Raw genomic sequence first — 129,162 nt, forward strand, 5'->3', positions numbered from 1 at the left:
CCCTCCCTCTCTCTCACACACCTCTTTCCTCTCTCCCTCCCTCTCTCTCACACACCTCTTTCCTCTCCCTCTCTCTTCTTTCCCTCCCTCTCTCTCACACACCTCTTTCCTCTCCCTCCCTCTTCTTTCCCCCTCTCACACACCTCTTTCCTCTCCCTCCCTGTTCTTTCCCTCCCTCTCTCTCACACACCTCTTTCCTCTTCCTCCCTCTTCTTTCCCTCCCTCTCCCTCACACACTTCTTTCCTCTCCCTCCCTCTTCTTTCCCTCCCTCTCTCTCACACACTTCTTTCCTCTCCCTCCCTCTTCTTTCCCTCCCTCTCTCTCACACTCTTCTTTCCTCTGCTCTCGCGCCTCTCCGTCAGTGCGTCGCGTGCAGCCGCTGGAGCTCGCGGTACCATGCGCTCTGGGTGCACACCGAGCAGCCTCAGCCTCAGCAGCCGGCCTCAGAAGCACGATGCCCGGCGGGAAACGCGGGCTGGTGGCGCCGCAGAACACCTTCCTGGAGAACATCGTGAGGAGATCCAGCGGTGAGTTTGTTTGGAGACGAGAAACCAGCGGATGTAACGAGGATTTACGGTCCGAAATATGGTTTTACGCACGAGCTTTTACGCGGATCTACCGGGTTATTTTTTGCCAATTTTGGAAACAATTTAATATTTGCTGTGTTTCTTGGACTAAAATCTTGCCTTGGATAAAACGCCTTCATCTGTGAAGACTACAACAGGTTTGGTTTTGAAGCGGTTTTAGGCCATGGAAAAGTTTGTGATCAGTCCGGTATTACATGTAACTCTGGACACAACTGAACAACTTATCGATCGAACTTGCAACGATTTACGAATTGATTTTTGTGAGAAACTTGCAAGTCTGCAGTCAATTAGAATCATTTAACCTTTAGATAATTTGTCCAGTCGTTTCTACGCATTCTGTGGTCAATAATAATAATCAAGTCAAATGTATTTATATAGAACATTTCAAATCAACCACAGCGCTGCATAAACAAAATGACTAGACTATAGGCTAAACCCAATGATCGGATTATTGTCAATAGTGATTTCATCTTTACATTAAAAAGACTATTTCTGATGTGATTTTACCTCTTGCATTTTCCTCAATAACGAGGCTTAGTCGAGCGCTGCGCGTAATTTTACGCACTATTATCGGGTGGTTAGGCCTAATTATGTTAATAGAAGCAATTACATTTTCTGAGTTAAATCTGGTTCAGGATGGCTAATACACTGTCTGGCAAAAAAAAAAAAAAAAAAAAAGTCATCTGGATTTAATTAAGCAAACATGTTGGGGTTGCTGCAGTTGGTCCGGTCTAGATTCAGCAACAGTCTGTGCTCAAAGAATGAGGTCAGCAGACACCTGAATATACTGAATGACCAGGTTATTCCATCAATGGATTTTTTCTTCCCTGATGACACGGGGCATATTCCAAGATGACAATGCCAGGATTCATCAGGCTCAAATTGTGACAGAGTGGTTCAGGAGCATGAGACGTCATTTTCACACATGGATTGTCCACCACAGAGTCCAGACCTTAACCCCATTGAGAATCTTTGGGATGTGCTGGAGAAGCTGCAGCGTCAGACTCCACCAGCATCAATGCAACATCTGAGTGAACAATTAATGCAACACTGGATGCAAATAAATGGTGTGACATTGCAGAAGCGAAATTGAAACAATGCCACAGTGAATGTGCCGTAATCAAAGCTGAAGGTGGAACAACCAAATATTTAGTGTGTGACCTTTTTTTTGTCCAGGCAGTGTGTGCAGGTTTTGTGTTAAACGTGTGAATGAAACAAAACACAGCTCCAGGTTTGTTTGTGACGAAGAAACAACATTAGAACAAAGATCAAAAATAGTGTAATATGGGCTCATTCATAATCTGATCTTCATGCTTTAATTTAAAGTGCAGTTATTGGTTGAAAATTGGACCCGCTGACTCTGAGGTTGGTGGTTCAATCCTTGTGGTGTCCTTGGGCAAGTAGGTTTAGATGAAAAACTGCAGCCACATCTCTGCCAGTCTGCCTCAGGGAAACTGTGGCCACAGACCAAATGATAAGTATCATTAATAATACTTGTGTTTTAGGTGTATGTCCAGGATGAGTCCTCTTTTTCTGATTTAGACTTGATTTAGTCCGACTGTAGTCCTGGTCTAGTCCAGGTTTAGGTCTGGGTTTAGTCCCAATGATGTGAGTTGTGTGAAAGTGTGACCACTTCTTCACTTTAGAGACTGGGTCAAAGTATAGGAGAGATTTTACTTTTCTAAACAAGGAAGGCAAGAAGAGAAAGAGAGGAAAAGAGAGAGAGAGAGACAGAGAGAGAGAGAGAGCTGAGAAAGAGGGAGGAGAGAGAGAGAGAGAGAAGAGGGAGAGACTGAGAGTCTCACTGAGGGGCCCTGGTCCAGTTTGGAGGTCACACTTTTCACACTGGTGCAGGAGACTCAGGGCTGACTCAAATCCCAACTGAAAACACACAACTAAAAGTCCTGGTTAAGTCCATGTTTAGTCTTGGTTTAGTCCTGATATACTCCTGGTTTAGTCCTGGTTTAGTCCTGGTTTAGTCCTGATATACTCCTGGTTTAGTCCTGGTTTAGTCCTGGTTTAGTCCTGGTTTAGTCCTGGTTTAGTCCTGGTTTAGTCCTGACACAGAAGCAGGTGTCTGGCATAGTCCTTTGGTCTCTATGTTTCTCATATCTCTGCTTAAGATGTGCTTTTTTGTCTCTGTTGTAAAGCTCCGTGACAGAGTCACGTGTCCATCACAGTGTGAGGCAGTTGAGTTTTAGTAACAATGCACCTGATTGGATGAAAGGAGCTTCTCTATTAGTTATTACCGAACCAAAACCTCTGTAAAATGTATATGTTTTTTCAGTCAGTTTTTGTATCTATATTTACAATATATTGCATATTATAATGGAAATTTATCTCAAGCCATTTAAAATCAAGTACAGGCCTTTTAAATAATGACAGAAACCAGAGACATTTCCATAACCCGGTTTGAAGAAGACTGAAGACGACCTAGAAACATGGAGTATTTTCTTAGAAAAAAAACTTTGGAATGAAATGCATTTATCCCTCTAGAATGTTGTGTAAAGCGAAATATGAATGATTAATGTTAAGGCAATAAACAGAAAGTCACATTCTCATGCAGAGCATTTTAAAGACAGAAAAAAGACAAAAACAATGATTTTTGGGGTGAATTTTTGTATTTATTTATTGAATGCATTTTGAATAAAGGTCACATGTCCTCTCAGAGAGTCGTTGTAATCCTCATTTGAATGGTCCATAGTAGAAAATGAATCGCAGGTTTCATCACCTCGACTTCAAAAGTGTCCAGGTGTTGACCTTTGACCCTTCTCTACCATGCCCTCCCAAACAAGTGACTCCTCTTCAAGGACGCACGGGCGCTGTCTAACAGGCCCTCTTCTTGGGCTTGTCCCATTTGGAAAAGAATCGGGCCAGACCAGTTCTGGGCCGGTTCCTGAAGGTGGTGAGGCGCATGTTCAGATGTTTCATGGCGTCCTGCTGGAACTCTGTGGGCTCTGGTCTTAAAGCCATCTTCAGGAGCTTACAGACAGAGCCGTATTCGTAAATTAAGTCTCTGGCTCCAGCTTTGCCCAGCTTCTTGATGTTCTTGGGTTTGAGGTAAACTCCATCTGGGATTCTGAACTGGTCCAGAGCCTTCTCCAGAGTCTCCACTACTGCGTCGTGGTAGGACCTCATTCTGGCTGGCAGCTTTTGGAGCAGTTTCTTGACTAGAGCGTGGATCACTAGGCTCTCCACTGAGCTCAGGGTTTGTGAAGCCTGAGGAGCTGCAGTGGGCTCTGGAGCTGAGGCTGGCTCTTCTGTCTGCAGCTTCTCACACTTATTTTCTACTATTAGGTCCTCTATAATTTGGGGCTCCACCTCCTCTGGGTTTGGCTCCTCTGCTGGAGTTTGGAGATGTTTTTGGACCTCCATTAAAGAGAGACTCTGGTCTCCCTCTGAGTTGCAATCGAGCTGTTCTTGACTCTCCTCTGGAACAGAATCCTCACGACTTTGTAGTTTCAGTCCAGTTTCTTCTGACGCTATGTTTTGCTCCTCTTCAGAAAGTCCAACTGTCTCTGGAGCTCTGGATGCAGGAGCTTCCCTGGATTCAGGAGCTGAGTCGAGATCTTTCATCAGTTCCTTTTCTAGATGTTCTGATTTTTGTGTTGCCTCTTGTTCTGGGTGCTCATCTAGACCTCCGTTGTCAGTCCAATCTCCATCAAAGGACTGCAGAAATCTGAGCTCTTCTTCAGTAAATTCTAAGCATTGAAGTTCCTGTCCATCTTCTTCCCCCAGTTCCTCCTCTGAAAGTCCAAGTATCTCTAGAGCTTGAGTGGACTCTGCAGCTAACACTGGTTCTGGGTTCTGGTCCTCCTCTGGACTCTCCACTGGACGGTATTCATCCTCTGGAGTTTGTAGCTTTTCTGCTTCCACTTGGTCCTGGGTCTCAGTCGGAGTTTCTAGGTCCTCTGAGTTTTCCACTGGACCTTTGTGGAAGTCTGGTGTCTCATCCGGAGTTTTGGCAGGTTTCTCCTGGAGCAGGTCCTTCTCTGGGACTGTGAAGCCCATCATGAGAAGCAGTGCAGTGGACGCGCTCCTCTTGGCCTCCTTCTTTGAGCGACCGGAGCCAGAGGCGGTGTACTGGTCCAGGGACACCTCCATAGTAAACACCCAGCTGCCGTTCACTAGTTCCCCGCTCACCGTGCGATACTCGGGGGGCTTCTCTCTGCGGATCATCTGCAGCTCGGACAAGCGAGTGCTGGGGTCCTTCTCCAGACGGAAGTCTGGAAGGATGTGAGCAGGTAGAATGCATCTGCTCTCTTGGGCTGAAGCTGTTTGGTTTGGAGTCTGGTTCTCCAGAGTGTTTTCCTGTTCAGGAGCAGGTTCTGCTGTGGTCTGAGGAGCAGGTGGGGCCAGGTCCTCCTCTGGGACTGTGTAGCCCATCATCTGGAGCAGAGCTGCAGTTGCTCTCCTCCTGGCCTCCTTCTTGGAGCCTCCTTTTCCCACCGCAGTGTACTGGTCCAGGGACACCTCCATGGAGAAGACCCATTGGTCGCCGGCCACCATGCCCTCCAGCAGGCGATACTGGGCGGGCGGGTGTTTCCGGGCCATGAGCAACTCGGACAGGCGAGTGCATGGGTCTTTGCCCAGACCGAAGTCTGGACGGCTGTGGGGCTGGACGTCAGTGTCCCCGTCAGCGTTGACCTGGTTCTTGTTTGCGTCCAGTAGCCTTAGGACCAGGACACAGGCCCGGGTCTTGGCTTCCCTCCTGTTGGGCCCGTGCACTTCTCCCCACAAGTTCCCGACAGAAGCACGAACGATAAAGATGGTGCGGGAGTCTCGTTCCAGGGTGGACTCCGTGAAGTTCACGGGCAGACCCAGTGTGTATGCCACGGAGTACAGCCGTTTGATGATTGGCATGTAGCTACGCGCGGCCATGTTGAAGCTGTGTGTGTACAGTGGAGTAGAGAGATTCAAAGTCTTTGGTGAAGTGCTGTCTCGATCTGAGCTGCGTCTCCGACAAAGGTTTGGTTCAAAATGAAGATATCTGAGCTGTGTCTCCACTACTACAAATCACGATGGGAATCCCGGTGATGTCACACAGCAGTTTGTGACATCACCATCACCATGACATCCACCATCTCCACGGTGACGGCAGCTCTGAGGAGTTCTAGAATGTTGGAAAATGTGCAAATTAAATAAAAACAAATATATTGGACAGAGCCATTTAAAATGAATAAAGACTTTTAAAATTATTTTTATCAGTTAATTTTATTTACTCAAGTGGAAGCAATAAGTAATTCAACCGTTTGTCAAAGTAGTTGCCTGGTCCCGATTAATGTGTGTGTGTGTGTATGTATATATATATATATATATATATATATATATATATATATATGCATTTTTATGGTTTCTAAAAACACAGTGGAGCACTTCCCATATTACCACATGACATCACAAGGTGGAACAGAGAGAGAGTTTGAAAGAGGAACTCAGCCTAAATACACTGCTTGGCCAAAAAAAAGTCATCTGGATTTAACTAAGCAAATATGTTGGGGTTGCTGCAGTCGGTCAGGTCTAGGTTCAGCAACTGTCTGTGCTCAAAGAATGAGGTCAGCTGACACCTGAATATACTGAATGACCAGGTTATTCCATCAATGGATTTTTTCTTCCCTGATGACACGGGGCATATTCCAAGATGACAATGTCAGGATTCATCAGGCTCAAATTGTGACAGAGTGGTTCAGGAGCATGAGACGTCATTTTCACACATGGATCGTCCACCACAGAGTCCAGACCTTAACCCCATTGAGAATCTTTGGGATGTGCTGGAGAAGCTGCAGCGTCAGACTCCACCAGCATCAATGCAACATCTGAGTGAAAAATTAATGCAACACTTGATGGAAATAAATCAAACAATGCCACAGTGAATGTGTGCTGTAATCAAAGCTAAAGGTAGAACAACAAAATATTATGATGTGTGAACTTATTTATGTTTGGTGGCGACTTTTTTTTTGACCAGGCACTGTATATTGTCAGTTATACGAGCTCAACCTAGACTTGGTTTAACCAGTCCAGATCTAATTGTCGCCCATTACCCAAATGAAATGTGTGGAAAACTCAAAACCAGGCCTAACAGTTTCTTGCGATATTGTGAATGTTGTTTTGAAGAGTTTATAGTTCACAATAACCATGCAACATAAGGAGCTGCCAAACATGAAAATGAAACAAAGATATATTTCTGCACTTTTGTGGGTAATTATACTCATTTCATACTCAAACCTCAATTGATACGTTGCAATTGATATAATCAACAGTCTCTGGGGGTGTGATGCTAACTGTAAGCACTGTTCTGTCTGAAGCTCTGTTACTCACATTAAACTAATCTGAGCTGCGACTCAGATTAAAGCCTAAAAAAAAATAAAAATTAAAAAAAAAACTATAAAGATTGACTACACCAGGTGAGCTGATTTGTGCCGTTAAACAAGTTCCTCTCAAATAACATTAGTCACAAGCTAGCTAGCGTTAGTCAACAGTTTTTCAGTTAGTCTCTCTCATCTTTTTGTTGAAAATCAAACTCCTGAAGCTCGTGCTGATCACAGGCTCCTGAAAATGTGCTATTTAAATCCATTTTGTGTTTTTTCTTGAGTTTTCAGGTGATTTTAAAAGTTTTTGTCAGTGTTTGCTGATGTGTGCATTGTGTCACCATGGTAACTGCTGAACATTCCTCCATAGACATGCATGCACGTGTTCACATGTGTGCACATGTTCTAGAGTAGTAGTAGTCTAGATTTCCGCTGGACATAATATCAAGGAATCGTATCAGGATACAATGTGATTGACATATATAGTTTTGTCAGTATCACCTTAGGTTCTGTTTTTCTGATTTTATGCTGCTGCTTTTTCTGTAACATTTGTGCGTTTTTTACATCTTATTTATTTAAACTAATTTGTTGTTTATTGTGTTGTGGCAGATGCCCTCCCGTGTGATGCTGTGGTGTGTTTGGATAAATACAGTGGGAGAATTGATCTTGTCACTGATAGAAATGATCAGGGAAACATTTGTGAATATACTGAGGCTCTTTCTCCATGCGACAGTGGGGACGTGTATTTGAGACTTGCCCGAGGCTCCGGTCTGGACCCGGGGGCAGACCTCAGGTCAGACTGGACCTGACTCTAATTGGACCAAAGATGTTGCACTGTAAAAATGTCCACATATGTCTGATAGAGCTACAGTGACAGTCAGACATGGATCAGAGCTGTATTTTCCTCATTTTGATCCTGGTTTAGTGCTGGTTGAGTCCTAGTTTAGTCCTGGTTTAGTATTGGTTTAGTCTTGGTTTAGTTCTGGCTTAGTCCTGATGTAGTCCTGGTTTAGTCCTGTTTTAGTCCTGTTTTAGTCCTGGTTTAGTCCTGGTTTAGTCCTGACTCAGTCCTAGTTTAGTCCTGGTTTAGTTCTGTCTTAGTCCTGGTGTAGTCCTGGTTTAATCCTGGTTTAGTCCTGGTTTAGTGTTGGTTTAGTTCTGTCTTAGTCCTGGTGTAGTCCTGGTTTAATCCTGGTTTAGTCCTGGTTTAGTCTTGGTTTAGTTCTGGCTTAGTTCTGGTGTAGGTCTGGTGTAGTCCTAGTTTAGTTTTGGTTTAGTTTTGACTTAGTCCCGGTTTAGTCCCAGTTTAGTTTTGGTTCGGCCCTGGTTTAGTCCTGTTTTAGTTCCGGTTTAGTCCTGGTCCAGTCCTGGTTTAGTCCTGTTTTAGTCCTGTTTTAGTCCTGTTTAAGTCCTGGTTTAGTTCTGATTCAGTCTTGGTTTAGTTCTGGCTTAGTCCTGGTGTAGTCCTGGTTTAATCCTGGTTTAGTCCTGTTTTAGTCCTGGTTTAGTCCTGGTTTAGTCTTGGTTTAGTTCTGGTTTAGTCCTGATTCAGTTCTAGTTTAGTCTTGGTTTAGTTCTGGCTTAGTCCCAGTTTAGTCCTGGTTCAGTCCTGGTTTAGTCCTGGTTCAGTCCTGGTTTAGTTCTGGTTCGGTCCTGGTTTAGTCCTGTTTTAGTCCTGTTTTAGTCCCGGTTTAGTCCTGGCCCAGTCCTGTTTTAGTCCTGGTTTAGTCCTGGTCCAGTCCTGTTTCAGTCCTGGTTTAGTCCCAGTTTAGTCCTGGTTCAGTCCCGGTTTAGTCCTGGTCCAGTCCCGTTTTAGTCCTGGTTCAGTCCCGGTGTAGTCCTGGTTCAATCCCGGTTTAGTCCTGTTTAGTCCCGGTTCAGTTCTGGTTCAGTCCCGGTTCAGTCCTGGTTCAGTCCCGGTTCAGTCCTGGTTCAGTCCCGGTTCAGTCCTGGTCCAGTCCCGGTTCAGTCCTGGTCCAGTCCCGGTTCAGTCCTGGTCCAGTCCCGGTTCAGTCCTGGTCCAGTCCCGGTCCAGTCCTGGTCCAGTCCCGGTCCAGTCCTGGTCCAGTCCCGGTTCAGTCCTGGTTCAGTCCCGGTTCAGTCCTGGTCCAGTCCCGGTTCAGTCCTGGTTCAGTCCCGGTTCAGTCCTGGTTTAGTCCTGGTTTAGTCCTGGTTCAATCCTGCTTCTATTCAAAATGTTTCATAATTGTCTCTTCATTAAGGGTCTCCTCATGTGGCTTTCTCTCATTTACATTTGTGCTGAGTCATATTTACACCTGAAAATCTGCTGAGTCATGGTTTAATTAATCAGTAAATATAATGCACGTTTGTGGCAGAGTGGTTATTCTGCCTCCCCCCTCTGACCAGGAGGTTGTGGGTTTGACTCCTGATCTCTGAGTGGAGTGTGTATGATCTCTCTGTGTCTTTATTTAGTCCTGGGATAGACCGGGCTATAATCCTGGTTTAATTCTGGTTCATCCCTAATTTAGACCTTGTTTAGTCCTGATCCAACATCGTAATATCTTTCGGTCTTAGTGTTTTGTTGTTATAGCATTCTTAAAACAAAAGAAATAAAACCTGTTATTGTCCTAACCACAGAAATATTGAATTTGAGCTGCTCCTTTCTGTAAAAACCTCTCCCTCTTCTGTCTTGTCCACCTAACCCTTGCTTTACCCACGGGCGGCCATTTTGGCTCGGACGTGGCAGTAATTGGTCTGAGATGAAAGAGGAAAGGAGGAAACTGCCTGGGTCTGTGTCAGCGCTTGGATTCAGTGTAGATTTGCTCAGAGGAGAGATGGTCATTAGATAATAGTCTGAATCGGCTGTTTCCTTTCACAGTCTGACCCCCGTAAACCGCGTCTCCCACAATGCTTCGCTGCCATGTTCATTTAATGGTTCGACTTCGATTGAGTTCCACCACTTCTGCCAATTTATAGTATTTTTATAGAGTAGATGATGGATTTCAAAGTCATTATAGCACTACTCCTGCTTCGTCTAACTGCTGCGTGGGCCAAATTGGCAAAAGAATATATATTTTCTTTCAAATTAAATATTTTTTGTAGTCCATCAGGAATGTGCTGAAATGTGTCTGTGAATTACTTGGTTGAGGTTCAGGTATTGCACAAAAGTAAACTGAACTGTAAAATTAAGGACAAAACTGTAAATATATATTGTTTTGTAATTTTTCCTGTGCAGAGTATGTAACCTGTTGGTCTCCATGGAGATGGTATTACTTTTCCTGCAATATTCCACAGTCTGGCATAAACTTATCTATGTACAATTTATGCCAATACAGGGGTTTTCATTGCCAAACCTTGAAAAATGTGCATTCTTACTGTGAGTAGGGTTGCCTCTCCTATCTAGATCTAACAGTTTTGATTCTAGTTTTAGTATTGATTAGAATCTGATGTTCGACACTTTTGACAACCCTAAAACTAATACTACAACTAGTATTACTGCTGCTTCTTTCATACACCGATACAAACACAGAGCTCAAACACAGAGGGAAAAGTGAAGGAGGAGCAACACGTGGAGAAAGAGTGCAGTGAGCGTTACATTGGAGAAACTAAACAGCCGATCCATAAAAGAATGAACCAACACAGTACTTCTCCATCTCAAAGACACTGACCACTCCTTTGAAGATAGTGAGATCTTAACCAGAGAAAAGAAATGGTTTGAGGGCGGAGTTAAAGAAGCTATTTTTGTTAGGAAAGAGAATCCTTCCTTAAAGAGAAATGGGGGCCTTAGACATCATCTATACCCATCTATAACTCCATCCTCAGACCCAAAACAAAGAGAACAATAGAGCTAGACAGGATGCTAATAGACGTGAAATCACTCATTAGAGGTTTGAATGACTATGCTAAGACTCAGGCACAGTGCACACTTAGTGTAGCTCAGTAGACCTAGCCTACAAACAAAAACTGTAAACAATAGCTGAAGAAGTGGCTTGGATGAGCAGGCAAACTACAACTTTTTGTCCAGTTGACATATTTTCTTTTTCTTTTGCTATGGATCAGACCTGGATGACTGAGGGATTGCACAGATACCATACAGCTATAGTGTATTTAGAAAATAAATCACATTAGTGACTTTAGCCCCCCCTGCAGTTTGATCTGGCCCTGCTAATGTCCGTCAGTGCTCCTTTAATGACTCCCATAAAGCTGCATTGATCCCTCTTCCAGTCTGTGTAAGTATAAATATAGTCTGTCTGTGTCTGTGTGTCAGAGTGCCTCTGACTCTGATCACTGCTCTGGGTAAATACACTTTTGATCTCCTTCATCCTCTGAGCATCTCTGCTCAAAACAGGGACATATCTTTGCAACTTAAATGAGATTTTAACTGTTTTTTGTTCATTGTTGGCCAATTCAGTTTGGTATTTTGAGAGATCCATGTGTGTTTGACTGATCCTGGATTGGACTGGATCCAGCTCAGAAAAAATATTAAACCTAATTATCTGCAATTTATTTTATCACAGGTGTTTTATTACATCATAAACAACTTTAAAAACATGCATTTGTACTGTGGGTGGGCTCACCTTTCCACAGATCTGTCCTGTAACTTGGCCTGGACATGTCATTTGCTCATCTCCACTGCTGAGCAAGATCCTTCAAAAAAAGTAATTAGTTATAGTTATTCATTACTTCTCTCCCAAAGTAATTGTGTTACTGATGAAAGTAACTAATTATCAGATAAAGTAACTATTAAATTACAAAAAAATCCTCAAAAATACACCTCAGCTGTTGAAAAGCTGAGGTGTAAGTTCTATTCAGCCTTATTTGTCCTGTACAAAAAATCACCAAATCCATCCAGAGCAGTTTTATAAACTATCCTCCCCCACAGAGCTCAAAACACCAACGTGGACTCACAACTGCACAGTCACAACACAGAGACAAGCCACTGTCCACTTCACACAACAGACTGTGGACAAGCAACATTTACCAAACGCACAGACATCAGAACAAAGAGACATCAAAGAGTCGCCAAATAATGATGTATATCCATAAAATCCACAAGAATCTGCATATTTCCTCCTGTGTGTTGAAAATAGCCTAGAGCTGCTTCTGATTGGTCGCCTTTAAAGTCACTGTCTCTAATCTGTCGCTTTGGTCTTGTTTACTTGTTTACTACTTTACACTACTTTATACTGACTGGTAAAAGTAACGGTGTTATACTTAAATGGACAAGCAGGATTGTCCAGCAGAAGTTACTCAGTGCATCTTCAACATTTTCTGAGCTGTTGTGTCTGTTGTTTTTCCCAGAGACGAGCTTCCTCCTGGGGAACGCTCAGATTGTGGAGTGGCCCGTCGTCTATAGCAACGATGGATTCTGTAAACTGTCCGGGTTCCACAGGGCAGAGGTCATGCAGAAGAGCTCCACCTGCAGGTAAAATACTCAACTGCAACATATGTACTGTAAAACCAACTGCCTGGGCTAAACCAGGGCTAAACCAGGGCTAAACCAGGACTAAACCAGGACTAAACCAGGGCTAAACCAGGGCTAAACCAGGGCTAAACCAGGACTAAACCAGGGCTAAACCAGGACTACACCAGGACTAATCCAGGACTAAACCAGGACTGAACCAGGACTAAACCAGGACTACACCAGTACTAAACCAGGACTAAACCAGGACTAAACCAGGACTAAACCAGGGCTAAACCAGGGCTAAACCAGGACTAAACCAGGACTACACCAGGACTAAACCAGGACTGAACCAGGGCTAAACCAGGACTAAACCAGGACTACACCAGGACTAAACCAGGACTGAACCAGGGCTAAACCAAGGCTAAACCAGGACTAAACCTGGACTAAACCAGGACTACACCAGTACTAAACCAGGACTAAACCAGGACTAAACCAGGTCTAAACCAGGACTACACCAGGACTAATCCAGGGCTAAACCAGTACTCAACCAGGACTACACCAGGACTAATCCAGGGCAAAACCAGGACTAAATCAGGACTACACCCGGACTAAACCAGGGCTAAACCAGGGCTAAACCAGGGCTAAACCAGGACTAAACAAGGACTAAACCAGGACTAAACTAGGACTAAATCAGGACTAAACCAGGGGCTAAACCAGGACTACACAAGGACTAAACCGGGGTTAAACCAGGACTAAACCAGGACTAAACCAGGACTACACCAGGATTAATCCAGGGCTAAACCAGTACTCAACCAGGACTACACCTGGACTAAACCAGGGCTAAACCAGGGGCTAAACCAGGACTAAACCAGGACTAAACCAGGGCTAAATTAGAACTAACCCAGGACTAAACCATGACTAAGCCAGGTCTAAACCAGAGGTAAACCAGGACTAAATTAAGATTAAACCAGGGCAAACCAGGAGAAAACCAGGACAAAACCAGGGCTAAAACAAGACCAAAACAAGACCAAAACAAGAGCTCCTGTTTAGATTGTGACCAGATATTTTCAGAGGTAAATTGTACTTTACTACATGTTAACATATATGACAATTTTTTGTTACTAACTTTCCCAAAACTTAAACAAAACTGAAATCATTTTGTAATGTGGGAATCTGGGGCTGTTTCAGAGACACTTTTATGAGTTCCACTTTAAATGGTGCCATTAAAAACACATTACTCTGAGAGGGGCCTAAGGCATAATGTGTGTGTAAGTGTATATACTGTGTGATATGTGATATATGTGAGTCTGCTCTGAAACAAGGCTGTGTTTAACAAGACAAAGTAACAAGAAGCAAAAACCAGGATTCATCAAAATGTGCGGAAACTGATTTTTTATTTTCATATTGTCCATCCCTCATTTATTTTTATTTTTATATATATATATATAATTACAATAAAATACGTATTAAAGAGGTGGTATTTTACTTTTATTGAGTATTAAAGAGGAGGTATTTTACTTCTAAGGGGTATTAAAGAGGGAACAACATTATAAAACCATTTTGTATAATACCCTCTCTTTAAGATAGTGCTCATTTTCATCATGTTAAACCAAATGGGCTGAACTTTGGGAAAACTCAAAATGATCTGTTTCGTAACTGAGGTTCAGGGGTTACAGCATTCGCCCATCAACCTAAAGGTCTGGGGGGTTTATCCAGGGTTTTTGTTCTTGTCTTCAGATCGTTTATTTTAATAGATTCTTTTTTCAGACCAAGTTTTAGTTTGTTTTTCATACCTGACAGTTTCAGCTGCTCATTAGCCACACCAGGGTTTGCTGCTCCCATGATATAATGTTGTTCTCTCATCAAAAACATGTCTACAAATTCACAAACCTGATGTGATGTGCAGTAGTTTCATTAGCGAGATGCACACGGACTGTGTTGTGACAGCTCTGTGAAGGGGGAGGGACTTAGCACAGAGAGCAAATGGAGGGAGGCGTCAAAAACAAAACAGAAACTTATAAAACATGTTAATATGTTGTTTTTGAATATAGGATTTTCAAAACAATAAAAGGAAACAGTGATATAAATATGTCACGTGTTACAGTTAATATCCCATGGAAGTAAATACCTCCTCTTTAATACCCCTTAGAAGTAAATACCTCCTCTTTATTACCCCTTAGAAGTAAATACCTCCTCTTTAATACCCCATAGAAGTAAATACCTCCTCTTTAATACCCCTTAGAAGTAAATACCTCCTCTTTAATACCCCTTAGAAGTAAATACCTCCTCTTTAATACCCCTTAGAAGTAAATACCTCCTCTTTAATACCCCTTAGAAGTAAATACCTCCTCTTTAATACCCCTTAGAAGTAAATACCTCCTCTTTATTACCCCTTAGAAGTAAATACCTCCTCTTTAATACCCCTTAGAAGTAAATACCTCCTCTTTATTACCCCTTAGAAGTAAATACCTCCTCTTTAATACCCCTTAGAAGTAAATACCTCCTCTTTAATACCCCTTAGAAGTAAATACCTCCTCTTTAATACCCCTTAGAAGTAAATACCTCCTCTTTAATACCCCGTAGAAGTAAATACCTCCTCTTTATTACCCCTTAGAAGTAAATACCTCCTCTTTAATACCCCATAGAAGTAAACCTCCTTTTTAAGACATTCATTGGTTACAGCGTCCTCCAACCTGAAGGTCTGTGGTTTGATATATGAGTTCAGGCCAGTCCATTATGCCGCTGTGTCCTTTGGCAAGGCACTTCTCCACCTCGCCCATGTGTCAGTGCGATGTACGAGATGATCATTGTAGTAGTGCGCCGCAATGTAAAGTAATTTGAATATCACGTTTACATTATTGTCATAAAAGTGAATAAATACATGACTTGTGTTTTTGTCCAAAGTGTAATTTCTTGTCTGTTTTGTTCTAACCCGCTTCTTTCTCTCCTCAGCTTCATGTACGGCGAGCTCACAGATAAAAAGACCATCGACAAAGTGCGTGAGGCGTTTGATAACTACGAGTCCGACTGCTTTGAGATCCTGCTGTACCGAAAGAATCGTGAGTCACCGCTCTGTGTCTGTGCCAGGGTTTCAAACTGCGGGACAAAAAACAAAAAACAAAACAAACAAACACAATCTTAACAAAAGGTCTTAGTTCAGCACCATGGACAGCTCCTCTCATCATGGACAATATATTGATGTTAATAACTTATAATTCATGGCAGTTTATAGAACTTACTGTATGTTTACACGATCGTCATAAAAAGAGCTCATTTTATTATACTTGAGAATATACATTTAGCTATTTTACATTTGAAAAAAGTGAATTTGCAAACTACTACACGGCCAATGCCAATCACCTGTCAGAAATGAAATGAAAGCTGTAAACTAAAAAACGTTTTAAACTTTCAGCAACACTCAAATCAAGATTAATATTCTCAATTCAAATGTCTTTAAGTTAGAGGTAGCTGCGTTTCCTCTCTCGTCTCTTTCTGCCCTCTCTCTGTCTCGCCCTCTCTTCCCTCCCTTCCTCCTCTCACCCCCTTCTCCTCCTCCCTTTCTGTCTCCTATCATTCTCACCGCAAGCCCTCTTTCAGTTTGTCTTCTCCCTTTCTCTCTCTCTCTCTGTCTGAATCTTTTTCCCTCTCTCTCCTTTCTCCGGCTTCTCTCTCTTTCTCTTTTCTCCTTTCCTTTCACGCTCTCACCCTCTCGTTCTCACCCACCCTTCTCTTTCTCTTTCTGCTCTCTTTCTGTCCTCTCCATTCTTTCACTGTCTCCTTTTCGCTCTTCTCTCTTTCTCTTTCTGTCTCTGTTCATTTTATTGTCCTTTCTTGTAGCGTCTGGCGGTCCGTCAGCACTTTTCAGGATTGATCTTGGTGTTTTTGCAGTGTTGGTGGATTGATTAGTTTGATTCATTTTACAGTGCATTGTGGGGGAGCGGTGCGTTTAAGGTCTTATTTTAGAGTGGGGTTTTCTGCTGATGGGGCTGTCCTGTTGGCACACGGACGCACATTTACACAGTTACACACATTTACACACAGTTACACACAGTTACACACAGAGACTTTCTGCTGTAAAAAACACCATTGTGTTTTATAGGATCAGGGTAAAAGATCCTTATAGTAACTGTTCTTTCAATGCACTCTCCTCTCAGCAAAAAGGTCTCAGGTTCAATTCCAAGACTGTTTCTTTAAAGTTGCATTATGTAACTTTCCTTGTCTCCATGGAGATGTTATTGCCTTACCTGAAATGTTACCCAGTGTGACATTGACCTAACATATCTTGCATTTATTGAATTGCAGGATTTTTATTGCTCTAAAAGACCTTGAAAAACATGGATTCTTACTGTGAGCCGGGTCCTCAGATCTGACCTGTAACTTGGCCTGGTGGTGTCTATGTTTAAGTTTAATGCCATACTGTGGAACATTCTAGGCAAAGCTGTAACATGTCCATGGAGACAAGCAGGTGGCAGACCTTCCACCAGAAAAATTACCTTGTGCAGCTTAAGGTTAAGATACATTTTATTGTCCACATACAATTATATCAGTGTCTGTGGGTTAAACCTGCATTTGACCCATCCTCCAGTGTCTGTGGGTTAAACCTGCATTTGACCCATCCTCCAGTGTCTGTGGTTAAACCTGCATTTGACCCATCCTCCAGTGTCTCTGGGTTAAATCTGTCAGGAGCAGTGGGACCCGTCTTCAGATGTTGAGCTGGTCTTGGTCAGGACCTCAGCTGGAGGATTTGACGGGTTTCAACTTTCTGTTAATAGGCGCCATTTTGAGGACATTTCACCCGTCAAAAGATGTAGTGTTTTGTTTTTAATTGGTAATTGCTCATTGCGGTATGAGGGATACCCAGCACCTTAACTCACTGACCAGGCCTTATCTTGAACCAGTACCCAGATCTTTACTTTTTTCCTGCCAGCTTTAAAGTTGGGTCAAATGCAGAGGACACATTTAACAATTCAAAAGTGAATCATAATGCAGTTTTTAAAATATCCCAGATTAGACCAGGATTAGACCAAAGTATTTAAAGAGAGTTGACCCTGACCCTGCCCAATCTGTGTCCTATCTACAGGAAGTCCAGTGTGGTTCTACATGCAAGTGGCTCCCATCAGAAACGAGAACGACAAAGTAGTTCTGTTCCTCTGCACGTTTAAAGACATCACTCTGTTCAAGCAGCCAATCGAGGACGAGAACACCAAAGGTAAGAACTACTGTTACTTTTACTGCTGCTACTACTGTTGTTACTACTACTACTACTACTATGACTGCTGCTACTACAGTGACTATTTTAATTCCACTACTGTTAGTATTACTACTTCACTAGTTTACTACCACTGCCACAACAACCTTGCTACTGCCTGATCTTCTCTGATCTCTGAAGCTAAGCAGAGCCGGGCGCTGTGCCGTAGGGGGCAGCAGTGGCTCTAGTGCAAACTGTTGCTGTGTCCTTAGGCAAGACACTTTACTGACATTGCCTTGTGTGATTGAAGAATGAACTTGGAGGTGTCTTTGGGTGTTGTAAAAGGTGTAAATTCAGTGCACATTGTTGGAGCTGAGGTTAAGTTGCCAACAACCTGGTGTGGAAGTGAATCGATTATAACCTTTAAAAAATGCAAAATACTAGGATTTATTTTATGAATGTGCAGAATGTACAGTCTGCATTTACTGTATAGATTTAATGATTAGCGTTTCATTTTTCAGTAAAAATACATTTCTTGTTTACGTAAAGCTGAATTTGAAGGTGAAGTGTCGTTACCCATCAGTGACATGCTGACAGCAGTACTGCGCAGTACTGATGGATAGTAGCCTGTACAGCAGAGTAATATAGTATATGAAGTTTAGCCTGTGGGTTTAAAGGACCTTTGACTGCTCCAAGTGACGATAATATAACATCACAACATCTGTACGTGTTTGTATCACTGAGCATGAAATGGACAATGTACAAGGAAATATACAAAGATAGAACATTTAATAAACATTTAAAGTCTCTGAACCTCAGTTCTACTGTCGTAAAAACATTCTGAACATCCTAATTATTCACAGAGATGAGTTTATAAGAACTTTTAACAACTCCAGAGTAGGGTTTTGCCATCATAGTCATGCTAACAACAACTAGAATGCTAATACATGATTATCGGGCAGTAAATTGCTTTATTATTAGATACACACAGTACACAGTGGACTTAGACTGGGACAAGACGAGTTTTGCACAAGTACATGGAGAAAAAATCATGCACATGCCCTTTAAGTGAGGATTTGTAATAATTTACTTGGTTGAAAATATTTATACTCACAATCAGGTTTCCAGTGATCTGTACTAGTGTGAGATGGAGGCAGGTCAAATGTCTCTAGTTAATCTGCAGACGTTGTGGTGTGTCAGATGCCCTCCCAGACGTTGTGGTGTGTCAGATGCCCTCCCAGACGTTGTGGTGTGTCAGATGCCCTCCCAGACGTTGTGGTGTGTCAGATGCCCTCCCAGACGTTGTGGTGTGTTTGGATAAATACAGCGGGAGAATGAACCTTGTCACTGATAGAAATAGTCAGAAAGAACATTTGTGGGTTTGACTTTGGAGACAGGCTAACCACTCTGCCACAGTAACACAGGGAGGACATGAGTCTGAGTGTGATGTTTGATTTGAAAAGTGGAAGGTCAAAGGTCAAACATGGCCAGAAGGAGATTCTGTTGTGACACAAACATGAAATGCAGCATGACACAGACAGATGAGACGAGCAGAGCCAGTCGCAGTCTAAAGGTCTCTACTGTCTGATAATCAGGAAGTGTGCGACGGTACGCTCTGGTCTCTGAAAGTCGTGAAAAGTGCTTATAAACTCATTGTGGTGAATAATTAGGATGGTCTGAATTCATAAGATAAATGAGGTGTAACTTTGGACATGCATGGGACCCGGAATATGCTTGTCCAATACTTTATGAAGATGTGCGCCTGGTCACTGACGAGTTCAGATGGGTGTGATTGACAGGTGCATTAACCAATCAGGAACATGCATGGTCCAAAACTAATATGGCTGTTTACAAGGAAAAAATGAACTAGTTCTGCTTTTCATGTTTTTAACACAGTAAAAATCAGGTACAGCGCCTCTTTAAGGATTGAACAGGGACACAGATCACTGAATCAAAAAATACTGATACCCCCATACTGATAAATTGATTTCTAAAGAATTGATTCCCACTGAGACCTGTCATTGTGTCCTTAGGCAAGACACTTTGACACACCAACATTGCCTAGTGTGAGTGTTGGAGATCTGAGGGGCCTATTAAGAGCCCACAGGGAGGGCATCTGACACACAGGGACATTTCAGAACATGTTTGTAGAGGTTTAAGCTACAGGGTTAGCAGCTTTTACACAGAATGAGAGCCCATGGAGACACAGGGAGGGCATCTGGAAGGCTTAGGACCTTATATCTCCTAAACAGCTGTAGTCTGTGATTTGCTCTAAGCCTTTAATTTCGCTGAATGTTTGAATTGCGTCAATCTCAGAATTCATGTGGAACTGACCGTCCTGTTGCTTTTCTGAATGTGCAGAGCGTGAGAGTACATGACGTAATCACCTCTTTGTTGTATCGATGGACTCCTTTTAGAGAATAAAGCTTTGACTGTTTTTCAATGAGTGACGCAGAGCTCAGGTTTTGTTCAATATTTGACACTAGGATTTGATTTGAGCATAGAAATATAAAATTGTGATAATGATTTAGATGAAAATGAAGTTATAAAATGAGAAAGATAGGTGCATTTTACTTGTATGGGGTATTAAAGAGGGAGTAGTTTACTTTTATGAGGTATTAATTGCTAACACATTACATATTTATATCACCATGTTGCCAGGGCTCAGGAGAGATCACTAGATTACTCAAACATGCCTGGGCGACACCTCTTCAGTTTTTGAAGAGGTGGGTGAAGTGTCTTGCCTAAAGACACAAAAACAGAATAATATAATATGGGAGTTTTAAACTGGTCTTTGCTCCTTGTTGAGCCTCAGGTCTCGAGTCGTTGAGCTGTGAGACTCTTTTATTGACTTGTCCTGCTCCAGCACTCCCTCCTCCTCCTCCTCCTCATCCTCTCTATCCTCTTCTCTCTCTGTCCCCCCGCCTGCCTACCCTCTCACCCCCTCTCTCCCTTTCTTTATCTCATCCCCTCATCCCTCTACCTTTTTATCTCTCTCACACTCCCTTCTCTGTTTCTCCCCCCCTACCCTATCCACCCCTTCTTTTCCTCTCCCTCTTTCGCCCTCCTCCTCTCCAGTCCTTACATCTCTCCCTCCTCCCCTCTTTTTCTCTTCCTCCTCTTCCCCATTTCCTATTCCTCTCTCTGTCCATCCTTTCCTCCTTCTCTCTCTCCCTTACTCTAAGATTCTCTTACTTCTCTGTACCGCCTCTCCCTATCCCTCCCCCCTTAATTCACTCTCCTCATCTCTCACTCTCCCTTCTCTACTCCATCCACCTCTCTACCTCTATCTGTCTATCCATCTCTCCCGCTTACCCTTCTTTATTTTCTCTCCCCTTTCTTTGTCACTCTCCCCTCTCTCTCGTTTCCTCCCTCCCTCCTTACTCTCACCTCTTGCTCTTCTCTCTCCTTCCCCACATATCTCCCACTCTTCCTTCTACCCTCTTTCTCCATCACTTTCTCTCTCCACATAATCTCCCATCTCTCCCTCTTTCTCCCCCCTCCTCCCCGCTCCCTACCTCTCTCCCTCCTCCCCTCTTTTTGTTTCACTTCTCTTCCCCCCACCCTCTCTCCCTCTCTCTTACTTCTCTTCATCCCCTCTTTCCTCTCTCTTCCTCTCCACTTCTCTCTCCCTCCTTACTCCGCTCATGCTCTCCTCTCCTCCTCTTTCGCCCCTGGTGCATTATGGGTCACATATAGAGGGATATAAGTTTAAAATGGCTGCACGCTTCAGTGGAGGTGAAGAGAACTCCACTCCGGGCTCAGAGCACAGAAAGCCCCTGATGCCACGTATGAGGTCGTCTATAAGAGGCTTTTTTTTTGGTCAAATAACACTGACGACAGGAATTTACAAAGGTCAGAGAAGAGGAAGTTATTTACCTTTGTCAGGTTAAAGGTTAAAGGTTACGGAATTCTAGGACAGGGGGTATTTTTAATTCTATGGGGTATTCGCTGCTAACACATAACACATTTACATCACCATGTTACTGTTTATCGTTTTCAAAATGCTATACCATCTGTTTGCTCTTTGTGCTAAGTCACTCCTCCTTCAGAGCACTATCACAACACAATCAGCTGCGTCCCACAAATGAAACTACTGCACATCACATCAGGTTTGTCAAGTTGTAGTGTACAGTTTTGTATCATGCTTTTGTTTATTTATGGAGAATTGTCGTGTGGGAGCGTGGGTGCAGCTTGTGGGCGGAGCCTCGTACAGGCTCGTGCAGGTAACTGTAAAGAGGGTTTGAATAGGGCCTGCGAGTGATTACTCAAATATACATGGATTACATCTAAAACCTCTTCAGACTTAATGTTTTTAATGAGGGAACAATGTTAGAACATGGAGAAAAATCCATTTCGCTAAAATATATTTAACACAACAATATTTAAGATTCTGATAAAAATCTGGTTGAACACGGGCAGCAACATAACATAAATTGCTAATCTCTTGCAATACTTTTCCATAAAAACCTGTAATATTGTAAAAACATCAAATCCATGTCCTGCTGTGCTTTATGTGGTAAGTTTTTTTGTCGATTTTGCAAAGTTTAAATCTAAATATATGTCTGAATCTTCTTTTTTACAGAGGTCTTTGTTAAACACACCCCCTGTGGAGTCTGGTTTTGCACATAAGGCATTTCCATCACATTTACTATAGCCTTACATGTGTTTGCTGTCTGTGCATCGCTAACACTGTGCTCACGTAAGCTAACCTATCACCTCTACATGTTTCTCTTACATAATCCACTTTTGTTCATCTAAAGGCTTCACTACGCAGCAGTTTGAGCTGTAAATATGACAACAAAAGTGTGAAAGACAGTTACGCTCCTGGAAAATGGCTTAAACTGTAGGAAGAGCTAAAAATATCATAATTATACATAGCGAGAGACGAGGCTAAAACATGTGAGGGACCATCTGAATTTTGGTTATGTGTACTACAAAGTTCTATTTTTAGACAAATCAGTAGAATTTGAACATAATGATCTCAAATTGCAGGGGAAAAAACTATTACAATGTAAAATAATCTGCCTATTTTTAAGGCTTCTTATTTTTGGTTTATAGGCACCATTTTGAGGACTTTTCTCCATTCAAAAGACAGAATCACAATCACACTTAACAAACACCTTAACATAAATCAGATGTGTGAAGTGTCTTGCCAAAAGACACAACATCAGTATATAACAAAGTGGAACTAGCAACCAGCCACTGTCAACACATTTAGATCAAACAGGAGATTTGTATTTGTGCAAAACTATTTATATAAATGTATTCATATTTTATGCAGTAGTTTCATTAGTGGGATGCAAACTGACTGCTGTGTGATAGCGCTCTGAAGGGGGAGTGACTTATCGTGGAGAGCAAATGGAGGTTAAAATGAAACTGAAACTTATTAAACGTGTAATACATTGTTTTGGGTGAATACAGCATTTTCTAAACAATAAACACAGTGATGTAAATAAAGTCAAATACCCTCCTCTTTAATACCTCATAGAAGTAAACACACCCTCTTTAATACTCCATAGAAGTCAAATACCGCCTCTTTAATACCCCATAGAAGTAAATACACCCTCTTTAATACCCCATAAAAGTAAATACCTCCTTTTTAATACCCCAGAGAAGTAAATACACCCTCTTTAATACCCCATAGAAGTAAATACCTCCTCTTTAATACCCCATAGAAGTAAATACACCCTCTTTAATACCCCATAGAAGTACATACACCCTCTTTAATACCCCATAGAAGTAAATACACCCTCTTTAATACCCCATAGAAGTAAATACACCCTCTTTAATACTCCATAGAAGTAAATACACCCTCTTTAATACCCCATAAAAGTAAAATACCCTCCTCTTTTACCTCATAGAAGTGTATTACAACAGTGGCTCAGTTGGTAGAGTGTTGGTTAACTGATCTGAAGGTTTGTGGTCCGAATCCCACTTTTGACATAAACCTCACTGGTTGAGTGGTCAGATCCACTGGCCCACAGGTTGACGGTGCGATCCCAGCTCCACAGATGATGTTGTTGTGTCTTTGGGCAAGTGTCTGTGTGCACTGGTGTGTGTGTGTGTGTGTATGTGTGTGTGTGTATGTGTGTGTGTGAGTAGTTGCTTGATGTAAAGTGCTTTGAGCCTTGAAGGTGGAAAGACGCTCCAGGCTGGATGAAGTTTGTTCGTTGTATCTGGTTTTGTAGTTATCTTTTATTTATACATTTTAAAGTGATTATGTTGTTCTTTCTCCAGGCTGGACAAAGTTTGCCCGCCTCACCCGCGCTCTGACCACAAACAGGAACAGTTTGCAGCAGCTGGCGCCCCCTCTGAGCAAACACGAGTGCCACAAGCAGAGCCGACTCGCTGAGGTAAAGCAACCATTATAACCATTATAGTCCAGAGAGAAGCCAGACTGAAATACTGGAATTAACGAGTAATAAACCTTTGGAGATGTTACAGACTAATAATGCAGGATTCCTCAAACGTGTAAATGAAACAAAACGCAACTTCAGATATGTTTTTGAGGAGGTAACAACATTATAACAAGGCTTAAAGATAACGTTCAAATGACTTAAAACATATTTAAAACTGATATTTGGACAGTTGATACATGTTTCCTTCAGATTTTAAGTTTGTTTACATTAGTAAGTTGGACCAAAATGGTGCGAAAAAAACAGCTTTGGACAGCAAATTATGAAAATAGTGTCGACCTGTATGATTTTGTCTTAAAGTTCTGCTTTTACAATACACTTTTAGAAAAAAAGTTTGAATCAGATGACTTAAGTTCCCCAGTAGTTCCAACTGAATAATCACAATGAAGAATCATATTAAACATAATGTGGTAAACTGTATATAAATAAATACAATGGAACACTAAACTAGCTGGAGTTGGACCATCTACAGCCCAAATGTGATCGTATGGGCCTAATTTTACATAAAATGAAGCACAAATTCTCCACTAGTTTGAAGAAAAGGTGCACGTCATAAATATTGAGCCTGAAAACATATTGTTAATCTAGCATAGATTAATAAGTAATAGTAAATTAATTGCCTTGACAGGCCTGTCTCTATCTGTCCTCTCCTCCTCTACAGGTTCTGCAGCTGAACTCGGACATCCTGCCTCAGTACAAACAGGAGGCTCCTAAGACCCCTCCTCATATCATCCTTCACTACTGCACCTTTAAGACCACCTGGGACTGGGTCATCCTCATCCTCACATTCTACACGGCCATCATGGTCCCATACAACGTGTCCTTCAAGACCAAGCAGAACAACGTGACCTGGCTGGTTCTGGACAGTGTGGTGGACGTCATCTTTCTAGTGGATATAGTGTTAAACTTCCACACCACGTTTGTAGGACCTGGAGGAGAGGTGATCTCAGACCCAAAGCTCATCCGCATGAACTATCTGAAGACCTGGTTTGTGATAGATCTTCTGTCCTGTCTGCCCTACGACATCATCAACGCCTTCGAGAATGTCGACGAGGTGAGAGAACCTTTTACATAGTGTTTAAAGCTGCACTGTGGAACTTTCCTGAATGGTATCCACCACCTGCTTGTCTCCATGGAGATGTTATTGTTTGCCTAGATAGTTTCTTTTCTGTTTAATGCTTCCCTGGTAAATCCACACTAATGTCTGTCTCAGACTCTGTATTTCTTGAAAGTGTATCAGTCTGGTCCCCTCTCGCTCCATCGTGTCATACAAACATGTCCAATCAGTTCATTGGTCACCCATGAGTTTGAACAAAATCACATTTCCCTCACCTCCAAAGAAAACTGCAGAAATCTGACATGTTTTCCAGTCTCCTGTCATACTTTTCCTTTAAGCAGACATATTTGTTTAGATATGGACGGACGTGATTCACCAGTGACCAGACTCACATCTTCATAAAGTATTGATGAAGTGTGTTTTCTGGATGCCAGGAAAGCTTCCTGCTTGTCTCCATAGAGATGTTATCCCTCTGCCTGGATTGTTTCACAGTATGGCATTAAACTGGATGTATTTAAATGTTTTTATCGCTTAATATTCCTTGAAAAACATGCATCCTTACTGTGAGTGGGGTCACCTCTCCACAGATCTGACATATACATGGGTTTCAGCTTCTTATTTAATGTACCATTTTGAGAAGTTTTTCCCATTCAAAAGACATAATATTTAGTTAAAAATATTTAATTGCTATGACAACTGTCTAATTTTTTATCATTATGAAACCCATGGATAGTGTTAAAATGATACATTTTGGATATATTCACTTACAGGTGTTTTATTGCTCAAAAATATCTTGAAAAACATCCACTCTTATTGTGAGTAGGGTCACCTCTCCCTAGATCTGACCTGTAACTTGGCTTGGTGGCGTCTCCATAGAAATACGTACGTTTTATGCCATTCTGTGTAGCACTGCAGGAAAAGCAACAACATCTCTATGGAGACAAAAACGTGGGTGACCCTCCACTAGAAAAGTTCCATAGTATTTGCACAAAAATCCCTCCATGAAGAGTCTTCATACGGGGACAGGGCGGCACAAGCACGACTCACGAGTTTGAACTGAACCACCAGCCTCATATTTAGAACAGCTTTATCATGACGTGTGTCGTTGGTTTTCTGCTGATGTAAGTAACACTGACACTAAATATGTTTTAATTGGACACGTGGAGACAAAGTTAATTAATTTAAGGTTTTATATGAGCTAAAAACAACCACATGTACAAAGCAGCCATCAAAACTCTGTCCTGGAACAGCACCAGCCACGTGCACCGACAAATCTGCACTAAAGAACAGCTGGTCTCCATGGAGAGTGTGGCTTTGCCTGGAATGTTCCAGAGTGTGGTGCTGTGGCAGAGTGGTTATCCTATCTCCTCCTCTCAGTGAGAAGGTTGTGGGTTAGATTCCAGTCTCTCTTTGTTCCTTCTCTCTCTGAGTTTGAAGTTTTGGCAGCAGACTCTGAGTTTCTTTAAAAAGCTCCTGAACGCGTCACACTTCTCTGCTGTCTCTTAAAACTGGAAAAATATGCACTCCTACACAACTGTCCAAGAACCAGGACTAAACCAGGTCTAAACCAGGTCTAAACCAGGTCTAAACCGGCACTGAACCAGGACTAATCCAAGATTAAACCAGGACTAAATCAGCACTGAACCAGGATTAAACCAGGACTGAACTAGGACTAAAGAAGGATTAAATTAGGACTAAACCAGAACTTAACTAGGTTTTAACTAGGTCTAAACCAGGTCTAAACCAGGACTGAACCAAGTCTAAATCAGGATTAAACCCAGTCTGAATCAGGACTAAACCAGGACTAAAAAGGACTAAATCATGGTTAAACTAGGACAGGACAAGGATTAAACCAGGGCTAAACTAGATATATAAGAAAGGACCGAACCAACCCTAAACTAGAATTAAAAGTTAAAACAGGACTGTATTTGGGACGAACCAGGACTAAACCAAGAGAAAAACAGTAAAGGTGGTCCGGTTGCTCCTTTTGGGTCTTGTGGTCTGGATCAGGACTAAACTCAGTGTAAACCAGGTCTAACCCCAGTCTAAACCAGGTCTAAACCTGTTCTAAACCCGGTCTCTCTCCTCTTTAGGGCATCTCCTCCCTATTCAGCTCTCTTAAGGTGGTCCGGTTGCTTCGTTTGGGACGTGTTGCTCGTAAACTGGACCATTATCTGGAGTACGGAGCCGCGGTGCTGGTTCTGCTCGTCTGTGTGTTTGGACTGGTTGCACACTGGCTTGCATGCATCTGGTAAATATTAATAACGCCTTACACTGTACCACATACTTCTGTAGCTACAGCTGTCCTGGGGCAGACTGATGAGAGTAAGTCTATCAATCTACACCGTTGGCCCTTCCCACCACCACCAACACTCATGCACCACATTCATACTAAGCAATGTGGAGGAAGTGTCTTGTCACGTGAGTAACCACGGAGCCACTGTCGCCTCCATATTGTCTATAAACAAACCTAGTCTAAAGCAGGTCTAAAGTAGGACTAAAGTAGGTCTAAAGTAGGTCTAAAGTAGGTCTAAAGCAGGTCTAAAGCAGGACTAAAGCAGGTCTAAAGTAGGTCTAAAGTAGGTCTAAAGTAGGTCTAAAGCAGGTCTAAAGCAGGACTAAAGCAGGTCTAAAGTAGGTCTAAAGTAGGCCTAAACCAGGTCTAAAGCAGGTCTAAAGCAGGACTAAACCAGGTCTAAAGAAGGACTAAAGCAGGTCTAAAGCAGGTCTAAAGCAGGACTAAAGCAGGACTAAAGCAGGTCTAAAGCAGGACTAAAGCAGGACTAAGGCAGGACTAAAGCAGGACTAAAGCAGGTCTAAAGCAGGTCTAAAGCAGGACTAAAGCAGGACTAAACCAGGTCTAAAGAAGGACTAAAGCAGGTCTAAAGCAGGTCTAAAGCAGGTCTAAAGCAGGACTAAACCAGGTCTAAAGCAGGACTAAAGCAGGACTAAAGCAGGACTAAAGCAGGACTAAAGCAGGACTAAAGCAGGACTAAAGCAGGACTAAAGCAGGTCTAAAGCAGGACTAAAGCAGGACTAAAGCAGGACTAAAGCAGGACTAAAGCAGGTCTAAAGCAGGACTAAAGCAGGACTAAAGCAGGACTAAAGCAGGTCTAAAGCAGGTCTAAAGCAGGACTAAAGCAGGACTAAACCAGGACTAAAGCAGGACTAAACCAGGACTAAAGCAGGTCTAAAGCAGGACTAAAGCAGGACTAAAGCAGGACTAAAGCAGGTCTAAAGCAGGTCTAAAGCAGGTCTACGACATTTATTTTGAAGTAACCCTTCATTATTTGTTCCTAACCCCACCTCTGCTTTATTATAATGCACTGTGTTGTATTTTCATATCTCGAGGCTGTTCGGGCTTGTCTTAAATTCTCCTGATGTTTCTAAATGACTCTCGGTGTGAGACAGCATCTGCTCAGTTTTATTTCACACTCAGCGATATGCTAATGTGGCTAATGCTAATGTGCTAATGCTATTGTACACAGAGGCCTGGAGCAGCTGTCAGAGCTCTGTCTCATCAAACTGTGAGATTACATTAGATTAAAGACGGGGTATTATGCAAAATCAGTGTTTTTTTTGTGTTTTTTTTTTACTTTCTTCTATGTTACAGTGTTGTTCCCTCATCAAAAACATGCGAGAGGTTTTAGATGTCATCCTTGCACGTTTGAATTATCTAGAGATTTCTCCCTTTCTCCATAAATATCTAAAAAAACATACACAAGAGTCATACTGTTAAACAAAAAGGATGGAACGAAACAACACAACATTTCAATATAATGTAGTATAAATAAATTGTGCAGTTTAGTTCACAATTTTGGCCTTATGTTTTTTATTTATTTAAAATATTTACTGTAACTGTAGCCAATTTTTCAAGAGATGCAACTCACCAGGGCTTAAAATATTCCTCCTCCAAAGCACAAGCTCTTTTTTTCCATGTGCACAATCTAGTGTAGTTTTATCTTGTGCCATTTCTGTTAATTAAATATATATTATACTTAAATCAAACCTATTCTGCAAACTGGACTTTTCACTTTTTACTGTTCTCGAGTTACACGTCCCCTCCTCTCTCCTCTTTTGCAGGTACAGTATCGGGGACTACGAGGTGATCGATGAGATGACCAACAGCATAAAGTCGGACAGTTGGTTGTACCAGCTGGCCCTGAGTATGGGCTCTCCGTACAGGTTTAACAGCAGTGGATCTGGGAGGTGGGAGGGAGGTCCCGGGAAACACTCTCTGTACATCACCTCCCTGTACTTCACCATGACCAGCCTGACCACCATCGGCTTTGGAAACATCGCCCCAACCACCGACGGAGAAAAGATCTTCTCCGTCGCCATGATGATGGTCGGATGTGAGTAAAGCTACGCTGTGGAGCTTTTTCTGGCGTTTCTGGGTTTGTCGCCTGTTTGTCTCCATGGAGATGTTAGTGCGTAGGCTAGAATATTCCACAGTATATATATATATATATATATAGTTTAGTATAGTAAAGTATTGCAAAATGCCATACTGTGGAACATTCCAGGCAAAGCAGTAACATCTCCATGGAGACAAGCAAGTGACAAACTGCCCACCATAAACGTTACATAAAATATGCTACTTTTATGTTGTTATGTGTTCCCTCATTATCTTACTAAAAACGTGTTTAACAGCACAAATCAGCTCACCTGTTGCTTCCAGTTAAATCAGTTTCTTCTGGCTCGATTGTGTTAAAATGAAGCTTAGATTAAAGTCTAACTTGAGTAACAAAGCTTCAGACAGAGCAGTGCCTACAGTTAGCATCACACCTCCAGGGACTGTTGATAACATTAGCTGCAATCAATTATGAAGGTGTTTTAATCTACTTCTAGATGACAGTGCAAAGTCTAATTTGGCTTTTACAATCTGCTTTATTCTTATAAACGTCTGAGAGTCTGAGGTTTAGGTCGTGTCAAACTCGTTGACTTTCGTCCCTGTTCATGTGCGGTTTGTGGATAAGCTCAGCTCTGGTGGTTGAGTTCTTATGTAACTGAGGGAGTCTCATTCATTATTAAAGAGTCTAGAGCGACTCTAACCACAGGATCCTGGGACATTCACCAAAACACTGGCAGGAAAACCAAAAGAGAGCAGATATTTAAGGAGCCACCATCTTAGAGCCGGAGCAGTGGGATGGAGATAGTCTTTGGTGCTCCTCAGTCTGTTTGTTGTATTGGGCTCATGTGATCTAGGCGCTTTGTGCGTTTGTGGAGAGAAAGATGTCAGCTTTTCTCTCAACTGGATTTAACTCAAGTTTGATTCTTCAGCTTGTTCTGCTGTTGTGGCACTTCAGCCATCAGTGTGAAGTGCTCGTCTGAAGGATTCTTTCTGTAGCTTTCCGTTGTAATGTTGTTCAGTTATCGAAAACATACCTGCAGTGGTTTTAGATGTCATCCGTGCATGTTTGAGTATTTTAGGTTAGCTGTAAGATTCTGTGCAATGCTCCGCCCACAAGCCTGTGTCCCCTACTCTCCCACACGACAATTCTCTGTAAATAAACAAAAACATGACACAGCAACTTGGGAAACCTGATGTGATGAGCAGTGGTTTTGTTAGTGAGATGCAGCTGATTGTGTTGTGATTGCGGTCTGAAGGGGGAGTGACTCAGTGCGGAGAGTAAAGGGATGGGGAACTCAAAACTGAAACTGAAACTTATTAAATATGTTAATATGACCTCCTCTTTAAACAGAAGAGTTTGAGTTCAGTCTCTGGTTAAAACATGAACCACTAAAGAAACACATCAGTGTTCACAGAACCAGAGACAGGACCAGAGACAGGACCAGAGACAGGACCAGAGACAGGACCAGAGACAGGACCAGAGACAGGAGCAGAGACAGGTCCAGAGACAGGACCAGAGACAGGACCAGAGACAGGACCAGAGACAGGACCAAAGACAGGAGCAGAGACAGAACCAGAGACAGGAGCAGAGACAGGTCCAGAGACAGGAGCAGAGACAGGAGCAGAGACAGGTCCAGAGACAGGACCAGAGACAGGTCCAGAGACAGGACCAGAGACAGGACCAGAGACAGGTCCAGAGACAGGTCCAGAGACAGGAGCAGAGGCAGGAGCAGAGACAGGAGCAGAGACAGGACCAGAGACAGGACATTGGAGCCTGCAGTCTGCTCTGTAATACTAACTCTAGGCTGTGGAGACAAAGTCATGGCCACATATTTCTGCTGTCACTTTGTCCCTGAAAACTCAGACTGTACAAACTAATGTAACCTGTGAATGAACTGAGCCCCAAGGAGACAGAGGAGCAGAGCCAGAGGAGCAGAGCCAGAGGAGCAGAGCCAGAGGAGCAGAGCCAGAGGAGCAGAGGAGCAGAGCCAGAGGAGCAGAGTCAGAGGAGCAGAGCCAGAGGAGCAGAACCAGAGGAGCAGAACCAGAGGAGCAGAGTCAGAGGAGCAGAGTCAGAGGAGCAGAGCCAGAGGAGCAGAGCCAGAGGAGCAGAGTTAGAGGAGCAGAGTTAGAGGAGCAGAGCCAGAGGAGCAGAGTCAGCAATGATGATCTTGAGCTGTATCAGAAGTAAAAGACACATAGACTAGTTTACACACATGGACCACTATGAACCTACTGCACTCTGAGGGAGTACACACATATAACACACATGAGAATATATTTAATTTTAATAATGTTGAAAATCACATTCCATTGTCTAAATAATAAATTGTCATCGTGGCATCAGAATCAGTATTGAGTAATGAGTCTATTTCTTAGTACCAAAGTCGAGTTTGAAATGTCAGTATCATGACAACCCCAGTCCAAATGAGCTGTAAACCCTAATTCTAAGTTTCATCTGAGCCTCTTTCCCTTCGTCCTGGTCCCGACAGCAGAGGGAGTCTGGTTAAATTATTCATGATATTTTTGATGCTTGAGCTGCTCCGAGTTCTGCTCCTCGTCTCTTTAACTTGTCTGACAAAATCAACCTGGAACAGACCCTGACGAGTTTAATATGAGCACATAAGAGCTATGAAGAGGGAGAGAGGGAGGAGAGAGGGAGGAGAGAGGGGGGAGAGAGGGGGGAGAGAGGGAGGAGAGGAGAGGGAGAGAGGAGAGAGGGAGGAGAGAGGGAGGGAGGGAGAGGAGAGGAGAGAGGGAGGAGAGGGAGGAGAGAGAGAGGGAGGAGAGAGGGAGGAGAGAGGGGGGCGCGCGGAGAGGGAGGAGAGAGAGAGAGGGAGGAGAGGGAGGAGAGAGGGAGGAGAGAGGGGGAGTGTGAGGAGAGGAGAGAGGGAGGAGAGAGAGGAGAGGGAGGAGAGGAGAGAGGGAGGAGAGAGGGGGGAGAGAGGAGAGAGAGAGGGAGGAGAGAGGGGGGAGAGAGGAGAGAGAGAGGGAGGAGAGAGGAGAGGGAGGAGAGAGGGAGGAGAGAGGGAGGAGAGAGGGAGGAGAGAGAGAGGAGAGGGAGGAGAGAGAGAGGGAGGAGAGAGGAGAGGGAGGAGAGAGGGAGGAGAGAAAGAGAAGAGGGAGGAGTGAGAGAAGAGGGAGGAGAGAGAGAGGAGAGGGAGGAGAGAGGAGAGAGGGAGGAGAGATGAAGGAGAGAGGGAGGAGAGGGAGGAGAGGGAGGAGAGAGGGGGAGAGTTGATTCTCTGAGCAGACAGTCCCCTGTACATCCTTGAATCCATAAGTCTCTGCAATGGGGCCATAGGGCGTGACAAACCCCCGTCCTCATTTGGAACGTCCAACTGCAGACACTCATCTGAAGCATGTGTCTCTCAAACGCAGAAGACGTCTCCTCTGGATCATTCAGAACAAATATAAGCAGACATGTTTGTTTTGACCCGAACACAGCATGTGTCTCTCTGATTGGTTGATCCATCCAAGAGGGATGAGGGAGGGAGAGACAGAGGGAGAGACAGAGGGAGAGACAGAGGGAGAGACGGACAGAGGGGAGAGATAGGTCTGGGAATTAATCTAATTTTAAGATTGAGATTTAAAAAAAAAAAAAATCAAATAGAAAAATCCAAATTGATCAATATGAGGAGAGAGAGGGAGAAGAGAGGGAGAGGGGCAGGAATAGAAAGGGAGAAAGAGAGGAAAGGAGAAACATATGGATAGGGAATACCATATAACTTAAGCTTATATTAGTATGCATTATCCAGGCTACTGCAGTCGTATTTGTATTAGTAGTAGTAGTAGTAGTATTAGTAATAAGAGTTATTAGTAAGTAAGTACTTGATAGTTGGTTAGTGGTAGATGTTGCAGTAATAGTAAGTAGTAGTAGTAGTTGTTGGAGTGTTAGGGTAGTATTATAGTATATAGTATTATAATAGTAAAATGGTGGAAGTTGCAGTAGAATACAGCGTTGTGATTGGCTGATATTTTTAGCTGATACAGTACAGGACCGTGCCACCATCTGTTGGGACATGTTAGTTATTTCATTAAGCACAGATCTGTAAAGCTGTTTCTGAGTCAAACCCAAAACAGGCGTCCATTACAAACCCGCTGGAGCCCTGCGGAGAATACTGTGAAAGTGTCTCTTAATGATTCCCCTGTGGTGATAATGACATGTGACCACAGGGGGGCAAAACGCAGCTCCGTACACACACCTCCATCTGTTCTCATGTTAGAGTTAAACACGGCAATTAGCAAAGCCCAAAGTCTGCAGTTGGTAAGTGATATATTGGTCAATTTGTGAGCTAAGTGTCCCTGTGTGTCAGATGCCCTCCCCGTGTTTCTATGGGGTCTTATTCTGTGTTAAAGCTGCTGGGGAGGACATCTGACAGACGCATATAAGAGGTTGGGAGGGCATCTGACACACAGGAGGTGCAGGTGTATTTTTTATAATGAGCTCTGTCTCTCGGCTGCGCTCTGACCTCTGAACTTTGACCTTTTCAGCTCCAGTTGACTTCACTCTGCTCAAACTTTTCTCCTTTAACAACCTGAAATGTAGTGAGGTGAACAGTGTTTTCTGCTACGGGGGGACACATACAGTGGACACGGAAAGTATTCAGACCCCCTTCAGTTTTTCACTTTTTGTTATATTGCAGCCATTTGTTAAAATCATTTAAGTTCATTTTTTCCTCGTTAATGTCCTCACAGCACCCCATATTGACAGAGAAACACAAAATTGTTGAAATTTTTGCAGAATTATTAAAAAAGAAAAACTGAAATATCACACGGACATAAGTATTCAGACCCTTTGCTCAGTATTTAGTAGAAGCCCCTTTTGAGATAATACAGCCATGAGTCTTTTTGGGAATGATGCAACAAGTTTTTCACACTGGATTTGGGGATCCTCTGCCATCCCTCGTTGCAGGTCCTCTCCAGTTCTCTCAGATTGGATGGTGAACATTGGTGGACAGACATTTTCAGGTCTCTCCAGAGATGCTCAATTGGGTTTAAGTCAGGGCTCTGGTTGGACCATTCAGTCATGGACTTGTCCTGAAGCCACTCCTTCTTTATTTTAGCTGTGTGCTTAGCGTCATTGTTTTGTTGGGAGGTGAACCTTCGGCCCAGCCTGAGGTGTTGAGCACTACGGAGAAAGTTTCCGTCCAGGATATCCCTGTACTTGACCATATTCATTTTTCCTTCGATTGCAACCAGTCATCTTGTCCCTGCAGATGAAAAACACCCCACAGCACGATCCGCCACCACCATGCTTCACTGTTGGGACTGTATTGGACAGATGATGAACAATGCCTGGTTTTCTCCACACATACCGCTTAGAATTAAGGCCAAAAAGTTCTATCTTGGTCTCATCAGACCAGAGAATCTTATTGCTCACCATCTTGGAGTCCTTCAAGTGTTTTTTTTTTTTAACAAATTCTATGTGGGCTTTCATGTGTCTTCCCCTGAGGAGAGGCTTCCGTCGGGTCACTCTGCCATAAAGCCCTGACTGGTGGAGGGCTGCAGTGATGGTTGACTTTCTAGAACTTTCTCCCATCTCCCGACTGCATCTCTGGAGCTCAGCTACAGTGGGTTTGGGTTCTTCTTTACCTCTCTCACCGAGGCTCTTCTCCCCCGATTGCTCAGTTCCTTTGACCTCATGATTCTCATTTGCTCTGACACTGTGAGCTGACAGGTGTGTGGCCTTCATTAGCAAGTCCAATCAGTTTAATCAAACACAGATGCACTCTGTGTAGGTATAGAACCATCTCAAGGATCATCAGAAGAAATGGACAGCACCCAAGTTAAATATATGAATACATATGGCCGTGTGATATTTCCGGTTTTCTTTTTTAATAATTCTGCACAAAAAAAAACAACAAAAAAATTCTCTGTCAATTTGGGGTGTTTGGGGGTGATTTTAACAAATGAGTGAAAAATTTAAGAGGGTCTGAATACTTTCCGCACTGTATGTCTGGTGAGTCTCTGTGAACTGGGACTCACTGGGACTGGTCTAGACTTGGACTTGGACCCGATCAATGATGACTTGAGCGTGACTTGGACTCCAAAAATCCAGCTTCAATGCCATTCTATGTTTCAGATGGTTACAATAGCCACAGTACTTCACTTTTGTGGCACTGTCTGAACTGTCTGATCACTCTACAGAGGCTCAGATCACTAAAGTCTGCTTCAATCATCAGCTCTTACAGGGCATAACCAGCTCAAACAATGAACTACTACCATGAAAGTGTGAGGGACTGGGAGTGATCAGGATACAGCAGATACAATGCACAGCACCGGGTCACAGCACATGTTCTATCAAACACTCTCCAGCACTACTGCACACTGAGCAAAACATCACACACGCACCAGAGCCATGTCGCTGTTGACGTTGACCAATCAAACGTCAGAACACACGTACACAGCTCCCCACGTGTCCAATCACAGGGCCGTTTACTACTCATCCTGGGTCAGTTTGACAAAGTGCACTGGGAATATGGAGGGTGGGTCTAACAGCCAATCGCACCAGAAATAGATCATTAAACAAAACCTTATCCAGCTCCGAAATCATCACGTTTTATTCCAGGAGTCAAAATTGTCGAGTCAAAAATGGTTTTAATTTCTTGATAACGGACAGACCTACTCCAGACAGTTTTGGGTCACATATTTGATGTATTGTAATTATGTTTATTACTGAACAGTTTTTTTTTAGTCCATGCAGCCTGTAGACTTTTTACTAGTTTACTATTATTTTTTTTATTCTCTTACATATAAACTGTAAGCGATGCAGCCATTATTTTGTTAGATTAGTGTTATGAATGTGTATTTATTTATTTAGACACATATATGGCTAAATATAGTGCAATTTACCTTCAATTACATTTAAAATTGATATTTGCTGTTCATTTAATATTATTGCTCAGACAACATTTTATTTATTAATTTTTTTTTATTTATCCTAGCTAAAATCCTAGCTACACCCGTGCTGGAGAGATCCCTAGATTAGTAAATTTTGCATAATACCCCGTCTATAAGTTCTCCTGAGCAGCCCGCAGTAGGATTATGGCCTGAGCTAGAGTAGATGTGTCGTCCTGGTTCTGCTGGTACTGGCCTGTCGCTGTAATCCTGCTTTATGTGGACATTTATATTTACTATCAAACAGCTTGGACACTCAGACCACTTTGTTCTTCCAGTTCTGAGTTTCATTTGTTAAAAAGCAGAAATTTCACTAAATCTTACTCCCACTAAATGTTCTACTTATAATCCTGGACTTTTCTTAGATGTATTTTAATAGTTTATAACCTGCAGATGGAAATGAGCGTCGGCTAAATCTGGTGTGAAGTATTTGTTCTTTTATGAGGTTAATATGTTAGTACACGCCACATATTACTACAATGTGCAGAGTAAGAGCAGCAGTAATAGTAGCAGTTCCCACAATAATAACAGAATTCATAGTAGTAACAGGGGTAGGGGTAGTAGTAGTAGTAGTAGTAGTAGTAGTAGAAATAATTAGGATCTACATATAGTCTTAATACATTCTTTGTTTACGTTTATCCATAAAATGTACTTCATGGGCACTTTATATCTCATAAATATTTACATTTTGTAGTAATAGTACTTCAGTCTTCACTTTAAAGATACATTATGTAACTTTTCTCATCTCCTAATAAAAACACCTGTAACTGAATAAAAGACAGGGTTACTATGTGAAACCATAGCATTTTGATGGAGACAAAGAGGTGGCGGACCCCCCCGAAAAGTTACATAGTACATCTTTAGCCTGATAAAACAAGATGTCCGCCATCGTCTTCTCTCGTTGGTTTGGTCCTGTCTCCTCTGGCTCTCGTTGCTGTGGTTTCACTTCCTCCTCTGAGATCTTAACATGGTAAATTAAGGTGACTTTTGGTTACTTCAATATTTAGATATTTGTAGTAATAGTACTTGAGACTTCACTTGTGACTGAAAAAACAAAATGTCCACCGTCTCTCTTCCGTCTTCTGTGGTGTTGGGTCCTGTCTCCTCGGGCTCCCAGTGCTGTGGTTTCACGGTCTCCTCTGAGATGTTTAAATGTGATCAGGAGCAGAGCGGAGGAGTGAAGGAGGAGAGTTTTACTTCGAGAAATCTAATCTTGGGCACTTGTGTCATAGAAAAACATCAGAGAGACTGAGCGAATACACTAACGACTTTAGTGAGGTCATAACGAGCTGAGTCTCAAGTTTCACAACGTGCACTAAATCTTTAAACTCTTTATAGAAAAGGACTGAACCAGGACTGAACCAGGACTGAACCAGGACTAAATCAGGACTGAACCAGGACTGAACCAGGACTAAGCCAGGACTGAACCAGGACTAAGCCAGGACTAAACCAAGATTAAACCAGGACTAAACCAGGACTAAACCAAGATTAAACCAGGATTAAACCAGGGTTAAACCACGAAAAACAAGGACTAAGAAGCTCTGTCTCTCCTTTCTTTTTCCCTCCCTCCTTCCCCTCCCTTCACCCCTCTTTAACTTTTCTTTTGTCCCTCTATGCCATCTTTCTCTCTCTCATTTTCTCTCTCGGTCTCCTCCTCCTTTTCTCCTCCATCTGTGTCATTCTCTCTCACCTCTCTCCTCTTTTCCCCTCTTCCCTCCCTCCCTCCCTCCCTTTAATTTCTATTCCTCTTCTCTCTCCCTCCCTACTTCCTCCACCTCACTCCTCTCTGTCCTTTCTTCTGTTTCCCTTTCCTTTTTTCTCTTCTCTTCCCTTTCTCCCCTCTCTTGCTACCTCTTTTCTCTCTTTCTCTAACTCTACCCCCTCGTCTTCCTCTCTCTTTCTCTCCTCCACTCCATCTCTTCCTTCTTTTACCTGTTCTTTTTAACGAGGGAGAGATCATTACAGTTTGACTTCCGTGTGATCTCTGTCACAAACGTTTCACCTGCTTCAGTAATTAGACCACACCGTGTCAGCGATTAGACAGAGCTGAAGTTTTCAAACTCCCACAATGCTCTCTGTTACAGCAGTGTTCTGACTCATTCTCTGGTAGTTTCTCCGGAAATCTCCAAAAGTCAAATCCACAAACGTGTCTCTGATCATTTCTATCAGTGACAAGGTCCATTCTCCCGCTGTATTTATTTAACACCACGTCTACTCTGTGATAAGGGAGGGCACCACACGGATATAAATTCAAGGTTTTGTCATTCGTTACATAACCTGCTGCAGAGGTCTGTTGTCTCGGGACTACAGCAGGTCTATAACCGGTCTACAGCGGGTCCTTTGGTTGGTCCTTGGGGCAGATCTGGTTCAGGTCTAGGATCAGGTCTCACACTCCGACCTTTAGTCTGACTTTGAATCTGAACCAGGAGTTGTTGTGCAGTCCTGGTTTAGTCCTCTGATTCTGGTTCAGAACTGGATGAGTTGTGTTTTTGTCTTGATTTAGTCCTAATATACTTAAGCCCTGGTTTAGTCCTCTTATAGTCCTGGTTTAACTCAGATTCAGTCCAGTTTTTGACCAGTCTTCAACAGAACCAAAATATATTGGAAAACATGTTAATCAATGAGGTATATATTACATGTTGTTTTTTTTTTTCAATTCTTCATAAAAATTTAATCAAAATCACAATTTGAACTGACCCAGCCGGCAGATCTCAAAGGCTGTAATTTTTTAAACACCATCATTTCCTCCATAAACAACTAAATCTCCTGTCTTATTGTGCATAAAAACACTGCTAATCCTGCAGTTTAGATCTGAACAAACATGTTCTGACATGTGATTGTGTTATTCAGTTCAGATGTCAGTCTTTGTGTTCTTTCTTTCCATGTGTACAGTCAGTGTTCAGAACATGTTTTGCCCACATGTTTTGACTGTATGTTTTGAGTGTATCTCTTCACTAAAGGGCCTCAGTCAGGTGTAAATAATCCTGCTCTCTGGACCACAGCTCCAGAGTAATAAGACCTCCAGGGGGGTGCTCCGGTCCCCTGTGCAAGACCAGAGGATCTCGTTCTGGGCTACGGCGTGTAACGAAGTCAGGGAGGACCAGCCGCCTCCACAATCACCTCCACAATCACCTCCACTCACTGTAAACAAGAAGATGTGCACAGATATGAGACTGTTAGGCTGAGCGCACACTCCATCAAAATAAGGACTATACTGGGACTAAACCTGGACTAAACCTGGACTAAATCAGGAATAAAACAGGACTAAACCTGGACTAAATCAGGAATAAATCAGAATTAAACCTGGACTAAAACAGGACTAAATCTTGATTTAGTCCAGGTTTACTTCTGATTTAGTCCAAACAAAATCTGGACTAAATCTGGTCTAAACCTAGTCCAAATCAGTACTAAATCTGGACTAAACTGGGACTAAATCTGGACTAAACTTGAACAAAATCTGGAATAAATCAGAACTAAACCTGGACTAAATCTGGTCTAAATATGATTCAAATCAATACTAAATCTGGACTAAACCTAATGGACAAGAAGAGGTGAACTAGGACTAACCCAGGACTATACTAATACTAAGCCAGAACTAAAGCAGGACTAAACCATGACTAAATTTGGGCTAAATCTGCACTAAACTTGGACTGAATTAGAACTAAATCAGCACTGGAACAGCACCAAACCAAGTCTACATTAGGACTAAACCAAGACTGCACCAATACCTAATCAAGTCTCTTTGCGTCTGCCGCATCCTTCAGTGTCTTTGGGTTAAACCTGTCAGGAGCACTGGACCAGGTCTGAGCCAGGATCCTGGTCAGGAGTACTTCGCTGGAGGATTCGTGTGCACATGTCTGCTCAGATTAGATTATTTTTTTTGTAAAATGCTCATTGTACTGGATACTACTCTTTGTGATGAACAGACAGCTGTATTTTGGACTTTGAGACTCGCAGATGGCTAGTATCTGTCAGTGTGCAATGTTCCGCAGTTGCCATTGAATCTAAAAGTCACCAGTAAAGTGTCAGGCTTCATTCGGGGGCTTCGCTACAGTCTGGATTTTACAAACATTTCTGGTTCAGTTGTTTTTCATTGACTCTGTTTGTCGCTGAGTTAACGTTTCTCTCTCATAAATCAGATTTGATCCCAACCAAGTCTTCTCTCTGAGCTGTAATTGAACAAGCAAAGCAATGGACCCTTTTGATGACGGGCAGAGAAGAGAAGAGGTCAGAGGTCAGAGAGCGAGTAAACTACAGCGCTTTAAAGATTTAAGACCAACTTGACCCCAATATCCCATGTTCGATCACTTTATGTGGTTAAGGTTATGAAGGTAAGGCACTATTTCAGGACTGACAAATACTATATGTTTACATGCTTTGATTTGACTTTGCTCCTATATCCATGTGTGTCAGATGCCCTCCCTTCCTTCCGTACCCGTCCTTCCCTCCTCCTATTCATGCCTTCGTGCTATAAGTAACATTTTACGCAGACTTGTCACTATTCCAAAGATATATTTTGTTTTAAATTGTTAATTGCTATGGCAACACTTGTAATTTTTCCCTGTAAGCCCTGATCTTGATTCTCTGCTGCCGTTCTAATCCTGCAGCATGTTGAATCCAATTTAATCTTCCACAAGCTTAAATGTGTTTAAATATGTTTTATTCAAACATTCAGCTCACAACTGTGGGTTTTAATGTGGAGATAGAAGTAAAAGAGAACTAAACCAGGTCCAAAGCAGGATTAGATTTGGTCCAAATTGAGAGTAAAGCAGGACTAAACCGGGACTAAACCAGGACTAAACCAGGACTAAACCAGGATTAAACCAGGACTAAACAAGGATTAAACCAGGACTAAACCAGGACTAATTTAAAGCATTGGACACGTGGTCTAGACCAGGACTTAATCAGGAGCTCTCTGCTCAGTTCTATTGATTCTCATGTTGATCTTTGACCTTTTAACATTTCAGTGTTTTGTCTTTTGAGCCAATGACCTCAGAGCACCTGTGTCTGGGGATGTCTGCTCAACAGACTGCTTAGATCTAGTTCAATCATCTAGTTTAGTCCCTGGTTTAGTCCCTGGTTTAGTCCCTGGTTTAGTCCCTGGTTTAGTCCCTGGTTTAGTCCCTGGTTTAGTCCCTGGTTTAGTCCTGCTTTAGTCCTGCTTTAGTCCTGCTTTAGTCCTGCTTTAGTCCTGCTTTAGTCCTGCTTTAGTCCTGCTTTAGTCCTGCTTTAGTCCTGCTTTAGTCCTGCTTTAGTCCTGCTTTAGTCCTGTTTTAGTCCTGTTTTAGTCCCGCTTTAGTCCTACTTTAGTCCCGTTTTAGTCCTTGTTTTTCCTTTGCTTTACAGCTGAACCCTGGGGACTTGGTGAATGTAAAATCCATGTATCTGTGTTTGAAACTGAGTCTGAGACCAAATCAGAGCGTCAAATTAACGATAATTCCCTCTGGTATCTACAGAGAGAGATAATAACATTGATTTTAACTCCAAAACAATGAAATGACAAAAGAAAATTAGAGCCTCATTATTAGACACAGAGGTAAAATGGATGTGGGCACAGACTCTCAGCTGGTACAAACACAGTGTGAACAGAGTATGACAGATGTGTGTACACATACTGATACTGAGTGTTTGGACGTGTTTAGTGATTACACAATGTGAAGTCATTTGGAAGACAGTGCATTAGAATAGGACATTTTAAGTAGTCATATGCACAGTAACAAGAGATTCACCTTCAGTCCTGGTTTAGTTCTTCTTTAGCCACGGACTAGTCCTGGTTTTGCCCTAGTTCAGTCCTGGTTCAGATCCAGCTCGTGTCAGGACAGGGAAAGTAACAAAAAGGAACAAAGATGGAAAATGGTAAATTAAGAAGTAATTTAAATAACAGGGATGTTAAGAGTAAACTAAACAGAAGAAAAATATTGAAATATACGATATCTTGCAAGGTTTAAACAAAAAGGTAACTTTAACTAAAACACAAATTTCACAGTAACATAAATCTTGACAAACAAACACAGAGTCAGTACTGATGGCAAAGTGTCTCAAGACAGAGTCACTTCCACTGTAATGACACACTACACATACAAAATGCCAGACTGGTCACACACAGGCCAGCAGCCCCAAACAGGTGTCCTGAATCTCCTTAAATGGTGGGAGGGGGCTGAAGGTGGGCCCCAGGATGGGTCAGGCTGTGACACTGTCCTCACCGCCAAGGCCTCACACAGCCAGGATTATGGAGAAAATAGAAGATTCAGGGACACGCACGCAAAACATAATGGACAAACAAATAACTAACATAACTTAAGGTCTGTAACTGTCCTAACGCTCGGCACAAGAGGGGACCAAAGATACAGAAGTCGGGGGAAGGTTTACAGTGTTTATTTACAAAGTGAAGAACAATCAAACGTGGAACAAGTGGTGAAATGGGAGCAGGGTGTGGGTCATGGTCCAGGAGCAGGGCGTTGGAAACGGAGTCTGAGACAGGGCGGACTGCACCAGCAGAGCTGGGTCTGAGGCAGGAGAGCGGAACGGGTCCAGGGAAGAGGAGCAGGATCTAGTGGAGTGTGTCCAAGTGTCCAATTTTAGCAGAATCAAAAACAAGAGTTGAGCCAAGCGTGAATACCACTGAGGTACACGGACGATCTGGCGCTGAGTGTCAGGTCATGGCTCCTCTTATTCTCCTCAGGTGCGGCTGATTAGAGATTTGCCCCAGGTGTGCACGGGAGGAGCCCAGCTCCACGCCCCAGCTCCACACTCAGACACGTGGCCATAGAACAAAAATACACAAAATACGACAGAACAGACCAGGATCATGACAGTAACAGTCCCGGTTCAGTCCCGGTTCGGTCCCGGTTCGGTCCCGGTTCGGTCCGGCTTTAGTTTCGGTTCAGTCCCAGTTTAGTTCTGGTTTAGTCCCGGTTCAGTCCTGGTTTAGTCCTGGTTTTTGTCCTGTTTGAGTCATGGTTTAGTCCTGGTTAAGTCCTTGTTCAGTCCTTGTTTAGTCCTGGTTCAGTCCTAGTTCAGTCAGGGTTTTGTCCTGGTTTAGTCCTGGTTCAGTCCTGGTTCAGTCCTGGTTCAGTCCTGGTTCAGTCCTGGTTCAGTCCAGGTTTAGGTCCAGGTTTAGTCCAGGTTTAGTCCAGGTTTAGTCCAGGTTTAGTCCAGGTTCAGTCCTGGTTCAGTCCTGGTTCAGTCCTGGTTCAGTCCTGTTTTATTTCTGGTTTAGTCCTGGTTAAGTCCCGGTTCAGTCCTGCTTTAGTTCTGGTTTAGTCCTGGTTCAGTCCAGGTTTAGTCCTGGTTTAGTCCCAGTTTAGGTCTGGTTTAGTCCCAGTTTAGGTCCGGTTTAGTCCCCGTTTAGTTCTACTTTAGTCCTGGTTCAATCCTGATTTAGTCCTGGTTCAGTCCTGGTTCAGTCCTGGTTCCGTCCTGGTTTAGTCCCAGTGAAGTGCCGGTTCAGTCCTGGTTTAATCCCGGTTTCTTCCCTGTTTAGTTCTGGTTCAGTCCTAGTTTAGTCCTAGTTTAGTCCCGGTTCAGTCCTGTTTCAGTCCTGGTTCAGTCCTGGTTCAGTCCTGGTTCGGTCCTGGTTCGGTCCTGGTTCGGTCCTCGTTCAGTCCTGGTTGTGTCTCGGTTCAATCCTTGTTCAGTCCTGCTTTAGTTCTGGTTTAGTCCTGGTTCAGTCCTGGTTCAGTCCTCGTTTATTTCTGGTTTACTCCTGCTTTAGTTCTGGTTTAGTCCCGGTTAAGTCCCGGTTTCGTCCCTGTTTAGTTCAGGTTTAGACTTGGTTCAGTCCTGGTTCAGTCCTGGTTCAGTCCTGGTTCAGTCCTGCTTTAGTTCTGCTTCAGTTCTGGTTTAGTCCTGGTTCAGTCCTGGTTCAGTCCTGGTGTAAGCCTGGTTCAGTTCTGGTTCAGTCCTGGTTCAGTTCTGGTTGAGTGCTGGTTGAGTCCCGCTTTTGTCCCGGTTTAGTTCAGGTTTACACCTGGTTCAGTCCTGATTCAGTCGTGGTTTATTCCTGGTTCAGTCGTGGTTTATTCGTGGTTCAGTCCTGGTTCAGTCGTGGTTCAGTCCTGGTTCAGTCCTGGTTTAGTCCCAGTTTAGGTCCGGTTTAGTCCCGGTTCAGTCCCGGTTTAGTTCTGCTTTAGTCCTAGTTTAGTCCTGGTTCGGTCCTGGTTCGGTCCTCATTCAGTCCTGGTTGTGTCTCGGTTCAATCCTTGTTCAGTCCTGCTTTAGTTCTGGTTTAATCTTGGTTCAGTCCTGGTTTATTTCTGGTTTACTCCTGCTTTAGTTCTGGTTTAGTCCCAGTTCAGTCCCGGTTTCGTCCCTGTTTAGTTCAGGTTTAGTCCTGGTTCAGTCCTGGTTCAGTCCTGGAATAGTCCTTGTTGAGTGCTGGTTTAGTCCTGGTTCAGTCCTGCTTTAGTTCTGGTTCAGTCCTGGTTCAGTCCTAGTTGAGTCTTGGTTCAGTCCTGGTTCAGTCCTGTTGTACTTCTGGTTTAGTCTTGGTTCAGTCCTGGTTCAATCCTAGTTGAGTGCTGGTTGAGTGTTGGTTTAGTCCGGGTTTAGTCCTGGGTCACTCCTGGTTTAGTCCAGGTTTAGTCCTAGTACAGTCCTAGTACAGTCCTGATTCAGTCCGGTTTTAGTTCTGGTTTAGTACTGGCATAGTTCCGCTTTAGTTCTGGTTTCGTCCCTGTTTACTTCAGGTTTAGTCCTGGTTCAGTTCTAGTTGAGTCTTGGTTCAGTCCTGGTTCAGTCCTGGTTTAGTCCTGTTTCAGTCCTGGTTGAGTCCTGGTTGAGTCCTGGTTGAGTCCCGGTTGAGTCCCGGTTGAGTCCTGGTTTCGTCCCAGTTTACACCTGGTTCAGTCCTGGTGTAGGCCTGGTTCAGTCCTTGTTCAGTCCTGGTTCAGTCCTGGGTCAGTCCTGGGTCAGTCCTGGGTCAGTCCTGGTTTAGTTCGGGTTTAGTTCGGGTTTAGTTCGGGTTTAGTTCTGATTTAGTCCTGGTTCAGTCCTGCTTTAGTTCTGATTTAGTCCTGGTTCAGTCCTGCTTTAGTTCTGGTTCAGTCCTGGTTCAGTCCTGGTTGAGTCCTGGTTGAGTCTTGGTTGAGTCCTGGTTAAGTCCTGGTTCAGTCCTGGTTCAGTCCTGGTTCAGAATTGGTTCAGTCCTGGTTCAGTCCTGTTGTACTTCTGGTTTAGTCTTGGTTTAGTCCTAGTTCAGTCCTGGTTCAATTCTGGTTTAGTCCTGGTTCAGTCCTGGTTCAGTCCTGGTTCAGTCCTGGTTCAGTCCTGGTTCAGTCCTGGTGTAGTCCTGGTGTAGTCCTGGTGTAGTCCTGGTGTAGTCCTGGTGTAGTCCGGGTTTAGTTCTGGTTTTGTCCTGGTTCAATCCTGGAATAGTCCTGGTTAACTCCCGGTTCAGTCCTGGTCCAGTCGTGGTTTAGTCCTGGTTCAGTCCTGGTTCAGTCCAGGTTCATTCCAGGTTTGGTTCTGGTTCAGTCCTGCTTTAGTTCTGGTTTAGTCTTGGTTTAGTCTTGGTTTAGTCCTGGTTCAGTTCTCATTTAGTCCTGGTTCAGTCCTGGTTCAGTCCTGGTTCAGTCCTGGTTCAGTCCTGGTTCAGTCCTGGTTCAGTCCTAGTTTAGTTCTGGTTCAGTCCTGGTTCAGTCCTGGTTCAGTCCTGGTTCAGTCTTGCTTTAGTTCTGGTTTAGTCCTGGGTCAGTCCTGGGTCAGTCCTGGGTCAGTCCTGGGTCAGTCCTGGTTTAGTCCGGGTTTAATCCGGGTTTAGTCTCGGTTTAGTCCTGGTTTAGTTGTGATTTAGTCCTGGTTCAGTCCTGGTTCAGTCCTGGTTTAGTCCTGGGTCAGTCCTGGTTGAGTCCTGGTTCAGTCCTGCTTTAGTCCTGGTTTAGTTCTTGTTTAGTCCCGGTGTAGTCCTGGATTAGTCCCGGTTTAGTTCTGGTTCAGTCCTGGTTTAGTCCTGGATTAGTCCTGTTTTAGTCCAGGTTTAGTCCAGGTTTAGTCCAGGTTCAGTCCAGGTTCAGTCCTGATATAGTCCTGATTTAGTCCTGGTTCAGTCCTGGTTCAGTCCTGGATTAGTCCTGGATTAGTACTGGTTTAGTCCTGGATTATTCCTGGTTTAGTTCTGGTTTAGTCCTGGTTTAGTCCTGGTTCAGTCCTGGTTCAGTCCTGGTTCAGTCCTGATATAGTCCTGGTTTAGTCCCGGTTCAGTCCTGGTTTAGTCCCGGTTCAGTCCTGATTTAGTCCTGGTTCAGTCCTGGTTTAGTCCAGGTTCAGTCCTGGTTGAGTCTTGGTTCAATCCTTGTTCAGTCCTGGTTTAGTCGTGGTTTAGTCCGGGTTTAGTCCTGGGTCAGTCCTGGTTCAGTCCGGTTTTAGTTCTGGTTTAGTCCTGGCATAGTTCTGGTTTAGTTCCGGTTCAGTCCTGGTTCAGTCCCGGTTCAGTCCCGGTTTAGTTCCGGTTTAGTTCCGGTTTAGTTCAGGTTTACACCTGTTTCAGTCCTGATTTAGTCTTGGTTTAGTCCTGTTTCAGTCCTGGTTCAGTCCTGGTTCAGTCCGGGATCAGTCCGGGTTCAGTTCTGGTTTAGTTGTGGTTTACTTCTGGTTTAGTCCTGGTCTAGTTCTGGTTTAGTCCCAGTGAAGTCCCGGTTTAGTTCAGTTCTAGTCCTGGTTCAGTTCTGATTTAGTCCTATTTCAGTCCTGGTTTAGTTCTGGTTTAGTCCTGGTTTAGTCCTGGTTCAGTCCTGGTTCAGTCCTGGTTCAGTCCTGATATAGTCCTGGTTTAGTCCCGGTTCAGTCCTGGTTTAGTCCCGGTTCAGTCCTGATTTAGTCCTGGTTCAGTCCTGGTTTAGTCCAGGTTCAGTCCTGGTTTAGTCCAGGTTCAGTCCTGGTTCAGTCCTGGTTGAGTCTTGGTTCAATCCTTGTTCAGTCCTGCTTTAGTTCTGCTTTAGTCCTGGTTCAGTCCTGGTTCAGTCCTGGTTCAGTCCTGGTTCAGTCCTGGTTCAGTCCTAGTTTAGTTCTGGTTTAGTCCTGGTCTAGTTCTGGTTTAGTTCTGGTTTAGTTCTGGTTCAGTCTTGGTTTAGTCCTGGTTCAGTCCTGCTTCAGTCCGGTTTTAATTCTGGTTTACTCCTGCTTTAGTTCTGGTTTAGTCCCAGTTCAGTCCCGGTTTAGTTCAGGTTTAGACCTGGGTCAGTGCTGATTTAGTACTAGCTTAGTCCTGTTTCAGTCGTGGTTCAGTCCTGGTGTAGGCCTGGTTTAGTTCTGGTTTAGTCCTGGTTCAGTCTTGGAATAGTCCTGGTTGAGTGCTGCTTTAGTTCTGGTTCAGTCCTGCTTTAGTTCTGGTTCAATCCTGGTTCAGTCCTAGTTCAGTCCTAGTTCAGTCCTAGTTCAGTCCTAGTTCAGTCCTAGTTCAGTCCTAGTTCAGTCCTAGTTCAGTCCTTTTGTTCTTCTGGTTTAGTCTGGGTTCAGTCCTGGTTGAGTCCTGGTTGAGTGCTGGTTTAGTCGTGGTTTAGTCGTGGTTTAGTCCGGGTTTAGTCCTGGGTCAGTCCTGGTTCAGTCCGGTTTTAGTTCTGGTTTAGTCCTGGCATAGTTCTGGTTTAGTTCCGGTTCAGTCCTGGTTCAGTCCCGGTTCAGTCCCGGTTTAGTTCCGGTTTAGTTCAGGTTTACACCTGTTTCAGTCCTGATTTAGTCTTGGTTTAGTCCTGTTTCAGTCCTGTTTCAGTCCTGGTTCAGTCCTGGTGTAGGTCTGGTTCAGTCCTGGTTCAGTCCGGGATCAGTCCGGGTTCAGTTCTGGTTTAGTTGTGGTTTACTTCTGGTTTAGTCCTGGTCTAGTTCTGGTTTAGTCCCAGTGAAGTCCCGGTTTAGTTCAGTTCTAGTCCTGGTTCAGTTCTGATTTAGTCCTATTTCAGTCCTGGTTCAGTCCTGGTATAGTCCTGGTATAGTCCTGGTTCAGTCCTGTTGTAGTTCTGGTTTAGTCTTGGTTTAGTCATGGTTCAGTCTTGGTTGAGGTCTGGTTGAGTCTTGGTTCAGTCCTTGTTCAGTTCTGGTTCAGCCCAGGTTTAGTCCTGGTTCAGTCCTGGTTCAGTTCTGGTTCAATCCTTGTTCAGTCCTGCCGTAGTTCTGGTTTAGTTTTGGTTTAGTTCTGGTTCAGTCCTGGTTCAGGTCTGGTTGAGTCCTGGTTCAGTCCCGGTTCAGTCGCTGTTAAATTCAGGTTTAGTCCTGGTTCAGTTCTGATTTAGTCCTGTTTCTGTCCTGGTTCAGTCCTGTTTTACTCCTGGTTTAGTCCTGGTTTAGTCCTGGTTTAGTCCTGGTTTAGTCCTGGTTCAGTCCTGGTTCAGTCCTGGTTCAGTCCTGGTTCAGTCCTGGTTCAGTCCTGGTGTACTTCTGGTTTAATCTTGGTTTAGTTCTGGTTCAGTCCTGGTTCAGTTATGGTTTAGTCCCGGTTCAATCCTGTAATAGTCCTGGTTCAGTGGTGGTTTAGTCCTGGTTTAGTCCGGGTTTAGTCCCGATTTAGTTCTGGTTTACTCCCGGTTTAGTCCCGGTTCAGTCCTGGTTTACTCCTGGTACAGTCCTGGTATAGTCCTGGTTTAGTCTTGGTTCAGTCCTGGTTCAGGCCTCGTTTAGTCCTCGTTTAGTCCTCGTTTAGTCCTCGTTTAGTCCTCGTTTAGTTGTGGTTTAGTCATGGTCTAGTTCTGGTTTAGTCCCAGTTAAGTCCCGGTTTAGTCCCGGTTTCTTCCCTGTTTAGTTCAGTTTTTGTCCTGGTTCAGTTCTGATTTAGTCCTGGTTTGGTCCTGGTTCGGTCCTGGTTCAGTCCTGGTTCAGTCCTGGTTCAGTCCGGGTTCAGTCCGGGTTCAGTCCGGGTTCAGTCCGGGTTCAGTCCGGGTTCAGTCCGGGTTCAGTCCGGGTTTGGTCCTGCTTTAGTTGTGGTTTAGTCCTTGTCTAGTTCTGGTCTAGTTCTGGTCTAGTTCTGGTCTAGTTCTGGTCTAGTTCTGGTTTAGTCCTGGTTTAGTCCTGGTTCAGTCCTGGTTCAGTCCTGGTTCAGTCCTGGTTCAGTCCTGGTTCAGTCCTGGTTTAGTACTAGTTTAGTCCTCTTTCAGTCCTGGTTGAGTCTTGGTTCAGTCCTGGTTCAGTCCTGGTTCAGTCCTGGTTCAGTCCTGGTTCAGTCCTGGTTCAGTCTAGGTTCAGTCTAGGTTTGGTTCTGGTTCAGTCCTGCTTTAGTTCTGGTTTAGTCCTTGTTCAGTCCTCGAATTGCCCTGGTTCAGTCCTGGTTTAGTCCTAGTTAAGTTCTGGTTTAGTCCTAGTTAAGTTCTGGTTAAGTCCTGGTTCAGTTCTCATTTAGTTCTGGTTCAGTCCTGGTTTAGTCCTGGTTTAGTCCTGGTTTAGTCCTGGTTTAGTTCTGCTTTAGTCGTGGTTTAGTTCTCGTTCAGTCCTGGTTCAGTCCTGGTCGAGTCCTGGTTAAGTCCTGGTTTAGTCCTTGTTCAGGCCTGGTTCAGGCCTGGATTAGCCTTGGTTCAGTCCAGGTTTTGTCCTGGTTTAGTCCGGGTTCAGAACTAGTTCAGTCCTGATTTAGTCCTGGTTCAGTTCTGGTTCAATCCTGGTTGAGTCTTGTTTCACCCTTGTTCAGTCCTGCTTTAGTCCTGGTTTAGTCCTGGTTCACTCCTGGTTTAGTCCTGGTTTGGACCCGGTTCAGTCCCAGTTCAGTCCTGGTCCAGTCGCGGTTTAGTCCTGGTTCAGTCCTGGTTCAGTCCTGGTTCAGTCCTGGTTCAGTCCTGGTTCAGTCCTGGTTCAGTCCTGGTTCAGTTCTGGTTCAGTCCTGGTTCAGTCCTGGTTCAGTCCTGGTTCAGTCTAGGTTTGGTTCTGGTTCAGTCCTGCTTTAGTTCTGGTTTAGTCTTGGTTTAGTCCTGGTTCAGTCCTTGTTCAGTCCTCGAATAGCCCTGGTTCAGTCCTGGTTTAGTCCTAGTTAAGTTCTGGTTTAGTCCTAGTTAAGTTCTGGTTAAGTCCTGGTTCAGTTCTCATTTAGTTCTGGTTTAGTCCTGGTTTAGTCCTGGTTTAGTCTGGGTTTAGTCTGGGTTTAGTTCTACTTTAGTCGTGGTTTAGTTCTCGTTCAGTCCTGGTTCAGTCCTGGTCGAGTCCTGGTCGAGTCCTGGTCGAGTCCTGGTCGAGTCCTGGTCGAGTCCTGGTCGAGTCCTGGTCGAGTCCTGGTCGAGTCCTGGTCGAGTCCTGGTTCAGTCCTGGTTCAGTCCTGGTTTAGTCCTGGTTTAGTCCTTGTTCAGGCCTGGATTAGCCTTGGTTCAGTCCAGGTTTTGTCCTGGTTTAGTCCGGGTTTAGAACTAGTTCAGTCCTGATTTAGTCCTGGTTCAGTTCTGGTTCAATCCTGAATGAGTCTTGGTTCACCCTTGTTCAGTCCTTGTTCAGTCCTTGTTCAGTCCTGGTTCAGTCCTGGTTCAGTCATGGTTCAGTCCTGGTTCAGTCCTGGTTCAGTCCTGGTTCAGTCCTGGTTCAGTTCAGGTTCAGTTCAGGTTCAGTCCTGCTTTAGTCCTGGTTCAGGTCTGATTTAGTTCTGGTTCAGTCCTAGTTTAGTCCTGGTTCAGTGCTGGTTCAGTCCTGGTTCAGTCCCGGATTAGTCCCGGTTCAGTTCCGGTTCAGTCCAGGTTTTGTCCCAGTTTCGACCCCGTTTAGTTCAGATTTAGTCCTGGGTGAGTCCTGATTCAGTCCTGGTTTAGTCCTGGTTCAGTTCTGGTTTAGTCCCGGTTCAGTCCCGGTTCAGTCCCGGTTCAGTCACTGTTCTGTCCCGGTTCAGTCACTGGTCTGTCCCGGTTTAGTCCCGGTTTAGTCCCGGTTTAGTCCCGGTTCAGTCCCGGTTCAGTCCCGGTTCAGTCCCGGTTCAGTCCCGGTTCAGTCCCGGTTCAGTCCCGGTTCAGTCCTGGTTCAGTCCTGGTTCTGTCCTGATTTTGTCCTGGTTTAGTCCTGGTTCAGTCGCGGTTTAGTCCTGGTTTAGTCCTGGTTCAATCCAGGTTCAATCCAGGTTTAGTCCTAGTTCAGTTCTGATTTAGTCCTGTTTCTGTCCTGGTTTAGTTCCGGTTTAGTCCTGGTTTAGTCCTGGTTTAGTCCTGGTCAGACCTGGTTCAGTCCTGGTTCAGTCCTGGCTTAGTCGTGGTTCAGTCCTGGCTTAGTCCTGGTTTAGTCCTGGTTTAGTCCTGGTCTAGTGCCGGTTCAGTCCCGGTTTAGTGTCTGTTTAGTCCCGGGTCAGTCTCGGTTTAATCTCGGTTTCTTCCCTGTTTAGTTCAGGTTTAGTCCTGGTTCAGTTCTGATTTAGTCCTGGTTTAGTCCTATTTCAGTCCTGGTTCAGTCCTGCCTTAGTTCTGGTTCAGTCCTGGTTCAGTCCTAGTTTAGTACTGGTTCAGTCCTGCGTCAGTCCTGGTCCAGTCTCTGTTCAGTCCCAGTTTAGTCCCGGTTCAGTCCCGGTTAAGTCCTGGTTCAGTCCTGCTTCAGTCCTGGTTCAGTCCTGGTTCAGTCCTGGTTCAGTCCTAGAATAGTTCTGGAATAGTTCTGGTTTAGTCCTGGTTTAGTTTTGGTTTAGATTTGGTTTAGTTCTGGTTCAGTCCTGGTTCAGTTCTGGTTCAGTCCTGTTTTAGTCCTGGTTCAGTTCTGGTTCAGTCCTGCTTTAGTCCTGGTTCAGTCCAGGAATAGTCCTGGTTCAGTCCTGGTTCAGTCCAGGAATAGTCCTGGTTCAGTCCAGGAATAGTCCTGGTTCAGTCCTGGTTCAGTCCTAGAATAGTACTGGTTCAGTCCTGGTTCAGGCCTGGATTAGCCTTGGTTCAGTTCAGGTTTAGAACTAGTTCAGTCCTGATTTAGTCCTGGTTCAGTCCTGGTTCAGTCCCGGTTCAGTCCCGGTTCAGTCCCGGTTCAGTCACGGTTCAGTCCCGGTTCAGTCACTGTTCTGTCCCGGTTTAGTCCTGGTTCAGTCCCGGTTCAGTCCCGGTTCAGTCCTGATTTTGTCCTGGTTTAGTCCTGGTTCAGTCGCGGTTTAGTCCTGGTTTAGTCCTGGTTCAATCCAGGTTTAGTCCTAGTTCAGTTCTGATTTAGTCCTGTTTCTGTCCTGGTTTAGTTCCGGTTTAGTCCTGGTTTAGTCCTGGTTTAGTCCTGGTCAGACCTGGTTCAGTCCTGGTTCAGTCCTGGCTTAGTCGTGGTTCAGTCCTGGCTTAGTCCTGGTTTAGTCCTGGTTTAGTCCTGGTCTAGTGCCGGTTCAGTCCCGGTTTAGTGTCTGTTTAGTCCCGGGTCAGTCTCGGTTTAATCTCGGTTTCTTCCCTGTTTAGTTCAGGTTTAGTCCTGGTTCAGTTCTGATTTAGTCCTGGTTTAGTCCTATTTCAGTCCTGGTTCAGTCCTGCCTTAGTTCTGGTTCAGTCCTGGTTCAGTCCTAGTTTAGTACTGGTTCAGTCCTGCGTCAGTCCTGGTCCAGTCTCTGTTCAGTCCTAGTTTAGTCCCGGTTCAGTCCCGGTTAAGTCCTGGTTCAGTCCTGCTTCAGTCCTGGTTCAGTCCTGGTTCAGTCCTGGTTCAGTCCTAGAATAGTTCTGGAATAGTTCTGGAATAGTCCTGGTTTAGTTTTGGTTTAGATTTGGTTTAGTTCTGGTTCAGTCCTGGTTTAGTTTTGGTTAAGTTCTGGTTTAGTTCTGGTTCAGTCCCGGTTACGTCCCTGTTTAGTTCAGATTTAGTCCCGGTTTAGTCCCGGTTTAGTCCCGGTTTAGTCCCGGTTTAGTCCCGGTTTAGTCCTGATTTTTCCTGGTTTAGTCCTGGTTTATTCCTGGTCCAGTCCTGGTCCAGTCCTGGTCCAGTCCTGGTCCAGTCCCTGTTTAGTTCAGCTTTAGTCCTGGTTCAGTTCTGATTTAGTCCTGGTTTAGTCCTATTTCAGTCCTGGTTCAGTCCTGCCTTAGTCCCGGTTCAGTCCCGGTTCAGTCCCGGTTCAGTCCCGGTTCAGTCCCGGTTCAGTCCCGGTTCAGTCCCGGTTCAGTCCTAGTTTAGTCCTGGTTCAGTCCTGCGTCAGTCCTGGTCCAGTCCCTGTTCAGTCCTAGTTTAGTCCCGGTTCCGTCCCCGTTTAGTCCCCATTTAGTCCCCATTTAGTTCAGGTTTAGTCCTGGTTCAAACGTGGTTTAGTCCTGGTTCAATCCTGGTTTAGTCCCGGTTCAGTCCTGGTTAAGTCCTAGTTTAGTCCTGGTCCAGTCCCTGTTCCGTCCCCGTTTAGTCCCCATTTAGTCCCCATTTAGTTCAGGTTTAGTCCTGGTTCAAACCTGGTTTAGTCCTGGTTCAATCCTGGTTTAGTCCCGGTTCAATCCTGGTTTAGTCCCGGTTCAATCCTGGTTTAGTCCCGGTTCAGTCCCGGTTTAATCCTGGTTCAGTCCTGGTTCAGTCCTGGTTCAGTCCAGGAATAGTTCTGGTTCAGTTCTGGTTCAGTCCTAAAATAGTACTGGTTTAATCCCGGTTCAGTCCTTGTTCAGTCCCGGTTCAGTTCAGGTTTAGTTCAGGTTTAGTCCCGGTTTAGTCCCGGTTTAGTCCCGGTTTAGTCCCGGTTTAGTCCCGGTTTAGTCCCGGTTCTGTCCTGGTTCAGTCCTGCTTTAGTTCTGGTCGAGTCTTGGTTTTGTCCTGGTTCAGTCCTGGTTCATTCCTGGTTTAGTTCTGGTTTAGTCCTGGTTAAGTCCTGGAATAGTCTTGGTTCAGTCCAGGTTTTGTCCTGGTTTAGTCCGGGTTTAGTTCAGGTTTAGAACTAATTCAGTCCTGATTTAGTCCTGGTTTAGTCCTGTTTCAGTCCTGTTTCAGTCCTGGTTTAGTCCTTTTTCAGTTCTGGTTCAGTCCCGGTTCAGTCCCGTTTCAGTTCTGGTTCAGTCCTGGATCAGTCCTGCTTTAGTTCTGGTTTAGTCTAGGTTTAGTCCTCGTTCAGTCCTCGTTCAGTTCTGGTTTAGTCCTGGTTCAGTGCTGGTTCAGTCCTGGTTTAGTCCTGGTTCAGTCTTGGAATATTCCTTGTTCAGTTCTGGTTTAGTCCTGGTTCAGTCCTAGAATAGTCCTGGTTTAGTCCTGGTTTAGTCCTGGTTTAGTCCTGGTTTAGTCCTGGTCCAGTCCCGGTCCAGTCCCGGTCCAGTCCCGGTCCAGTCCTGGTTCAGAACAGGTTCGGTCCTGCTTTAGACCTGGTTCGGTCCTGCTTTAGACCTGGTTCGGTCCTGGTTCAGTCCTGCTTTAGTCCTGGTTCAGTCCTGGTTCAGACCTGGTTCAGACCTGCTTTAGACCTGGTTCAGACCTGCTTTAGACCTGGTTGAGTCCTGGTTCTTACCCGTTTCCTCAGGTTACAGGTGAGGATGAGGTTGCGTGAAAATGAGTTGGCGAAGGCGGTGTAAAACTCGAGCACTTTGAGCAGAGCGTCCCTCCGGATGACATGGAGATCGCAGTACGTTAGCGCGCGAACGTTAGCGCAGGCGTGAGCTAGCGACGACTCCTTCCAGAACACGTCCCCGAAAACGTCTCCTTTACCTGAGGAAGAGAGAGAGAGGACAGGGGTAACAACCAGGAAGGCAGGTGAACTGGATTTAGACAAGCTTACCATTGGCTTAGTTATGGTTTAGTCCTGGTTTAGTCCTGGTTTAGTCCTGGTTCAGTCCCGGTTCAGTCCTGGTTCAGTCCTGGTTCAGTCCTGGTTCAGTCCTGGTTCAGTCCTGGTTCAGTCCTGGTTCAGTTCTGGTTCAGTTCTGGTTTAGTACTGGTTTAATTGGTTATATATTTTTGTGTTGTTTATTCAGTCTTTCTCTTTTTCGCTCTCTCTTTTTTCCCTCACAGTTTTGCAGGTCACACTTTTTCTCTTTTTAAACCGTATTTGCTTCATAAACAGACTCTTTGTTTAACCTAATGTGAAAATAATAAGATCTAATAACACAGAGGGGAGGGAGGGGACGCAGGCTGTTACTGCTAAAGGTCCCAATTACCACGGAAAATGAGAGGGGGAGGAGAGGAGGAAGAGAGGGGGGGGGGGGGGGAATTAGAGAACTGAAGAGAGGAGAAGAGGAGGAGATGGAGAGCAGAGAGGAAAGTGCAGGAGGAGAGGACGTTTAGAGGGAGAGATGGAGGCAGATGAAGTGGGAGAGAATGGGGGCAGAGAGGAAGGGAGGAGGAGAGGATGAGGGAGAAGGAGAGAGGAGGAGGGAGGAGGAGAGAGGAGGAGAGAGGAGGAGAGGCGTTAGGGGGTTTAGAAAGAATTAAAGGAGGAAAGATCAGAGATTGTTCTGAGAAGATTTCATGTTTGATTTCAGTGCCAGAATATACTGATACATTTTTCATACAATATAATGTTTGTAAAAGTAGCAGTAGTAGTCGTAGTGGTTGTCATATTAATTCTTTACAAAATACCATTAATAAGGCAAGTTTTTGGGACCAATCTCAACCAATGTCCCATAAGGTTAAAATCTGTGGCCGTCCCATAGAAGATCACATGTGTCCTGGTTTGGATCTTTGGTTTAGTCCTGATATTTGGTCCTGTTATGGTCCTGGTCTAGTCCAGGTGTGGTGCTCGGTTATAGGCCCTGTCCCCAATTTCTTGTATTTGAGCAACATGTGTCCTGTCCCAGTACAGATATTTTGTATGAGCGGCTCTTGAGGTCAAAATAAGTCTGTAATTCCCAGTATTGATGTGATGTTTTGTGTTTGTACAGATGTGAACACTGCCAGCGTTTCACAGTCTTCCCTCTCAATATTTCAATTCACAGAACTTTGGAATTTGATTTCATAATTTGAGATTTTGTTTTTGTGTCTGTTCTCAGCTCTTCTCTACGCCACCATCTTTGGAAACGTGACGACCATCTTCCAGCAGATGTACGCCAACACAAACCGCTACCACGAGATGCTCAACAACGTCCGAGACTTTCTCAAACTGTACCAGGTCCCCAAAGGTCTGAGCGAGAGGGTCATGGACTACATCGTCTCTACATGGTCCATGTCCAAGGGGATAGACACGGAGAAGGTACTGAACCAGGACTAGACCAGGACTAGACCAGGACTAGACCAGGACTAGACCAGGACTAGACCAGGACTAGACCAGGACTAGACCAGGACTAGACCAGGACTAGACCAGGACTAGACCAGGACTAGACCAGGACTAGACCAGGACCAGACCAGGACCAGACCAGGACTGAACCAGGACCAGACCAGGACTGAACCAGGACTGCACCAGGACTAGACCAGGACTACACCAGGACTGAACCAGGACTACACCAGGACTACACCAGGACTGAACCAGGACTGAACCAGGACTGAACCAGGACTAGACCAAGACTGAACCAGGACTGAACCAGGACTGAACCAGGACTGAACCAGGACTGAACCAGGACTGAACCAGGACTAAAGCAGGACTAAAGCAGGACTAAAGCAGGACTAAAGCAGGACTAAAGCAGGACTAAACCAGGACTAAACCAGGACTAAACCAGGACTAAACCAGGAATGTTGAGGCTGGTGCGTTTTTCAGATGAAAATGATTTTTTCTTCATCATCTTCATATTAAGTGAACACAGTGACACACACTCCTCTTGTGTTGTGTGTGTTCACTGATGTAATGACAAACACTTTTCTGTTTATCTTCATTTCCTCCATGTTTTTATCCCTTTATCATTTGCTCTGTAGTTTCTATATTTAGTTTGCTTTTTCTAATTCCTCCTCTCACAGTTGGATCTGGGACCAATTAGTTTATATTCCTCTAACTTTGTGTTAGCATTTTCTGACACAACGAGCTGTTTACTGCTTTAAAATACCCCTCCTCTCTCCCCCAAGACCCTCCTCACATCCGCACAGTTTACACCAAATGTTCTCCTGATGTATGCTCCAATCGTGCTCCATTAGCTCCTCTTTATAAGTTTATCATTTTTTGGAACGATCGGAAGTGAATTTGGAGGTAATGAGCCGAACTATGTGCACAGAGCTGTGGCACAAATTAAACAGTTTAGACCCAACTCGGTGAAATAAGTGGAAACTAAATGATAAAATACATGATTAAAACATACTATTTAAATGTAACTGGAAAAGAAACATAACCAGCGGCACTAAGCTCTAAAACGGGAATAAACCTGGACTTAAAGCAGACTCATTGTGCTTGTGTCTCTGTGGTTATAATCTGTGACATCAGTAGATTATTATGTTATACTTTGCACATTTTAAATCACAATATTCATCTAAAAGAAATCAGTCCGCATGCTGTCAGATTTTTTTTCATTTGTTCCAAAATGAATACGCGACGCTGCTGAATCCTACAAGTATCACCGATTAAGAAAATAAAGAACGGAGTGTGTACGTCACAGTGGGCGTGTACCAGTGGTGATGAAAATGGGGGTTAACCGGCAAAAAAATAAGCAATTAAAGATTACTCAGACATGCATGAATCACTTCAAATACAACTTCAGAGGGTCAGTGGTGAAACAACTTTAACATGTTTAAAAGCTCTGAAAAGTCTGGTTTGTATAATATAAGCAGTAATGTAGCGAGCCTCTAGTGGTGGAATGTGAGAATACAACTAATCTAATTACAAATGGTAGCTTTAAACCAGGACTAAACGAGAAAAAACAGAGCTAATAAGACTAAACTAGAGCTTATCCAGGACAAAAATTAGGATTAAACTTGAACTATATTAGAACCAGAACCAAGCTAGAACTTAAAAAGAACTAAAATAAAATTCATCTATTAAAAAATCTATTCTATAAAATGAAAGAACGTTTAAAATAATAAAGATGTAACTAAACGTGTGTGTTTCATCTGTTTGTGTTTCAGGTTTTGTCCATTTGTCCCAAAGACATGAGAGCCGACATCTGCGTCCACCTCAACCGCAAGGTAACGGCTCACCAGGCTAACTCAGGCTAACCCTGTCATGGCAACATTTTTGTCTGTTCTTGATTTTGTCGATGTGATTTACATGAAAGCCTCTGCAGATGCTTTACATGCTTTGGATACTGTTTATCACGGTGCGTTACGTTTTATAACAAACATGAAGTCATTGACCCACCACTGTGTTTTGTATGCCTGGGTGGGATGGCCCTCGTTAACTACTCGTAGATTAAAATATTGGTATCTTTTCATCTATAAATCTATTCTGGGATTGGTCCTTACATTCAGCAGCTCATAGAAGTAAAGCGTAGTACTGCTCACAGTCTGCGCTCTCAGGACTTGTTCCTGCTCTCTGTGCCGAGTTCGCACTGAGCTGGGAAAAAAGACTTTTAGGCACTCTGCAGCGCAATCTTGGAACGATTTGCAGAGACTTGAACTTAAAGGATATGATCTCATTGAACTAATTTAAGAGACTTTAATTGACTATGAAAGCAAACTTTCAATTTGCAAATGTTTCAATTAGGTCTGTTGTTTTATCTTGTGACTGTGTGTGCTGTGTATATGTTTATTATGAGTATGTCTGTGTCCTGTGCGTGTTTTGCTTCTTGGCCAGGACACTCTTGAAAAAGAGATTTTTAATCTCAATGAGTTTTTTATCCTGGTTAAATAAAGGTAAATAAATAAACCAGGCTAACTAAACTTGGTTAGCCTGGGTGGTTATGTGGACTCGAATGGATCAGTGAAAGTTGTACAAGATTAACATTTTAACTTCGAATCATCATTATTATTATTATTATTAGGCCCGAGCCTGTGACAACGGCCCGAAACACGGAATATGGCAAAAATCGACGAGCTCTAATTGTCACAAAAGACCCTGAGAAAGAATAACTAAAGACGACTCGGTAGCGCCAACTTAAACTTTTCATGGGGCCAATGGAAGCCCGACTCGGAAAAAAATCAACGTAAAAATCTGAAACTCTAAAAAAATATAACATGTTGGGACATGACAAAAATTATATTATGGCCCCGCCCTAAAATGTACAGGAAGTCGGCCATATTGGATCAAATATTGGATCGAAAAATAATGGGTGGAAAAAAAATTTCCATTATTATTATTGTCAGATTGAAGTCAGTTTTGACCCCCTGAATGTTAACAAAAAATCAGTTTTATTAGACCCAAAATTCAAGGTTGGTGAAAAATGTATTATTTTGATGTTCAAAAAAAATGTACGTATCAACATGACTCAATAGCGCCACCTCAAAAATCAAAATACATTATGGAAATGAGAGACCTTTTTCATCATAGACAAATGAAATATGGTACAAACATAGAACATGTCAAGACACGTAAAAAATTATATTATGACTTCACCCTAAACCCTACAGGATGTCGGCCATTGTGAGCTGAACACAATTTTTTCAAAACTGAATCTCTCACATTTGAATTTTTTTACACTGAATTTTCATTCAAGAAACTGCACCTATGACTTTTCCCACTGTGAGGAAGTCTATAAGCAGAGATGTGTAGTATGTGTAGTTTACTTTTTGTAGTATGTGTAGTTTACTTTTTGAACAACCGTATCTTTACTCCAACTTAATATTTAGTTTGAAGTAACAGTCAACAAGTGACAAAAGCTTTATGTTGACGATATCAAATGGTCTGAACATTTGTGTTTCTTGCACCGCTCTTCAGTAGTAGTTTCCCCAAATACTTATTAGTATAAATACTCTTTACTACTTAATAAGATTAAGAATAACCCAAGAAATGTGTTAATACATTTTGTGGCCAACTCTAACCAATTTGCACAGACATCAAGGGAACAACATTTGACTCTCACAGTTAGCTAATAACTACTAGCATTAAACAGAATATATTCAATATTTTTCTATATAAATTAAATGTCTAAATGTAGGTAAAGTATAGTAAAAAGTAAAGTCATCTGACCTGGGACATGCTGAGAGCTGAAGTGGTTGAGCTTGAGGCCCGTTGAGTTCAAGTTCTGCTGACAAACAAATGAAGAATTACCGGATTAGCTTGGTGCTATTAGCTAGTTAGCTTAGTTTAGCTTCTGTTTCTGAGTGCAGGGAGAAAATGGCAGAAAATTGGAATGTAAGGGCTTATATATGCAACTATTAGCAACCATGGAATGTATCTGGTTACCATGACAGCAGTTAGCTTGTTTTGATTTAATTTTAGGTTTGTTGTTATGGTTTTACATTGTGAAAAGAGCAGTAAACATTGTCAATTCTCTCCTCACGTGTGGGTCACTATATAATCTCAGTGACTTCTGCTGGTGTATTTTTGCCTTATGCTCATTATATGTAAGTTTTTCTTAATTTTAGCTAAACAAATGACAATATATTCCCTTCTTTACCATTAACAGGTATCAAATTGGTTAAAAATAGAGACACCTGACCCATAAACCACATAGAGTCTAGAGCATATCTATCACAATTATTATGATTTCACTTATGTTGAATAAATAGAAGCCTCTCCAGCCCTGCACCTATGACTTTTCCCACTGTGAGGAAGTCTATAAGCAGAGATGTGTAGTACTCAGGTACATTTTATTTTTTGAACAACCATATCTTTGCTCTTTCTTAATATTTAGTTTGAAGTAACAGTCAACAAGTGACAAGCTTTATGTTGGAGATATCAAATGATCTGAACATTTGTGTTTCTTGCACAGCTACTTCAGTAGTAGTTTCCCCAAATACCTATTAGTAAAAATACTCTTTACTACTTAATAAGATTAAGAATAACCCAAGAAATTTGTTATTACAATTTGTGGCCAACTCTAACCAATTTGCACAGACATCAAGGAAGCCACATTTGACTCTCACAGTTAGCTAATAACTACTAGCATTAAACAGAATATATTTAATATTTAGTATATAAATTAAATGTCTAAACGTAGGTAAAGTATAGAAAAAAGTAAAGTCATCTGACCTGGGACATGCTGAGAGCTGAAGTGGTTGAACTTGAGGCCCATTGGGTTCAAGATCCGCTGAAAAACAAACGAAGAATTAGCCGATTAGCTTGATGCTATTAGCTAGTTAGCTTAGCTTCTCTCTCCGAGTGCAGAGAGAAAATGGCAGAAAATCGGAATGTAAGGGCTTATATATGCAACTATTAGCAACCATGGAATGTATCTGGTTACCATGACAGCAGTTAGCTTGTTTTGATTTAATTTTAGCTTTGTTGTTATGGTTTTACATTGTGAAAAGTGCGGTAAACACTGTCAATTCACTTATGCTGAATAAATGGAAGCCTCTCCAGCCCTGCACCTATGACTTTTCCCACTGTGAGGAAGTCTATAAGCAGAGATGTGTAGTACTCAGTTGCATTTTACTATCTTTACTCCAACTTAATATTAGTTTTAAGTAACAGTCAACAAGTGACAAAAGCTTTATGGTGACAAAATGAAATGATTTGAACATTTGTGTTTCTTGCACCACTCTTCAGTAGTAGTTTCCCAAAGTACTTATTAGTATAAATACTCTTTACTACTTAATAAGATTACGAATAACCCACGAAATTTGTTAGTACAATTTGTTACCAACTCTAACCAATTTCCACGGACATCAAGGAAGCCACATTTGACTCTCACAGTTAGCTAATAACTACTAACGGTAGTAGTCTTCAGTAGTAGTTTCCCCAAATACTTATTAGTATAAATACTCTTTACTACTTGACAAATTTCTTAGGTTATTCTTAATCTTATTAGTACAATTTGTGGCCAACTCTACCCAATTGGCACGGACATCAAGTGACAGCAACATTTGACTCTCACAGTTAGCTAATAACTACTACCATTAAGCAGAATATATTTAATATTTAATATATAAATTAAATGTCTAAATGTAGGTAAAGTATAGTAAAAAGTAAAGTCATCTGACCTGGGACATGCTGAGAGCTGAAGTGGTTGAATTTGAGGCCCTTTGAGCTCAAGTTCTGCAGACAAACAAATGAAGAATTAGCCGATCAGTTTGATGCTATTAGCTAGTTAGCTTAGCTTAGCTTCTGTATACAATATGCTATATGCAACTATTAGCAACCATGGAATGTATCTGGTTACCATGACAGCAGTTAGCTTGTTAGGCCCGAGCCTGGGACAATGTCCTGGCGAGGGACTCATTAAAACCGCTTTCTAAAACCGGGAAAATGGCAAAAAATCAAGTAGTAAACACGCCCCAACATGCCCCAGTGAGCGCTGTTCCCTCTAAACTGCGCGCGTGCGCAATTGCGCACTGCTGACACGGTCTCCGCGCACAGAAAATCACAGAAAACACACAACAATTCGCTCTGCGCTATTTTTCAATGTGAGTCAGTGAGTGTGACCGGGGACGAGCTGCTCCAGACAATTATGTGATTCACTTACGTGTTTGAGCAGTTTATCCACGTCATTGAGGCTCCTCATGCGCCGCTACCAGAGGTTTAGCCGATGTGGAGTGAAGACTCGCTCATGATGCTAATGACGCTAATGACGCTAATGATGCTAATGATGCTAATGATGCTAAGTGTTTATCCCCTTAACGTTCCGACGGCCCGCCCTCGGGTGCACTGTTACGCACTGTTTTGCAGCAGTTTTGCGTTTTAAACATGACGAAACGGACAAAACAAAGGAAGTACGCGACCGAGGACACTGTGGATGTTTGTACAAGTTAAACTAGAGACATCTCGGACCCGGAGCGGCTCATGGAACCGAGTGAAGATCTCATGATGGACTCAGGAGCAGAGGACCTTATGTTTTGATGGACTGGATGCTGTTCCTGATCGGTAAGCGTGGTTTATTCTGCTATTGACTTAATTGTGGGTCAAATATATCATGCGTAATGCCAATCTGCGCCCCCCGACCACCACCAGTCATCACGCACACACCACTTGGGTGAAGTGTCTTGCCTAAGGACACAATGACATAAGTTGGTGGGACTCGATCCTCCAACCTCTAACCACTGAGCCTCTGTCACAGAATGACTGTCACACTGAACAATCATGTTCAGTGTGTTCTTAGTTTCCAGTGTGTGTTTGTTTACATTTTGAAGTGTGTGTGTTTGTTCACTGTTTGCAGTGTGTGGTTTGTAAATATATATTTATTTTGACCCATACCACTTGTTTTGAATATATTTTATATACAAATACACATTTTATATTGTGTTTTGATATGATATATAAATGTACAGTAATAGAGCAGCTGTGCAGATACAGATTCCTCTCAGTGTGTGTTGGTCATTGACTGTCACTAGTTTATTGTTGTAAAAATCAAATGGTCGTGTCATTTACTGAAAAAGAGTTAACGGACTGTCTCCCAGACACAGTAGGACAATCTCACTCAGTCACAGCAAAAGCTTCACACAATGGATTATACTCATAATACAAGTCAGAGCTTTATCATAAAAATGTTAAGTGTTTTTTCAACATTGGAGTTTACAGTTGAAAAATTCATAGAAGACAATCGAGTCGTCGTGGACCTGTGAAAAAATTCACAGGGGCCTTATTTGTGATGAGAAACACATGACTGTAGCTTTTATTGTTTAGGAGAAAAATACTGGATGGAAAAAAATTTCCATTATTATTATACTTACCACTTTGAGGCCATTTTTGACTCCTTGAACGTTAACGAAGAATCAATTTTATTGGACCCAAAATTTGAGTTTGGCAAAAAATTAATTGTTCACAAAAATTATTATTTCAAAATGACTCAATAGCGCCACCTCAAAAATAAAAAATACATTACGGCAATGAGAGACCTTTCATATTAAATTTGGTACAAACATAGAACATGTCAAGACAAGTAAAAAATAATATTACGACCCCGCCCTAAACCATACAGGAAGTCGGACATTGTCAACCCAATTTTTTCAAAATTTTCACTCTCACGTTTGAATTTCTTACGCCATGGATTTTCATTCAAGAAACTTGCTAATTGGTCAAAATGAACTAGAGCCATGTGGGATTATAGGCTCTTTTGGATTTTGCTAAGTCATACAATGTGGGTGTGGCCAACACACAAACAAAAATGGCGTTTAGTATTTACTTGCACCTAACTCAAACATGCTGTGTCCTGTAAACCGGCATTAATATACTTTTTGGTAACACTGTTGATCTGAACCTAATGATATACAGTTTACATAGATGAGACAATCCATTGCTCCACACATTGCTCCTTGAAATTGTGAATGGGATCCAGAAAATTTTACGTTGTCAAAAACATTTGAAATTTGGCATGGACATTCCCATACTGAACAAAAAATCCAATGAGAACATGGCTCCATTTAAAACGTCTGACATTCTTCATTGAAATACATGTTGTTTTTTTTGTTAACTGGGATGAAAAAAATGACTCTTTCATAGACTATTGAAATTTGCTACACATGAAAATGTCAGAAATGCTCTCATTGGAATGAATGGAGTAGTTTGTCGCTGATTTTAGGAGGAGGGGCGATGTAAGCAGGAACGAGAGGCAAGAACTCCATGGTGGCATGTACCCTTTCCTTTCACCCTCTCTCTCCCCTCTCCTCTCTCCTGTCTCTCCTCTCCTCTCTCTCTCTCTCTCTCTCTCTCTCTCTCTTTTCTCCTCCTCTCTCCTCTCTTCTCTCCTCTCCTCTCCCCTCTCTCTCTTCTCTCCTCTCTTCTCTCCTCTCCCCTCTCTCTTCTCTCTTCTCTCTCCACTCTTCTCTTCTCTCTAACCCTGTACAGTGCTGATGCTCCATTAGTCCTGTACCTGTCTAGTGTAACAGTAACAGTGTAACAGGCGTCTCACATCTGCCCTATAAATATCTATCCCTCTTTCCTCTCCTCCCTCTCTCTCTCTCTCTCCTCTCTTCTCTGTCTGAAGAGTCTGACCTTCTGTTTGGACTTTAGACCAGCTCAGCTCTCTCTCAGAGGACAGAGGACAGGTGATCTGTTTGTCCTCTGCACCTGAGTCAAAGTACACTTACCCTGTCAGTGTGTGTTGTGTGAACAGTACAGATGTAGTTGGAGGTGCATCATCATTGGGCCTGAGCCCTACAGGGCGTAGGGCTTATTGCTTTCACAAAGATGAGTGCATGGACTCATCATTGTCAACTGTGCGACGCATACAACATCGTCCTCTCGTTCGCCCCCTGCTTTGACTCCAGTATCCAAGCAATGCATATTTGTTCTTGCTAACATGTCATCGTCAAGCCCATTGACTCAGTGCTGACAAAGGCAATGCAACGCACTCATGTCCCCAAACACACTCCTGACATCGAGCTCAAGCTCCCATGCCACAGGCATGGGCCATTTGTATTACTGCTAAAATGAATGACAGTCAATGGGAGGTCAATGGGCGACCCCGATATTCAAAAGCTTGAGCTTTCAAAAAATGTATAATATGTCATTGTAATGTTAATGGATATATTGTTTTTGCTAAAAATATATATATTTTTTTATCAGGCATGAGCCCTTACACTGATTGTTGTCAACTTTTTTGAGTTTTTGAATTTTCTCAGGTCAAATTTCCAGTCAAAAAGCAGGAGAAAGAATAAACAAATTAAAGGCACAAGCATCATCAAACGGCCCTCGCGGGCTGCGCTTCACACTTGGCCAACTTGGGGGGGGGGGGGGGGGTTATTTTGCACATTGCCGTGGAAACACAGTGAAAGATATGACAAATTTCACATTATTCCACGATACTAATATTTTTTCTCATGAATGAGATATTTTGGGATCGCTCCCATTAGGATAACATGGACATTTTGGTGCATTGCCATGGCAACACAATGTGCAAAGAACAACATGAGTCTCATTAACCTTTTTTGATTGGGATGACCCAATGGAATTTTAGGTCAAATTTGGTAATATTTAAAAAAAAACAAATAATTTGGGGCTCCATACACATTTATTTGTTTTTCTGTAGGTGGCGCTATCGCAGCTATTGGGTTTCTCTAACAATGAGAAGGTTTAGGACATAAATACAGTATTTACTGTGTTGTGATAGTAAATATACTCTCCTGTTCTCCTCAGGTCTTTAATGAGCACCCAGCGTTCCGCCTGGCCTCAGACGGGTGCCTGCGCTCTCTGGCTGTACAGTTCCAGACGACTCACTGTGCTCCTGGGGACCTGATATTTCATGCAGGCGAGAGCGTGGACACCCTCTGCTTTGTGGTGTCGGGGTCACTGGAGGTCATCCAGGACGATGAGGTCATCGCCATCCTCGGTAAGTGTCACTCTGTAGTTTGGAGTCTAAATTAAAGTACATATGACATGTTTTCATGTTATTCTCATTCTGACTTGTTTTGGTGGGAGAGCACAAACACACAGGAAGTACAGTTATAAAACACAATCTCACTAACTACAGTGTGTCATCAACACAGAACAACTCCTCCAGAATGCAGAGACAATTTACATACAAGGAAGACATTTTTCTGACAGTTTAAACCTTCTTTTAACAGAATAAAGGTGTTGTATTTTACTTGTATTAGTCGTATTATATTTAAGTTTTGGTTGCTAAGTAACAGATGTGAATTGACCTAAACCTAATAATTATTTGTCAGTGAGTTTCTATATGTTTAAAGTTGCGAGGTGACGTTGTGAGTGCCTTGGGGGGAGGTCCAGTTTGCTGTTTGATAAATGTCATCGTCGCACCCTGTTGTTTTTGCTGTGGTGTTACCGTGACGACACTCTGACCTTTACCTCGGGGGTCATGACCTTTAGCCGCGGGGGTCAACACCACACACGGCTAAGGTTATTTTAAGCTGACTCCCAGGGACATTTATCAAACATGTTTAATAAGAAACTCATATCCCTGTGTGTCAGATGCCCTCCCATTTTCTTATCACTGTGCGCCCCCTCCCATGCAGCATTTAGAGCACTTTTTTCAATTTAGAAGATTTAATATTTTGTTTTTAATAGTTAATCGCTATGGCAACAGTCCTAAGTTTTCATCATTAAGCTTTTTGACTAAATCAGAACAACATACTTTAAAGGTGCACTATGTAACTTTTTTGTTTAGTTGCTGGTCTCCATGGAAATGTTATTGCTTTGTCTAGAATATTCACAGGATATATGGTCTTAAATTTACCTATCTACCAGGTCAGATCTGTGGAGGGGCCAGCCTTCAGTATAAGAATGCATGTTTTTTCAAGCAATAAAACACCAATAAATGCAAGATAGACAAGTTTAATGCCATACTTTGAAACATTCCAGGTAAAGCAAGGACATTTCGATGGAGACAAGCTGGTGACAGACTCTCCAGTGCAGTGATTTTAAATATTGCTCAGTTATAAAATAATGTCCCATGATTTAATAAAGAATGCTACGGAACTTTTCAAAATTCCGTTAAAACCTAAATTACTTTTGAGTGTCCAGATTTAATCATAATTCTCTATTCGGGGGCGAGGAGGGGAGGGCATCTGACACACAGGAGGATGGGAGGGCATCTGACAGATTTCTGCAATAATCCTGTTCCTTTGTGAGTTTGTGCAGTTAATATAAACTGAAGGTTTCACAGCTGGAGACTGACATTTACACAGTGGGACGTCCTGCGCAGAGAGAGGGAGAGAAAAGAGGAGGAGCCAGGAGAAAGAGAGCGAAGGAGGGAGAGAGGGAGAGAATGGAGGGAGAACAGTGAAGAGGATAGAGAGCAAAGGAGGTGAGACAAAGAGAGAGGAGAGACCCAAAGGAGGGTGGAGAACCAGAGAAAAACACAGTAGAGACAGACAGAGAGACTAATACAGAGAGAAAGGAGAAAGAGAGGGCGGTGGAGAGAGGGAAGGAGAGGGGTAGAGAGACAAAGAGAAACAAAAGAGAGAGGAAAGGGAGAAAGAGATGGATGGAGGGAGAGGGGTTAGAAAGAAGGGAGGGGGAGAGAAAGACATGAAAACAGACACAAGAGTGGAGAAAGACAGAAAGGAAAGAGAGAAAGAGATGGAGGGAGGGGTTAGGAAGGCAGATAGGGGAGAATAAGAAAGAGGAAAGAGAAAAGTCAGAGAGAGAGGGAGGCAGAGAGGAAATGGGGGAGAGAAAGAGACGGATGAAGGTAAGGAGAGTGGGAAGGGCTGTGTGGAAAGAGAGGGAGGAGAGGGGTAAGGAGAGAGAAAGAAACACAGAGGAGACAGGGAGCGAGGGTGAGAAGAAGAGTAGGAGAGAGTAGAAATAGAGGGAGGAGAGGAAGAGAAAAGGATGGAGCAGCTCTGGTTATGTAATCAGGCTCTGGAGCAGTCTAAAGCTGTACTTCAAATATCCGCACTGAAATACATAGTGCTGGACTCTCAGAAGTACTTTTACTCCCACACAGAAGTATCAGAGCACTCCTAAACTCTGTGACTTTATTATTTAGTCTCACACTGACCTCCTGCTGACCTCTGCATTATACGACTTAAACTGTGGACGTATTTATTCATATTTTAATCCTAAATCAGTTGCTATTTTTTGAAAGTTAAATGACAAAACCTTTAGTCTGTCTCATATAGGGATCTGCTTCTATTAGTATATTATTGTGTTGTCACTAGTTGATTTAGATTTGAAGGGTTTTTATGGGACAGCAGCAGAAAAGAGAAGTGAGAGAGTGACTTAAGGTTGACTTGAAGGTTTTGTATTTTTTGGTATTTATCTGTAAAATGCAGATTACACTCATGACTCACACGTTTAATATGTCTTTATGTAAATACACTGTTTCCCAGCACTTTTATCTGCATAAATAGTAGCTTTTGGATGAACTCCCCCTGCAGGTGTCGTTTTGTCAGTGCAGTTTGGATGAAATAGACAGAGATAACTAATAATTTTGAGAGCTTTTGCCACGTCCCCCGGCTTTAGTCCAACAAGAATGTCTACAGCCCTTTTACAATGTGAGGATAGATAGATAGATAGATAGATAGATCGCAAACACAGACAAAAATGTTTTAAAATAATCTGAAAACTCAAAAAAATATACAAACCTCATGACAGAACCATTGCCTCATAAAGAGACAACAAAATGTGACGTACAGGTGCAGATGTGTAGAGAAGTGAAAGAAGTGCTGACGAAAACTGACTATAACGTGGATAAAGTTTTTATGCTAGCTTTAGCTTTGGGCTCATCATAAATCACTGAAATCGGCCATGGACTTCCGCGTATCATTCAGGTACGCTTTAGATTTGATTTATTAAGAAACGTTTGTTTGGGTGACGTCAGTCGGAGCCGTGTCCGGAGCGTGGAAACACGACTTTACTGACCAAACAGACCCCAACCGAACCGTGCCAATGGAAAACAGGCTATTGTGCAGCTTTAACTAGAACTAAAGGACTAAAGGCAAAATAAGGACAAAAACAGCCAAATTCTCCATTTCTGATTTAATAATATTCTTAATTGGCCCAAAATCCCTGTTCTATTTCTGCGTGTGATGTAATTGTGAGAAACTCGTCACAGACTTGTACTAATTACTGCGTCTCCTTTAATCCCCCTGAGATGAGTGTTTGTCATTAGCATGTACTGTGCGTGATTGGCTCCAGTGGTTTAGAGCTCATGGAGTTATTACACTGTGGACATCTGGGCTCATCCATCACAGACAATCACAAACTCCAACATCACAAAACTGTATGTACACAGGCGTGAGGCAGCAAAGATAAACAAGGACTTAAGTAGAACTAAGGCGAGTTTAAAGAAGAGCTAAAAGGGCTAATCCAGGACTAAATCCGGACTAAACCAGGACTAAACCAAGACTAAAACAGGACTAAAACAGGTCTAAACTCAGATACAGTACATTTGGAGATTGCTAGGGACCGGTCCAGGTGAGACGATCTCCATGGAAACAGGGATCAAAGATGAGGAAGTGATGATATTTTTCATGTTTCTCACACAGTTCAAGTCAGAGCTCGTTAAAACCTCGTTAACAGGAAATCCAATTAGGACTTGTGTACAGGAAATTAACACAGAATAAACATGGGAAGGATTATAAAGGATTAAGCAGAACTAAACCTGGATTTAAAGGGCTCTAATCCAGGATGTAACCAAGGCTAAACCAATTAATAAAAGAAGAGTTAAAAGATAGAAGTCAACCCAGACTCAATCAGGACTAAACCCAAATCTGAACCAGGTCTGTAAAGTACCAACACTATCTTGAACTGTATGCAGCCTGCGCTCTTACAGTTTAAAAATGTATTACACTCCCATCTGAACCTGGGAGAGAGACAAATGAGAGACTCATGTGAGGCTCATTCAGCTTTAAGATTGGGATGATTGTCCTGAACTAAAATACCTAATTATAACTTGGCCGTCGTATCCAGTGTTTTAGGTAATTAAGAATAAATCAGGACTACAATAATTATTAGTAAGAGCTATATTTGAATATGTTCATCAGGACTAAACTAAGACTTAACCAGAATTTCCAAAGACCAAAGCCTAAACTTGGTCTAAACCAGGACTAACTCAGGATTCAGTCAAGACTAATCCAGAAATAGCCCAGGAAATGAAGGTGAAATCTTGGATAAAACAAGTCTAAATCAAAACTAAACCAGGACAAAAACACAGTCAAGAATAACGAGAGCAAATACAGGACTAAAGCAGGACTAAAGCAGGTCTGAAGCAGGTCTAAAGCAGGTCTAAAGCAGGTCTAAAGCAGGTCTGAAGCAGGTCTAAAGCAGGTCTAAAGCAGGTCTAAAGCAGGTCTAAAGCAGGTCTAAAGCAGGTCTAAACCAGGTCTAAACCAGGTCTAAACCAGGTCTAAACCAGGTCTAAACCAGGTCTAAACCAGGTCTAAACCAGGTCTGACTCAGAAGGACTAACTCAATGCTGAACCAGGTCTACCGGAAATAAAACCAGGCTAAAAAGGAGCTAATCCTGAACTAAAGCTGTTGCTCCCTACTCCAGACTAAACCAGGACTCAAGCAGGACTGACCCATTGCTAAACCAGGACTAAACCAGGACTAAACCATAACTAAGCCAATGGTAAGCTTGTCTAAATCCAGTTCACCTGCCTTCCTGGTTGTTACCCCTGTCCTCTCTCTCTCTGCCTCAGGTAAAGGAGACGTTTTCGGGGACGTCTTCTGGAAGGAGTCGTCGCTAGCTCACGCCTGCGCTAACGTCCGCGCGCTAACGTACTGCGATCTCCATGTCATCCGGAGGGACGCTCTGCTCAAAGTGCTCGAGTTTTACACCGCCTTCGCCAACTCATTTTCACGCAACCTCATCCTCACCTGTAACCTGAGGAAACGGGTAAGAACCAGGACTGAACCAGGACTGAACCAGGACTGAACCAGGACTGAACCGTGACTAAATCAAGAGTAAACCAGCACTAAACCAGAACTAATTCAGGCCTGAACTCAGGCATTAGTGCCTCTGGTTTGATCACAGCTGTGTCGAGTCCCTACTGTACCAATGTTCATTTCTGGTTTAAGTGTCAAAGAGGACCAAGAGACTGAAACATTAAGTCTGAAGGTTTGATGAGTTCCACAGGTAAAGTGAACAATGAAGTAACAGACTCTCTGGAAAGGATAGAAGAGAGTTCTGAGAAGTGCATGTGACAGCGTTTATAGGGTCCCCCAGTGTGTGTGGGTGTGTGTGTGTGTTTGTGTATGTGAATGTGTGAGGAGGGTCCTTTTTCTGGTCTTCACGGCGTCCTCATAAGATCCACGCTGGTCTGCACAACATCTTCATGAGTTCCCGTGCATTCCATAGGTGCGCCCCCTAGTGGTCATGTGTTATTTACCTTAGTGTTAGTAAATCAAGACACCAGTTGGATGTAGTGCTGCACTGCTAGAGAATACCTCACACTACTGTTGTTATGCCACAGTGAGTAGTATGAATGTGTGTGTAAGTGTTGGTGTTGCATGGAGTGAGTACAGTGCAGCACTTCTCAAGTTGCGCTAAGTGTAAGACATAATTCTTATAAACCAGGACTAAACTAGGACTGAGATGTGCAGGGTGAAGGACAGGTCACAGTGGGGCCACTCTGATTCATAATTGAACATTGAAGTTTTAATGAGACCGAGCCTGGTTTATTTATGAGGGCAGGACGACATATAGAGACATCACAACTACAGACACACACACGGACGCAGACACACACAGACACATATAGACATGCACAGACACACACAGAAACACACCGACAGGCGCCATTTTACCATTTAAGCTTGGCGATGTTACTAACAGTGTTATTTGTACCAGTCATTTCCTCTGCTGTAACACTGTTATAGTGACTGTCAGTGTAAATGGCTCATTACTGTGAGTCATCACACGCCACTGTTTGTTTATGTCGCGCAGCAGTGCTAATGCTTTAGCGGAGAAAATAAGTCCACAAATAGTGGGGCCGATATAAGTCCTACTGTGTTACTCCTCTGTGAGTTTATTGATTAAACGTGGAGCAGCGAGGACAACTGGAGACCAGGCTTCAAAACTTGTGTCTGCCCACAGTCCTGACTGAAGCTGATCGCAGATGAGCCATGAGTTTTAGAGCAGAGTTCATTTACTTTTCCCTCTTATCCTCTATCCTCTCCCTGCACAAGACCAGGCTCATAAACATAAATTATACGTGTGTGCGAACATGAGCAACCGGGCCATGCTTTGGCCCACCTCCTCCTACCAGGCCAAAGTTTGAAACATGCTGTGCCTGGACACGTTTCGTTTGCACTCACACGGGACAAACATATTGCACTTTAGGGCTAAGTGGTTCAAATGGGCTAGTGTAGGTGCAGCCCTTAGAGCATGTTCTAAACATGTCTAAACCAGGTCTAAGTGGGACTAAACTTGAGCCCAAGTCTGGTCTAAACCATGTCCAAACCAGTTCTAAACCAAATCCTAACCAATTCTAAACCAAGGATAAACCAGGTCTAAACCAGGTCTTAACCCATTTCAAACCAGTTCTAAACCAAGACTAAATCAGGACTAAACTGTGATCCAAGCCAAGTCTAAACCAAATCCTAACCAATTCTAAACCAAGCATAAACCAGAGTTAAACCAGTTCTAATCCAGGACTAAATCTGGACTCTTAATCTCTATGTAAACCAGTTCTAAATTCATAGATTTTATTCATTTAACATAGCTGCTTTTACTACACATAAACTATCATAAAAAACTAAGTAAACTAAACTAAACTAACATAAACTAACATAAAACATCCACTCCACAAACCAATGATCAAAATGAATTACCATAAATACTCAACTCTCGACTAAAATTTACAGTAACTGATTTGCATATTCACATACAGTGTCCAGCGAGGGTCATTTTTCACTAAAGTCAAAGTGAAAACAGCTGAGTCTATTAAAAAACTACAGGTAAAACTTTATTAAATCTCATCTAAAAGTTCACCCTGCTCTGAGCAATGGCCGACCTTTGGTTTGGGCACTAAACAATGGGATTCATCTTGAGACCAGCACAGAGTCGTTTTTACTCTATTGTATTCAAATTTATCGGACAAAATACTGCAATGAGAAAGTACAGAAGTTACATCCTGCAGGTTTAACTATTCACCTTGATTTGACTTTTAGTTCTTTGTTTTTTAATCTGTTCTTTTTGATATATTTTCTAATCATTGAAATGGGGAAATTATTTATTGAAACTGTAAAAAGAATCGAAACAGGGCCAGTCCAGGTCCAGTCCAGGCCGAGTAAATCTGTCCCACACTCCCGTCTCTGCTGTTTCTGTCGGACCCAAGTCGAGTCAGCCATTTTGTGAATCCATGAAATCTGAGCGTGCACAATCTGCTCCACGGAGACTCAGCACATTTAGGATAAAAGTTAAACAAAAAAGTTCATTTAGGATTCAAGCTGTTGATGCGTGAACTGTGTTAGCACTGGAAAACACAAGGACTAAACCTGGAACTAGAACAGGATTAAAAAGGGACTAAAACAGGACTAAAAAAGGACTAAAACAGGACTAAAACTGGACTAAAATGGGACTAGAATAGGACTAGAACAGGACTAAAACAGGACTAACAAGGGACTAGAACTGGACTAAAACTGGACTAAAATGGGACTAGAACAGGACAAGAACAGGAGTAGGACAGGACTAGAACAGGACTAAAACTGGACTAAAACAGAACTAGAACTGGACTAAAACAGAATTAGAACGGGACTAGAACAGTACTAAAACTGGACTAAAACTGGGCTAAAATGGGACTAGAATAGGACTAGAACAGGACTAACACGGGACTAGAACTGGACTAAAACGGGACTAGAACAGGAGTAGGACAGGACTAGAACAGGACTAAAACGGGACTAGAACAGGACAAGAACAGGAGTAGGACAGGACTAGGACAGGACTAGAACTGGACTAAAACAGGACTAGAACAGGACTAGGACAGGACTAGAACTGGACTAAAACAGGACTAGAACAGGAGTAGGACAGGACTAGAACAGGACTAAAACGGAACTAGAACTGGACTAAAACAGAACTAGAACGGGACTAGAATGGTACTAAAACAGGGCTAAAACAGGACTAAAACAGGACGAGAACAGGACTAGAACTGGACTAAAACAGAACTAGAACAGGACTAGAACGGGACTAAAACAGGACTAGAACGGGACTAGAACTGGACTAAAACGGGACAAGAACAGGAGTAGGACAGGACTAGAACAAGACTAAAACTGGACTAAAACGGAACTAGAACTGGACTAAAACAGAACTAGAACGGGACTAAAACGGGACTAGAATGGTACTAAAACGGGACTAGAATGGTACTAAAACGGGACTAGAATGGTACTAAAACTGGACTAAAACAGGACGAGAACAGGACTAGAACTGGACTAAAACAGAACTAGAACGGGACTAGAACGGGACTAAAACGGAACTAGAACGGGACTAAAACGGAACTAGAACGGGACTAAAACAGGACTAGAGCAGGACTAAAACGGGACTAGAACAGGACAAGAACAGGAGTAGGACAGGACTAGAACAGGACTAAAACGGAACTAGAACTGGACTAAAACAGAACTAGAACGGGACTAAAACGGGACTAGAACAGTACTAAAACTGGACTAAAACAGGGCTAAAACAGGACTAAAACAGGACGAGAACTGGACTAGAACTGGACTAAAACAGGACTAGAACTGGACTACAATGGGACTAAAACGGAACTAGAACGGGACTAAAACAGGACTAGAGCAGGACTAAAACGGGACTAGAAAGGGACTAGGACAGGACTAGAACAGGACTAAAACAGGACTAGAGCAGGACTGAAACAGGACTAGAGCAGGACTAAAAAGGGACTAAAACGGAACTAAAACAGGACTAAAACAGAACTAGAAATGGACTAGAACTGGGCTACAATGGGACTAAAACGGGACTAGAATAGGACTAAAACGGAACTAGAACAGGACTAAAACAGCACTAGAACGGGACTAAAACAGGACTAGAACGGGACTAAAACAGGACTGAAAGAGGACTAGAACAGGACTAAAAAGGGACTAAAATAGGACTAAAACAGGAATAAAACAGGACTAGAATGGGACTAAAACTGGACTAAAACGGAACTAGAACGGGACTAAAAAAGGACTAGAACAGGAGTAGGACAGGACTAGAACAGGACTAAAACAAGACTGAAACAGGACTAAAACAGGACTGAAAAGGGATTAAAACAGAACTAGAACGGGACTAAAACAGGAATAAAACAGGACTAGAACTGGACTAAAACTGGACTAGAACAGGACTAAAACGGAACTAGAACGGACTAGAATGGGACTAAAACAGGACTAGATCATGACTAAAACTGGACTAGAACTGGATTAAAACTGGACTACAACAGGACTAAAACGGAACTAGAACGGGGCTAAAACGGGACCAAAACGGGACTAAAATGGGACTAAAACGGGACTAAACCGAGACTAGAGCGGAACTAGAACTAGACTAAAATGGGACTAGAACGGGACCAAAACCGGACTAAAATGGGACTAAAATGGGACTACAATGGGACTAGAACGGGGCTAGAACGAGGAGAGAGGAGGAGGAGCAGAGAGGGAGAGGAGGAAAGAGGACGAGGAGGAGGAGAGTCTAGGAGAGAGGGAGAGAGAGAGGAGGAGGAGAGAGGGAGAGAAAGAGAGAGGGAGAGAAAGAGAGAGGGAGAGAAAGAGAGAGGGAGAGGAGAAGCGGAGAGGAGGAGGAGAGAGGGAGAGGAGAAGCGGAGAGGAGGAGAGAGGGAGAGGAGGAGCAGAGAGGGAGAGGAGGAAAGAGGACAAGGAAGAGGAGAGACTAGGAGAGAGGAGGAGAGAGGGAGAGGAGTGGGAGAGGGAGAAAAAGAGAGAGGGAGAGGAGGAAAGAGGGCGAGGAAGAGAGAGGGAGAGGAGGAGAGACTGAGTGGAGGAAAGAGGGCGAGGAGGAGGAGAGACTAGGAGAGAGGGAGGGAGAGAGAGGAAGAGGAGGAGAAGAGAGGGAGGAAGAGGAGAGACGGAGAGGAGGCGGAGAGAGGGAGGAAGAAGAGAGACGGAGAGAGGGAGAGGAGGTAGATAGAGGGAGAGGAAGAGGAGAGAGGGAGGAAGAGAACAGAGGAAAAGGGGGAGAGACGGAGGAAGAGGAGAGAGAGAGGGAGAGGAGAAGGAGACAGGGAGAGAGGGAGGGAGAGGGGAGAGGGAGGGAGAGGAGAGATGGAGGAAGAGGAGAGAGGGAGAGAAGCACAGAGGAGAGCAGGAGGGAGAGAGAAGAGAGAGAGCGGGGGCAGGCCCACATGAAGTCTATGTAGTGTGAAGACAGAGAAGGATAGGAGGAAGAGGAGGAGGAGAGAAAGGAAAAGAGGGGGAGAGAAGGGAGAAGAATGTAGTGGGGAGAGAGGAGGGAGCAGACCCTTATCAAGTCTGTGTAGTCTATGTAGTTTAAAGAGAGAGAGGGAGGAGGGGAGAGATGGAGGAAGAGGAGAGAGGGAGAGAAGCACTGAGGAAAGAAGGGGAGTAGGAGGGAGAGAGATGGTGGAGCAGACACGTATCAAGTCAGTGCACTCATGCAGTGTGAACAGAGGGACAGGAGGAGAGAGGAAGGAAGAGGAGACGGGGAGTGGGAGGGAGAGGAAAGGGGGAGAGAGAGGGTGAGCAGACCCTTATCAAGTCTGCGTAGTCTATGTCGTGTGAAGAGAGGGAGGAGAGATGGAAGAAGAGAAGAGAGGAAGGGAGTGGGAGAGGAGAGAAGAGAGGGAGCAGCGGACTCTTATCAAGCCTATTTAATCATTTAGTGTGAAGAGAGAGGGGGAGGGAAGAGAGAGAGGAAAAGAAGAGAGTAGGAGAGAGAAAGGGAGGAAGAGGGGAAGATGACAATGGAAGAGGAGAGAAGGAAAACAGAGCGAGAGTAATTATAAACTTATAATGTTTGTACTCATGTAGTGTGAAGAGAGAGAGAGAGGAGAGAGAGAGAGGAGAAGAGGCAGACAATGAAATAAAGGGAGAGGAAAAGAAGAAAAGAAAAAGCATGTGATAGTGAGTATGTGACGTGATTTTGACTTGTCAGGTCACCCACAGATTTACTGTAAAAGAAATTTAGAGCAAAAAGGACTAAACCAGGACCAAACTTGTATTAAACCAGGAACCAGTAAACCAGGTCTAAAACATGGCTAGACCAAAACTGGACCAGGACTAAACCCATGAGTAAACCAGGTCTAAACCAGGACTAATCCCAGACTAATCCAGGACTAAACCAGATCTAAACTAGGTCTAACCCAGGCCTAAATCAGGACTAATCCAGGACTAATCCAGGACTAATCCAGGACTAATCCAGGACTAATCCAGGACTAATCCAGGACTAATCCAGGACTAATCCAGGACTAATCCAGGTCTAAACCAGGGTTTAAAGTATTTTGAGCATTGAAAGGATCAGAATCCCACTGCTCCGACTCTCCCTTCCTCTGCGGCTCCTCTGCGGCTCCTCTGCTCCCCCTTTTCCTCCTCTCCTCCCCCTCTCATCCTCTTCTCTCCCTCTTGTCCTTTACTCCCCCTATGCTCCTCCAACCCCCCCTCCTCTCTTTCCCTGCTCCACCTCTCTTCCTCTGCTCCTCCTCACCCCCCTCTCCTCTTCCTCTCCTCCTCTGCTTCCCCTCTTTTTCTCTGCTCCACCTCTCCTCCTCTGCTCCTCCTCCCCTCTATCTGTTCTTGGATGCTTCTGTATTCTCCATTTTTTAAGTCTCATTTTTGGCAGCATCTGAATTCTACACCTCCAACCAGTCAAATCCTTTTCAGTTCTGTCTTTTTATAACGATCCAGGTTTAAAATACTACCACTCTTTCTCCTCTGCTCCTCTAACCCACTCCTCTGCACCATCTGCTCCTTCTGACCCTCTCCTCTGCTCCTGTCTGCTCCTCTGGCTCTGCTCCTGTTGCTCCTCTGGCTCTGCTCCTCTGGCTCTGCTCCTCTGGCTCTGCTCCTCTGGCTCTGCTCCTCTGGCTCTGCTCCTCTGGCTCTGCTCCTCTGGCTCTGCTCTTCTGGCTCTGCTCCTCTGGCTCTGCTCCTCTGGCTCTGCTCCTCTGGCTCTGCTCCTCTGGCTCTGCTCCTGTCTGCTCCTGTTTACTCCTGTATGTTTAGAAATGCTGAATTAATGCCTTGTGCAAAGTCCAAATCTGATTACACTCGGATAATGGGATCCATTGATCTTTGGATTTTGAAGCGTGTAATGAAGAAAATAAGAAAAGATAAGAAAATAACTGTCCCAGAATGTGTCATGATTAACTGTGAACGTGAGAAATAGATTTAAAAACAACCAAATTATACATACTTTGAAGTTTTGATTTATGACCTTAGATTTATGAAGAAGTCATGTTTTACAATTTGATGAGAACTTATCAAATTTCTGAACCACCTTCTCTTTATTAGTTTGGGATTAACGCCACAAAAATGTCACATTAATCTTATGTCTGAAAGTCCTTTCAACTGACAACAGTCGCATTACTGGGGATGAATAGTGAGAGAGAAGACGTTGAACGACAACTGTCGTAATGGCAGGTGCAGGTGCGGACCAAGGAGTGCAGACTCGGGGCAAGTTCACAGTGTTTATTCACAATTTGTGCAGAAATATGAGTCAATCGTTTATTAATCACACACGGGGAGCAGGGAGCGGGAGGCAGACCAGACGGGCGTAATGCAGAGCAGGGACGGGAAAACCAGGACCACAACGAGGACAAGATCGGGACGAGACCAGGGCAAGCCGAGCAGGAGTAGTCCAGAGAGCGGGGGCCAGGGCAGGAGACAAGAAGTGAGCCGGAGACCAAGACAAGACAGGAGGCGAAGGCAAAGGGTGGACTGTACCGGAGCTGGGGTGCGGAGTCAGGAGCAGGAACAAGCGGGAGAGCAGGAATGTTCACACGCGGATGATCTGGCTCCGAGTGTCTGAAGCTCATCCATCTTAAGCTCCACAGCAGGTGGAGGTGATTGCGCTGATGCGCTCCAGGTGCGCGCAGGAGGAGCCAGCAACTCCGCCCAGCTCCGGACTCAGGCAGGTGCGGGAGGGGGAGAACACACAGGGAGACAACAAGAGAGGCAGATAATGTGTGCCTCATGACAACAACCTTTTAAAAACATTATCATTATGTTTTCTTACACACTCACACACAATCAACTGGGACTAAACCTAGAACGTCATCTGAACTAAACCTAGACCCCCATCTGGACTAAACCTGGATCAGAACACAACCTGGATCAGTCTACGTTCTTACTTTCACCTATGGTCGAAAGGCCACAGGGTGGCTGAGCACTCCCTTAGACAAAGGGAGCTTAGTCACACAGGAGGAGCTTGTATTAGAGCCGCTGCTCCTCCACGTCGAGAGGAGCCAGCTGAGGTGGCTCGGGCATCAGTTCAGAGGAGGTGTTCCGCGCATGTCACACTGGGAGGAGGCCCCGAAGACCCAGACCCAGCATGTCTTGGGTCTTCCCTGAGGGGCCGTGTCTCTCAGCTGGCCTGGGAACGCCTTGGGGTCCCACCGAAGGAGCTGGAGGACATGTCTGGGGTGAGGGAAATCTGGGAGTCCCTGCTTAGACTGCTGCCCCCGCGACCCGGCCCCGGATAAGCAGAAGAAAACTGATGGATGGATGGATGGAACAGGGCCATATAAGCCTATAGCAGGACTAAACTGGGATCTAATGAAGTGAACACAACCATAGCCATTTTCCATTCTTTACCTCCTCCTGCTCTAGTGAGTCACTCTCAGTCTGTCGCTCCGCTCCTCCTCCTCTTCTCTTCCTTCTCTCCTCTTGCAGTGTCTGTCGTTTTTCTCCTCTAGCCTCCTCCTCCTCCTCCTCATTCCCCTCTGCCATTATTCTCTCTCCTCCTTCTTCTTCCTTCAGTATCTGTCAGTCCTCTCCTCCTCTGCTCTGTTCTTCTCTCTGTCAGGCAGAGAGAGAGGACAGGGGACAGGTGTCAAACATGTCAAAAAAGTGGACATTTAAGGAGCCCAATCCCTCTAAAACTCTCTGCTGGCTGCTCTATTCCAGCTCTAATTATACTGCAGGACTGAGACATGTACAGGGAGGAAATAAATACAGTATTTCAGAATCATCATGAGTCACTGAGGAATTTTACACTGCAGTAAAACCAGAGTACTCGAATAATCATCAGCACATATACACACATTAGTCTGTCTCTCTCAGCACATATACACACATTAGTCTCTCTCTCAGCACATACACACACATTAGTCTCTCTCTCTCAGCACATACACACACATTAGTCTCTCTCTCAGCACATATACACACATTAGTCTCTCTCTCAGCACATACACACACATTAGTCTCTCTCAGCACATACACACACATTAGTCTCTCTCTCAGCACATACACACACATTAGTCTCTCTCTCTCACAGCACATACACACACATTAGTCTCTCTCTCAGCACATACACACACATTAGTCTCTCATATTTTTAAGCATATAATGTCAAATAAAGAGCTATTTAGGAGCCAAAAAATGTCTTATTATATATTTTTTGACTTATCATGGTCCCACTCACATCAGATTTGCTATTCACATTAAAGAAAACCTGTTGTGTTTTTTATTGTTACACCAAAATTGGAGAACAAAGTTACTACAGAGCAGTGGACACGTTTAACAGCACAAACCACCTCATCTGTTGTAATTCCAAATAAGTCAGTTCTTTATCATATTGTGTTAAAACAATGTTCAGATTAAAGTCAAGGCCTAGACAGAGCAGTCCTTCAGTTAGCATCACACCCAAAGGGAATGTTGATGATATCAAAGAATATCAGAATGCTCCATACCACGTATACCATGATTAATTTTGGTCCCTAAAGATTTGACCCTTTCATATTTTTCCTGCAGGACAGTGGAGACGCAGAGGCTCTTTTACTCAGAGGAGATGTTTTGGGGTTTTTTTTCCGTTTAAGTTTGAATATTTTATCAGACAAAGCTGCTGTTTCCTCCTGTCTCTAAAAGCACCGTTTGTCCTCTGAATGTTGCTTTAAAATTCACAAATTCACAGAGTCAGGATAAATATGAAAGTAGAACATTTGAAGAGGTTGTTTCAATAAAATAGCACAAAAATGAATAAATCTGATATATATAAGTACTTTGTCCAGAAAATTGCAATATTGAGTTGCCGGTACCCCCCTTGAATTGGCACTTTGTGGTGGGGGAGTTTATGTACCCGAATGATCCTAGGAACTACGTTGCCCGGGGCATTATGCCCCTGGTAGGGTCTCCCAATGGCAAACAGGTCCTACATGATGGGTCAGACTAAGAGCAGTTCCCAAATCCCCTATGAATAGTAACAAAACAGGGCCCGAGATGGCACCCGTGATGTCTCCTCAGCCTGGAGCCAGGCCTGGGGTTAAGACTCGAATGTGAGCCCTGGTGGCTGGGCCTTTGCCCATGGTGCCCGGCCAGGCTCAGCCTGAAAGAACAACGTGGGTCCACCCTCCAGAGGAGTTGGACCCTCCACTTTTCTGGCGTTGCCAGGGGAAGAGGCAGCGAACTGGTGTGGGCTTGCATAGAGCCCCACAGCTCAGCCGCCATGTGTTGGAGTTCACCTCAGTGAACAAGAGGGCCTCATCCCTGCAACTTCAGATCGGTGACAGGTGTTGTGTTGGCCTACGGGCCAAACAGCAGTGGAGGAGTTCAAGTATCTCAGGGTCTTGTTCACGAGTGAGGTCAGGATTGAGCATGAGATTGCGGTCGCTGTATTGGTCCATTGTGGTAAAGAAGGAGCTGAGTCGCAAGGAAAAGCTCTCGATTTACCGGTCGATCTACGTTCCTACCCTCACCTATGATCAAGAGCTCTGGGTAATGACCGAAAGGACAAGATCACGGATACTATCGCAGGGTGGCTGGACGCTCTCGAGAGATAGGGTGAGGAGCTCAGTCACATGGGAGGAGCTTGGAGTAGAACCGCTGCTCCGCCACGTTTAGAGGAGCACCTGAGGTGGCTCGGGCATCTGTTCAGGATGCCTCTTGGACGCCTCACTAGGGAGGTGTTCCAGGCACATTCAAAAAGGGAGGAGGTTCCAGGAAAGACCCAGGACACGCTGGAGGGACTGTGTCTCTGCTGGCATGGGAACTCCTCGGGATCCTCCTGAAAGGCTGGAGTAAGTGTGTGCAGAGAGGGAAGTCTGGGAGTCCCTGCTGAAATTGCTGCCTCCATGACCCGGCCCAGGGTAAAGCAGAAGAAAATGGATGGATGGATGGAGTTACCAGTAGTGAAGTATTGGTAGTAGTAGCTGTAGTGGTAGTAGTAGCAAAAGTAGTAGTAGCAATAGGAACAGTAGTGGTAGTAGTAGCTCTAGTAGTGGTAGTAGTTGAAGCAGTAGTAGTAGTAGTAGGATTAGAAGTAGTAGCAACCAGAGGATGGGCTGTGGGCCAAACCAGATTTGTTGGTGGACCGGATCTGGCTGGCGGGCCGCATATTGAACAGTCCTGCTTTAGACCGTGTGTTCAGTCCTGGTTTAATCTAATCGTAACAAAACTGCACCTTCAACAAACCGAGCACTAGTTAAGTGTCCAAACTGTAACAGCAGTATTGAGATGTTCTGTATTTAGCCTCTGTTTGGGTGGACAGGAGGAGGCGGTGGACATTTTGAATCGTTCTCAATAATTACTGAGATAATGGCTTTAGTGGGAGGAAACTGAACACAACTGATAGGCAAAGGTGACGGGGGGTACATTTTCATAGTCAGTTTAAAATTTGCTGTACTGCTTTGGTTTTATCTATCTTCAGTCTTTGAAAATGTCTCTTACATTTTTATCTTTTTTGCATCTGTCCCAAACCTGTTCAGGTGGGAACAGGCATACAGAATTCAGATTACTCAATTGTTTACATGACATTTCAGCAGTCCTGGTTTAGTCCTGGTTTAGTCCTGGTTTAGTCCTGGTTTAGTCCTGGTTTAGTCCTGGTTTAGTCCTGGTTTAGTCCTGGTTTAGTCCTGGTTTAGTCCTGGTTTAGTTAGGGTTTAGTCCTGGTTTAGTCCTGGTTTAGTCCTGGTTTAGCCCTGCAAAGTGACTGCTTTTGTGATTTTGGGTTCTGCAAAAATGTATTCAATGTAAATGTATCCACTATTATATAAAAGATTGAGTTTACTATTTGTCTTTTTCCCAGGTAATTTTCCGTAAGATCAGCGAAGTGAGGAAGGAGGAGGAGGAGAGGGAACGCGCCAAGAACGAAGTCCAACTCACCATTCCCCAGGACCACCCAGTCCGAAAACTCTTCCAGAAATTTAAACAACAAAAAGAGATACGCCACCAGGGATCAAACTCCGTCGATCTAGAAAAGAACCAAATCCAAGCCGAACACCAAAACCTGCACCAGCTCGGTCACTCCAGCCTCCAGCACTCTCTCCCTCTGAGCCGATCGTTTCAAAATGGCGCCCCGGTTAGCAGCAGCGTTCTGACAGTTTCGCAGATAACGCCAATGCAACCGTACAGCGACAGTACGGCAAAACAAAACAACTGTGATGTCATGGAAAACGCAGAGCAAGTGGTCAAAGTCAAAGCTAGCCCCGGTACGACGCTAGCGAAAACGGCTAAGTCTAGCGCTTGGATGAGGCTCAAAAACAACATGGCGGCTTCCGAAGTGAGGAAGGACGGTTTGAATAACAAGGCGGCGTCTGCGGAGATGCTGGCTCAAGACGGGAAGAAGCAGGAAGTTACCACGGAGACGGAGGAAAGTGGGAATTTGCGGAAAACTGATTCATGCGATAGCGGGATCACGAAAAGCGAGCAGAGGATTGATCTCCACAGTCCCCTCCAGAGCTCAGGGGGGTTGCCGCAGCCACTGTACACAGGATCGGAGCCTCTGATTCGGGCAGCACTGCACGAGACCAGGGTGGAGCTCCGCGCGGATATCCAGACACTAGGGGGCAGGCTGGGGCGGCTGGAGGCGCAGGTGAAGCAGATTATCAAACTGTTATCGGACAGACGCGATGATGACGACGAGGAGGAGGAGGAGCCAGGGCAGACAGGAGCAGACAGGTGCAGACAGGAGCACAAAGACAAAACAGGGACACAGAAGCAGGACATATTCACAGTGTCCAGACCTGTGTCCCCCGAGTCGCAGAGGGGGGAGGGGCCTGGCATCCCTCAATTTGAGTCACAGCCAAATTTGCGCCAATCATGCTAGTCGTTAGCTTGGTAATGTTTTCATAATTTTACTCTCCAGAAACGGATAAAAATCGTATCTGTCAGTTGAGACTTTAGTGCAAAGATTTTTAGAAAAAGTCTGTATCACAGTTATCACAAATCAAAATTCTAATCAGTTAGCCTCGCACTGATCTCTTTGCTCTGGCTTTTTAGCAGTTCAATTGGGCTCAGATGTAATTTGAAATAGACATATTTAAGGAATAAAACTCATGCATATTACACGAAGTTTGTCCATGTGTCTTGCCGTAGTAGATGACAAGAAGCATGTGAGCATGTGCATTACGAGTTTTAGCACAAATTCAGCTCTGACTTAAATTAGGGAAATCACAGAGACATAGGGGGGAGGAGCAGGATACCAGGATATGATTGCCCACCGAGCTAACCCCTCATTTATACTAATAGTAGTATGGATTCCGCATGTACTTTGAGTAGGCTACTTGCAGATTTCCTGTTACGCCAATCTACGACAATTGCGGTGCGCACTTGACACAAGGGTTCACGCCATAACACACGTCTAAGGATCTGAAAATCAGACTTGACGATTGCGGTGCCCAGGAAAAATAGGCTCAAGACTTTGGACCTTTGTGAGCCTTTTGGACTCAGCCTTGTTGTCTCCTTCAGGTTTCAGTTTGTCCACTATTTGCACACACTCTTCAGGTCACATGACAGGTCTCTAGATCACATGACCCTCTGATTGTACAGACCTCTTTCTCTTCTCTCCTCTATACTCTCTTTCTCCTCCTCTGTCCTCCTCCTCTCTGTCCTTCATTCCCTCCTCTCTTTTCTCTGTCCTCTCTCTATTCCCTCCTTTCTTACCCTTCTGCCTGATTTAGCACCAGTTTGATTTGGCACATTTTTAATGAAACCTGCTAAACTCTTTCAAATGTGTTTATTCTGTGCTCTGTCTGTTATTCACTGATGTATTGCTCAGCTTAAATTTATTCATATCGAAGTTTGACAGAGTTTATTCCTAGAAATAAAAACAAAAAACAATGGTATTTCACCAGAATCTTCAAAGTTAGCTGTTTTTCTGAAGTCAGACTTTACTCATCTCTGCTCTGTTTTCTCACGTTTATTAATGTCTTAAATATTTCATGGACCTTGAACAATCAATCAGTCAATCAAACTTTATTTCTATAGCACCTTCCAACAACCAAAGCCGACCAAAGTGCTGTACAACATTAAAACACGATTAAAAACAATAAACATCATACAAATCAACAGAGCACATTACACCATTAAAATAAAGAAAGCGTCACAGGGCCACTAAGTGCTAAAAGCCAGTCTAAATAAATAAGTTTTAAGTTTGGCTTTAAACAGCGGCAGGTCAGAGATGGAACGTAACTTAATGGGCAACGAGTTCCAGAGTTTTGGACCAGCCACTGCAAAAGAACGATCGCCCCACTGTTTGCACCGGGACCGGGGGACCTCCAGCAGATGTTGCCCAGCAGATGGTAGAGCTCTGCTGGGCTGGTGAGGGGTCAAAATGTCACACAGATAAGAAGGTGCAAGGCCATTGAGCTGGACAGGGAGCCAGTGCAAGGAGTACAGGACAGGGGTGATGTGGTCATGTTTCCGGCTGTTAGTGAACAAGTATTTATCAGTAAAACTGTTTATATTCCAAGAGATCGAACATAAATGAGGTGTGTCCAAATTACACAATAACGCTGTAGTTACTATAGCAGCTTTAGCACTTACACCAACATTTTTGGGCATGTTCAGATTTAAAAAGTGTGTCAAATCAGGTAATGATATCTCCTTTCCCCCTCCTCCTTTCTCTTCACCTTTTTACCTCTTTCTCTCTTTCTCCTCTCCTCCTTCGAATTTCTTACTCTCTTTTTCTGACTCCTCTCCCCTTTCTCCCCCTCCCCCCCTCTCTCTCTGCATGTCCAGCTGGTTTCTGGCCTGCCTTTACCTCCTCTGCTGTGTACACCTGTATACACACCTGTGTACATCTGTGTACACCTGTATACACATCTGTGTACACCTGTATACACACCTGTGTACACCTGTATACACATCTGTGTACACCTGTATACACACCTGTGTACATCTGTGTACACCTGTATACACGCCTGTGTACACCTGTATACACACCTGTGTACACCTGTATGCACGCCTGTGTACACCTGTATGCACGCCTGTGTACACCTGTATACACGCCTGTGTACACCTGTATACACGCCTGTGTACACCTGTATACACGCCTGTGTACACCTGTATACACACCTGTGTACACCTGTATGCACGCCTGTGTACACCTGTATGCACGCCTGTGTACACCTGTATACACGCCTGTGTACACCTGTATACACGCCTGTGTACACCTGTATACACGCCTGTGTACACCTGTATACACAACTGTGTACACCTTTATACACCCGTGTACAGCAGTATACATCTGTGTACACCTATATACACCTGTATACACACCTGTGTACACTTGTATACACCTGTATATGCCTGTGTACACCTGTGTATGCTTGTATACACCTGTATACTCCTGTATACACACACACCTGTGTACACTTGTATACACCTGTATATACCTGTATGCGCCTGTGTATGTCTGTATATGCTTGTGTACACTTGTATACGCTTGTATACTTCTATACACTCCAGTGTACACCTGTATACGTCTGTGTACTTCTATACACACCTGTGTACACCTGTATACGCCTGTATAAGCCTGTACTTCTATACACGCCTGTAAACGCCTGTACATCTGTAGATTTGTACAGTTAGGAGCATGTCTCAGTCTCTTGTACAAACAGATATTTTTATTAAATGTTTTAAAACTGTAGCATCAAAATTTAACTTTGAGATTTTCCTGTTAAACGCTGCATGGATCTAATCTCCAAAGACTCAAACTTAGGGACGAGTTTTGCCTGTTTTTAAGATGATTTTAATCTGTAATGAGCTCACATTTTCCACCAAAGCAACTTCAGAGTAAAATGATGAACTGAAGCGATGCAGGCCGGAGTTAATGCAATAACAAACACATGTATACTTTTGGGTTTATTAAATCATTTCTGTAATTGCCACAGAACATCTTCATTTGGAAAAAAAAAAAAACATGAACTTCCTCTCACACTCTTCTTCTTGCAGATTTTCAGTGCTTCACATTTGGGCTTTGCTCAAAACTCTCCAAATGCCAAGAGCTTTTTTTTCATCAGTCAGAAGTGAATCCTGCTTTTCTGTGTTGCATACATTATTATTGTACAAAAAGCTAATACAATGTTTGTTTAAAGCTCCATCATGTAACCTGCTTGTAGAAGGTCTGCCAACTGCTCTTCTCCGTGTAGATGAGATTACTTTGCCCTGAATGTTCCACAGTGGCTTTAAATTTGTACATCTTGCCAAATACAACACAGATGAGCTTCATGTGTGCGTTTGTGTTGCTCAGAAACACCTTGAAAAACGCACATTATTACAGTGAGTGGGGTTGCCTCTCCACAGATCTGACTCCACAGACAATAATGAATGAAACCTTTCTTGCACACAACACGAGAGCACTTAAAAACAAGACACAGACTGGAGAACACAGATACACGTTAAAACACAGTCCATGCATCATACGTTTAATGCAGTACTTCAGTAATGACATCTCCATGGAGACGAGCGGGTGGCAAACCACACAGTGCGCATTTAAATAGATTTCCGATCATTGAATTACTATGAACGCTAACAAAATACTGCTACTGCTACTGCTAATTGTTTGGCCATTGATTAATCAGTTCCGCTAACAGGCTAAAGGCTTCATGTTGCTAACCTCATAGCGACATATTAAAGGTCCTATATGACGCAAAATTGACTTTAAACCGTGTTATAATGCTGTTACCGCCTCAAAAACATACTCGGAGTTGCGTTTTACTTCATTCACACATGTTTGAGTAGCACTTTATTATTAGTTTGTCCACATCTCCAAAGTCATGTCATGAAGTGGGAGTTTTCAAGCTAAACTTTAGTTCAGTAGAAATGAGCAATTCCACGTCTGAAATCACCCAAGTGATTCTAGTGAAGGTGTGCGGAGTTTAAAAACACAGTGGAGCACTTCCTGTATCACCACATGATGACATCACAAGGTGGAACTGTGTGTTTTCAGTTTGAGAGAAGAACTATATGAACTATAAATATGCAGGGTTTATGTGTTAAACGTGTGTGAATGAAACAAAACACAACTCCAGGTCTGTTTGTGATGAGTCAAACACAGGATTATAAGTTTGGGCCCTTTAATGTGAGCGTTGCCGTAGTTACATGTGTGATGCAATAATGCCATATTGAACAGGGTAATTGTTTTTGGTGGAAAATGTAGTTTGGATTCCTCCTGTAATATAAAATCCTGTGCATTTTGAAGTTTAATATTGAATTTTGCTTCTAGATCATTCTATTTTGATACAGAGAAGTGAAACGTGTCTATGCATCAGTGAGCCGCTGTAGAGCTGTAGGCCGCAGGAAAACGGACAAGTCTGCATGAGTCAGGGATTTATATTTCTGATGTTTTTTAATGTTATTTTGATGGGTTTTTTATTTATTTATTTCTTGCAACTTTTGTAATTATGTTTATTTATAACTTCCTGTTTCCTAATGACACGGACGGGTTTGAGAATTCAGGAGTAAATATTTGGATCAATATTCTCTTTCACCATTTTCAATACTGCTAAGACAGACTAAACCAGGACTAAACCAGGACTAAACTAGGACTAAACCAGGACTGAACCAGGACTGAACCAGGACTGAACCAGGACTGAACCAGGACTAAACCAGGACTGAACCTGGACTGAACCTGGACTGAACCAGGACTGAACCAGGACTGAACCAGGACTGAACCAGGACTGAACCAGGACTGAACCAGGACTAAACCAGGACTAAACCAGGACTGAACCTGGACTGAACCTGGACTGAACCAGGACTGAACCTGGACTGAACCAGGACTGAACCAGGACTAAACCAGGACTAAACCAGGACTGAACCTGGTCTAAACCAGGACAGAACCAGGACTAAACCAGACTAAACCAGGACTGAACCAGGACTGAACCAGGACTAAACCAGGACTAAACCATGTCTAAACCAGGACTGAACCAGAACTGAACCAGGACTGAACCAGGTCTAAACCAGGACTGAACCAGGACTGAACCAGGACTGAACCAGGACTAAACCAGGACTAAACCAGGACTAAACCAGGACTGAACCAGGTCTAAACCAGGACTGAACCAGGTCTAAACCAGGTCTAAACCAGGACTAAACAGGTCTAAACCAGGACTGAACCTGGTCTAAACCAGGACAGAACCAGGACTAAACCAGACTGAACCAGGACTAAACCAGGTCTAAACCAGGACTGAACCAGAACTGAACCAGGACTGAACCAGGTCTAAACCAGGACTAAACCAGGACTAAACCAGGACTAAACCAGGACTGAACCAGGTCTAAACCAATAATAAACCAAGACGACATCAGGACTGTTCCCTCTCTCTCTCTTTCTCTTTCTGAGTTTGTAAACTGCTCTTCTCAGCAGATTCTGGTCCTGTCTCTGTCTCCTCTTGTCATTTCATTTCATTTCTCTCTATCCTCGGCTTCTTCCGACTCAAATCTAATTTTTGTCACTTCCTGACCTAATTTTGAACTGTTCCCAAAATCATATTTGGGTTTTAAAATGTATAAAGATGGCAGAGAATGCATGAGGTCCAAATATGCACATTATTTTAAATGGAAACGTTTGTAATGTTTTTCTCGAACATTAATAAAATAAAGTTATTAAAAGGACTGTGGCAGAGTGGTTATTCTGGGGGGCATCTGACACAGGGGGGGCACAGGAGCATGGGAGGGCATCTGACACAGGGGGGACACAGGAGCATGGGAGGGCATCTGACACAGGGGGGACACAGGAGCATGGGAGGGCATCTGACAGTTATTCTCTTATAAATCTTGAATCTGCGTCACTGTTTCTTTCTGTGCCCACTGCTGTTTCTAAACTTATCCTCCTCTCTTTCTCTCTCTCTCTTTTGCCTGCCTGCTCCTTCTTGCTCTCCCTCTCCTCTTCTATATTCTATGTTCTCTTTATTTCATCGCTCTCTTTTTCCTTATGTCTTTCTACCTCATTCCTTCTCTGCTCCATCTATCCCTCTTCTCCTTCTGTCTTTTTCCTGCGTCTCTTTTCTTTCCCCACTCTTTCTCTACACCTTTCTCTCTCACCCTCTCCTTTCTCACGCTTTCCCTCTTTTTCTTTCTGCTTATGCATTTGTCCTCTTCTCTCTCTTTCTCTTCCCCATCTCTCCCTGCCTATGTCTTCTTTTTTCTCCTCTCTCTCTGTCTCTCTTTCTCTCTCTCGCTGTCTTATCCTCCTGTGATTTCCTCTTGATTTCTTCTGACAGTGATCTCCCTCTCCCTTTCCTTTCTCTCTCACTCCCTTTCTCTTTTTTCTCCCTCCTTGTATTCCTGTCTCTTTCCTCTTCAAATAGACTCATTCACTCTTCACTTTCATCCCTCTCTCGCTCTCCCTGTCTTCATTGTACCCCCCTGAGAATTCCTCTTCACATAAACACATTGTAAACTCTATAATTATCTCTCTCTCTCTCTCTCGCTCCCTTGCTCCCCCCCCCCCACACACTCTCTCTCTATCGCTCACTCACTCCCTCTCTTCTCCCCCTCCCTCCCTTTCTCTCACTCACTCCCTCGCCCCCCTCTTTCTGTCTCACTCACTCCCTCTCTTCTACCCCCTTCCATCTCTCTCACTCATTCCCTCCCTTCTCCCCCTCCCTCCCTCTCTCCTCCTTGTATCCCCCTAAGTGGTCCTGTCTCTTACCTCTTCACATAAACACATAGTAAACTCTGTAATCATCCCTCTCACTAACTCCCTCTCCCCCTGTCACTCCCTCTCTTCCCCCCCTCCCCCTCTCCCTCCCTCTCCCTCTCTCCTCCTTGTATCCCCCTGAGTGTTTGCATCTCTTTTCTCTTCACATAAACACATAGTAAACCCTGTAGTCATCCCCCCCTCTCTCTCACTCCCTCTCTTCTTCCCCGCTCTTCCTCTCTTCTCCCAACGTCACTCACTCCCTCTCTTCTCCCTCCCCTCTCTCACTCACTCAGTCCCTCTCTTCCCCTCCCTCATGTCCCTTTTCTCTTCACATAAACACTTAGTAAACCCTGTAGTCATCCCCCTCTCTCTCACCCCCTCTCTTCTTCCCCGCTCTTCCTCTCTTCTCCCAACGTCACTCACTCCCTCTCTTCTCCCTCCCCTCTCTCACTCACTCAGTCCCTCTCTTCCCCTCCCTCACGTCCCTTTCCTCTTCACATAAACACTTAGTAAACTCTGTATTCAATCCCCTCTCTCTTACTCCCTCTCTTCTTTCCTCCTCTCTCCCTCTGTTCTTACCCCTCCCTCTCCCTCTCTCCCTCTCTCCCTCTCTCCCCCGTGTACCCCCCTGACTGTTCCCGTCTCATTCCTCTTCACATAAACATATAAACTCTGCTCTGATGCTTCTGTCTGCAGCTCTCGTCCGTCTCAGACACAAACACTTTTAAACTTTTTGATTCTTTTTTGTGTCCAGGTGAATGTTTTCAGACGACACATCTAAAACTGTTTTTATCTTTGGAACATGACTCAACTATGAAATGAACGATTACAGGCTCTTGTAAAGAATATTTGGATGTTTTAATCAAATAAAATTAATTAAACTAACTTTGAACTAGTGTTGTAATTACGTGTTGTTTGTGATACTTTTACCAACTCTTCATCTTCTAAAATGTAGCTGTCTCTGGAGATTATACATTTTTTTGCAAAAAGCTGTGTCTGTTTCCATGGAGACAAGCCAGTGACGCCACCAGGCCAACAGGTCGGGTCTGTGGAGAGGCGACACCGCTGCTGATTCAGATTGCACGCTTTTCAACCTATGAGCAATAAAAACACTTGTAATCGAATCAATGCAAGTTGGATATGTTTATTTAATGCCATATTGTGGAACATTCCAGGCAAGGCAATGACTCCATGGAGACAAGCATGTGGGAAGTGATACAGTGAGCAGAGTGTGGCAGGTGTGGGTGGGTTTTTTTTATTTAAACAAATCGCAATATCAGGAAAATCACAATTAGATGAGTAGCTTGGGTCCATGTGGGCGGGACTTATGTAGGTGTGGGTGGGCGGGTCTTGTGTTTGATTGACAGGTATGATTGACAGGTGAGTTACGTAGCGGTTATACACTCGCTGGTCCTGGTCTGGCACACCCCACACTCACAGCTCAGAGCGGAGGGGTGGGCGGGTCTCAGGTGTGAGTGGGCGGGTCTTGTGTGTGATTGACAGGTGAGTTACGCAGAGGTTATACACTCGGTGGTCCTGGTCTGGCACACCCCACACTCACAGCTCAGAGCGGAGGGGTGGGCGGGTCTCAGGTGTGAGTGGGCGGGTCTCAGGTGTGGGTGGGCGGGTCTTGTGTGTGATTGACAGGTGAGTTACGCAGAAATTATACACTCGGTGGTCCTGGTCTGGCACACCCCACACTCACAGAGCAGAGCAGAGGGGTGGGCGGGTCTCAGGTGTTGGTGGGCGGGTCTCAGGTGTGGGTGGGCGGGTCTTGTGTGTGATTGACAGGTGAGTTACGCAGAAGTTATACACTCGGTGGTCCTGGTCTGGCACACCCCACACTCACAGCTCAGAGCGGAGGGGTAGCTGTAGCTCGGGTCCACGTTGGCGGCACAGTCGGGCAGTCGGACGGTGACCAGGCGAGAGGCGTTGTACGTACAAACTCTCTGAAACGAGTCAATGAACGGAGGATCCACGATCGGCTTCTGGAGGAGAGAGAGAGAGAAAGAGAGAGAGAGAGAGGAGGTGAGTGAGTTTTTCTGGCAACCACAAGATCAAGAGTGGGTTTAAATGAAGGGGAGAGGGCTGAAAGGAGGAGGGAGGGAGAGGAGAGACACTGAGAGAAGGAGGACAGAAAGAGGAGAGAGGGAGATGAATGGGAGAAGGAGAGAGAGAGAGAGAAATGATCGATGAACAGAGGGGCCAGGATCGACTTCTGAAGGAGAGAAAGAGGAGTTTATCTGGTAACCACAAGCTCAAGTGTGGTTTTAGATGATAAGGGACAGAGGGAGGAGGAAGAGGAGGAGGAGAGACTAAAGAGAAGAAAGGGTGGAGAGATGGAGGAGAGACTGGGAGAGGAGAGAGGGAGGAGAAGGAAGAGAGAGGGAGAAGAGGAGGAGAAGGGAGAGGGAGAGAAGAGAGGGAAGAGCCATGGAGTAGAGGGGGAGGAGCGAGAGGAGAGAAAAGAGGGAGGAAAAAGAAGGGAGAGAAGGAGACAAGGAGGAGGAAGAAGAAGGATAGAGGGATGGGACTGGAAAGAAGAATGGGAGGAGAGAAGAGAAAAGGAGAAAGAGAGATGGTTGATGAACAGAGGCACCATGATTAGCTGGGAGAGAGAAAGAGGAGATGGAGAATGAGTTTATCCAAACCAAAAAGCAGTTGTTCTGTTTTAGGAAAGCCCAAACTGCACTGTACAGAAATCCTCCTCCTCCCACTTTTCAGTTTTAAATTTAGAAACAAACGGTTTAGCCAAGTGCCCGTCTCACCTCCCAGGTCTCACAGCGCCCCCAGCAGGCGTCTGTGGTGATGTGCAGGCCTCCACAGCCAGGCTTTTTAGCAAGAAACGTGAACTCCCTCACTGCACACCCGGTAAAACGACGGAGGTTTACTGAAGGAGAGGAGAGGAGAGGGGGGGAGAGGGAGGAGAGGAGGAGGAGCCAGAGGAGGGGGGGACTGGAGAGAGGAAGAGAGAGGGAGGGAGGAGAGGGGGAGAGAGGGAGGAGAGTAGGAGGAGAAAGAGGAGGGGGAGGGGACTGGAGAGAGGAAGAGAGAGGGAGGAGAGGAGAGCGGGAGGGTAGGGAGGGAGCAGAGGAGGAAAAGGGAGAGAAGAGGGAGACTGGAGAAAGAGACAGAGAAAGGCAGGGAGAAGGAGGAGAGAGGGAGGTGAGAGTGTGGAGAAGAGGGAGGGAGGAGAGGAGATAAAAGGGAGACTGGAGAGAGAAAAGAGGAGAGAGGGTGGAGAGATAGAATAAGAAAAGGGAAGGAGAGAGAGAGGGTGAGGGAGGGAGAAAGAGATGGAAAGAGGAAGGAGGGACGGTGTGAGAGACAGAAAAAGAGGGAGAGAGTTGAAGGGGTAACGGGGGAAGAGAGAGTGATGACGGGATGATGAGGGAGAGTGGGAAGAGGAGAGGATGGGTGGAGAGAGAGAAAGAGAGGGAGATGGAGAGAGAGAGAGGTTAGTTCAGGTTGATAATATTAGAAGTCGTTCAAGATTAAGATCAAATATAAAAGAAAACATTTAACATTTGTTTTTGTCCAAGTTTAAAAAAAAAAAGAAGCAGAAGTGTGTCGAGTCTGCACTGTGTAACTTTTCAGCGGGTTTGTCAACTGCTTGTCTCCATGGAGATCTTATTACCTTCTCTGGAATAGCCATCACAGGTCAGATCTATGAGGAGGCCGTCCTCATAGGAACAATGCAGGACTTTTGGCCAATCAAAACAACCACTGAATGTGTGAAAGCCATTAAAGCCGCAGTATGTAACATTTCTGGAGGAGGGTCTGCTATCTGCTTGTCTCCTTGGAGATCTTATTGCTTTTCCTGGGATGTTTCACAGTGTGGCATTAAGCTGAACTGTCATGTATTTTTGTTTTTATTGTTTTAAAATATCTTGTAAATTCTTTCTATGAGAGGTGTCGCCTTTCCACAGATCTGATCTGAACTTTGGCCTATTGGAGACAGATACTTTTAATGCCACATTGTGGATCATTCAAAGCAATAACATCTTCATGGAGAAAAGAAATGTGGCTGACTCCGCACCAAAATATTTTCGCTGCATTAAACCTTAGAAACAAAGTGATATAAATCTCCATGGAGACGGGCAGGTGTGGAAAAGTTACATAATCGGATTCAGTAAATATTTTTAAATACAGTAATCACAAATAAAAAGTACGTACCTTACAGAGCGTTTCCCCATCGTTTTACTCTGGACTAAAGTTCTAACGTGTGTTTGTCAGTCTCTTTAAAACAGATCTGCACTTATAACCTCCTCTCACCTGTCAATCAAACTGTAGCCCCGCCCTCTGCCCTGCAGTCCTGTACCTGTGCACCCGCCCACTTCTCTCTCTCCCCATCCCTCCTTTTACTCTCTGTCACATCCACCCTCTTTCTGTCTCTCCCTCCTTTTCTCACCTTTATCTTTTTCTTTCCTTCATCCCCTCTCCCTTCACCCATTATATTTCTTTTTCACTCCTTTAACCCTACTCTCTTTCGCTCTCAATCTTTCTCCCCCTCCGCTTTCTCTTTCTTCTCACTTCTTCTCTCCCTCAATTTTTCTCCCACTACCTCTATCTTTCTTTCTCTTTCCTTCCCCCTCTCTCCCTCCTTCTCTCCCTCCTCCCCTCCTTCTCTCGCTTTTCCCTCCTTTTTCTCATCCATCCTCTCCTCCCCTCCCTCTTCCTCCTCTTTCTCCTCCCCCCTCTCCTCTCCCTTTTCCCCTCCTTTTCTCTCTCCTCCGCTCCCCCTTCACTCTCTCCTCCCTTCTTTCTCTCCTCCTTCACTTTATCTACCCTCCCTCCTTTTTCCCTCCTTCTCTCACTCTTCCCCTCTTCTGTTTCTCTCTCTTCCCTCCTTCTCCCCTCCGCCCTTCTCCCTCCTCCTCTCTCCCTCCTCCTCCCCTCCTTCCTCCTCTCCCTCCTCTGCTCTCTCCTTCTCTCTCTCCTCCGCTCTCTCCTTCTCTCTCCCTCCTCCTCTCCTCCTCCTTCTCTCCTCCTCCTCCCCTCTCTCCTTCTCTCCCTCGTTTCCTCCTCCTCCTTCCTCCTCTCTCTCTCCTCTCTCCCTCCTCCTCCTTCTCTCCTCCTCCCCTCTCTCCTTCTCTGCCTCCTCCTTCTCTCCTCCTCCTCCCCTCTCTCTCCTTCTCTCCCTCGTTTCCTCCTCCCCTCCTCCTCTCTCCCTCCTCCTCTCTCTCTCCTCTCTCCCTCCTCCCCTCCTCCTCCTCCTCTCTCCCTCCTCCTCTCTCTCTCTCCCTCCTCCTCCTCCTCTCTCTCCTCTCTCCCTCCCTCCTCCTCTCTCCCTCCTCCTCCTCCTCCCCTCCTCCTCCTCTCCCTCCTCCTCTCTGTCCATTTCCTGATGAGGGGAAGTCCAGGTGTTTTGTTTAAATCTCTTCAAGTGGAAACTTAATAGAGTCAGACTTTTGGTTCATCAAAGTCAGACTTGGTCCTGTTCAAACCTGTTTTTACTCTTCAGGAGCAGAGTGACATTTTCAACTTTTGATAATGAAGTTTTTGTGAAAGAAACGACAGAATAATGACTGGAAAAAGCTTTGCAAATCCTCAAGCATTTTTACTTTACAGTTTCTCGTCCCACAGCTCAGAAAAACGCACTTTTAATTATCTTAAAACTCCTGGACTAACGTGAGCTTTAAGCCCTCCTCAAATACTTACCTGGAGTTGTGTTTTGTTTCATTCACACATGTTTGACTAACACTTTATTATTAGTCTGTTACATCTCCAAACCTCAAAATGCGACGTTCCACCTTGTGATGTCATGAAGTGGTAGTTTTCAAGCAGCTCCTTTTACCTTTAGTTCTGTGGTAGATCAGCAAATCCAGATCTTAAATCATCCAAATGATTCTAGTGAAGGTGTATGGACTTTAAAAACAGTCTGACAGTTGTGAAAAGTGCTTATAAACTCATTGCAGTGAGTAATTAGGATGTTCAGATGTGCATAAGGTAAATGTGAAATAAAAACTGTTTAAAATGAACTAGTTTTGTTTTTCACATTTTTAAGATGGTAAAAATCAGACACTTGTATTGATAATGAGGTTAAGATAAAATACATTTCATTGTCGCCGTAGCATAATGTGCATTTGACCCTTCAGTCTCTTTGAGTTAAACCTGCATTTGACCCGTCCTTCAGTGTCTCTGGGTTACACCTGGAGGATTTGTCGTGTCGTTACATGTTTTTTGGAGTTTCCTGGTGAAAATGTAAGCACTTTGTTGAATGTTTGTGTTTTTACCGAATAATATTTCACCCGCTTGTCTCCATGGCGATTCTGTGGAATATTCCAGGAAAAACATCTGGAGGTTTTGGACTCTCGGTTTAAGAAATGACTTGTGGCCCCTGCTCCTCTCACATTCAAAGGTTTCAGTTTCAAAGGTTTTCAGGACTTTTGACATTTAAAAGATAGAATATTGTGTTTTGAACTCTTCATCACGATGCTAAATTTTCATCGCTTCATCATTTTTTCTCTGTTGCAAGTTTGAACATTTAGACGAGCGAGTGTCGTGCTGTGTTTTGATTGGTTGGCCTGGTCCCGTTGCCATGGGCCCCGGGTGGATTCACGTAATTACAGGGAGAACTTTATGAAACATATTTTTGCTCTTAGTTCACACATTTACAAAAATAAAGTTTTTTTCGATCAAATGTTGAAGACACAAGTGCGGAACATAGAAATCAAATACACTTAAATTTAAAAACGCGCTATGTAATTAATTTTCTGGAGGCAGGGCTGCTCGTCTCCATGGAATGTTTCACAGTATGGCTTTAAACTTATCTGTGTATTATGTATCGATTTTTATTTGGGACATTATCGATTCAATTTCAGGTGTTTTTTTATTGCCTTGAAACGTGTTTGGTACAGAGAGCGCGGTCACCTCTCCGTAGATCTGACCTGTAACTCGGCCTGGTGGTGCTGAACTTGCTTATCTCCATGGTGAATCGTTTGTGATCAGGTGATGGCGCAAAACTGACCAATCGCAGAGCAGGGCTGGAAAGACGTCCGCGCTTTTCTCTCACCCGGATTTAAGTCAAGTTTCATTTTTTTATGCTTGTTCTGCTGTTGTGACGTTTCCATCGATCAGTTTGGAGTGTTTATTTAAACTCTTCGGATCACAGGTTCAGGAGCTTCCACCAGAAAAATTACACATTGCAGCTTTAAATTACAAAGCAAGACACAAAAAACAAACAAAAAAAGTCATCGATATAAGAGGAATTATAGGAGTAGTGGACATTGACTTTGGTATAAACAGATTTTAATGGAAGAACAGCTGAGAAACAGGAAATGGATAAAGTGCAGCTACAAACACGTTTAAACAGATACAAGCGTTTCAACAGAAAAGCTTCATCAGAACACGAGGAAACTTTTCCACAAATGCCAACATTGTTCTGGGTCACTGGTGAAATGTGCATTGTGATTTCACCCGATTAAACAGAATAACTGACATGTTTTGGAAATAAATTCAAAGACAAAACATCTAAATAAATGTGCTTTTCTCTTCAAATGTGGCGTTAACATCATTTAAGTGTTTAATGGATTCTAAATGAGCCAGGTGCAGGGGTTTGGCATCAAATAAGATTTAGTTTGAGAATTTCATTTAGGAAGAACAAATCTTTCTACAATTACAAATTTAAAAAGCAAAGATTAATGAACAACAGTCAGACAAAATACACAACACTTCACTGGTTTTACAAAAGTGAGATTCAAAATTCAACTTTTACATGTGAAATAACAGACAAAATATACTCCATACAAAATGAGCATGAGCACGAACTATTAAAGCAGATTTACATAAAAGTCAGGTCAAGAGAAGAGGTCCAGGTCTGGAGACGCAGACTAAACCAGGTCTAAACCAGGACTAAACCAGGTCTGAACGAGGTCTAAACGAGGACTAAACCAGGTCTAAACCAGGTCTAAACCAGGACTAAACCAGGTCTAAACGAGGTCTAAACCAGGACTAAACGAGGTCTAAACGAGGTCTAAACCAGGATTAAAGCGAGGTCTAAACCAGGACTAAACCAGGACTAAACGAGGACTAAACGAGGTCTAAACGAGGTCTAAAGGAGGTCTAAACCAGGACTAAACGAGGTCTAAACCAGGATTAAAGCGAGGTCTAAACCAGGACTAAACCAGGACTAAACGAGGTCTAAACGAGGTCTAAACCAGGACTAAACCAGGTCTAAACCAGGTCTAACCCAGGACTAACCCAGGTCTAAACCAGGTCTAAACAAGGTCTAACCCAGGACTAAACCAGGTCTAAACCAGGTCTAAACCAGGTCTAAACCAGGACTAAACCAGGTCTAAACCAGGACTAAACCAGGTCTAAACCAGGACTAAACCAGGTCTAAACCAGGTCTAAACCAGGTCTAAACCAGGTCTAAACCAGGACTAACTCAGGTCTAAACCAGGTCTAAACAAGGTCTAACCCAGGACTAAACCAGGTCTAAACCAGGTCTAAACCAGGTCTAAACCAGGACTAAACCAGGACTAAACCAGATCTACACCAGGTCTACACCAGGTCTAAACCAGGTCTAAACCAGGTCTAAACCAGGTCTAAACCAGGACTAAACCAGGTCTAAACCAGGACTAAACCAGGTCTAAACCAGGACTAAACCAGGTCTAAACCAGGACTAAACCAGGTCTAAACCAGGTCTAAACCAGGACTAAACCAGGTCTAAACCAGATCTAAACCAGGACTAAACCAGGACTAAACCAGATCTACACCAGATCTAAACCAGGTCTAAACCAGGACTAAACCATGTATAAGGGTGCACATGACTTGGTTTGGTCCTGTTCTGTAGCGTTCTAGTCCTGGTTTAGTCCCGCTCTAGTCTAGGATTTCTTACAAATTTAGTCCCATTTTAATCCCAGTTTTGATGTGAACCCACCACAATGATCCAATTAGGACTAAACCAGGTCTAAATGAGGTCTAAACGAGGTCTAAACGAGGACTAAACCAGGTCTAAGTGAGGTCTAAACACAGACTTTACATCCTTTTGTCCCGTCTGCTCCTCCAAAACCAGAATCCACGAGACTTAACCCTGACGAGTGAAGCAGCTGATGTAATGTTTAAAAAGTGGATATATTTTGGCAATGAAGAGTAAATGTAAAAATATGGACACAAAATTCAGAAAAATAAACTGTTATATGAATCACTTCAGATGAATACTTCAAAAATATATTTATAAAGTACACAGATAGAGTTAGGTCTATGGTGCAAGAATCATCAAAGTTAAACACTGACTTTTGTAAATAAAGTTTTGGCACTCGAAAAACTCAAACCTGGAAGACCAACTTTATACACTGCAAATAAACTAAATAAACTGCTTTTACAAGAACTAAAAACACTTGAATTCAGAAAATCAATCTTGAGACTGACAATATTTGATTAACTTGGATCTCTGTTAACGCAAATCAACTGGTTTTAAAAGGTACACTATGGAACTTTTCTGTTGGAAGGTTCGTCAAATGTTTTCTTAATGAATCTAATTTAAATCTTTCTTGAATTAGACTTTTAATCTTAAAATCAATCTCATCGATTCACAAAAAAAATGTTTAGCAATTCCAAGTTTGTGGTGCTAAAGCTAAGCTAAAGCTAGCGTAAACACAAAACTAAGTCCAATTTATAGTCGTCTTTTTCTGCATTTATGGGTTTGTCTCATGTTAGATGGATTTTGCACTGGAAATCTAATCTGTGCTGTGCTTTGATAAACAGGAAACATCTGTTGCTAACGTGCTAGCTTTGTTTTGCTAATATATCAGCTCAGCATATAAATCTGTGAAAAATAATTACTTCATGTTTACATCTTCTTTTTGACGTCTTGTTTTCGCCTGACTCTTCATTCTCTGTTGTCCAATCATCTGTTTAGTTGTTTTTTAAAAGAGTTTACAAAAAATTACAATTCTTTTTCTGAGTTTGGCCATTTTTAGGTTTCAGATTTTACTTTATAGCTGGAAAACATGACATCGCACTAGAGAATTGCATAACTTTTACCTGACAACCGTGTGGTACACTGGGCCAAACCTTCTCTAATGTACACACACATTATTATTTGACAAACAAAAATGTACGAAAACATCCTTTATTCTGTTGAAATCACGCTTAAAGTATCAGAAAAACGTGTAGATTGTGCCGAACTTTTAGACAGAATTCTCCCAGTGTAAATTCAAATTAGTTCTTGATTGGTATGAAATCATAATTTACATTTACAACAGGTTTTATCCTCCAGACTAAATCAAAATTAAAGAATTATTAATCCTCAAACTGTGCGGTTCATTTAAACAGTGGAGACACTTCTGGGCCGTACCGATCCGCTCCTAAGTGAACCAGCTATAATGCAGCTTTGAAACAGACCAGGCAAAAGATTAAAATCTGAATTCAAAGTCATTTTAAGTAAAACACATTTTCCTTTTTGCAGTGAAACTAAATCCTCTCACCAAACGTTAGGTCCAAAATGTCTCTTTGAATTGAGCCAAAACAGAAAATACAGTCCATTTAGACGAGATAAACATGAGGGTGTGTACAGGTGCTTCTTTAGGTGATGTAATACTCTTAAGTCCTCAGTTATATTGGCAACCTTTGAAAACCATAAGGAAACACGAGCTTCTGGGATGTTTTCAAATTTGAAACGACGATGATTCTACTGTGAAAAATGTGCTTGTAAACACAGTTTATATTACAAAAAAAGAGAATAGGTTAAATAATTATCTTAATCAGCACCAAGTTTTTTGTACAAATTGTTTTTTACTTTAAAATCTTGGTGCTTGAAAAAAAACAAAAAAAACAAAACATCTAGCACGGTTAAGCTAGTTTAGTCTTGGTCCCTGGTCTGGTCCCTGGTCTGGTCCCTGGTCTGGTCCGGTTCCTGTTCTTGTCTCTGATCTGGTCCCAGGTCTGGTCCTGGCTTAGATACAAATATTAGAGGAGAGTTTGTAAACATTTCTTATTTATAAATGTTTGGACACAAAGACGAAGGCAGTGTTCACACTAGACCCGGAAATAGACCAGGACTAAGCCAAGACTAGACCAGGACTAAGCCAGGACTAAGCCAGGACTAAGCCAGGACTAAGCCAGGACTAAGCCAGGACTAAGCCAGGACTAAGCCAGGACTAAGCCAGGACTACACCAGGACTAAACCAGGACTAAACCAGGACTCGAGTGTAGACAGACCGTTGAAGGGAACACTTGGGTGAGATGAGGCCACTGAGAATCACTGGTCATGAGATTCATACAACAGTTTGGCCGCCTGAAAAAAAACAAAAACAGGAAAATATTTAGTTTACCGAGTTTACTGCACCAGTGAATCTAAACAGCAAAGGTCATTATTGTGCAGGGGGCTTCAGTGTCGTTCAATATAAGACCCCAAACTGAACACTGCAGCAGGGACACTCCACTTTTTAATGTGTGAAATGGTGTATTGAGCTTTCAGTGCCGTATTAACACAAAAAAAATCATTTAAAAAATAGTTTAAAATTTTAGCATCATGACAACACTAAATAGCCCTTACAATAGTGTTGTCCTGGGGTAATTTATGACCCCCAAAAATAACTCACTCACAGCAGAACTCGGACATTTCCTCATCAAATTGGTTGAAAATTGGGCCACTTGAAAAAATGTTGATTGTATAATGAGAACTGTCTGATAAACAAGTTACGTTAAAGTTCAATTTGACCCCAATTTGTTTCTCTTATAACTCAGATCAACTTAATTTCCACCACTGTACTTTAATTAGTAAAATTAAGAGTTGCAGGAGATTTGCACAATGCACAATCTTTACTAAAATACAGCCTACTAACCAAAAAAAAGAAAGAAAAGAAAAGTATGTTATTTTATGGCTGAGTTATAAGAAAAATAAAAAACTGAAGCCCAAAGGAACGTCAACGCAACTCTACTGGGAGGAACACACAAGGGATAGCAGGAGTATTAGCATTAGTAACAGTAGTATTAGTATCAGTATTACCTTGTGCATAGCAGCGAGCCACTGTGCTGCCCCCTTGTGGTCAGGCGCGGTGTCCAGTCTGAGCGTCTGAGAGTCCTGAGAGCCCATGGGTTTGTACTGCACCAGGAGCCCACTGGCCCTGGACCCCGCTCCTACGGCACAGTCCAAAGGCACGGGATAAGCACGTACGAGGAAATACAGGAAGTAACGGCAGTAACATAGAGCGAGGGAGCGCCCGGACGGGAGAGAGGGAAAGGTTTGAGGAGGAATAACACACAAAGACTGGAAATAAAAAAGGACCACAAATACAGCGTCTTCTACTGAAATAACCACAATGATGTAGAACTTAGGCTTAAAGCTGCACTATGTCACATTTTCGGTGAAGCATCTGCCGCTGTACTTTGCTCATACTGTGGAATATTCCTGACGAAGTAATGATATCACCATGGAGACAGGCGAAGAAAAGTTACACAGTGTAAACTTGAATTTGAACAACAGTGTCTTGGACTAAATGAGGTGATGTGACGTAAAACCATTTAAACGGAGACAGGAGCAAACCTTCATAGAGACACTGACTGTCCAGCAAACTGGTGTAAGTGTGAACCTCCTCCTCTGCAGCAGAATATACAAGAAGAGAGGGAAGAAAAGAGGGAGGAGGAGAGGGAGGAGAGACGAAGAGAGAGAGAGAGAGAGGGGCATGAAAGAGGAGACGAGGGATAGGGGAAAAAAATGACAGCAAGCGTGAAAAGATAGAGAAGTGAGAAGTGAACAGGGAGAGAGGAAAGAAAGAGTGGAATAAAAGAGAAGAGAGAGAATAGAGAAGAAAGGAGGAATACAAGGGGAGACAGAGGGAGAGAGGATGAAGAGAAAAAGACAGAACAAAATACGAAGAGAGAGAGAGAGAGAGGTTAGTTTAAGAAGAGAGTTAGTGGTTAAACAACTTAATGTAAAATCAGGATGTCTCTGTGTAATTTTTATTTGATTGCGTTGCTATGGTTACAATATAGAGTCTTTACCTCCAGGACTGGAACCCTCTGTGAGCACTTGGATACTGGAGATACGAGTCAGCTCTACCTCAAAGTGAGACTCTCCGTCCAGGAACAGGTATCTGAGAAATGTATAAGAGTTTATATAAGGAACAGGCATCTGACACACACACAGACACATACACACACGTACACACACACATACACACACCCACACACGCAGACACACAGACACATACACAGACACATACACCGACACACACATACACAGACACACACACACACAGACACACACCCACACACAGACACACACACCCCGACACACACACACAGACACACCCCCACAGACACCTAGACACACACACCCCCACGTACACACACACATACAGACACACCCCCACAGACACACACCGACACACACACACACCCGACACCTAGACACACACACACACACACCCCCCCCACACACACCTAGACACACACACACCCCGACACACACACACACACCTAGACACACACACACACCCCGACACACCCACAGACACAGAGAGACACACATACACAGACACATACACAGACACACACAGACACACACCGACACACCCCCACAGACACACACACACCCCGACACACAGACACACACACGCACACACACAAATGTATACATAAGGAAGGGTATCTTAGACAAACTGAAAATATCATACTTGGTACTTTGTAATGAATTCTCAATGTGCCGTTTCTTTTTGTGATGATGTTTTTGGAAAAGGCCGTGTTGTAGCTTTAAAAAGCTCAGCTGTCCCCTTCTGCAAATGTGATCAGTGTCTCTGGGTTAAACCTGCATTTGACCCATCCTTCAGTGTCTCTGAGTTAAACCTGTCAGGTTCTGAGAAGGTTGTAGTTCGGCCATATTGCCTCTTGTAGATAAGTGTAACTCTCTGTATCTGTTTCTGACCTGTGGTTGTTTGAAAGGCGGCAAGTCATAGTTTCCATTTTGTCTGAAGTTCCCAAAGTCACAATGAATGTTCCTCCTGCAACAAGAAACACAAACATTTTGTAGTAAATGTCTGATAATGTCTGTAGCAATTGGCTGATAGAGAAATAAATATATAGTTCTGCACTGGTCCAGTCCCTGTGTCAGTCCTAGTTTGTTCTGTCTTTTGTTTACACAATCTTGTGACAAATAATTTTATATGCCAGATAAATACATTGTGTTATTTTTAGAAAAGTTAATTTGTGATCTTTACTTCATCTTAAAGAGGGTACCCTTCTACACTGTATTAGCTGATAACACATAATAAAGGTAACATGGTGATCTAAAAATGTTGTTTTGAAAAAGCCATATTAGTTGAAAAATTATGTATTAACATGTTTTATAAGTTTCATTTACCAAGTCCCCCCTCCCTTTGCTCCCCATGCTAAGGCACTCCCCCTTCTACGCTAATAAAACTACTGCACACTGCATTTGTCAAGTTGCTGTGAACAGTTTTGTATCATGTGTTTGTATATTTATGGAGAACTGTCGCATGGGAGCATAGGAGATGTAGGCTTGTGGGCGGAGCCTGGTACAGACTTATATTGCTAACCGTAAGAACGGGTCGAAAAAGGGCACGGAAGAGATTGCTAAAACACTCAAATGTGCATGGATGACATCTAAAACCTCTTCAGGCATGTTTTTGATGAGGGAATAATGTTATAGAGGAGTACCTCCGAGCAGCACTTTGAGCTGCTTGTCGTAGAACTCTCCCTCTCTCTGTGACACCAGGCTGCAGGCGGAACACTGTCTCACCGGGTCCACGAAGCACATGCGCGGCAGAGGAAGCTTTTTACTGCAACACTTATCACAGAAGCACCGCCCGCAGCGACGACAGTGGTGCTACAGGGGGCGCCACAGAAACAGAGGTCAGAAACACAGGCAACACAAAACTTTAGACCTCTCTGATATGTCACTGTGTGTCAGATGCCCTCCCTGTGTGTCAGATGCCCTCCCTGTGTCTCCATGAGGTCTTACTCTGTGTAGAAGCTGCTAACCCTGTAGCTTAAACTTCTACAAACATATTGTGAAATGTCCCTGTGTCAGATGCCCTCCCTGTGCATCAAATGAGTTGTTTAACATGTGACCTGTGCTGTGTTAATTTTAGTTACAGTCAGTTAGTTTTGTCAGTGTCAAGAATGAACCACAATGACTAAAATTATGAAATATATTTGTAGTTGACAAAACTAAAAGTAATGATATTTTTGTCAATAATAAAAATGAAACATAAATGAAAGAAAGAAAAGTACAATTACAAAGAATTATTTGACAAAATCAAAAAATAATTTTAGTGAAAAGATGTAGACTAAAACTAACGTTGTAAAAAAGCTACAAATGTTACAAAAACAAAGGTAAATCAATCCACAAGAGCACGATACCACGTGAGCAACACATTTTTGTGTTATTGTGGCCTGTGCACAGTAGGGCTGGGCAATGAATCCAAAGATCCAGAGATTGCAAATAAGTCACGTCTAATCGTCAGTGATCTGGTGTGTTTAACAGAGAGCTCTACCACCAAACCTCTGTCAGTAAAAGTATGTGGTTTGGAGCAGACGAACGATTGACTTGGACTTTTTTTGTATTACAAGTCTGTATTATTTATTATTTATTTAGTTCAGATCAATCAATATGAGATCAGACCTAGTGCACAGTACTGTCTATTTCTGCTTTCTGCTTTGTTTAAATAAAGTTTTAATTAAAAAAAAGCAGAGACCTTTCTCCTGATGAAATCGAACTTGGTGTCACACTGCATACATCTGGAACACTGCAAGAACAGGAAGAGGGAAGAAAGAGGGAGAGAAGAAGGGAGCGAAAGGAGAAGGGAAGTGAAAAACACAAATCAGCAAAAACACAGACATTCGGACTGGGCATTTCATTTATTTCACTTTGTACTGCGCAGGGATAACTTGTTTTTTTATTACTGACCCCAAAAACAACAGTGACAGCCCCTGAAATTCACTTTCCTACACGCAGATTTATCCAAGCAGACTTTAGGATCGAGAAAGTTCATGTGACGGAAACAGACTTTACATTTAGGTTTAGTTTTTGGAGAATAGGTTGGACTGAAATGACTTATTTTCCTTTTTAATATATAAAAAATATACAGATTATATTGAGACCTGCATAATCACAATTATCTTGTAACTGATTACACTTGACCTCCCTACTCGCTTTACATCTGTTAGCCTGTAATATCATGTAAAATAAATGTGTTTTGTCAGTAACGTTTTGCGGTCAGAGCTCTGTCCATTTGTTCAGCCTCTGTTTGAGTTTCAGTGGATCCTTTTTCAGCCAAAATAAACATTAAACTGAACTCTACCTGAAAAAACACAGCCCCGGCTCCTCACACTGCTGATGAAGGTTTGCATGTTCTCACTGTGTCTGTGCGTTTCCTCTGGTTTCCATCGAGCTAAACATGCATAATAATCCTCCAGCAAGGTACTCCTGACCAAGATCTTGACTTCAGAAAACCATTGAACGCACTGATGGAATTAAATAGCCAAGTAGTTAGTACCAATAGTAGTAGTCAGTTCTACAAGATAAATAACTGTTACATAACATCAGTTGTGTAATAAGTCAACTGTGTTTTTTATGAGTTAATATTGGGTATCGGAGCAGAGAAAAAAATTGATTGGATCAATAAATCTCTACTTAGAACATTTCTCTCTATACAATATAACCATTATAATAACAATATAAGACATAATATTACCTCCTGGTAACATTAGCAGGGGTCTTCTTTCTACACCATTATTTAGTTTTCAGATAGCTGAGAATTACTATATAGCAGGGGTCGGCAACTTCGCTTGGCTTCGGGCCAATTTTTTTCAGCGCCCACAGGTGGCGGGCCAGATGGTAAAGGTATTGGCTTACATATATTTATAAATACATAAATATGAATTACATGCATTTTAACTCACCTAAAACAGCCAATTAAAAAATCCTCGGGCAAAAGCTTTTGCTCCTTTTATTATGGTTTTGGTAAGAATTATGCCTTTGTTGAACATGGATACTAAAGGCGCACAGATCGGGTAGAGCTATGAAAAACTTTTCACTTTAAGGTTTTACCTCATTTATTCAGGTCTTTGTCTCATGATATTAATTGAAACTAATACTTTTGTGGTTAAAATGTGCGGATTTAAACAAGGATAAAATCTTTCTAAGACGGTTACTTGAACCAGGAAGCTGCGTAATTATTGCTTATCGTCAAATCTCTCCATCAAAATTCTTTTCTCACGCTGTCTTCTTGTGACCATCACTGCGATTTAGCTCTGCCTCGAAGGTTAAACTACGACAGGCTTTTAGTCGTGCGCAATTCCGCACTAACGGCTTCCTTACTCCGCATTTGGTGCCGTAATGACCTGCACCTTTACGCACGACTGTGGGAGAGCTGTAGGACTTGGATGATGCCAAGTGCAGCAAGGATCGTGATAAAATCACAACGTAAATGAAAAATGTTTAAAATTGACATGGCTAAGTGGATTTATGTTGTGTCAAACATGAGCAAAGGTCGGGAACAATAAAACCTGACATGCGGACAAAAAGCAAGTCCCCACCCCGGTTAAAAGAAATCTTCAAACTGAGTATTTTGACAGTTTTGTGATTAAGTGATTTATTTTAATAAAATAGGGAATTTTGAATAACTAACCACAGAAGTGCAAGAAGGCTATAGCGCAACGGGTGCACATTCCTTGAGCTGCGCGCAGTCTGCACACTTGCCTCACCAGATGTCCAAAAACAGCCACGATTTTGACTGGTGAAGGTGTATGTACACACCAGTTCATTGTTTGCTTTTAATGTTGTGTTACATGCACATCATGGGCAGTGGAATGCCTGTAGCAGTGCCCACATAACTTGGTATTTGTCGTAACGGTGGGTGTAGCGGACCAAAGGATGCAGACTCGGGGAATATTTACGGTATTTATTAAAGAAATGACAAATGGTGCAGTTCGAGGGTTGATCCGGCGGTGAGCAGGAGGTGAGGCACGGACCAGGATCCAGGAGCGGAACGTGGAGCGCAGCGGAGATGACGATGCGGGCAGCACCAGGGCAGGACGCAGAGTGCTAACCAGGGTCCGGGGTCGCGGAATGCAGAGATAAAACAGACAGTACCAGGGCTGGGAAGCAGGGTGGAAGCAGGGTCGGAGCTGAGCCGGGAGCGCTGGAGCTGAGACGGTCCAGCAAGCTGGGTGGAGACGCACATACGATCCGGCACCGAACGGGATGAGGCTGAAATGAAGATGAACCGGCACTGAACAGGGTGTAGAAACGCAGATGATCTCGCCCTGAGTGTCTGGTCCTGCCTCCTCTTATACACAGCAGGTGGTGGTGATCGCGCTGATGAGCTGCAGGTGCGCGCAGGAGGAGCCAGGAGCTCAGCCCAGCTCGGCAGGTGAGGGAGGGAACGAGCAGGACAGGAGGAAAAACGTGGAGCAGACGGAGCGGATCATGACAGTATTAAAGAATCAATGCCGGAAGAAAGTCCAAAATCCTCTGGCGGGCCAAAATAAATTGGCAAAGGGCCAACATTTTCCCGCGGGCCGGACGTTGCCGACCACTGCTATAAAGTAAACAGCATAAACAGCACAATAGTAGTAGCAGTAGTAGCAGTAGAAGTAGTACAGATATTGTGCTCCTTTTGGCATATACCCTCAACATGAGATTTCCCTTCTTTTACTGAAAGTGTAATATTTGGATTGAGAAAAGTCATCTGAAAAAACATCTATTTAACAAAACATAAGACAAATAAACTTATGCATTAGCTTAGACAGCGTTCATGCTCCTTCTGCACTGTGAGCTGATAAAATTATATAAGTTAGGGCATTTCTTATGGGACATTGCCCTGTGGAGGAGACACAGTTCTCAGATAAATGAGCTTAAACCTCAGTGTTTTTGGTCAGATTCTGCAGCTGTGTAGCTCTGAGTAAAACGCCCAACATCAACTCTACAAATGACAAGAACACAAGAACATACAGGAAATACAGGCACGGACCTTCAACATAAAAGACATTCTACCAGCCGCTACTACTATTCCTAGTATTTTTACTGCAAAGGACACAAAATAAAGCAGTAGTCGACTTACTAATCTGAATACCACATTTGTTATGTAGTTCTCTGATACACATTTTGTTACCCATCATTCCTCAAGTCAATACTCGCATAAATTACTACTTTTAACAATTAACTATTTCATTTAAAGCATTTACAATTCTACTGATGTAAATGAGGACACGATAAATAGGCTTGCATCCAAAATAATCCTCTACTGTTCAACAAAATATTGAAAACTTTACAAAATATAACATTTTAAAGCAATACTGCATAATTTAACATATGAACTGCAGGGTTCTATGGAAAGTAACCATATTTCAGAACATACTCCATGGAGACAGATATATTACTTGCTATACTGTGGAGTATTATACCCAAAGGAACAACATTTCCTTAGAAAAGAGCAGGAGAGAAGCAAATAAGAGACGTTTATGAAGATGCAAGCCCACTCAGAGTAGATATATATTTTTCTTTATCCAAAATTAAAAACACGCTTTTGTTTTACTCTGTTTTGTCTGATAAGTTACATTTCTATTATTATGTTGAAACTTTTCATATTAATCTATAACTTTATCATGATATGTTTAGCTGAATAAACTTTTATTTTGAAACCGGAAGTCCCTCTGCTCCGTCTCTGTGTAGCTTCACTCCACACGGCTCTCATGATGGCCTCTGTCACAAACCTCAAACCCTCTTCACCCCGTAACCGCCCGAAACCCTCCGCTCCTCGGTACCTCTTTGTCCGGGACCCAGTGCGGCTCCTCCAGGCTGAAGGGGCTGTGGAAGGCGCCGCTCTCCGGGACCATGCGAAGGCCACTCGGGCTCCGGACCAGCTTCTTTCCGTCCGGGACCGAGGAGGACGACATGTCTGCGGGGAACTGCGGCTGTTGGCTCCGGGAAGCTAACGTGGCTAATGCTAACACGGTCCAGCCCCCGTGAGCAATGACAGACAGGAGGTTTAGCCAATCACAGAGCAGAGACCGGAGGGTTTAGCCAATCACAGAGCAGAGGGAGGAAGGCTGGCCCAATGAGAGAGCAGGGGGCGGGAGTCATGTGGGAAATGTTTTTGATTTTTATTGCAGGTTTTTTGAGCCCCACCCGCAGAATAACAGACAGAATCAGACATATGAGCAGGAGATGTCTGCACGTACAGCAGCGTAACATCTCTCAAATTACATGAATAAATAAAGATTATAAGATTAAATGCATTAGTCTAGTCAAGTCAAGAATAACTTCTGAGTAATGGACTGAATTTCAATACACACAATTCCTCCATATACAACAACAACATACTTTTACTTCATGGTATTTTTAGCATAAATTTGAGAAAATAAATTAAAAAATTAAATATAAGAATTATATTTAACTAGCTTACAATACAATACAGTATAACTGGTATAGACTAAGTGAGCTATGCACTGACATCCATTTGATTTTATTTCCACATCTCATCTCCATGGAGATTTTATTGTTTATGGCATATTCCACAACAAAATGGTATAAAACATCTCTATCTCTATGGAGACAAACCGGTCACGCCACCAGAACAAGTCACAGGTCAGTTCTGTGGAAAGTATGTCAAGGTATTTTAGTTAGACATGAAAACAAATGTAATTGAATAAATGCAAGATAGGCAAGTTTAATGCTACACTGTGGAACATGTTCATGGAGACAAGCAGGTGACGGACCCCCTTCAAGAAAAGTTCCTTAGTGCATCTTTAACATACAAGAATATTACCGTTGTACTTTTATTTGGTCGAAACAGAACAGTGTGTTAATGTAAAACACAGGACTGTCACATGCCCATATCTTTATTTCTATCTGTGCTCGTGTTGACTCTGCAGAAAGCTCAGAAGTGTCTTGCCCAAGAGCAATAACAGTACACATGTCCCAGAGTGGGGATTGAACCATCAAACTCTCATTTACAGCGCACTCAAACGCTGTCCATTTTTTAAAAAACCTACAATTGTTTTTGACTGTTTTACTCTACACATAAGCAAAAATAACCAGCTGCACAAAGTGTTTTACTACCTGAAGAGTCATGAAATCACACACAGACCTGGAGTTGTGTTTTGTTTCATTCACACATGTTTAACGCACAAACCCTGCAGATTTCGGCCAAGTTCTACTCAACACATTTGTACCTTGTGATGTCATGTGCCAATACAGGATTGTGTTTTTAAACTCCAAATATAACATGGCTTAAAGTGCAATATCTTTAAAAATAGGAACATGTTAGAATGTTTAATGGTCTATGTGGCATTTACTTTTAAGATTGTAACATAAATATTAGGCTACACAACAAACATATAAGTTACTATCTGTGTTTTTCAGCGACTACTTGAACACAGTAACCCTGGTATTTTATGTAATGTAATGTAATGATCAAACTATGGAAAACAACAGCAGAGGGTCTGTTTTATGATCATAATACATTGATTTGATATATTTTTCTTTGCACGTATGATAAAGAAGAAGCTGATATCTAAACACACGTAAACATCAGGGATCGTGGGATTTGAGTGATCAGTAGAGTGTAGAGTGTGTGTATAGAGCCTCGATGCAGGGTGAAAGAGGAGCGGGTCAGAGTGCATGTACTTGTATGTTGTTTTTCGAAGAGTATTTGAACAATGTCACCTCAGACCTTACCTGTTTAATTCATTTTTCGTCAATCTTTTCGGTATTTTTCCGCAGCCTGCTCAAGGAGTTCAGGTGTAAAATGAGCGTCCGGGCTGTAAACTGCACCAGCGTCTCCCCTGTGACTGCTCTTGGTTAATGCTGTGCACTGTCCCTGTACAAATAAAACACATTCGATACAATATCATAGAGTTTTTCATGATAACTCGATAAGACGTTTCACTATAGTTTAACACAACAAGGACAGCACAAACAAGTAGTCAGGAGACAGTCATTTGTGGGGTTATAGGGGCTGAGGAAAAGGTGAGTTTTGAGCTGTTTATGAAGCTGCTTAGTGAGTCTTTTTAGATTTAATTTGACAATGTGCAGAAGTTGAAATGTATTTGAGAATGTGCCAAACAAATTAAGTGGATTGGGGAAAGTATTACCATATTTTCCAGAATACCAGCCAGAAAAATGCATAATAATGAGGGAAAAAAACCCATATATTTCACATATAAGTCACATCTGAGTATAAGTCACACCCCCGGCCAAACTATGAAAAAAGTCTGATTTATAGTCTGGAAAATACAGTTCATTCTTTCCTTTGTCAACAGTTTTTAAAAATAATTTTATACAAAGATTTGCCTTAAAATTTCTGCTTCTCCAAACTTTGCTTTTAATTACGCAGCAGTTCTGAATTTCCTGTTTTTTCAGCACAGAGAGAAAAAAAAAACCCTCTAGATGTTTCATTTTTCCACAAATATTTATTAAACCGTTTGTAACAGAAACCAAGAAGCAGGAAAAGAAGTGGCGTTATTATTATTATTAACAACACATTTACAACAAAACTGTGAAATTCAAACTTTTAAAACAATATTTACATTCAGCTTTACAAACTTGTGACTCGAAGTTCCTCTGATAGAGATGAACCGATGATGATTTTAGTGACACAGACAATGTTACGGTTGGTTAAGTTTGGCTGGAATAGTTTTAATAAAGGATATTTAATAAAGGATTTCTGAAGATGGGCGTGACTGACAGGTGAATTAGCCAATCAGAAACACGCGTGGTCTATCTGTATCAAAACAAAAATGGCTGCTTATGAGGAAGAAAAGAAAAACTATCGCAGGGGACTAAAAACATGGAGGATTTCTGCAGAATCAGTGAGAAAAGCTCCAAACTGTTCATCTGAGGGAGAGGAATTTGGTTTTATTTGTAAATGATGGTGACCAATGAGCTCCCTCGTTTCACATGCGTCACTGAAATAAATAAATCTGATTGGACGGACATGTTTGGTTCTGGCTAGAGACGGAGGACAAAGTGATCAGACTGATATCCCTCTATATAAAAAATAAATAAATAAATAAATAAAATGGGGAAAACAACAAAAAACATGACTTGGTTGATTAAAATAAAACTAAATTTAAAACTAAAAGGAAAAACCAACAAATGTGAAAATAAACTTTCTGAATTATGGAATACAGAATAAAGATTTGAATGAAATCTAATATTACATCTGGATCAGGACTAAACCAAACTGAAACCAGGAGGACGGAGCTGAGAATTAAGGTTCAAACTGCTGGACATAGAACATAAACTGTGAAAGTGAAAGTCCAGTATAATATCCATTGTATGTACTGTGTTAGAATAAGTTTGTATTTTATTTGTACACTGCCTCCACTGTCTGTGTCACTGTCCACATCATGAATTCATCTCCAAAGCTTTATTCAGATATGTGCCTCTGTACTCTGCATCTTCAAACATGTAACAGCGTCAAACATTTATTTTAACTTCAGGAACAGACCGATCAACAGTCGATGATAAAACAGTCCTCACACTCAATATTTCTTCTTCTAAAACCAAGAATAAAATTATAATTCTGGGATTCTTCTATTTTAGTTCCAGTGCAAAAGCTAAAACTTCATCAGCGCAGCGCAAAAAATTACAGGCAGATTTAAAACTATTTAAAAAGAATTGTAAAAATATGATTCAATCAGCGGGCCTCCTTCAGCTCGACAGTGTCAAGTATTTTCTATCTGGTGGTTGATGGTTGAATCGGTGATACCGGCATTGCACAGTGCCATTGTGTCCTTGGGCAAGAGACACCTGCAGTATTTCAAGGTTTAATCAGAGAAATGATTTAACTGTAGTTCAAATTACGCGATGTGTTGACCTGGTTTATGGTTAATATTTCTGTAAATTACTGGTTCTATCCACGTGGAACAAAAACTGGCACAAAGTTTAACATCTTCTCTGTCAGTTTAAATTAAGCCAAATTAGTTTTTTTTTTCACAATATCCTCAGAAAGCGGTGTCATTATTAAACACCAAAGCCATAAGATTAATCTGACAAGTTTGTGGAGCTGATCCCAAACAAATAATGACGAGATTCAACATTTGTGAATCAGAAGTTTGGAGATTTCTTTCAAAACTGCAAATCTCCCGTAGAGTCAGGCCCAACCAGAACGTGAATGCAACCTACTGAACTGTCTCGCCCAATGACACAACAGCGGTTCTCAATGGTAGTCACGGGGATCAAACCATCAACCTTCTATCTGTAACTGTCTATCTCATTGAACGAGGCCCGTTGAATCCTTCTGCATAGCGTCACCTCTGCATAGTAACAAAACCTCCATTTAAACGTACATTCAGAACAGAGAGGTCTCAATAAAACACAAACGCATCTCCGCCACGTCTGCTAAACAGTAACAGTTTTGGTCAACTTCAGTAAAATGCATCAAACATCATCTGCATAAAGTATTTGAATGGGTAAAAATAAATAGTTTCCAGTTCCAAACACAGTTATAATAAAAGCTCTCTAAATGACATGTAACAGTAAACTCAGAGTAAACAGTTCTATAACATCGGCTCCTCCATTTTGCATTTAAGCGAGAAAATTCATGCAGATTTTTTTTGGTTTTGACTTCACTTTAGAATAAAAACAAAAAAAAATGTCCTAAACAGCAAATATAAACTGATTCAGACTAGTTGTTCTTTGAAAACTCACCAAATTTCCAGCTAAACATGGACTAAAAAAAATCAATTGGCTAAAATGACTTGAAATCAGAATATTATTTAGTTACATAAACGTTTTTCAGTTTATCTAGTTGTTAGACGTTGGTTTATTTGATCCTAAAAAACGTGAAAAACAGCACTAGTTCATTTTAGACACTTTGCTGTGGTTATTATGAAGTTATTTGAAGTCAATTATTCACAGCGATAAGTTTGTAAATGCTTTTAACAACTCTCAGAGACCAGAGTGGAGTAACGCTAACAACAACTAGCAGGCTAACACGCACTTCCTGATTCTCAGACAATAAAAGGCTGTATAATTAGATGCAGACAGGATGCAGCAGACACATTTTGACCTCCATACAATATATCTGCACTGGGGCAAGACACAGTTTGATCAAATACATGGGAAAAATCAGGCACAAAGTTTTTAACTCAAGGTATTTCAGACTACAGGTAGTTTAAACATAAATTAATTGGTTGTTGTTTTTTTAAATGTATGTATGTATTTTATTAAGACCAAAAACTCATCTTGCAGATTGTTGCTAAGACAAAAAACAATATCTGGACCCAAAGCAAAACATATAAAATAAAAAAATGAATTTCTAAAAAACTGAATTAGTCAAGATCCTTTTTCTGAATTCAAGTCATTTTACATTTTTTTCCTGAAACATTTATTATTATATATCATATTTTGCAGTGAGGTGACTATAGATAACAAACTAACATAACTCCATCTTAAATATTTCAAACTAGAAACCTTTTCAAACGGACAAACTGAGCAGTGTTCAAGTTGTTCTAATATAAACTCTATGTAAACTCATTTCTAGTTTTGGACGTGTTTCAGTAATTTGACCTAAACCTGGCAGAAAAAGCAGCTTTAAACTCACAAACATTTGTACAGTAGATGCCCGTCGTCCTTCCTCTCGATATGTTCAGGTCCAAAGTGCACAAAACCACTTCTGTTTTATTTACCATAAAAACATCAAAGTGCCAGGTTTGTAGAACTAGCACTCAGATCGCTCCTCCTCAGACGATTATTTCGCTCCTATTGGACAAAAAATAGACAATATTAAAAACAATTAACATAAAATCCATGTAAAATCAGGTTATATTTTGTTAGAAAGAATGACTGAATAAATGTGAAAGTGCAGGTAATGACAGGGTAGACTCATTTCACTAAAAAACAGTTTGTTCTTTAACTTTGGTGACATTTATAATTGTACTTCCTGGTCAGCAGATGTGACGTGGTTACTGCTCGATAGTCGGGTGTGGGGGGGACGAGTTATCACGGTTGGCACGGTAACGTGTTAGCTTATTGCTATGAACAGGTGTAAAATGTTATGTTTTATTTTATGGTATGAGGAGGTGACACTTGTTTTTGAACTTGTGCAATATTGAAGAATGTGCAATATTTTGGACGGTGCAATAATGGGAACTGTGCAATGAGTGTAGGGTGCAATTTTTATTTTTGACCCTTTTGTGACCCCGACCCTTGGGACAACGGATAGAAATGATCCTTTGGCTATAATCCGGTGTGTTTACTTTCATGTTGTATTATGTCTGTTTATTCACATGCATTGTCCTGATCAAATAAATAAAATAAAAAATTCAAAATAAAGAAAATAAATACAAAAAATATATAATAATAATAATAATAATAATAATAACAATAATAATAATAACAATAACAATAATAATAATAATAATAATAATAATAATAAAGTTACTTCTTCTCACATGTTAACTGACCCAAAACATAATCTTAATCCTCATATTAACATAAACTTAACCAAACCCAAACCTTAACCATTTTCCTCGCTTAAAAAAATACGCCCGTTTGTAAGCATCACTTCAAATGACCAATCACAGCAGAGTGTCCCTCCCGGCCCGACACTCCAGCATTAACCACGACACATACGCACTTTCATAACTGTTACCTAATAACCATAATGTAAAGAAGGGCCAAAACTTTAATACAACTCAGAATATTTATGATTAGACTAATAAAGATACATGACAACACCTTTATTTAGTTAAATGTTAAACCGTCAGAAGCCAGAGGGATTCTGTTTTACAACTCAGTGCTACTTCCTACATTTTTGCACTTTTCTTCTCAACTTTTTCAGTACCTTATGTGATGTGACAAATATTTAAGTATCCCACCAAACCAGAATTAGACAAACACGCAAACCTCTCACATGCATTTAAAAATACATTTGATACACAAGTTACACAACATTGTAAAGACACGTGTACCAGACAACAGAAAGAAATGGTGGAGAAGCCAAAACTGTACTCAAGTAAGAGTAAAGCTAAAATAATATTACTCAAGTAGTTATCTAAGAAATTACTCAAGTAAGGGTAAAAAAGTATTTGGGAAAAGTACTACACAAGGAAAAGTAACTTAAAGAGTAACTGTCTGGACGTAAATCAGAGTTAATGTAATATGAAGGACAAACATGAAATAATGCACAAAATCTGGTGTTTTCAAAGATGGAAACAAAAATGAGCCAAACTAAATCATATCTGAAGCAGCTGCAAGAAACACAGATCAGGGTTTTTTTCCAGATCATTTCATATTGTCGACATAAAACTCAAGAACAACAATTTGCTCCCGAAACCACATAAAGTGATTACAGAATGAGTTACTGTGGTAAATGTGTGATGTTAGAACGGACACGGTCTAAAAGTGTCTGTACAGCTCTAATTATAATCTAATCTCTTCCTAAAAGTATCTCTGGAGTTGTGTTTTATTTCATTCACGTTTCAGTAATTCATCTTGTGACGTCATTAAGTGGTAATCCAGATCAGATCCTCTGTGTTTTTAAAGTCCACACAACTTCACCCTGATCATTTCTATGCTCAAATTTAGTTCCACACACGACAGCTACTATTTTAGCCTGATTTAAACTGCTTTACTCATCAGCCCTTGCGCCATCTGCTGTTGTTTTGTATTCAAATATAAGGCCTAGAACAGACAGACTTTTTCCATATATTTGATTAAAAAAACTGCTTGAATTAAGTAGAATTATTTTAAAGGTGCACTATGCAACATTTCTGGTAGAGTGTCCACCAATTGCTCGTCTCCATGGAGATATTAGCGCTTTGCCTGGAATGTTCCACAGCATGGCATTAAACATATCTACACCCAAAGAGGCGATCCTGCTCACAGTAAGAATGTGTTTTTCAAGGTATTTTTGATTAATAAAAAAACACTCGCTAATTTTAATGCCGATAACATCTCCATGGAGACAAGCAAGCGGCCGACCCCTACCAGAAACCTTCCGCAGTGCGTCTTTAGTGACAGACACTGTTAGTCCTGTGATGAGAGATGAGGTGAGTTCAGTTCTTACTTGGTGGAGGTCTGGAGCAGCTCTGTCCAACAAATTGAGAAAACCCAAGGAGCTGGCTCGCTTCATGCTGCACCCAGTCACATGCAGTGAAGGAGGGAGGAGGAGGGGGAGGAGGAGGAGGGAGGAGGAGAAGGGAGGAGAAGGAGGAGGATGAGACAGACAGGTGAGGGTGGTGACAAGCGAGGGAGAGAAGACAGAAATAATGAAGGGGAAAGCGGAGAAAGTGGGGGACAGGTGAGAAGGAGGGGACAGGGGAGGAGTCAAACGGGTGAGGTGAGGAAGGTAAAGGTGGGACAGGTGACAGATGAGGAGAGGAAGAGAGAGAGAAAGAGGGTGAGAGTGAGGGTAAAGACGTGAGATAGAAAGGGGGAGGATCGTACAGGTGAGATGGGAGCGAAAGGTAAGGGGCGGGGCCAGAAGGGTGAGGGGGAATAACAGAAAGGAAGGGATAAACAGGTGAGGGAGAAGGGGAGATAGGTGAAAATAAAGGAGAGGAAGGGCGAGGGGTTAAAAGCGTGAGATGAGGGAGGGGAAAGACGGGTGAGGTGGGAGAGGAGTCAAGACAGACAGGTGAGATGGGTGAAGGAAGTGAAAGGGGCGGGACAGGTAAAACAGCAGAGAGGGAGGAGGGGGGAGGAGTCGGAGAGGCGCAGAACGGAGGGGTGAAGGGGGAGACGGGTGGGGGGAGGGGGGAGTGAGGGTTTTTAGCTCAATGGAGTGTTATTGATGACATTAAAGTTAGTCAAATACATTTACCATTACATCAGTGAGGACAATAGGGACAATATATAAGACAAATACAGGACGTAACGCTACAGAAAGACCAAATATTAAAATAAAAAATAATAAAAGCTTTGGACAGTCTCACACCTGACTTCAAGGCTATCGCAAAATGCATTTTTTGATTCATAAAACTGCATTATTCCAAAATCCTCATTGCTAATAGTGAGATTTACTGCTACACATCAATTATAATAGTGGCTCAGATTTAGTTGTCAGTTACTTTTGAGCCACAGATGCCCCGGGACAGATTAACAGGGACATGGCTACCATTCTGTGCCCACAGTATATGGGGCTATCAAGGGCATGTAGTGTTAGTCTACAGTTTTGAATGGGATCGATCAGGTGTGAAACTCCACTCAAAACTAAACTAAATAAAACACTTAGAAAATAGATGATGGCAGTAGATGCGTATTCAATTCCACTGCCATTATCTAAAAAAACAAAATATAAAAATGTAATATAAAACAACTAAAAACAAAAAGCCAAACAAGCCGAGAGAGACACGCAGTAGACAGAGACGAAACATGCACCAAAAAGTTTCAAACATTTATTAAAACAAGAATCAAACTGCAGCCCAGAGTCATGCAGTGTGCAGTCCAGAGCAGAACAACAAATAAACAATAAATAAATAATACAGAACTGTGACAGAGACGGACGTGACCAGAGGAGGGTTTAAAGAAGAGACGCAGGGACCAGACCTGCTTCTGCACACAGTTACACCACCAGTGAAATATTTACTTAAAGGTACTGGAATGTTGCACAGTATATGGTGCTTTAATTGCTGCTTTCACTGAACAAAACAATAATAAATACATGACATTGTATCAAGTTGTTTCTACTTGAATTAGATGGATTCATGACTGCAAATTCCTCAGTTTATTAGTAAAAGTATTCATGTGGCCATCACTCATTTTTGGTTCAATGAAATAATAAAATAATGTAGCCAAATTTTCAAAAAGCCAGAAGTATGCGTTTAAATCTGTCTAACTTGTCCCCTCTCTCACAAAGCCATTGCCACATCACTAGTATTCACATCCATGAGTTTTTAGGCTCATGCGCAGCTTTTTCAGTACATTTTTAGACATAGAACTGGTCAAATGTGAACCCAGTGCAGAAGCAGAGTGTGGTTAAACAGAGGACATGTCCACAGATCCGTATAATGATGCATAGTTCATATCCTTTAAACAGTAGCAGCCCGTCCCTCAGCTTTGTGTTAGTCCAGTGCAGCCCATAGTCTCCTCAGTTCAGGGGTAAATGCTCTTATATACAGTACTTACAGTGTATAAACATATCTGTATATAAAGTGTCATATACATGTTCATATATTTACCCTGTGTTCTTGGGCTCCGCCTCCCTGGATGATCCTCCTTTGAGTTTTCGCACCAGTTTTTCGCTGCTGCGTCGTAAAGAAGCTCTGAGTTTGCTGAAAGATCCGCTCCTCTTCAGAGAGCCAGAGCCATCCTGAGGGAGAGAGGAGACCGGGGTTAGACCGGGGATAAAAACGTGTTTAAACCAGAGAGAAAGCACCCGGAGTGGGGTAGAAAACATTAAAGATACTGCAAAAGAGTTGACCACCACATATTTAAATCAAAATATGATTCATGAAGTTGGATTGATCACTGGTTGTCTTCATGAAGGTGACAGACCCTCTACAAGGAAAAATACACAGTGCAGTATTAAAATCTAAATTGCCGTATTGTTTTTGTGTATTGAGTTGGCTCTTTGCTCATAAAAGCAATTCTTTTTTAAATGTTTTGAGATGTTCAACGGGCACTGGTCACGTTCCTGAGGCATATTCAAGAAATTCGATAAAATATCACATCGTTCTACCCTAGAATTACACATGGGCTGTACATCATTTTGCTTTAATTTGATACTTTTTCAGTGATGGTCAAACTCTGATGGACAAATGCTTTTACGCAACACAATGCAAACGAGACATGCACGTTCTATTATCTCACTCAAAATGCAAAACAGACATCTGATCTGATCCCACATACATCCGGGCACAGAATGGGTAACATTATATTATTCATAGTAATACATCTGTTCTGGCTGAAACTGGACCAAAGCGCGACTTCAGAAAAAAACAACTCAACAATGATAAGTAAATAATAAACTCTTTGTTCTCGTTTCTTTCTCTACTCGTTATATGTTTGGTCAATTTCAAGCCAGAACAGACTCAAAACATAAAAAGGGTCTTAGTGTTTCAGTTTTATGCAGCTAAAACTTGGAACAATCTTCCTGAAGATGTGAGACAGGCCTCGACTTTGACAATGTTTAAATCCAGGCTCAAAACGACTGAATACGACTGAAAGGTTTTTATTCACACTCTTCTCTTTTAATGTTCATTTTATTATCATTATTTATGCTTTGATTTGTTTATATTGTGATTTTAATATCCTTCTTATTCTGTAAAGCACTTTGAATTACTTTGTGTGCCTTGCCTCTGAGGTATAATTAAATATTGACTGTGTATAATGATAATGATGATATTTGAAAATAAGTTAATGTTACCTAACCGTGAAAATGAAGCGAGTTAAATGAGCTTTTCAAATATCTGTATTTAAGTGAGTTCAGTCAAAGCTAAGACTTGTCCTAGAGGGTCAAGTGAACGTAAAACATGAGCATGACAATCAGGAGACCTAAGTCATGTGCTAAGAATCAGACATGGAGCTATGAATGGCACTAGTGCATATTTGAACAGATTAAACTTGGAATGAGAGGTCTAATTATGTGTCAGATGCCCTCCCATCTTCCCATCCATCCAACCAATTATACATGTTTTTTTATTTTTATTTTGACAGTGATTAACATTTTAGAATAAAACATTACAAAGTCCTCAAAATCCTGCGTATAATAGCTGAAACCCATGAATATCTGTGTGTCAGATGCCCTCCCATCCTGCTATCCCTATGTGTCAGATGCCCTTCCATCTTCCTAAATACCACCTGATAAATGCTGTATTTTCAAGTCATATTCATTAGATGTTTTCATAATGATATTAGTAGAAACTGGATCAGAAAAAAGACACAAAGAGGAGACAGGTTTAAGTTTAAAATGGAGCAAAGATCAAAGTTTTATTAAAGAAACTCAGCGTACAGCACAAACACGGGTTAGACTCAGAGGAGCAGAGCGAAGCATCAGAAACACAGAAGCAGAAACATTACGACTACAGTATATCCAGGCATGTTTAAACACAGGGACTGTCACTGGCCCTTTTGGCATGTCCGGATACATGGTTCAAACATTTTAAATTGGATATGATATGTGTCCTTCATATATATTTTTTGTGTTTTATTTTAAATTTGTAATTCTAAAAATGTTTTAATAACAAAAGAAGAAAAAAATGTAATACTTTGGTGCAAATTTAACTGATAAATACTTGCTCAGTCTGTAAAAAATGATGTATTTAAACAGTTAATAAACATGAGCGAATAGAGCAGAGCTGAGTCAACTGGGATGTCAAATGTAAATCTGCTAACTTTGATCATAACAGTCAAATATCAACATTTTTGTTTGTCTCACTAGGCATGGGACAATACTGAAATTTAGTGTCACGATTATTATGAACAAACTAAGTGCAATTAAGGATTATATTATGATAATTGTTAAAGTTGCTGACAGTTTGAAATGTCATGAATAAGTATGAATAAGTTCCATGTTTAAACAACTTTTATATAATTGTACTTTGTCATCAGTGAAAACAACTACAGTCTAGTGGAGAATATTCTGGATGAGTCAACTGTCGACTGAAATTTGGGGGCCCGGGGCAAGAAGTCTCTCACGGGCCCCTGTCGACTCTCCTGTAGATGAATAGTTTTTTTCCTACACATTCTGGTGATGTAATAGCGATTCTTTGTTGGCGATTATCACAATTATATAAAATTTCCCACAAATGATTATTGTTTACTGTCCCATCCCTATCTCTTACCAAAAAAAAACTGTGAAATAGTCCAACTTTGACATGTATAAAATGAAACTAACACATTATGAGATGAAAAATGTGCCAAATCGGACAATGACAGGGCCCCCAGAGTGAGAGAGAGGCCAGAGCAGGCAGAGACTACACACATGCAAAACATTTATTCAAGTTAAGTTCAACATTTGAATATTTACAGCAAGTGGAGTTAACATGAGTTACTTGAGTGCATATGACAGGTTAGACTAGCACTCGTTTGGATCATTTTGGTGGTTTATAATTCTTCTTCCTGGTTGGACACGGGCAGCAGATGTGATATATGTAGAGGTCGTTGTATAATTGTTACCTAGCAACTGAACTCAGAGTCATATTTGTACTAATACAAATAAATGACAACACCTATTTTGTTAAATGAAGGTTTAAAGTGTCTTCCTTGTGTATAACCTGTCCCTATATTTTGGAGGGAGTTTTCAGTGTCGATGTCATAGGTAGAGGGATTCTGTTTTACAACTCAGTGCTACTTTTTATTCCTTCAAGTACAATCCACCATGTCAGAATTATAAAAACATGAAAACCTGTCATTGCACTGCAAGAAAAGAGATAGACAGAAAAGAGCAAAGAGTGATAAAGGTGCTTTTGCTGAATATGTCTCCTTTAAAGTTAAAATCTGCAGATAAATTAAAGGTACAATATTGTGATGTAAGAATAACCATGGTATTTGGAATATCAGTTCTTCTATAGAGTTGTTAAGTGATGATGTCACTTCCGGGTCTAACCAGAAACGTCACATCTGATTTCTAGCTTTGATTTTGTTCCTTATTAATGACACAAGAGAGAATTACCTTTCAAAAGTGTGTTTAACCACAAACTGTAAATAATGAAGTAATAATCTAGCATGATTTAGGATTACCAGTGTGTATTTATCACTAACTGCACTCACTGCTCACTGTTAACGCTAGATTAACCTGGACTAGCTTCTTACCTCAGCCTCACTTGTGTCTCTCTGTCACAGTTATAAACACAGATCCATGTTTACAAGTGTGTCTGTTTTAAGGCGAGCTGTGTCGTCGCTAAAAGAGGTTCATGTTTATTGTTTTAAATCAGCTGATGGACCCGGAAGTGACATCACACTTAACAATCCAAGACACTTTGCCAAAATTACAATAAAGACTTAAAAAGAGACAGAGAGAGAGAGAGAGAGAGGAGGAAGAATTTGAAGAAGTTTCCAGTTGAAAAACACACGCTTCATATTGTTAAGTGTTAAAAGTTTTTAAAGCTGATGATGCGGAAGTGAAGAAAGTGCAGCCAGGTCCTCATGCAGAACAACAAGACATCTGCAGCTAAGGCTTTAGAGAGAAAGAGAGAGGGAGCAAGGACGAGGTGGGAAGAGGGAAGAAACAGAAGGGAGAGAGAGAGAGAGAGAAAGGGGGGTTTATATGAGAGAGGGAGAAGAGTGAGGGGAGAAAGAGAGAAAAGGGGGAGGAGATGGATATGGAGGAGGGGGAGGGAGGAGGAAAGGGAAGAGAAATGAGAGAGAAAACAGAGGGGGATATAGGTAAAAGCAAAGGAGAAAAAAGATAGAGCGAGAGGGAGACAAAGGGAAAGGTGGAAAGGGAGGTAGAGGGGGAGAAAAAAAGGAGTGAGTTTGGGAGAGGATGGTGAGAAAGAGAAAAGAAGAGTGTGAAAGAGAAAGAGAAAAAGAGAGGGAAGGGAGGAGGGAGAGAGAAAAGGGGAAACAAGAGAAGGAGGGAAAATGGAGGAGAAAGAGAGTTAAAACATTTAAGTTAAAAAGAGAGGACACAAGATTAGAACAGTTCATGTTTTCATCTCTGTACTTCTCCATCAGAATACACTGAAATATTTAAATTGTTTTTCAGCTTAAAACTGTTTAACTTCTAAATAGTGTAAACTCTTTCCCATATTGTGTCGTGTGTGTCATCGTTCATGTACTTTTACCTGCTTTTTGTACTGATGGAGAATTACAGTAGTGCAAGAAAACAGAGAAACGCAGGCTTAAACTAAAACTAAAATGAAAACTAAAAAGGTTTGAAGGACACAGAGCAGCCAGATGTTTCAGATGTTAGAAAAAAGTAGGCCTGTGATGATAAGGACTATTTTGACTTATCGTTCAATATGTGTTAGAGGGAACGATATTTTTTGGGGTCAGTATTTATCCTGGGTACCTTTTCTTTGCAGTACTGGGAAATCTGGGTTTATATTTGTGTCTATATGATAAGATTTGAGGTGAATGAAACTTGTATGACTCATTAGAATCTAATCTAAACTAATGACTAAAGTCTTTCATTTTGCTGTTTTTTTAATTGCAGCGCATGTTTTTTTTTTTTTTTTTATATGGTAGATGTAAAATAGTTTCTGTAGTTTAACTCTGCTCTTGAGTTTTTATGTCAGTGGCATAAATTAGTTTCAGTATTATCGTTTATCACATATTTACTTCAGCAATATATAGAACTTCAAAATGTGTTATCGAGACAGGCCTAGAAAGACGGAAGAAATGCTCCCCTTTTTAACTATTAATAATAATTTCAAATAAGATCATGATTTTAGATTTAAAATTTAGTGTCCAGCTGCTAAAATGTCATTAAAACAACTTCACAGAAAAGGGACAAACAGTTAAAGTGAAACATTAAGGAAAGGAAAAAAACTATTTCACTGGCACCAGGTTTGAAAATGACATAAACATGTGAAAAATGGACAGACAGAGTACAGTACAGAGCCCAGAACAGATCGGAAGGTTTTTACTGAAGAAACGTTAATCTGAAGGGAGATATTTGAGACAGATGTTTAAAACTGCAGACAGAAACAGAGGAGGAAAAGGTTTAATATGAACAAAGCAGAGGGTTAGCAGCTCAGTATTCAAAGACCTAACATTAAAATCATACAACTGAATGCCAGTGGTGCAGTGGGTTAAGCGTTTGCCCACCAACGGGAGGGCATTTCCTAGTGACATTGTGCTCCTGAGCAAGACACATTTCCTACTCAATGGTTCGACAAAGGTGCCAACAGATACTAGGTCTACAGTGTAGTGTCTTGTAGATGTAATTCTGTCCCAACTGACTTCTAGTGTCGCAACCATTAACTGTAAAAATCTATGTGGACAATACAGACTCTACAATACCACGCTTTTATTAAATATTCCCAAACTTAACATTTTCAGTCAGCACATTTTACCTTTACCCATCACTGTACACTCTACGAAAAAGTAGGTTGGCCATTGCTCTGTCAAAAAAGAATAACGCTGTATAAAATGTATTCATAAGGGACTACTTGATAAACTCCCTGAATATCTCACTTGTTTGTTAAACACTTATGTGGAAACGTTTAATACAAGATTACATAACTGTGTATGTCTAAAAACTGGCTGCACTAGAACTGAAATGGCACATTTTTGCTTCCCAAAAATGGAATACATTTTAAGGATGTGCAAAACTGGATAGATTGGTGCCACTAATGCACTTTAATAATCTGGTAATATACATTTATACTCACACCTGCTACTGTTTTTAATGTTTTAAATGGACATAACTGCATAGTCATATGTTTGGTTTGTATTTTTCTGTATTTTAACAGAGTGCTCATGAAAAAGACAGTCTGTCATTTGGGATCTCTCTATATAAATAAAGATAAATGAGCATGAAATTAAATTTGGTTATGAATATATTTATTTACGATAAAATGAATTATTTAAATAGATGAATAATCGAAAAAAATAATCGCTTATTAGATTGCTGGCTAACAAACTAAAATTAATTAATTGGAGCCGCTCTGACATCTAAAACAGTCCTGTATGAATCAGTTATAAGTTTTCATGAAATAACTTGGAAAAAATAATACTTTATACTTGGGTGACCTCATCTCTGTAGTCACAATTGCCCTGGGACAGAATGTTAGTGTTTCATGCATATGTGTATAAGTGTCTTGCCCAAGAACATGTCAGAAACCACAGGTCAAAGCTCTACCACTGAGCCACTGCTGCCCCATGAGTCTGCTGAGAAGTTTTATTGCACAATTCATTGTTAAACCCTAAAGTTTATTGTTTTTTTGCTTAGGCTACATCATAATGCTTGGGTGAAGATTAAGTATCTAAGTATCAGACAGATGAAATTATGTTAGTGTCACTGTATTTGTAGTTTTGTTCTGTGGCCTGTACTGCACTTACCCCGTTCCACTCCACGCCCATACTCACTCCCTCTCCTCCGTTTTGGCCGCTCTCGTATTTCACTGTGTCTGAATTTAAACTCTCTCGACTCCTTTGTTTGTCTCTCTGCTCCGGGTCGCTCAGCACCTCGGCAACGCGCTGCTTATGAACTGTGTCCAGGCCCTGAAGAGGACAAGAAATATGTCAGATGCCCTCCCATCCTCTTACGGTAGTGTTAGACTGAAAAGGGGGCAGATCCAATCTGTATAGTTAATCTGCAGATGTGCTGTGGTTGGATGTACAGAGAAAGAATGGAACTTGTCAGAAATGTAGAAATGATCAGAGACACATTTGTGGATTTGACTTTTGGATATTTCTAATAATGCAAATCAACTGGAACTCATTTAGACTTTAATGATACCAAATAACACACAACCTCACACTCTAAAAACTATTCTTTTATTTAAATTTTCAGAGCATGAACCTGAAAAAGATTCTAAACAGAAAGCTATCGTTCTGCCTCCCTCACAAACAGGCAGAAACAGCCACATGAATCACAAAATAAATAAAAAAATTGTAGGGATGCACAGATCCTTTTTCAGTTCCGATACCAATATCAATCTTTTTATTTTAAGTATCTGCCGATATTAACTGCTTCCAATGCAGGGAAGGAAAATGGCTCTTATTTCCTTAAAACATGGTTAACCTATTACACAAGAGATAAAATTGTCTTATGTAACTTTTATTCATCTCTCCATAACTATAGAACCACTTTGTATGAATAAAAGGTCAAACATGAGACGTCCTAGGCCAAAATCAGCCTGTAAATAGTCTTATTAGATCCAATAAAGGCCAAAGCGTATTGGCTAAACCAATGGAACCCAATCCAGCAAAAGTTTCAGTATGAAACAGGCCATGAGGAGACAGACCAGGAGCATTCTTTCAGACCCGACACATGTGTTGTACCCTGAGTATGAACTGTTGAGTTCGGGGAGGAGGTACAGGGTACCACGGT

General features: G+C 42.6%; 4 protein-coding genes across 4 annotated transcripts; 1 reads left to right on the top strand and 3 right to left on the bottom strand.

The window, feature by feature from the left end:
- The first annotated feature begins 455 nt into the window (after positions 1-455).
- On the top strand, positions 456-84,484 carry kcnh5b (potassium voltage-gated channel, subfamily H (eag-related), member 5b). Its single transcript, XM_033987799.1, has 13 exons — positions 456-528; positions 12,159-12,282; positions 15,214-15,320; positions 17,342-17,470; positions 23,690-23,805; positions 24,530-24,922; positions 27,019-27,176; positions 29,009-29,280; positions 55,961-56,160; positions 57,954-58,013; positions 65,998-66,190; positions 70,968-71,164; positions 83,465-84,484. Exons 1-13 carry the CDS (start codon positions 456-458, stop codon positions 84,482-84,484), a joined length of 3,042 nt encoding a protein of 1,013 aa, XP_033843690.1.
- An 8,576-nt stretch (positions 84,485-93,060) lies between these two features.
- Positions 93,061-95,513, bottom strand: gphb5 (glycoprotein hormone subunit beta 5). The gene is made up of 3 exons (XM_033987800.2): positions 95,474-95,513; positions 94,066-94,252; positions 93,061-93,285 (listed from the first exon to the last, which is right to left on the bottom strand). Exons 1-3 carry the CDS (start codon positions 95,491-95,493, stop codon positions 93,094-93,096), a joined length of 399 nt encoding a protein of 132 aa, XP_033843691.2. The 5' UTR covers positions 95,494-95,513; the 3' UTR covers positions 93,061-93,093.
- A 4,841-nt stretch (positions 95,514-100,354) lies between these two features.
- zfyve21 (zinc finger, FYVE domain containing 21) lies at positions 100,355-111,196 on the bottom strand. The gene is made up of 7 exons (XM_033988449.2): positions 111,035-111,196; positions 106,963-107,013; positions 105,923-106,091; positions 105,171-105,246; positions 104,249-104,340; positions 103,254-103,384; positions 100,355-102,539 (listed from the first exon to the last, which is right to left on the bottom strand). Exons 1-7 carry the CDS (start codon positions 111,164-111,166, stop codon positions 102,504-102,506), a joined length of 687 nt encoding a protein of 228 aa, XP_033844340.1. The 5' UTR covers positions 111,167-111,196; the 3' UTR covers positions 100,355-102,503.
- Positions 111,197-113,673: 2,477 nt separating this feature from the next.
- On the bottom strand, positions 113,674-129,085 carry klc1a (kinesin light chain 1a). Its single transcript, XM_033987801.2, has 5 exons — positions 129,077-129,085; positions 128,169-128,330; positions 121,400-121,530; positions 119,287-119,353; positions 113,674-116,978 (listed from the first exon to the last, which is right to left on the bottom strand). Exons 1-5 carry the CDS (start codon positions 129,083-129,085, stop codon positions 116,916-116,918), a joined length of 432 nt encoding a protein of 143 aa, XP_033843692.1. The 3' UTR covers positions 113,674-116,915.
- Between the last annotated feature and the right edge of the window lie 77 nt (positions 129,086-129,162).

The sequence above is a fragment of the Periophthalmus magnuspinnatus genome, chromosome 22 (assembly GCF_009829125.3).
Source record: "Periophthalmus magnuspinnatus isolate fPerMag1 chromosome 22, fPerMag1.2.pri, whole genome shotgun sequence".
Classification (NCBI taxonomy): Eukaryota; Metazoa; Chordata; class Actinopteri; order Gobiiformes; family Gobiidae; genus Periophthalmus; species Periophthalmus magnuspinnatus.

Coding starts and splice junctions, on each gene's coding strand:
- zfyve21 (XM_033988449.2), bottom strand. CDS start 111,166: ATGTCGTCCTCCTCGGTCCCGGACGGAAAGAAGCTGGTCCGGAGCCCG. Junction 107,014..111,034: donor ACTGGGTCCCGGACAAAGAG/GTACCGAGGAGC, acceptor CTGTTCTTGCAG/TGTTCCAGATGTATGCAGTG. Junction 102,540..103,253: donor GGCTCGCTGCTATGCACAAG/GTAATACTGATA, acceptor GTTTTTTTTCAG/GCGGCCAAACTGTTGTATGA.
- gphb5 (XM_033987800.2), bottom strand. CDS start 95,493: ATGGGGAAACGCTCTGTAAG. Junction 94,253..95,473: donor ATGGGGAAACGCTCTGTAAG/GTACGTACTTTT, acceptor TCCTCTCTCCAG/TCCCCCCCTCCTCTGGCTCC. Junction 93,286..94,065: donor GGCGCTGTGAGACCTGGGAG/GTGAGACGGGCA, acceptor TCTCTCCTCCAG/AAGCCGATCGTGGATCCTCC.
- klc1a (XM_033987801.2), bottom strand. Junction 119,354..121,399: donor GCGGAGCCCAAGAACACAGG/GTAAATATATGA, acceptor GACTGGGTGCAG/CATGAAGCGAGCCAGCTCCT. Junction 116,979..119,286: donor CTGCTCCAGACCTCCACCAA/GTAAGAACTGAA, acceptor TTTGTCCAATAG/GAGCGAAATAATCGTCTGAG.
- kcnh5b (XM_033987799.1), top strand. CDS start 456: ATGCCCGGCGGGAAACGCGGGCTGGTGGCGCCGCAGAACACCTTCCTG. Junction 529..12,158: donor CATCGTGAGGAGATCCAGCG/GTGAGTTTGTTT, acceptor TGTTTTTCCCAG/AGACGAGCTTCCTCCTGGGG. Junction 17,471..23,689: donor CGAGGACGAGAACACCAAAG/GTAAGAACTACT, acceptor TTCTTTCTCCAG/GCTGGACAAAGTTTGCCCGC.